The 120,678-nt window shown below is 32.7% G+C and overlaps 2 protein-coding genes across 3 annotated transcripts; one reads left to right on the plus strand and one right to left on the minus strand.

The window, feature by feature from the left end:
- Positions 1-239: 239 nt before the first annotated feature.
- LOC125073719 (transcriptional activator cubitus interruptus) lies at positions 240-96,098 on the plus strand. Of its 2 annotated transcripts, none has more exons than XM_047684706.1 (21): positions 240-518; positions 30,466-30,489; positions 48,375-48,783; positions 68,961-69,085; positions 87,356-87,448; positions 87,541-87,744; positions 88,055-88,229; positions 88,358-88,492; positions 88,766-88,949; positions 89,168-89,362; positions 89,553-89,717; positions 89,991-90,108; positions 90,350-90,525; positions 90,656-90,754; positions 91,052-91,214; positions 91,454-91,574; positions 92,089-92,232; positions 92,407-92,497; positions 92,710-92,880; positions 92,991-93,128; positions 93,216-96,098. In XM_047684706.1, the coding sequence occupies exons 3-21, from the start codon at positions 48,623-48,625 to the stop codon at positions 95,343-95,345; spliced, it is 4,788 nt and encodes a 1,595-aa protein (XP_047540662.1). In that variant the 5' UTR covers positions 240-518; positions 30,466-30,489; positions 48,375-48,622; the 3' UTR covers positions 95,346-96,098. The 2 variants fall into 2 exon arrangements, with proteins under 2 accessions (XP_047540662.1, XP_047540663.1); XM_047684707.1 differs by having other exon boundaries at positions 88,784-88,949.
- Positions 96,099-108,000: 11,902 nt separating this feature from the next.
- On the minus strand, positions 108,001-108,787 carry LOC125073763 (dual specificity protein phosphatase MPK-4-like). Its single transcript, XM_047684794.1, has one exon. It carries the CDS (start codon positions 108,731-108,733, stop codon positions 108,026-108,028), a length of 708 nt encoding a protein of 235 aa, XP_047540750.1. The 5' UTR covers positions 108,734-108,787; the 3' UTR covers positions 108,001-108,025.
- Between the last annotated feature and the right edge of the window lie 11,891 nt (positions 108,788-120,678).

Raw genomic sequence — 120,678 nt, forward strand, 5'->3', positions numbered from 1 at the left:
CGGAACACAAATACGCCCGCATATAATTTGTACAGAAATAACTTTGCGTGCGAGTGGGACGCCGCGATTGAAATGTCAGTCTCGACGCGCGCATAATGAGAAATCGGCCGTCTCTTTCGCTCCTGACGTTTTACAATCGCTTATTGTCATGTTACTGTCTCGTTTCGACGGGCGAGATTGAGATGAAATCGCCGGCAGCGGCCTTTCCGAGTCCTCCTATTGCTATATTGGTGTGCGCCGCGCCGGCGACGGACGTCGTCACTGCCCTTTTTTTATTTTCGATATATTTTAATAAACAAACGCTTTTATTTTTATTTATCAATAAAAAGTGACATTTGGGGATTCGAGTGACAGTGGATAATTGGATGTTCGATAAGAAATTTTAGTGTAATTAAGTTTATTTAATTAATTTGACAAGTGCGCGTGTGATTTGTGTTGTATTTATTATTATGCGAATGGATTGCTGCCGCCACAATACAGTCCGACACGAGGTGACCCGACATTTACTTATCAGTCAAGTAAGTAATTCAGCTATGTAGAATTATTTGTAAAAATATTCGATGTCATCATTTTAGTCTGAAGCCGCTTCAAAAAATAAAAATAAAAAAATAGTCAAAATATATATAGCAGATTTTTAATTAATTGTCGTTAAATCGTATTTATACCGTAACGTTTTCGGAATTCCGCCCGTCGGACCTTAAAACTCGTCCTTTTAACTCAAGTGACAAGTTTTCGTTTTAGCAAAGGTTTCCAACATGTGGTCCAGAGCATTTGTACCTGCCTCGGCCAGAATGAGAAGGGCCTTACTTTTTGTAACTTTAAAAACAAAGAAATCCAACGACGACGGGGAGCCCGGTCGGTGTTGCAGTTCGGTCACGTTTTTAGTCTTTCCCGGGAATTGCCAGGAATATTTTTTTATTTATCACCTAACCCCTTGTCGACGTTGCATTTTTATTAATGTGTTATCGTGTGTTTGTTTAAGTGAGAATACATTTCATTTAAATGAAATAATTATTCTTAACACATTCTACATGTTTCGTACGAAAAATTCGTAGTTATACATACATAATAGTTACTACATACATACAAAGTTTTTACATTAAAGTAATTATACGGAATCCTTAAATATAATATTAGTTATATTATATAAAACATTACATATATTTTGAAGTAAATTCGAGCTGTACAATTCTTATCAATATCACGACCCGAATTCAGATTCAGAAATTTCGATCACGACTAAAGAATGATTTACGTTTTGAGTTCATAAAGGAATTCGATTTCTTTAGTATTTATTGACTCCTAGTACTCTTACTCCCCCGGGAACCGTTAATTGATGCTGTAAGGAATACTAGAGTCAATGGAAATGGACAAACAACAAAAAATACTGTTAATTGTTTGAATATTTTATTTACATCATTATTAGTAATTCAAATATATTTTTAAAAGGTAACATTAAGAATTTCAAGCTATGATAAGACTACAAATATTACCTCATTAAATAAATCAAATTAGTTATATCTATTTGAATGAAAAATTCCATATATGTATACATCAAAATATTTTCACATAGAAATATGACCAAATATACAAAGGTACAAAATTTTAACGGTATTATTCGTTTCATTTATTTCTAAAACACTTTTAATCCTTTTATGAATAAATAACATATAAATTTTACATGTTACCCTTAAATAAAAACTAGCATATACAATGCTTTTTCAATACAATAGTTTCGGAGATATTACAAGAAATCTGAATAGATGGATAAAAAAAGCGCGTGGCATGCGGTGCGATGATGATATCACACGGGTGAAAAAATCGCTTATAAATCGTCAATAATATACCGATTAAATCATAATATTTACGTTTTCATTATTTAAAAGAATTTCAGGGGATAGCAAGGTATAAGAAACAATTGAGTACCGAGAGGCGTGCGTTAGATAACGTAAAGAACTGAAGGCAAATTCAAACCAGTGCAAACACCAAAGACTTTTTCATGCTTATTTTGTGTTAGGAATAAAAAAAGTTTTACCTTCCTTGGAGTTCAAACTAGCTTCAATAAAAATTTCATCAAATTTGGTTTAGTGGTTTTACTGAGAAAGAGTAACAGGCAGACAGATAGAGTTACTTTCGAATTTATAATATTAGTATAGATTTGCGTGCTATAAGGCGGCGAAAACCTGCACGGCGGAATGATCTCCAAACTTTTTTAAAGGAGGGTGGGACTTAGTTAAAAGTATATGCAGACTTCGCTTTATAATTTATCAAAGCAGTAAAAAATTTAATAATTAATTGAATTTTATACCCGAATATATCTAAAAACATAGAAATGTGGTATAGAGAACATTAGTACATAACCTTTAATAAGGTAAAAGTTACACGTCATTTTACATACATATAAAGATACCTATTAAATAAATCAAAAAAATCTTTATTCAAATATCATTTCGGTAGTAGATTCTAAAGAAAGATTCTGAAAGAAACTCAGTAGTTACTCACTTCCAAAATTTTAATTACAGAGTATGTCAGTAAAAAACAATTATAATTTTTAAATATCCTGAAATCTACCCTTTTTTTTATTTTTAATATAGTCTAATAATGAATAATATGCCTTATTTATCAATGTTGTTTTGACTTAAGCTTTAAACTTTTTAATAATATTACTAGAACAGGAATAGTTTAAATTTGAAGGTGATGAAGCTGTGAAATCTAGGTAACACATTCTTAAATCTTCTCTGAAACGCGCCCTATCTTCTGTTATATGTTTAATATATATTAGTTTAGGCAACACAAATAACAGTCTCCCCATTTTTTAGAATATATATAATATATATCAGAAATGAAGACAGTATGATATTATCGGTAGTTCGTATGTACACTATTAGTAAGTCATACCCGGAACATCGACATCTCAAAATATGATATCACGACCCGAACTGCTCCGACCCGTGATCACGAACATTTCTCGGCATCACGGAAATGGAGACTTTATAAAATACATCCATACATACTTGTATTAGTATTTATTATTTATGCCCGCGGCTTCTTCTACTCGGCTTTTGTTTTGAGGATCAGAAAACAAGCATTTCAACAAACTTAAGTAATATCATAAAACTTACTCAACTCATCATCATGAGCTAATATCGAATAGTTATTTAAAAATGTATTAATTTATTACTGAGATTCAAATATTTGTATAAATCTAGAATCGCTTTAGACTGTCCTGAATGAAAGATAATTTTATCTCATTCATATCAAGTGACACAAAAGTTTGAACTTTGCACAGATAATAAATATTTTATGAATGGATTCCAAGTATTCAAGCGTTACATGCATGGACTTTTATCTTAGAGACAGATTGTTTGCTAAACTTTATTCTGTCAAGACTACAAAACAATATTCTTCAATCATTTGGGCTATATAAACCTTTGAGCTAGAATTTTACATTATTTCATCATACGTAAAGCTATAACAGATTATTATATTATACATATAATAATAATGCTTTGAGTATTTTTATATTAAGGTTTAACAGTTTTTACACTATTTAAAATCGCTCTCGTATTTCTGCCTTGAAATTTTAATTTATCGAACAGTCCGATTTAAAACGATTTGCCTTAGATAGCCCATTTATTGAGAAAAGCAATATACATTGTATAACATCACGATACGACCAACAGGGGCGAAAAAGTGACGTTTAACGCGAATCAAATCGCCCAGAGAGGCTGTTCTATAATAAAAATAATATATCTTCGTATAAGTAAGAAGAGCCGAAGCGCCCAAATTGGTGCTTTTGGAAAATGAGGTTTAAATATTTACTTTAAATGTCATTTTTCAATATCAATTTTGGCGCTTAAGCATTACTCATTTTGCACTGGCAATATGAAGCCTTTTCATTATATTTAAATTTATCATACTTGTATATTTACTGTATAGATTTCTACTCCTTAATTCAAGTATATATTACATGCATATAAGTTTAATAAGCTATGTCCTTAGTTCATAGCTCAACTGTATAAAACATATATGTAATTTGGCGAAGATCTTTGCCTCATACTGTTAATGTAGATTATGAGTTTTAACGACATTTTGAATTTAGAACGCTGCGCCCCCTTTTTGTTTTAATTCATCAACTGTAAAATAGGTGTCATTATATTTAAAAGAGACTTATCTTGTAATATATGTTTTTCGGTATTCGATAAACACAATATATAACAAATATATTATAATAAATAAATATATAAATTGTACGCTTCTTTTATTTAGGGCTGTATATATGTTTTATTTATTAATTTTCTCTTCGTGGTGTACAATAATATAAAAAAGTATTTATAAATATATGTATATAGTTTATTAAGTCCATAAAGAAGAATCAAGTTGATTTTATTATTTTTTAAAAATGTATTTAAATTATTTGTGATTATCAAAATTGTGATTATACACAATATTTATAGATGACATATTATTAATATGTTTAGCTGTATGTTTGTTCTCAATAATCTAATAATAAATGGGCAGTATATGTGTTTGCTTTTTGTTGTCTAATAACACCTAAACAGCGGAATGAAATAACTCTCGGAACGTCAAGAGAGTATGGAAGATATTTTTGAATACTTACATATAGAGTGGCATATTGAGCCGAGATGGCCCAGTGGCTAGAACGCGTGCATCTTAACCGATGATTTCGGGCTCAAACCCAGGCAGGCACCACTGAAATTTCATGTGCTTAATTTGTGTTTATAATTCATCTCGTGCTCGGCGGTGAAGGAAAACATCGTGAGGAAACCTGCATGTGTCTAATTTCAACGAAATTCTGCCACATGTGTATTCCGCCAACCCGCATTGGAGCAGCGTGGTGGAATATGCTCCAAAACCTTCTCCTCAAATGGAGAGGAGGCCTTTATCCCAGCTGTGGGACATTTACGGGCTGCTAATGCTATGCATATAGAGTGATTACTACATAGTAATGTATGTCTATCGAAGCGGACGGACAATACCTTATTCGTATATATTAATATAAAAAATAAATATTTATCTTGAGTATGACTTAGATATTTCAAAAACAAAATAAATCTTCAAATTATAATTTATTACTTACCGTTCTTTGTAATAAAGAAAATAAATTATATAGTTCGGTTTGACCATTGTGTAATAATAAAATTACATAGTATATATCTTCGTAAGTAGTCATTTTTAAATATTAACATAACTATGAGAAAGTTAAATGATACGTATGGTTTCGGTAATTGCTTAATCAAGTCGATTGATCATCAATAGAGCGATCGAGCTGCGCGGGCGCATGTCGACGACCGACCGGCGTCGCTAGTGATGTACCATCGGATACGGATGTAGATAATATCTGAATAGCATTAATTTTATTTATCCTCCTCGTTTTATGTAAAATGCATTCAAATAAAAGGATATCTTTAATTCATTACAGTTTAAAAATACTTTAAAGATTCGTTAAAAATGTTTCGTTCCTTTTATAAAAATAAAATTTTAAAAGAGTTGCAATGATATGGGATCAAACATTAACAATAACCATTAAATGAACCCAATACTTATGTTTAAAAAATATTGTATTACATTATTAGAATACTTTTAAAATAAGTTATTTAGCTGGATGTTAGTTATCGTTGATTTCAGACACGATGTATATATTACTTGTGTATTTTTGTAACTACCGATAGGATCTGCTCGAATCGAAAAGTCAATGTAATTTTATATATAAAAAAAAAACAAATAATTATACTAAATCGCTCGTAAGATAAGACCTATCTGAATTATATTCGATTTTCAAGTTAAATAAATTTCGGGATTTAAATCTATATTAATATACAAGGAGACGATTTATTGTGTTTCCTAATTGAAAAAAAGCTGCTGAATCGATGTATATATAAAACTTATATCAGAGGGTGCAGCATCTCCCGTCGCTTCTTCTTGTTAAAATATATCGATAATTATCATGTTTTATATCCGTTTTCGATTTTTTTTTATTTAGTATCGTTGTGCCGGTTTTTAGCATCACTACTTTGTATGAAAGATCTGTTTTGTTTGTGGAACGATGATAATGTAATATTTCTTTATGCTTTCATAACCTTTAAAGCAAATGCTTTTCGAATAAAGTTTGTTGAGAATAATCTAAATTTATCGTCCGTAACGAAGATTTTCGCGATTTTGATACTTGAACTTGTTATTTGTACCGAATTTTTTGATACTTTCGTTTTAATTTATATTTGGCATTTTGTCAAGTGTAACTTCTTTTCCTTATAGTTTTCAAGTAAATATATTTATTTAAAAGCTAATTAAATTGTAACTATACCTAAAGCTAATACGTATAGTTATGTTATTTGGCGTAGGAACTGGTCGTAAAGGGTCAAACGCGGTCACGGCGAGATGAAGACATCGGTACAGATGCATTAGTACTTGATAATGGTGCTTTAACATCGAATTCTCTTATGGTTAGTAAAACCTTTTTTTGATTAACACGTTTTTAAACATTTATACAAAAATCAGAAAAATAATAAATTATAAAATAATTATTACATTTTAAAAATGTAATTCTTTTCAGTCTTGTTTGTGTAACATAATATTGGCTGAATGATTTGCGCACAATAAATACAGATATATGTCAAATAAAAAAAAATTATGTCAAATTTATCTCAACTTTGAAAATCATTTGAAAGATTCCATTTATATTGATTTAACGATTTTGTAGAATTAATTATGATTTAATTACAACTTTATTATTTTAAATATATAATTAACATAACATATCACTTTATAGAACCCTTAAAGTTTATAGTCTTATCTTGTAACAAATAAACTGTATGAATAGAGATTTTTTTTTATCTTCCATGTTGGTATCGTAATTTGTACCTTTAATACACTATAGAAAAATTAACAGACCAGTGGTAACCATTATAAAGTCTATTTGTATATAACATTGTACAAAGCACATGTTAATCAAACCTGGTTTTATTATTTAGTAATTGTGGGAAGACATTCAAAATTTTTTTTTTCTAATTATATTGGATTTTTTTTTAATGATTTGTTTTTGTAACTTTGTAGATATAGTGTAACGCATGTAATTATCCATCTGCTAGATAGTACATGGAGTTTATTGTTGATAAAAGATCAATATGCCGAGATGGCCCCGTGGTTAGAACGCGTGTATCCGTTGTTAACCGATGATTTCGGGTTCAAACCCTTGCAAGCACCACTGAATTTTCATGTGCTTAATTTGTGTTTATAATTTATCTCGTGCTCGGCGGTGAAGGAAAACATCGTGAAGAAACCCGCATGTGTCTAATTTCAACGAAATTCTTCCACATGTGTATTCCGTCAACACGCATTGGAGCAGCGTAGTGGAATATGCTCCAAACCGTCTGCTCAAAGGGAGAGGAGGCCTTGGCTTAGCAGTGGGAAATTTACAGGCTGCTAATGTAATGTAAAAAAAAGAGATTAATTAGAGAAGTCTGGAGTCTTATTTTACTTGCAATGGGGATGCGTGGCAGAATTTCATATGACGTGTACATGTTTCAATGACCAATCACGAGACGGATCATAAACAAAAATTTACATCAAACTTAATAGAGGTCTACTTGTCCAGGTTTTAACACGTGAGCTTCGGTTAAATTTCGCTCGGCCATCTTGGATTTTTTCAAATATATACGAATACAATTATGTAAAAAGATATCTTAAGACAGAGCTTGCTTAATGCTTATCGTTTGAAGAGATTTCTTCCAGCAAACCTACCTGTACGTAAATAAACGTATACTGAATTTGTGTGGATTACCAGAGCCGAATTAAGTACAAGATAAAGTATATGCTTTAACTATAACTATATATAGTACGACTAAGTACAAGAGTATAGTATCTTGTGTCTACGTACGTATTTCATTATGTAAATTAGAATAATAAAAAAGTTCAATCAATTTCGTTCTAGCTTTTCTTTGTTTGATACACAGATTGCATTATAAAATATGTAATTTACTTTTGGAGACGAGAATTGATTTTATTACTCTGTATGGAAAATTTTGAATATGTAAAATGTACTTAAGTGTATTTTAAGGCCAGCGGGATATTGACCGGATACCACCTATTACTATGATGTTATTGATTTTTACCGTAACGTAAACCTTATTTAACTATCAAATAAATAAATTACTAAATAAACACGGATAGCATTGTTCTTAGCAAAAATATGAATGAATTTTCAAAACTCAAATATTACACAGAGTATTCATCGGAATTGCGTCAGAGAGCGTGACATTACCAGAAAATACGACCACAAAATATTTGTACAGTCAGCATAGTAATAAACACACAGAAGCGAGTCAAATTTGGGTCTCTCCAAATAATATAAAAAAAAACCGAAAAGCATCGACAGAGTCATCTTTCTAGGGTAGAACTAATTGGTGTTCGTTGGTTATAGTTAAAAAAGTTATTTGTTGTGTTCCTACGCTATTTGATAGACCCACCGAAGCGGGAACGTGAGTTAACAGCAAAAAATAACTTGACCGCTTGAGCATTTGCTTTTGGTAAAAATTCTAATAAATAGTCACGCTGTGTCGTAACCGAACGCTTGTATCTGCTTCATCATTGTGATCAATTCGATCATATGTGCTATAAAAATACTCAATTATAGAAAAATAAATCAAGTATCAAAACTATCCATTCGTGTTACATTTTTATATTATATTTATTAAATAAATTTAGTTGTTTTAGTAAATTATGAGCTTACTTTGATTGAAGAGAATGAACGCGTTTATACTACCTGTACATGCGTACCCACTTATAAATATGTAAGGCTGTCCACACAAAAGAGATCTATCCGAAGACTTGCTAACAAGGGTTTAAAAAAAATCCAAGAGTGGCCGAATTTGTTGCCGAACAATGGACCAGAGAACAGACATGCAGGTAGAATAAATTCCCTATTGTTGACTGCCATTAGGATGTAATGCTTTAGGATTTCAATGTAATAAATTCAATGAATGCAAGGTTTCTGTGAGCGCAATTCTCTACAAAAAAGTAGGTTGTTAGCGCATTTCAAAATAATCTTCAACGATAATTATCAACTTAATTCTTGTCAAGCCTTTAGACTATCTACAATTAGATTTGACATATTCAGCTTCAAAGTTTGTGCAAAGCTTATTATTAATATTATTTGAAGTAAACTTCAAATGTTATCCTAATCAAATTTCCAATAAAGTTATCAGATATCAAGAAAAAAAGTCGATTCTTATTTTGAAAACTCATTAATCCTTTCCATTTGAAATGATCTCATTTCTGAGAATCATCTTCGAAAACGAATATTAAACCATCTAAATGGAATAAAAACTCGATTCAAATAAAAACCTTTTCACGTTTTACATCTCGATCATCGAAAAAAGTTCGATCTGATATCGAAATTTATAAATTATTAAATAAATGTTCAGTACAAATCGCGATCCAGAGTCGATCGGTTAAATTAATGACTCCTCTTTCACCGACGAAGTGTCGGTTACGGTCCCTTCTACCTGACTTGACGAGTCTATTTAGACATCAAAATACACTTTTTTGTCGGTATATATCTGTGAAACTAGTTTCGGGAACACAAAACAATTTCCTTTGTTGGAACGCCTTAATGATTTTTTCGTCACAATTTGGCGATTTTGCCGGCTATTCTGCGAAATCTATGGCATTTGGACTTACCTGTTTTGAGAAACAATATGAAAGGCGCATTTAGCTGTCAAGTGGGGTGTAATTTATTGTAACTGCTGATAGATCAGATGCTTACGAGGTGTCTTTAGTATCTTTGGACTAACAAATATTAGACGCCCAATTATCTGATTTATTGTATACGTTTTGGCACATTCGTGATTGCTTTTCGGTGTTATACGTCTATCAAATAGAACTATTTAACTAAACTAGATACTGTTTCGAGATACAGAAGCATTACCATAAATACACTTGAAATCTTGTTTCAAAAGTATCCCTTCCTCATTTAAGATGTTAACAATCTCTAATATCACCGGAAATGATATAAGCGTTGGTATTAAACAATCAAGTGTATAACCTTATCTGAGACAGACATACAGACAGGATGCCCGTGTTAGCTCCTGAGTGACGGACAGATCCCGAAGCAAACTCGCTTGTTATATGGAATGATTGCTTCATGTTTTGAAACTGATACAGGTCATGGATTTTATGTACAAGTATTTGAATGTAATAGTGGAATCTTGTATCGTCTCGTTTGTATCAATGATTCGTAGTAATAAAATGAATACCAAATAATATATGCTGAATATTGTCTTATATTAACGTAAATTGATGACTTAAATTTTAATTACAAAATCAAAATTTTCTAATGAAGACATAACCATAAAAGTCGATGAATTAAATATCTGTGATATTTGAATTATAAGATGTTAACTTGTTTAATTAGACTCGGATTTTAATGTTTCCTGTATAATCATATACCTCATACTGAACCAGTTGGATGGAGCAAGGTATACCTATAATAAACACAGATATGCAAAATAATGATTTAAAAGAGTGTTTGAGTTGGAATTGTGATTACGAATTCCTCAAAATAATACATTGAAGAAGTTGTTCCTTTAGTTAAAACCTTCATCGATGAGGTTTTTTAATCATTCTAATATTATAAGGAGATCGATTTTGTTTTTTTTAATCGGATTTCTGTAAAAATAAATCGATTTATGTAGAATTTTTCATGTAGTGTTTATATTTCGATTTTTACAGTCTATACTATAAGAACGCACTTTGGTTGTTTAAACGCTACCGTTTTTTTAATACTATATCAGCGTTTTTGAAGCAAAAATTCCTACAGTATACTTAGCCGAGTATACTTTACCGTCCATAAGAATTTCATAATCTTTACAGAAAAAAATACAATAGAATATATCTTTTGTATCCGCCTTTCAATATCAAACCTTATCAAAATAATAAAGTATTCATTTACATTTATTATATTTAAACTTCGCAATAACAATGTGTTAAGCCTTAATTTTGCATGTAGAACAGCAGAATTCATGATCCTATTAAAAGTATGTTTTTAAATAATTTAACAAATATTATCTATATCTCACGCTTGGTTCATTTTAGTATAACTAAGATCAAATGTTTCAGTTCCAAAAAATCTTAAAACGCCTAAATCAACGTGGAGATAATAATGTCCAAATATAAGAGATCCTCAGTAGCTCGCACTAGCATGCTAAGTGACAAGACAAACTGTTATTATCACCTTCGGCTTAGGGTAATGTGTTTGGTTTGGCTCTATGTGCTTAGGGCTTCATGTGTGGAATGAAACTTTTCTTACATATTTCCAAACTTTTAATACTTACTAGTTTTTAAATAAGGCTATTACTACATATTTCATCTTCTTTATTAATTATAATAGTAATTATATCTATTAAACTGTTTCCATTAATCATTCTCTGTAAGGTATATTTTAGACATTTAGAAAGTATCTGTGAAAGCAATTATTTCGTAATTAAACATGTTCAATATAAAATAATAGTGATATTTTTCTGATACACACGAATAAATAGCAAATTTAATATTTGGCTTAGAAGAATAGATCATATCAACGAAAGTTGATAACGTTGATCCATTATCTGAGCCCAGTACGACCCTAGGTCGTGCTATAAAACTCAAAGCACTAATAGTTAATTCTATACCAGAACCAGTTTTAGTAGGAATGCGAGTGGGCGAGTTCGGATCCCCACTGTTTGTACAAGAAATGTTTCTACCCAATGTGATGCAACAGAGAAATGTTCTATTGAAACCATAGCTGATATCATGATGCCTGAATTAAGTTGTTTTGTGAATGCATCAACATAATTTAACTCATCTTATATATAAATTGTCTTCGCAGTATGATGTTATACTTTTTACAAAATTACATTATCTTTCACGCGATTTTATGAACTGTAATAAAGCTCTATTTAAATGCATTTGAACTCTTATAAACCTAAACACAGAAAATATAAATGATACCAATATAAACTAATCTGTAAATCTTCAATTAGTTTTAAGTACAACTAAAGACTTACTAAATGTTATTGAAGAATAAAACCAGACTCATAAAGTTTAAATACTACTTCTCAAGAACAAAGAAACAAAGGTATGTACAAGTTTATTATGTATCTGAGCCATGGGATAATAACTGAACCCGAATAAGCGCCTGAAGCATTAATTAAAACCATTGTTTTATGGGTACCCTTAGGTATAAAACATAGGCGATTAAAACACCCACTTAAAATACAAGCTGAAGGTTTGTTAATATTTTTGTTTGGTCGTTCATTACCAATTACAGATATAGAAGATCTTTGGATAACTGTTTTCAAACGTTTAACAGGTAGATGCAGAAATTAGTACTATTAAATGATTATGTTGAAATATCAAGAAAATTGAAAAATGAGTAGTCGAATAGAGACTAAACTGCTACTTATTAGATAAATTATTTACAATTTATTCCAAAATTACAAAAGACATAAATAGAGAGCTTTTTTTTCTTCTGTATCGTCCAGATACTTAACTAAATAGTTGATTTAGTTGTGTTCAACAATGGATCTTTTCATCTCATTTGCAGTTTTGAAGAGGGGTTAGAGTACTTTATTATGTAAAATCCTCGAAGGATTGTTTGAACAAGTGGACTGTCTTGTATATCCTATCCTTTCCTCAAATACGACAAATGAAATGTTAACAATAGAATATAGGGATTAAAGAATATTATAACTGAGATTTTAAAGTACCCAAGAAGTTGAGGATTTAATGTCATTTTTTCAATCAATTATATTGTTGAGAATTTGTTCTGATCCTTTAAAATATTCTATTAGTAATGCCACTATTTTTGTGTACACGTTGGTACATTTACAAATGAATAAAATTGTCAACTGTTATTTAGAATTTATTTGCTGCAATGACAATACAAGTTTCTGTATAAATTTTGAATGCTCGTTGACAATGTAAACTTCTTGAATTTTTGGAATCTAACAGTATATTTTATACATACATGAATCGAAAGAAAAACTCTATCAAATGCAAGTTCACGCAACTCCACTAACACTTGAATATATACCTTAGGTTCTTATTCATTGAGAACAATTTTCTTTGCATAATCGTTATACTTATCACGGTGTCCAACAAGTCCAAATTGAAAACCTTATGGCGTTGAATTTAGAAGTCATTTTCCAAATAGTAAATTAAAGTTTACACATTCGTAGGGTCACTAAATGTAATACCAGGAAAGGCTTTAAGTATTATCAATATTGACGGAGCGAGACCGGGGGGCAAACGGTAGCTTATTGATATTATGGATTCTGGATCACGTGAGTCAATATTGATTTTTAACATTTTGTTGTCAAGTTACGGATTTAGTTCGGGCTCAATGTGGAAGGATGTTTGTGGTAGACTCCTTAATGAAGACAGCAGATATTTCATTGAAAGCAAACAAGTCGTACCTAGATATTAATTTATGTTATGTGTCTTATGTATGATATCCTGAATCATTAAAGCAACCAGTTTACTGGTTACCAATATGATGCTGTGCTAATGGTTCGGTCTCTTCTCACGACAATACATGTATATTCTATTTAATATACTTTACTTATATTGAACTTAAACTACCGATGTAACTTTAAAGTTCTTAGTCAACATTAAAATTAAAGATAACAATATAAAAATTAGGAGATATAGATAAAAAATTAGTCCTCGCCACCTAAACAAATAGATAGAACATCTCTGTTTTATTAAGTGACATATTTATCCCTCTTATCATATCTGTGATGGGTATGGTGTGTGTGTGTGCTCGTATTTCAGAACAGCAATGGAAAGTAGATATCTTGAAGTTTGCTCTATAAGAGCACAGTCGTTATTCGATTGTAGTCAGGGATGTCACTTTGAAGTTTTATCTTTCCTTTTCCATCTTTTATTTTGTTACGTAAAAAGATAATATAATAGTGTAAATTGTACTCTATCTACTGTTAAAACAGCATTAAAATAAATCTATTTTAGTTATTTATTTGGTTGACTTATTTTATTTTGTTTATTATTCCTACAATTTTACAATTAAAAAAATAAATATTGTATATTTTATAAAAAAGCTCAAGCTTAGAAAGCTTAATTTATTAGTTGGCTATGTACCCTGATAAAACATTAAGCGTTAGCCCTACATGCGCCCGCGCCGGTAAATATTGACGCGCGCAGTAAGCTGCAGCGAGGCGTCACGGCAAACTGCCTCCACAAACATTTGCCGTACTGTTTGTCATCTACGAGTAGCGGCCATGATTCTTAGTTATCATTACGTTATGGGAGAGTAATTACTTTTATTTTTTATTTACTAACTGTTCTGTCCGTGCCTTTATTTTTTGTACTTTAAAAAATCGATCAAATATTTCTGCTTCATAAATGCCTTTTTAATTTGTATCAATAATTACCCTTTACCCGATAATGAATCTTCACATTCTGTTCAATTTTATTAAACACTTCTTGAAAACAAATTTGCATATTTTCACTTATGAATAATGGTGTACCAAGAAGTTCAACCGGACCATTTTCTTACCGAATAGTCTAAGAATCTAAAGCTAAGGGCAATGAAATAAATACTTATAGCTAATACTTAAGTAAGCGCTGAGCGCACGTTTCAGTCCTCAGGTGATAAAGTTGCAGAACGCGCTCCTAGCTAGTGATGAGCGAAACATCGATATCGATAACATTAAATCACTTTTAACATGTATTAAATTCACTCTGATTAATATTTATGAGTATGCTAAATTTATTGTCGAAAAATTAATTGTATATTCATGGCTTACGTTTAATATTATACGCCGTTCTAGTTAATATTAAACGAATACAAATAGACAAGAAAGAGGCGTGCCGTGAAATAAATAAATGGTGAATCGTACGAGCTTATGATATATGTATGTATATTATTGGTTATGGTTCTAATAAAATATTTGTAGACTGAATATATTTTATTACTGCATAATTTGACTTTATTACAATTTTACTGTCGTTTTTTATACAGCATCGTCTTGATATTGAAATACTTGAATATTTTAATCGTTATTTGAAAAGTTTGACATTTTAATTAGACGCTTAGCATTTCGATTGTGGTCTTCCGAGAAGGACATAACAAAATATAGCATTCATTTCTTATACCAATTATTGATAGGATATTATTACGATATTAAAAAACAATCAAGAACTGTATGATCGGATAAATATTGAAATTAAAATAATGAGCTCAAATATCAAAAAAATCGTTCCAATCAAATCGTTATTTTTTTTGTACCTAAGTCCTAGTTGTAAATAAGTTCTACTCATAAGTGTAACAGTACATTAATTAGAATAAAATATTTTAACAATAAGAAGCGGAATGTTCTCGTTAACTAAACTGGAACGATAAAATACAATTTTGTTAGTCAAACAATAAATACAATTGCATTCAACATTAAAGAATGAATTGAACACGAACGAGAACACTTCATTACATCGCTAACACGAAACAAAAGTACAATAATATCAACTCCGAGTATCAATATTCGATAACAGTCGTACGCTTTCTTCCACAATAATGGTCTGGGCGTGGCGCATGAACAAAACGAAGATCAGACCACAAACAGGTATATTGTTATTACAACGTGACGAATATGTGTAATGAATACGCACGATCTGTGTGCGCAAATTAATAGCTGTGTGTTGGTAAACGAAATTTGATATCATTGACTCCCGGTATTGATCGAGTGCTTGCACATAAAAATACATCGATAGTTGATTAATTTCTCTACACTATTATTATAATATATGTACCTATTCGAACGCTATTTTATAATTATGCAAAGCTGCACTTGATTATCGGGTTTAGCAATGATTATTGCTGTCTAGGATTATTTTTAAATAGCTGGTTTTTAAAAAAAGAATTTTCTAAGTGAGCTTTAAAATTCGTGGATATAAAATAAAGGATTTGACAAGTTGCTGTTCATTTTATTATATAGAGTTTAGATGATACAATTTCATCCCATTTGAAGAGTTCTCAAGCTTGTTAAACCATTTCCTAAGCATTAATAACTTGAATCGTGTCGAAGTCGATTTGAAAAGACGCGCACCGCATTACTCTGAATGTGCTTTAATGATAGTTACGGCCAGTTCTCGGCTCTATATAATTTAGTGAGGATTGAGTTATTAGAAGTACCTCGAAAGATACCGAAGCAAGCCGGCACTGGCTTAATGCGGTTGGTTTTTGAATGTCTTAATGTGGTTTTGATACGGAGAGTGTTGAGTGGTTTTTTTTCAAAGCACGAGTTTTCGTGTTTACTGAACTTAATAATCATGAGGTTTAAATGATTTTTTATATAAAGGTAATATAAATTTTATTTTTAAAATTATCATAACGAAATATCAGAACGGCATTTAGCACATCGTAAATATTAAATTTCTAGGATTAAGTCATTAATTAAAAGCCGCGGACAGCATAGATACATATTTATATCAGCGGTTTGGACAGACGAACACTTTAAAACAATAAAAATCAATATATTTTTTACATGATACTAGAACTATATATTGTTATCTTATTTAATAACTTCCTTAACTTTAACCGATGTTAGTACAAATAATTTTGATGAATTATAATTTGAATATATATTTAACAGGCAACATATAATCAGACGGGCATAGAAATTACATTTTAAATAAAAACAATCGACTTAATTAAATGTCTTTGGTTTTTTTTTCTCTTACAAATTACCTTATTATTCCTGGTCCTTCGAGCCGGATCGTGGGCGTAAGTTTGTCGCTTTCTTACGGCCCTCTTGAATTGATTATGGTTTTTTATCTCACATTGTAGGGTAATCACCGCATGTCTTTATCGTTCTTAATGATCTCGGATTAACATGTTCTGATGGCTAGTGTCGGTGGATGACGATACGAAAATTTAAATTGTATTTAGAATACAATCATTTGTGTGCACGTGTTTCAATGTTAATTTATTTTTAACATTCTCTGTAAGTGTGTATGTGCCTTTTAATAATTATAAAAAGTTTTATGAGATAAAGGATATAATTATTATCATTATGAATAGTTTTCTATCACTAGTCTCTCCATCTAGACTCTCTATTCACTGATTGGGTAGAACTTTAATTGTGTTTTAATTTGTTATTTGCACAATAACAATTTAAATTGTATTTATGTAAACTAAATCATTGTTTTCCTATTACATTTTAAAATACAAATTCTATTACAGTTACGGTATAATAAACTATTAGGAAATAATCTATCGAAGCGTCGTATACTAAATACGCCACGTCATGTACCATTTCTTTATCTATATCTGTAGGGGTTTTAAGCACTAATGACGTGAGTTGCTTATTTCTTTGTACGATAGTAATTAATTAATATTTTGAGAGCTTTTGTAATATTTTCAATGGCCGAAGCAACAATGTTTGGATTAAAATATTCTTAAGTTTCTAATCATGTATTTTGTTGTCTAAATTTTTTTTTACATCACAATGTTTGAGTTGTATTAATGCAACAAATGTTTTATTCTCGTATGAGATAGCAAATAACTACGATAAATATATCATCCTGAGTTCTTAAACATTTAATAGTAGTCTAACCCAGTCCACCGCACTGCATAACTTAAAACAAAAGAATCCAACAGTTCGAATTCGAAAGCGAACTGGAACGGGTCCTAACGAACTGAAAGTATCTTTTTATTTTTCTACGTTAGCAAGACAGCATGTCGACGAACGAGAGTTCCTCCGGGCGATTTGGGCATTTTTTTTCCTCTCATACCGATGTGCTTGCCCTCTCCGGGCTTGTTCTTCGGGTAATGGCTTCATTATACCATTCGGAATCTCGGAAAGCAGCTTGGGGCCGCCCGCGAAACTGGTCACCTTTACGAAATAAAACGATACTTATTCATACGGCGACTGTTTAGAGTTTAGACTTTAACTTAAATTGGTTTAGATATTTTATTTTGGCAACGAATGTTCAATTTTGTTAGTTCAAACAATATTTTTCTTCGAAATAGATATTTTAGAAGTAATTTTTTAATAAACATTATTTATAGGTTTTTAATAAAATTATTATTTTCTTTTTTTTTATTATTGCAATGCCAAACTAAATTGATAAGAATTAAAAGCTGTAAAATTTTATAATAAATAAAATTATGACAACACACAGTCAAAATGCTTAAAGTAATCATTTTTGAGTTATTATGTAATTATGTCGTCAGTTTCGTGATTTTTCAGACAGCTCGTACTTTTAGCGATGCAATTTTGTTACATCAGGTGATTTCTCAATTATATAATAAATAATAATAATAATATACAACTTTATTTTTCTAACTTTGCACGAATGAGTCGTACTTGAATAACTTTATTTTTTAATAGTAATTTTCGATAGATATGTGTATCGATAATTACGTGTCACAACACTAATTTACTACCGATTTTCAATCACGGAGGTCTTCGAACGGTTCCGAATAATGACAGGTTTTCACGCGAATTCGTTGAAGAATTATTTTCAAACTAATTTGAGTATCGGGTGGAAGCGCGACCATTTTACTTTCTGCCTTGTAATTATGCACCGGACCATCTTAACCACTGAAGTGTATGCCGTATTTTCGCGGAATATGCTATCGCAAATATAATAGGCGTTGTTGGTTTAAAAGTTACTTAAACGAATGTTTTATGCAATGGTATATTGATGTATTTATACTAATATTATAAATCCGAAAATAGCTCTATTATAGTCTGTCCATCTGTCTGTCCGTTGCTCTTTTACGGCCGAAAATCTAACCCGAATTTGATGAAACTTGACTTCAAGATTTACTACTTTTATGCCTCGCATTTTTCGACCAACGCGAGAGAATCATATATTTGTATAATATCTAATTTATTAACTTTAAAATATTTTATTTGATACTAGCTTCCGTCCAAGCTTCCTCCCATTCGTTCCCATTTTTGGTTTGTTAGATTTTATCCAAATCTATTCAGTTATTTTTGCGTGATTGCGCGATTGAATAATTATAAAAATATTTTGAAACGACTTCAAGAATTACGTATGAATTAATGATAGATATTATTCAAACCTGGAAATCAATATTAAAAACCTTTCAATTATTCTAAGTGTAGATGTCATCTTTACCCCATAAAGAACCCAGAAAAGTTGACCGCCATCTTTTGTACGCACACAAAGGCAACATTAATCGACGTTACATCTGTTTGTATGTTTTTATTCAAACATTGAACGTGTAATATGTTGTAAATACAGTGAAACGGTGCGCAATTGAAACATACACTCCTTAATAATCGTAGGGTTGAAAAGTAGTGATTACGCTATGTGGGCGGGTTATATCATTTCTGTAGGAGGAATGTGATTGTATGCACTTTATTCAATGCGTTGTAGTTTAACTTATGTAATTTTACTGAAGACGTTTATTATTATAAGTTTTATATTTTATTGCTAGTACTGTATTAACAGATCTTGTTGATATTATATAATCTATTGCTTATGCAACTTGATTCTTTTGTATGAATTAACTATTCAAACTGTAAAATAAAACGAATCTATTAAAGGTATGTTTATTTAAGGCTGTTTAGTCAAATTAATATTCAATGGCATCTATCTTATATAATAAATATTGGACAATATCACACTCTGATCCCAATGTAAGTAGCTAAAGCACTAGTGTTATGGAAAATCAGAAGTAGCGACGGTACCACATACACACAGACCGAAGACAACACCGAAAACTAATTAACTTTTTCTAAATCGACTCGGCCGGGAATCGAACCCGGGACCTCGGATTGGCGTTCCCATGAAAATCGGTGTACACACTACTCAACCACGGAGGTCGTCAAAATATTAAAAAATAGTTAGTGTTTATGTGTATGTATGTAATGGTCCAGTTCTAGAAATGATTGCCTTGTTTAAAAGATACATTATTCCTGAGTGATATAGGGCTTAAATTATATTTCTTTATTAATATATTGCATCCTTGCGAGGCTGGACGGGAGTAGTGCTATAAAAGCATAAGTGTGTTTGGTAGTCCGTCGGCAGAATGCAGAGAGATGCATTTAGTAAGCTGTAGAGCAGTTACTACTTTTTACCACGGAAAAAGACAAAAGCACGGTTAACAACTAAATAAAACACAATCGTATTCTAAATTTGAATTTTATTTCAAGCAGGTAAATTCGTGTTAAAATGCGCGAACATGCATTCTCTGAGCAAAATGCATAATATTCGCAAGAATACAATGCTATGTAAACCGCGGCCGTATTCCAGTCGCGCGCTGCCACAGTTTTGATGCACATACAAAACTTTTAAATTAAAAATACAAAAATGTCAAACGCAATAAAATATTTTACAGGTCGATATAAATGTATGGTGTACTTATTCTGTGAAAGTCACGCTATTAAAATTATAAATAAAACTATTCTATATTTAAAATTTAAGCTTATAACCGTACACTATGTGTTTGCGTGTGTGTGTGAGAGAGTAACATATATTATAGGGCAGGGAGGCTATTTGGTCATAACTTATAAGCTATAATATATGTTACCGGATAATTGGTCCGTGTTGTGCAGACATGTTTCCACCCACAGATACAAAAATAAAAGATATTATGGTTTAAAAGAGTAAATCAACGTTATGAAATGTCTTTAAAATAATATACATTACATTATAGTTAAGCAAATTAATGTATATACCTAGATAGACAGGATTGCTTTCACTTTCAAAATTATATTATTTTTTAAATCTTGAACAGATTGTTAATAACTGAAAAATTAAAAACGGCTTATAATGTTTTTAATAGAATCTCGCACAAACATTATTTGTTCTTTTTTCAAATATTAATTACTATAATTCTTACTCAAATTTTCTGTCTAAATCGAGAGATCGATAAATTAAATTTAGTCGTATAAATGAAAATCGGAACGGAAATCAAGGTCAATAACAATATGTAGACCCAAAAGGAGAGATGATTGAAATAAATCAATACATTTTTATCATAACGATACATGAACAAAATCGAAAATAATCACAGAGTTCGTGTGATAAAACCAGTAACCAGTATAAAATGTTTAAGTTTACTAAAACCAGTATATGATACATGCTTCAGAGACACTATACACCCCAGTGTGGTCGGAGCGTAATCATATCTATTATCTTGCCATTCTTCACACCGTGTTTACTTTGTAAAGCGATTTATAAGTTAATCTGCCAATGTACATTGTATTTATCAACGTATAAAAACAATCGAGACGGGTGTGCAATCGATTCTTATTCGATAGTCGTCACGTGTGGTCGCGATTATAAGATCGGATGAATCGATAAAGCGTATGTGCGATTATCTCGTGTTAGGCTGAGATCAGATCGTCGAGGATTACGAAAATTCGAATGAATTGATTTTGAAGTGTGAATACAACCTTATTTTTTCTGAATCTTTGAACAGTTTTAATAAAACGTTTTTTAGGTTCTAAACGTTACGTAACGAAAACTGGATACATCTTTAACTTCGTTTGATATTTTATCAAATGCAATATTTTTTATTATCTGGGTCATTTTATTCATATTAAAAAAATCGGTATTTAAGGTGTCATTGTGTCAAACATAGACTAGCTTAGGAGATAATTTTGTCGTCGTAAATATTGACGTAACACATGTCAACGTATAACATGAAAATTGAATCTTATTTTGTGTCTTCATGGATAAATTTTGTTTAATACTTGTTGTTACACTGCTAGATGGCGCTGCAAAATATCAACTTATACCGTCATACAATCCCCTGACAAATGACATACATACATAGTGTTACCACAAAGTTTACCCAGATATTACCCAGTTTAGTGACGTCGACGGAGGCGGCCGTGACGTCAACTAGTTTCAATCAGTGTTGATTTCAAGTGTTCACACCCCACCGACTACGTTCTGAGCCGAGGTGCGATTTCATAGGAGACACTCTCAGGGCGAACGTCACTCTAGAGCTCGAAAGAGTTCCATTCAAGGCTGAGTTTTGAACTCGCCCCAACGTTCGGTGACGCTGTATAGGCCAGTAGGGCCAACAGCACTACATCAAAAAAAAAAAAAAAAATTGTCAGGTATTGCCAAATATTTTTAAGACAGTTCGAAATATTGGCAAGAAATACTTTAATATAATAATAAAACCTGTGCCATGTTTTCAACAAGTGTGTACCGTACTTAAGGCCATATTTATTATGTCGAAACAACACGATTTATAAGTTAATTTCTCCCTCGAGTATTGTATACAGCCGTACTAATGGTCGGGTTTTTATTAGCGTTCTACTCTGATTTACGGCTCTGTAATTGAAGTACCTATGAACGGTTTTATTTATGAAAACACCACCTTGAACGCATCTTTATTGACATCTCGAGATTTATACACCTTATATACATATATAGTTCCCATTTCGAATAAGAAAACATTTTTTTATTTCGCAGTCTGTAACCGATCATAGACATAGGTACTGCAAGAAATATAAACCATCCTTACATGGTCAAAAATGTAGTGGTCAGTCTGTAGTTTTACTGGCTCACTCACCCTTTAAACAGTATTACAACACTAAGCAAAATATTTCATGAGTACGTTGTACCTTACTCTTACACAAAGCCCTCCCATGCAAACTTCTATTTATTTAAATTAGGAACGCAAAACCGCTAAATAAAAGAAACAAAAGAGGAAAGGTACTGAACAGTTCCGTCTATGCCAGATAAATAATTTGTATTTCCAATAATAAAGATTCAGCGATAAAATATTATATCTAAAATGCCTACACGTACGTCTAGATGGAGGTGATATAATTAGCCCTGGTGTTCATTAGCCATGCCCTTAACAGGGTGTCGCTCGACACGTCAAGGCGGGTCGAAGCTAATTGACAAGACTTTTTTTTCTATCTAGAATGGGTATAAGGAATTCTTGATATGGTTCGATAACATTTTTTGTTTATTTCTAGTGACATTGTTTTGTGAGTTTGTACGTTTATTGTCTGCAATAATTTTAATATGTTATACATTTCTGGTTGCGACTTCATCCCTCATAGGAGGTGAGGTATTGATGCTGATGTTTGTAGCTGGTTTGTTCAGTCTTACTGTTTTAAATAATGTGCTTCCGATACTTTTTTAATTGCCTCGTTGCTCTAATGGTTAGATATACAGAACCCGAAGTCCTGGATTCTAAGCCCAGGTTGGACCGATAAAGAGTTATTGAATTTTTCAATCGAAAAAAATTCTGTATCTGTCCGAAACCTCGGAAAGGCTAATATGTCCTTTTTAGTTCGCTGGAAGCCGCTAAGACCGAGTCCAAAATCGTTCAGGACGACTAACCAGTTTTTATTGTTCAAGAATAGATATCCTAATAACTCCGTAACCGTTTCGTTATATTAACGAATATATGTACATTTATGTGTTATAATGTAACATGTGTTTACGTGTGTGTGAGAGACCTACCTTAAAATTATTCGACAGTTATAAGTCAAGTTTTTTGATAAAATATAAGTAAGGAAATTTTATTACAATTACCCTTGAAGTCACGGCCAGCGGGACGGTGTTGGGAAAATTAATGAATCCGTAGATTATATCAAATAAAACCAAAATGGTATTGGGCGTGACTCCATAAGTACACTATAATTACCAAGTAGACTAATTCATTAATACAACCTCACTTTAGGGTTGCCATTTTAAAGTAAAATTCAAAACAAAATGGCGGACCAATTAGGAGATTTAAATAACTACGTAGGTGCAATACGTACGCCATAACAGTCTTCTACGTCCAAGGCAGTTTATGTCATTTTAATAAACATTTGAATCGTAAATAAATAACGATTTATTATATTTGAAGTTAAATAAGTAGATTTATAGAAGTGAAATAGCAATAATAACTGTTTTTATTAGTGTTACTTGTGATTAATTAATTCATGTTTAAGGTATTCTAAACTTTAGTAATGTGTGCCAAAACCAACGATCAACATCGTTGAACGTATACACTTTGTCTCTTTCTCCTTTGGTACATTAGAAGGAGACGTAGCCAAGTTAATTTAGAGAGTTAATAATCACGTATAATGTAACATTGTAATTAAATATTCAGTTAATTCTATCGTCACCGATAGAATGTAAAATGACAACGCACAGAACCAGTTCTCAAAATGTAGCGAACTTGGAATAGTTCCGGAAAAAATCCAATGCAAAATTATTCTACTAGAATATTACAATATTAATATCGTAAGAAGTTGGCTTTGAGTTATGCATAAATAATTTTAATTCTACAGAAGATAGACTACGTAAGTAGGCAAGGTTCTTAAGAGATGGTATCAAGACAGCATTTGATATGGTACCAACCCTACGTTTACAATACAGTATGTCACCATAAGAGTATTCTTATGGTCATATAACCACTTACAACCACTGTGTAAAAATATTTACCTTGTAATAAATCTAGACAGATTGTAAATTGACGAAAAATTATGAACGGCAATAGTTTTTAGTTCCAATTTAAGTTAAATCATAGACACACTAAACAAACCTAAGAGAGTACATGGTTTCAATCGTTTTCTTTTAAATTGAATATTCGCAAATTTCCGATACTATTCATTTTTAGACTCGAAATACTTAGACAAAATAATAGTCCTAACAATTCTACGGTGACAAATATACGAGTGCAAAAAACATCACGAAAGTTTTTATCGTCAATCTTTCAACGCGTAGTATACTGACACTGGAAAAGAACGGGTTGTTCCGCACCGTCAACTAGTACGTAGCTCTTAATTATATATTTTTAATTTGCTAACTCAATTTAAATTTGCTTGAATCGAATACATATATATATACCTGATCGGTATCTGCTGTATCACGTTATAAATGGTCATGATCGTTCCATTATTCCATTAGGCTGCTATCACTAGAGTTAATCTTTAAATTAGAATTTAATTAGTTTTAGTGCAGTATATTATTTCCGAAAATAGTTTTGGATTTATGTAAGGGATAAATGGTTGATTTTAAGTACAGTAAATTGCCACAACATTGCTGTACTTTGTCTAAAATCTAAACAATGTTATAACTTTGTTTTATTTTTCTAGGAGAATTTTATATATTGAAATCTATGTATCTATTTATATATATATATATATATAAAAGCGAAATACCACTCACTAATCACGAAATCTCAGAAACTATAACACCTACAAATTCTTGAAATTTGACAGGTAGGTTCCTTATAGGGTGTAGACATCCGCTAATAACGGATTATACGAAACTCTAGGGGGTAAAACCGGGGGTTAGAAGTTTGTGATTCATAAATTTTGCGTGGATAAAGCCGTAGGTTCTTAAAACATCAATGGTTTGTCTTATCTCGTCAAACAGTGGGACCAGTGGTTTATCCTTTTCACACTTCGATCCATCAATAAGTCATAGTGGCAATCTGAGATATATCCTGACGCAAAATTAAGAATTTCATCTTAATGAGTTATATTACTCTCTATATTAAAATACGATTTATAAAAAGTATACAAAATATCTGTTTGTTAAACATTCCTAAACAAATGAACTGTTAATAGTTTCTTTTTAAACCATCTTAAGATAATCCCGAGCTAATTTAAATGAATAACATAAAAAGTACTAATTAAAAAATCAACTCTCAAATAAACTAATCCTAGATGTTAATTGGAACATAATTTCTACCCGCTCTGATCAAAGATAGCCAAGTTAACTATTCAAATATTGTACCAAAGTCTTTTATATACTTTTTTCCAAGTCGTTCCTGTCTCCTAGGCGCGATGTTACTAGATAGGTGATAATGTTACAGTATCAAGTTTAAGATGTTAATCGCAATCTGTATTGGCGCGTCTCTTGATCGTGGTATAAGTTACAGGCGATTATCTTTGTCAATTTCAATGACATTTAAAGTTTTTTTTTTCAAAAATGACATTATTCTTATTTATTTTTTAAATTTTTGTGTCCATTATGTTTATATCGGTGTCTGGGTAGTTTAAATTTCGTGCTCTGTTACATTACATTAGCAACCTGTAAAATTCCCACTGCTCGGCTAAGGCCTCTTCTCCATTTGAGGAGAAGGTTTGGAGCATATTCCATAACGCTGCTCCAATGCAGGTTGGTGGAGTAATCATGTGGCAGAATTTCGTTGAAATTAGACACATGCAGGTTTCTTCACGATGTTTTCCTTCACCGCCGAGCAAGAGATGAATTATAAACACAAATTAAGCACATGAAAATTTAGTGGTGCCTGAAATTCTGCCACATGTGCATTCCGCCAATTCCGCACCCGCATTGAAGCAGCGTGGTGGAATATGCTCCAAACCTTCTCCTCAAAGGGAGAGGAGGCCTTTAGCCCCGCAGTAGGAAATTTACAGGCTGCTAATGCTAATATACTAAACTACAGTTACGTCTCTATAAAGATCAAAACGAATCCTTCCCATTATATAAAATATTGAGATAAAATTAATTTAAAGTTTAAATTTATCTTTATACGTATTTGGTTAGTCGAATAATTTTATGCAACTTAGAACGAATAAAGGATTATCTTAATTTTTTTTTTTCGCTTTATACTTGTGCCATCGAAAATTCCATACGCCATCTTAAACACTAATAAAGCATTGTGCTGGCAGTTAATTAACCCTCCCAGATTTATTGCAGCCACATTGTCCTGATATACTCGATACTCGAAAATCGATTTCATATCGAGGTTAATTGAAATATAGGTGATTAACGTTCGTTATTCGCGGTGTTTAATCGATTTGTGTGTCGGTTTTTGCGTAACATACGAATTCTTTTTTTTTTTAATTTTAAAATATGTTTGTTACGTTTTAAGTAAATCGATTTAAATGCAACAGCATTTATTAGACGGTGATCATATTTTATGACGTAGAAGTCTTGAAGTTCAAAATATTTTTCCTCGAAATACTAACTAACTTACTAGTTGTTTCTCCTCAGAGGAAAATTACTAACGATTGTGTTACCAAAATGTTGACAGCAAAATCTTATTGTCAACATGTGTGCTCCTTTTTTTTTTTGGTTGGTGGACGAGCATATGGGCCACCTGATGGTAAGTGGTCACCACTGCCCATAGACAAAGGCGCTGTAAGAAGTATTAACCATTCCTTACATCACCTATGCGCCACCAACCTTGGGAACTAAGATGTTATGTCCCTTTTACCCGTGATAACACTGGCTCACTCACCCTTCTAACCGGAACACAACAATTCAATCGTTGTTGAGGAATTTAAATCAGTCGCCAACACAGATATTTCGTATCATAAAACTGTTTAAGCATTTAATTAATTGATATTTCCGAAACTGGTGTTATTTTAAATTATTTTTTTTATACCCATATAACTCAGGCAACATTGTAATGTTATAATTACATACTTCATAACATCGTTCTGTTGACTAAGACGTTGATACATTACAGCAATAATCGCATATTAATATAATTAATTAATTACAGCTTAAAACGAACGCCAAACCTTTGAATAAGTATTCCTGTTAAAAATATCATCTGACATTTCCATTCGTCGCAGAAGTGTATTTAAAAATTCTATAAACGAAGTGTGTTTATTACTTTAACAGTGAATTATAATGATCTTTCGAGTAAAAACAACTGTTGGAATTATGCTATACGATAAATATAGAGTATGTTTTGATGGAGCTTGCGCATGCTAAGTGATATTTATTTTGATGACGTAATTATTGTTTGTGAATCTTCTCCATTTAGAAGACATTACATTACATTAGCAGCCTGTAAATTTCCCACTGCTGGGCTAAAGGCCTCCTCTCCCTTTGAGAAGGTTTGGAGCATTCCACCACGTTCCTCCAATGCGGGTTGGTGGAATTCACATTCATATTCTAATTTCGTTGAAATTAGACACATGCAGGTTTCCTCATGATGTTTTCCTTCACCGTCGAACACTAGATGAATGATTTTTGATATTTAGAAGAGTTCTTTGTTAATTACTTACGGTCACATGCTTTTCGACAGTTTTTCAGTTTTATAATAATTAAATTTTAAGGATATCGTATTATTTTTTATATAGGTAAACGAGAAATACACGTTTATAGTCTAAATTTAAAGCGGATGAAACTATAATGCAAAGCGAATCTATACTAAAAAACCTTATCCGAAGCGCGTTGCATCTTATGTATAAATTTTATGTTTGTTGGTTTAGTATAATTTCAATTAATTTAAAAATAATAACAAAGACGTATCCACATTTATAAATGTAGATCATTTAATTAATAGAATCTTATAATATCAATCGACTTCATCCGATGAAAAGAGAATGTATTCAAGACGTTTAAAATTATAATAGACGTCGTTTTGTTTAATATTCTAAATTTAAAAAAAAAGGTGTTCTATAATTAATTTCAAATATCTCAATAGCCGTTGGTGGTGTGCAATGTTACTAGTAAAGGCGGCTCCAGACTAGCGTTAAGGCGGGCACACATGAGTCGATAATTAAAGAGACCAGGATGATAAATAACGAACTGTCCGAGTTTTTACCGCAGATGTCATTATCTCGACCGACTCTATCAGCCGTCACTCGATTACGCAGTGAGGATTTCTATAGAGCTGCTACAACGCGCGTACTTTAACTGCGCAGGAGCCATCCTAAAACTGAATAATAATAGTTTTTTTTTTCACATAATGACACAAAATATCAATGATCTTTGAAAATTTTCCCGTTTTTAAAAGAAATTTACTTTCCTTTTTGTATGTATTAAATAAAACAACTACATACATGTGTTTATTTCATTCGAAGGTGGTATTAACATCTCTGTATATATACACTAACATCTCGCGACACCGTAGCGCATGAATAATCGAAAAGCCAGACTTGATGAGAAGGCAAGCGTGAGAGCTTTTTTGTCGTGACAGCGGTCAATGCGTACAGTCCTTTACATTATATTATAACACATTCATTTGAATCTAAACCCTATATATAAAATCAAATGGTTGATTCTCTTTTGGTTCATCTATCGTATGTCTTTTTCTTGAGCGATAGAATAGGTTGAATTATGAACCTTATTCGTAAAGTAATTAGGTTGTTAGAAATATTTGTTGGTTAACGTATTAGTAAAAACAAAAAGCGGGAACAAATGATTGTTCGTAAAAATGTCGCTCGTCTCGGCGTTAGTGTTTTGTTGTAATTGGATTCTTATTATGCCACTGAATTATTGTCTTCCGTCCGTTCCAGCGTGAAAATTACATTTCGCGCCAAAAATTGTCTGTGAAAATAATTCTGACAGATGTCAAATTTAGAAAAGAGATTTTACTGAAATGTCAAATTTCATTAATGTCAACATTTGTGAAATTAGAAGTAAACTCCACACAATTCTATAAGGTTACATGGGTATTGCTATTTTTATATACAGTATAATGTGTTTTTGTCAACTGGATATCTTTAAGGAGTCTAAGGTACGATTTTGATGAAAACTAATAGTGTAACCATAAAACCTTTATAAGCAATACTGGTAGTACCGTTGTTAATGATGGGTATTGTTAGAAAAAAATATTAATTTTTACAATGGCAACATCTAGAAGGCAGAGAGTAATCGATGTGATCGCCATTTTGATTTTAACTTCATATAACTTGCAAAGCAAGTAATCCGCGCATGATGACTGTTTTATATCAACGGTAGTCATTAATATTTTTTTTTCAAGTCAATTTTCATTTCAATCTGATGTTGATCTGAATCGTCGAGTTGTATTTAATATACAGTAATCTTATATAAAAAAATAAATTACATAGCGGCTCGGTATATGTAAACGGTGAAAGAATTCATGAAAATTACTTATTTAAAACTTAAACTATAGATATGGTTATATCGTTCTTCGGAATTGTAGAGTTACTATTCGGGATTTGAAAATTACTTAAGATAGATTTTTATGGATTTATTTGTTTTGGGAAGTTTGTCTTGCTTGTTTTATCTTTTAGAGAAATAAAAAACGTGTATTTAATTCATGTTTTTTTTCTAACTAATTTGTTTTCACTCTTTAGTGGAAGCCTTGGCAAGTGTCTTGACACTTGAGTCTACATCCGATGATTAATAAATCCTTCTTGGAATCAAAGTCCCATGTTCATATCAGAATATATGAAATCGTATTGTCTTTTTTGCGTAAAGAGTGTTCAAAGTCAGATCGATCATAATAATAATTGTAAATATAATGTTAAGTATTTTTTATCAACAATATCTGTTGTTAGAATTCAACTTGTTGACTTGTTCATTTTATTACAAAAATAAAGGAAACATACAAATGGAAAAAATCTTTAGTATACATACTTTATTTAATTCAATAATTAGAAAAAAATAAAAACCAGCTGGTCAGTCGTTAAGTGCGCGGTAGCCCTTAATCACTCGAAATATAAAAATCATGAAAGCCATTCATTGATAATTAAAAATGAATTATTTTGCTTTCAGATGCAGCTGTGAACGGTGAATATGGTGAGTTCGGTTTTTTTTTTGAGTTTGTCAACTTTAACGTAATAATTTGAGTCAACTTCATCAACTTTCAATCAGCTCAAATGACATGTTAATATGGGGAAAGGATGCCATGATTAATAACATATGAAATTTACATGTAGATCCAAGAATCAGTTATCGAATTTCTTAATAATATCTTATAGAATTAATTTAAAAATGGAACGTCACATTTGACATTTCCTTAACTATCATTTTTATTCTGTGGTTTTAGTTTAATTGACGTTTGTCGACAATAAGAGTCGAGTCCAACTGTGAACAGACGCAAGAGCGATTATGTATACAACCTCATTGGTTGAAATTGGTTAATACACTTTCAGCGCGATTTAAATATAATTTGCAAATAAATAATAGATATTTTTATTTCAATTTAGAGTAATTTTTAAATTTATCTAAAACACAATCGAATTCTTATGAAGTGCGACTTTCAGAGACTAATTAATTACTTTGTTTTCTTAGACACTGATCTTATAACGTAACAACAATTTAAAAAAGAAAATTCATTAAAATAGAAAAATTACTAATGACATCGTCTCTGACATTTGTTCAATTACTATCATTAAATAAAAAATAACCCCTTATCTTCAAGTTATACAAACTTACATAAATTAACATAATTCTTATCGTAGCGCAAATGATTCCTAACACAGAGTATAAATCACCAATTACGCGCTAGTCCTTCGGACTTTAATTTCGTCATTAATTTAAAAAAATTACTCTCCTTGAAGACGCGGCTTAATGAAGTGTAATAAATAAAAAAGTTATAAGGTAGCACCTGCCAATCAAGATAAGTTAAGCATTAAAGTTGAACGTGACTTCCACTTATAAGGGTTCGGTATATATATTTTTTTCAATTATTCAATTGTTTGTTTTCACATTTATAAATGAGCTGTACTTGTAATTACGCTCGCGTGGACGGTTGATTTGGAGATACTGGTTTTTGACAATAATCTCTGAGGTTCTTCGTAAAAAGTCAACATTCAAGTAATTTTACAAACGCGTTTGAAGTATCACTTCTTGTCACGATAGTTCCATGAAACTGTCGTTTCTGAATTCATGTGTTGGATGAACATGTCTCCATATTCCAATTAATGGTGGAATAAGCTTCTCTAATGACCCTGGAGACCTAAGCCTCGCCGACTTTACGTTTTTATAAATGTAAATATAAATAAATTATTTTATATATTCATAAATGAAGATGTACTTTATATCGATCATTGCTATTGTCAAGAATGAGTAATGTCTGGTTCTATAAATTGTAAATACGTTAATTACTTGTAAATACACCTTTTCCGTCATAAAAATTGTATACATTCAACACTTAATGGTAAATTGTTTAACATGGAATTGTTTAATTAATACGCCAGGTGTCAGAATTGCTCATAAAACGTTTTTTTAATTCACCAACGGTATTCTAAAAGTTTTGATGATTATTTATAATAATTGTTTTTGCTCGGTGCGTTTTATAAATATATTATTCTTAATTGGTGCTATTTTTCACACTGCAATTTGCAATAATAGGGAAAAGTTATCAATTGCGTTTTTGTTTTAAGTATATAATTGCGTTTTGACAAGGTTGTGTTATAATTGAAATATGGAATTAATGTTGCATATTTAACGGCCATTGACCTTAAAATGTCGTATCATCGAATTTGTGCTTTGAAAGTTATAAATAATTATTGAATGTATCTTTTATTAGTTTATATCTTATAAGACTGGAAAGGACTGGATCCTCGATTATTCATATATTAAGGAATTAAAAGTATCTAAATTATACAACAATAAACAAACTTTATGGCAATTTGAAGAATGCACAGGTACTTCAGGAAAAAGAAATTATGAATCGAATCGACATCAGATCGAAGTTCGATAGTCGGCACCAAGTTACATTGGCCCTTAAAGATTAAAGGTTGCCTATATATAATATATATCATCCGCCCTATTTCTTATATAGCGCGGACGGTCCCCCTTATGATAAGATGTCATTGGCGTTGTAACAAATATTAAATTTGAACACATGAGTTCTATACTTTAAGTACGTCTTGTAATATCAACGATACATTGAATAAAAATCTGAGAAACAGCCCCGGGGGCACTCCAGGGCTATTTCAGTTTATTAAACTGGTAAATATTTTATTATAGCATTGTAAATGTTAACATTGTAAGTTTGTTTATCCAACGTTTCGCTCGCGTATTTTTGAATTATTGTGACTTCGTTAAGTGTAAATTTGTACATTGTTAAATGTTAAGGAGCGTATTCGAGTCGGTTGGTCACGCACTGCGGGTTTTATTGTCGTTTTCGTAAATAAAATCTCAGTTAGCTCTCAAATGTTGTTACTCGATTTTTGTTTGTTAAAATTATGGTAATTTCACTTATTGTTTTAATGCTCGGAATTTTTATAACTCAGGTCATTGAACTTTTAATTTTAAGGAAGTATTGTTCCGTTTTGAGTCGAGATGGCCCAGTGGTTAGAACGCGTGCATCTTAACCGATGATTTCGGGTTCAAACCCAGGCAGGCACCACTGAAATTTCATGTGCTTAATTTGTGTTTATAATTCATCTCGTGCTCGGCGGTGAAGGAAAACATCGTGAGGAAACCTGCATGTGTCTAATTTCAACGAAATTCTGCCACATGTGTATTCCGCCAACCCGCATTGGAGCAGCGTGGTGGAATATGCTCCAAACCTTCTCCTCAAAGGAGAGGAGGCCTTTATCCCAGCAGTGGGACATTTACGGGCTGCTAATGCTAATTGTTCCGTTTGTGTTATTATCGCGACGTAAATAGCTATTTACTCCTTTTAGTGTTTGTTGCGGAAATTTAATGAAATGCACTGTCTTGCTATCTCTTTCTTTTTATTCTTTATTTAAGAATTCAAATAATTGAAAATGTAAACTCGTCAACTAATTTCCTATAAATAGTAAGTAATAAGGATTTGAATAATAAGTTACGGAACAGCAAGTTTAACATTAATGTAATTCAGTGGCTAAGTTTAAGTATAAATGTTCGCTTTCAACGTTTCTTCGTACGATGCATAGTCAAGAGACAGTGTTAGTTGTATTGAGACGTGACCGACTGATATCATCTGAGCTTTAAAGCTCGCATAGAAGCGAGATGACGTAGCTGTTAGGATTATCACATTCGATTGAATATAGCTAAGCAAAAGTGCTAATTTTACTTTTTTTATAACATGTCAGATATTTTGAATAATTAGTTAAGATTTTGGTTGAAGAAAAAAAAATATTTATTTCCTTTTACCTATCTAACTTTATAGGCGTAATGAAAATAAAATGTTATTATAAAGGTTGACTTTTGCAACGTTTATATGTAACGTTTAGTGAAACGAATCTGACGCTTTTTTAGTTTCTTAGTTTATCTCAATATTTCTTAAAGGATTAGAAATCTGTTTATACATTCATGTGTTAAAAAAAGTTCAGTTCAAACCCCCAACACAGTCCGTACATTTAAAGTAATAAATTAAATATTTGAAGTGACTTTTTTTATTAATTATGAATAAATTTTATTAAAATTACTCAGGGCATTCTATTAACTCATAGAGAACTCTAAATAAGGTGGAAATTATTCTCGAGCACAATAAATGCAGTGTCGCCGGCGGTTTTTTATCTCATTTCTTAGAAACTGCTGCGCCTGCGCATACCGATTTGTACGCTACCTGATTAAGGCGACGCTGCGTCAATTTGACATTAAATTATTAGCAACAATATTTATTATTTTATGTATTACTACTTAATAGATTAGTTCAGTAAAATAATGCTAGTAAAACTATGATTAGTTTCAAATAACATTCATCTCCAGGATCGAACTCGTGACATCGGTATCTAACTACTAAGCTAAGCTGGAACAATAAAGCAGCTGAATCAATTGTCTACAAAAATATTACAAATGCGATTGTTACTCTGTCTGTCTGTAACTCTTTCACGGTAAAATATGATATACAAGCTTGAACTCCTAGGAAGGACATAAGCTACTTTTTATATCTAAACCTACGACCGTAACATCCCACTTAACTCGGGCGATGCCGCGTCAACAAGTAATACATCAAAAATAATTGGTGATAGGGCTTTGTGTAAGACCGTCTGGGTAGGTACCGCCTACTCATTATATGTATATTCAACCGCCAAATAGCAATCCGTAGTTTTCTTGCCTTCCGGTTCGACAGGCGAGTCATTGTAACTACAGGGACAAGGGGCGTAACAATTTAGTTCCCAAGGTTGGTGGCATATTGCCAATGTAAGGAAGAGTTAATATTTCTCATAGCGCCAATGCCTATGGGCGATGTTGACCTTTAACCATAAGGTTTGTCATTTGTAATTCAACGGCATGATCTTCAAGTATTCTTGCAACCTTTTCACAATTTGAATTACATAACTAGAATAGTATTACATTTTCAATTTGGTGTTCTAAGTAATTTTTAAGTACATGATATAAATAATTATTATTTAAATTAAAGTATGTTATACGTCCTCCCCTTAACAGTTTACGTGGACACAATGAAAACAATGTAGAATGTGTCGTTCCTCTGGCATGAATCGTATGTTATTGGATTATTTTTCAAGTAAATAAGGATGTAAGTGACTATAGCTTGCCTGTTGTAAACGACACGGTTAAAAGTCGATAGCAGTAGTGATTCAAGACAAATCATGGGATTAAATATAATAAATAAATAAATATTGGACAACATCACATACATTACTCTGATCCCAATGTAAGTAGCTAAAGCACTTGTGTTATGGAAATCAGAAGTAACGACGGTACCACAAACACCCAGACCCAAGACAACATAGAAAACTAATGAACTTTTTCTACATCGACTCGGCCGGGAATCGAACCTGGGACCTCAGAGTGGCGTACCCATGAAAACCGGTGTACACACTACTCGACCACGGAGGTCGTCAAATATGTACCTTATGCCTGTAGTTACACTGGATTCAGACTTAAAACCGGAATACAATATACCTTGCGATAGGTAGGGTAGTACCTACCCAAACCTGCAGAAAGCCCTACCACCAAATCAAATGTAATTAATAAAAAATAGTTATAGATTTTCAATTCAGAAGTAAGCAACGAGTAGCTGCGCAGTTATACTTTAAAGTAAAATAAAAGAAAAATACAACCGGGTTCTTAGGCTTTTGCGTATATTGATTGGTTAAAATTACATAAATTGACGATTATCGTAATCATTTACAAATAACATTAGCCATTATTCGGAAAATCTAACTTCAGAGCGGCAAACTTACGTTGCGCGTGTTATACGTAACTGCATTGACCAAACTTGTAGGAAGTACGACAAAATAATCGGTGCCTGGTTTATTCAACTAAGAGTTATAAAAAATATTGTTGGACATACGTACTAATATTATATGCTTACTAATATGACCTTTGGAGTGAATGTATTACTTGTCCTAAGTCCGTAATTATCGTTATCCGTTGATATTACAAAGACTTGTGACTGGAATGTAATTTTAATGAGAGGTATTTATCAGTACAACTTCCACAGAAGCTTCACATCAATAAAATTTATTGACCAGTATAAATGACTGAGGCGCGTCGTGTGGGTTAAACAGAAGTGTGTTAATCAAACATTTCAATTTTTAAATCACATTTTTATGTAAACGGTACTTTAGTAATTATATTAACAGTAAGTTTGGCATGTCTTTGTTTGAATATGGGAAAAAGAGATGTTACGTAATGAATAACAGATACTTTGAAAAAAAATTTACAACGTTTGAGAATATTTAATGACAAGAAATATTTATTTTGTGAATTGAAACAATAAAAAAAAAAAAGAATATTGTTATATAAACAATATAGCAAGAGAGAGAGAGAGAGGGGGAGGAAAAGATCTCCTGGAAGGAGAAAAGGCTTTAAACTTGTTTTTGTTCCGAAATCGATTTTTTTTTTTCGCAAATCTTATTTATTAATATATGTTTATAGCGTAAGCCGATTTTTGTCCCAGTGATTATGGGACGATGCACATAAAACAGCGGTTATGGTCTTGTTTTGAAGAGCTCCAGCCTTAGAAACGTCTTGAATGCAATTTACTAAATTATTACGATTTTTTTTTAGATTCAGGTTAAGTTACTGGCCGTGTAGAAAGCGGCGCTATGGCTGTATAAAAAAACAATAGTAAAACATGCGAACAGACGTCGTCAGTTTACAATGAAATTAAATCAAGACAAAACCTCTCATAGATTTCGAAATTTGTAAAATTCTGTTCAATAAACGCAACGTTTCGCGTGTGACCCACTAGACCATAATGAATATCACAGATTTTTCAAGCTCTCCACCAATGCGTCAATCTGATGTCAATTTGATGTCAACTGTTATTTACTTTTTAATTACTAATTATACATTAAGCTGTAATAAAATCAACAAATTAAAACTTGGAATAGAACGCTGTATGGTTAAGCTTAATAGCAAATTTAAACGCAATTCTTAGACATCCGTTCTAAACTCGTTAGCAGACGTACGTATGTTTGAATAATCATTGTTAGTTTTAATTCCATTATCACTGTTAATTGTTCGTTATTACGTACCATATATGTATACGAACTTATTGTTATATGAAGTGCAATCAGTAATTGTAATGATTTTTATTTATTTATAAAGATACACTCGTTCATACATAATACGAATCATTTACATTTAAAATGCTAGTGTGCGCTCAGGGGACGAATTTTTTCCACAATTTACAAGTTTCGTATTTTTTGCGTATTGATATCATTTAAGTTCGTCAATTGTGATCGAATAATTTTTTGGTTGACAAACAGAGAGACGCAATATAATGTTTGGTTTTGCGGAGTTAGTAATGTAGATATAAATTTAAGTGTTTTTATGAATAAACAAAAGAAATAATTAAAATAATATCGTATCTATTAAAGCATCGTTAATTTTTCTTATAATTCTGATGATCGGCGTTGAAGAAAAACATCGTGAGGGCTCCAACGCATGCGTGGTGGAATTAGATCTAAACCTTCTCCTCAAGAGAGAGGAGATAATAGTAAAGTCTCGTGTTCCAATTCAGAAACATATTTGATACTCGTATTCACAGTTATGTTTGAGAAGTTTTTTAAAATCAAAATCAATATATACTTTATTTAAGTAGGCTTTTACAAGCACTTTTGAATCGTCATTTAACAAACTATAAGTGAAGCCACCACCGGTTCGGAATGCAGATTCTACCGAGACGAACCGACAAGAAACTCAGTAGTTACTCTTTTTCAACATTTAAAAATACAAAGTCATGTTAGTTAAATACAATATATGTATGTAATATATCCTGCCTGGAAGTCAACAAGTATTAGCTCCACGCTTTTTTATCAACTTAGGGTTTTGTACTATATGAATCGGGAAGTATTCGTTGAGACTTGTAAGTCAAATGTTTTCCAATATTTAGCTAGTTTATTAGTTATGTATATTTAAAACTATTCTTAGCTGACGTTTGACGAGCTTGTTTTAACGAATGTGCTATTTGATGGATGCCGACCATCCTCTAGATTTTATTGGCATAGCTATAATAATAGCCAGTACATTTAAAAGCAGCTAAAATAACCACTACGTATGAATACGATACTGAATATTTAATTTTTTTTTAATTATTTGTTATTAGGATTTTTTTATTTGTAACATTAAAAGTTAGTAAAACTTTTAAAATAGGATTGAGGCCTAATTATTTGTCTACCGTTGAAGCGATTAATACCAACGAACCACAAAAAGTATCTTATCATTATTCATTTACTTCTACCGTCAAGAGACTACTTTGCTTGTATTGAGATGTTACTACATACTGTATATTCATAAAATTGAATAACGTCATCGGAAGAGACTAGCGTCTGAAACAGGCTCGGCCTAGTTCAGGCGCTTGTACCCATAGAATAAGTACATTCAAATTGTAATTTTATTCATAAGTTGTGATACAAGCTTGTACATTATTTGGTTTTAGTTTCTAATAAATATATATAATAATGTCTTTAAAAAACGTAGTTACAAGTATGTAATTCCAAATATCACCCGCACCACCTAGATGTCCGAAAATCCACAACAGCGCGATTTTTAAGGCATTTTCTGCCTCGCACAACCACTCTATGGATCCAGCTTTCGCCGGCGGTTTTTCCGAACCGATACGACTTGGGAACCTTCAAGAAAAGAGTGTACTCCTTCCTAAAAGGCCAGCAACGTAGCTGCAAGCCTCCCGGGTTTGCAGATGTCCATGGGCGGTGGTGGTCACTTTCCATCAGGTGATAGGTGATCAGCCTCCTGCTCGTTTGCCACCTATATATATATATATAATATATATCATATCATCCTCGTGTTTCCTGAAGTCAAACGTCATGATAAATAGTATCAAATGAAATTCTGCCACATACGTATCCTACCTACATTGGGACAGCGTGGTTGAATCCCGTCATGTAAAAAGTCGTCATGTAAAAAGGATTACGTTCAGTGGCAGATTTATAGGCTTTTATATTTTTTTATAATCACGTGTGCAGTAATATCGCCATATAAAATGTTCGTTTAAGTTTTTTGTATCGTTGCTACGTAGATTATTTTAGTATGCCGCATTGATGCGGTTAACAGTTTACCGGTTACTTTGAAAGGGTGTAAAAAAACGTGTAGACAACATTGTAACCGCAGAACTTAGCACGCGTTCGAGTAAGTTGATTGTATTACGTGGTTTTGTCCGAAGAATGCTATGAATGTTTTGTTTTTGTGGGATCATTATTTTTAAGAACTTTCGAAGGTATTAAAGGTGTACGCACATTTTAATTTACCCCACAGTCTTATAATACATGCAATTTACTAATAAAAATTCTTTATAGAAATCATGAATAATTTAAAAAAAAAATCGAAGATTGAGGAGATTGAAAACGAAAAAATTACCCTCTACATACAAACAAATATTACCTCTTTGTAATATTATTATAGATATAAAGACTAATTATAATTAAAAAAATTGCTAACTCACATGCTTTTAGTATCTATGTTGTCTTATTTATAACTAATTCTAATAAAAAGCAAGTGATTTCGAAAACAGAAGTGAACCCACTACTCTTTCACTCTTATAATCCGGCATATTCGACTCAAGATATCCTACATCCAGATTCTATGAAGTTATTAAGATTTATTCATCAGACTACAAATAACTTTTTAATTGTCTTCAATAGGCTTGAACCCACCATGGGTATCCACCCTTATAGCCACTAGACCAACGGCAGTCAAACGAAAAATTTTTAATATTCATATCACGGTTGAGTAATTTACACCTCCTTCTTTAAATACCGTCGAACTGACACCGTCTTAATAACAATTACTTGATTATGGACCATTTTATTCCGTGTGTGTTGTCGGTAGATTTGTAACGTGTTCTTGGTAGAAAGTGGGCAAGGGAGGGGGGGGGCTTGTAGTGATGCGAATATTAATTATGCCATACTACATTGTTGTAAATTACTTATGAGGCTATGACACGATTGAACAGAAGGTTTTTTTAAATCGTATAGTATATATATATATATGTTTGCTCGGCCTAGAATCGAAAACGAATGCCGTTGATAAAATTTTTTAATAGTTACGTTGGTAAAAATGCTTAAATAGGGAAAATTATTAATGATCAAAAATTATTAAAAATTGTAGTATTTACAATTTTAAGAAATTTTCATTCAGTTTATATTCATTGATAGATTGATTATATTCTAAGTAATGTTATTATGAAATCCATTAATTAAGGTTGGAAAATTTAGCTGCTTAAAAATTACTATAACGTTCGCCGTGACAATGTGAAAATATTTTATAAAGTTTGCAAAATAAAGTCACGATATAGAGCTAATTTCTGTACATAATTCTCCCTTACCTCGACTATAGAGAATACTTAATAAAAAATCTAAATACAAATATACATAATAGAGGTTGTTCTAAAAAAAAAAAACTAAATCCCGAGCAAAGGAAAAATTTCCAGATACGAAAAGAACATCTCATAAATAGTATATTATGTATTCGATCAATTCTAAAACATTCCGTATTGAAGGCGCCGAAAAATTTACAATGTCGATAAAAGTCAAAATACAAATAAATATTACGTGGATATATCTGAATTACGACTTCAGTTTGGCTGAGATCCATTCAAATAAAACGCAGAGCACATTATAGACCGATATTATTAAGTGGCTGTACGATACGAATATCACGAAGTTTATCGAAGAATTTTTGATTCCCAATTATTATATCAAACGCCATCAATACTATTAATGACTTATCGCTTCAGTACTTAATGTGTGTGTACCTTTACGATTTTAGTACTTAAATGTATTTGTTATTTTAACATTAAAATATGTAATTAATTCAATGTAGAGTTACCGAACAAAATGACAGACATTTATTACTATTTATGTTGGTTTAATTTGATTATGTTGCAAAGTTCCGTTCAGACTATACAGGGCTACCGTCAATGGGCACAAGAACGTCAATCTATACTAATATTAAAAATGCTAACGTAAGTCGTTCTGTCTGTCTGTTTGCTGCTCTTTCACGGCCAAATCACTGAACCGAATTTGATGAAATTTGATATAAGTAAGCTTAAACGTTAAGGAAGGACACAGGCTACTTTCTATACTTAATATCTGCCGATCAACCTCTGAAACGCGAACGATGTCGCGGACTGCAACTAGTATAGTATAAAACAAAGTCGTTTACGGTCATATGTACGCTTAGATCTTTTAAATCATCCAACACATTTTAAAAGGATGATTGTCACGTATAATATTATAAGTGAAAATCTTCCGTGTAAACATATGACGAGAATTTCAATTTTTCTTTCTCTCCTTATTGTACCCGAGTGAAACCGGGGCAGGTAGCTAGTGATATTGTAAAATGATAAAGATAGATATTTTATTCATACCATTATACATATTTTGCCTCTGCAATTTTAAACAATAAAACTTTAGCTCAAACCGGCGGTCGTTAGTCCTGCCTACGTATAAGAGTACTAAAAAAAAATCATGGCGATCCGTTAAACGGTATAGAGGTTGATGTGCAACGCCATGGAGCGACGTGTTACAACAATATGGACGGCACAAAAACTTTCTCCATGAAAGAAATACATGTCCGATTTCATGGTGATCGGCCTAACGATGTCAAAGTCTTTATATATATATATATAAGAAAATCGTTTAACCAGGATGAATTCCGAGTTAATTAGTCAGTGACAACCCTAAGTCTAGACAACAATTTCGCTAAGAATACTGATTAGTATTTGAATAAGTTGATTCGGCGCCGAAATTTAGTCTCTCCATTAAAAATGCGTACTATAACTCCATTCAAGTTGATGTTTTTTTTTATTACATTTCGGCGTCGACTACTTAATAACCTGACGCCTTTGTTACAAATATATATTCAACTTTCATTAATTATATTTAAAGACTCTATGTCTCAAATAATAAAGTCTAATATCGTTTAATTTTTGTTTTTAAAACAGTTGTCTATTTTGTCATATTTGTTGTATTCCCGTCATGGTTAGAGGAAGTGACGCATAAAATGTCAGACCCAAATTTAAGGTTAGATAATAAAAGTTTAAGTTGAAATTTATTTATTACGATTACTTATTTCTATACGTGATTGGAACTGATCGCGTTGATTTATTAGGGACTCTTTTATGTGTGTTTTATTACACAAAATAATAAAAAAAAACTTTTATTTGTTTTAATGGGAATTGATAAAGTACGCTACTATGAATCTTAATGATAATTGAACACGGGAAAAAAAGATGGTGATGATATGAGGATTCTAGAAGGTTCTAGAAGCTTATTCCACTATGTTGCGGTAAAGTATTTTTTGATGGGTTACCCGAGGTTTGTTGGTTGGTACTCATCACACTGCTCCCATGAGACTTACATTTTTTGACGGTATATGCGAAATTTTTGAAATTGCTTAGAATCTGGGGTTGTATGCTTTGCTATATGGGGGTGATATAGCTGTGAGGAACCGAGTACGTACATATATAGGTATACGATAACATTAATCTGTGTTCTCATTTGTCTGTTAATTCGTTTCGATTTTAAAACCACAATGGAATTCTATACGATTATAAACTACAAGTAAATTAGTTAAGTTTAAAAACGCAAAAGTTAACTAAAGTGCATTAAGTCGTGTTAAATTTTTGGGTCTAATTATGCAATTATAAATTACAGACATAATTAATACAAAGTTTTGGTGTTAAAGAAACGCCATAGTGATGACTTCATCAGCATCAATCGAATCGAATCGATTATTGTATCGAAGGATTCAAGTCGATCGTGAAATTAGTTAACTTATTAATATTAATAAATGTGCTCTCTAACAAAACGGCATGCGTAAACTAACTGGTGTAACATAAAAACTCCGGAACGCCAAACGGTGAATAGACTCACTAGCCTGACAAATCGTACAAACATTTCTAAGTATTGTTTACCATATGAAGATATAATAAACTATAAAATAGCAGACTAGTTAATCTCTAGCCTATTTTAATAGCAGAAGGATTAGAGATGAAATTTTTGACCATTGTGACCACCTTACCATCAAGTGGTCTATTTGAGAGTTCGCCTATTGATGACTAAAACAGTTGTTCTGTTGGTCGTACCCCGGACATCACAGCACAAAACTTATCAGTACATCATACACAAAAAACAATCAGTATATCGATCTCTGTGTATGTACGTCGAGATTTCGATAATTTATCAAATGTTAATTACATTTGATAAATTACATAATTCGAATTAAAATCAAATAATTCTTTATTCAAGTAGGTTCGTAAAAGCACTTTTGAATCGTCAACTTAGTGTTGAATTAAATGTAAAGCTACCGGTTCGGAAAGTAGATTCTACCGAGAATAACAGGCAACAAACTCAGTAGGTACTCTTCTCGGTGTGATATGTGAATAATGAAAAGGATTACAATAACTTTTCTTGGTAGTAGGGATTTGTGCAAACCCGTCTGGGTAGGTACCACCCACTCATTAGATATTCTGCCGCCAAACAGCAATACTTGGTATTGTTGTGTTCCGGTTTGAAGGGTGAATGAGCAAGTGTAACTACAGGCACAAGGGACATAACATCTTAGTTCCTAAGGTTGGTGGCGTATTGGCAAAGTAAGGGATGTTTTATCTTTCTAATAGCGCTAATGTCTATGGGCGATGGCGAGGGCGACCACTTAACATAAAAAAAACTTGGTATGTTTTAATAGCTTAACTGATATCTTTCCACTACATAGCATACTTAAAACAGCCGGACGCGCACGTATGCGCCTCTTTTGGATCAAGGGCCATATTCGAAGCAAGCAGCGTTGAAACTCATTGTAATTTATGGATGTCCACACGCTCACTACCGCGAATGTTAAGTCAAGTTGAAAGGATTAGCCGCGGTCTCAAGTGCCCCACATGATTTATTCAAACTATCCGGGTTATTGCCTATTGGTTTGTCAGGTGTTGGGTTAGTTATGGTAAGGCCGGTTAACCCACTTCTGCTGATGGGACATTCCAATGAGATCCCATTGGTTGACATTCATATATTATATTCTAACAGAAAATGCTTTTGCAGTTTTGTTTTTTATCATTATAAATAAACGTATAATATCATTACTTGTATGTTTATTATAGGTATCTTTACTTAGTTGTGTTTAGCTGGATTTAAATCTGTAATCTCCGCTTGTAACAACGTTAAACCCAGGTGACAGCACCGGTCTTTGAACTAAATTGAGAAATTAATTAGATCTATATATTAAGTAAATAAATGCTTATATAAACATAACTAGCTACTTTTTAATTGTTAATTTGGTCGTTAATAAAATAATGTAATACTAAAATTTTACTCATCTTCATAATTATTAAGTTTTTAAACTGTTTTTTAAAAATACGTCAGAGAATATTTATATTTTAAAAATCTCATTAATAATAAATTTGAAAATCGAACATAATTTCAATCAAATGAATATTTGAATTAAATAATAATATTAAAAATAAATCAATCCCATCATTTCAAATTACCTATCGGATCACAATGATTCGAGTACATAAAAATCATTCGCCAAACCGACACGTGTCTGGCGAATAAATTAAAACACAGACATACGTCTTTAATAAGACGATTCGTGTTCAGATCACAGCACTGCGACTGGAGGCCATATCTAATGATAAGAGTACTAGTGCCACTATTGTCCACCTGACATATAAGTCGTGTTAGAGAATGGTTCCGTGACCCAGGACACTAATGGCTGATTATCACTAACTTTGGTTATAGTTATACGCATAATTGACAGTGATTTGTTATTGAATATCAATTAAGGTGCACTTTTAAGCTTGCTGTTGTGAAATATATTTCATTTATTTTAATAGATAATTTGTTGATTATTCTGTGGAGGTTGCTGATGTGTTCTGGTGGTTAGGGTAAATCTTATTTATTTAATATATACACAAACGGTATTATTACACTGATTTAAATAACAGTTATTTTTTTAACTAGTGACGGTGCCACCACAATAGTTTCCTATATTATATTAAAACAAATATTAAAGTGAAGAACATGCATAAAAATTGAAACAAATTTAATAAAAGAGAGACATAAAGAGAAAAAGAGAGGGAGATATTACAAGATTTTTGAGCAAATTCGAGAACAGAACACGAAACAGCGTACGCTCTGACAAGCAATGTACGAGAGACCCAGACAAAGGTGGCATAGTATGCGAGTTTCTTGCCGTTTCTTCTCGCTGGGGGCTGCTTTCCGAAACGGTAGTAGTGTTTATATATTGACGATTCAAAAACGCTTCATTCTGAAGCTTATTTGAATGAAATAGCAAAATCAGTCACAGCTATTTAACAATTTATTAAGAGAGAGATCAAACATGACATTATATTTAATCAGTTTATTGTACTGGCACAAGTTCTATTCATAAAATTAACGGCATATTGCGGTTTCAAACCCGGCTGAGCACCACTAAGTTTTTATAATTAATTTAAATAATTCATTTCGTGCTCGGCTGAAGGAAAATAGCTTGAGGATAGCGTGTCGGATGACACTCTACCACATGTGTACATTTATGCGGTTTGCATTGGAGCGGCGTGGTGGAATAAACTCTAAAACTTTTCCTCACGGCCTTTAACCTATCCATGGGATATTTATTGGTGTTACTTAACCACTAAATTAACATTAAAAACGATTATCTAAACTATAAATAATCTTTATTTTCCTAATGAATAGACTACACCGATCATTAGAAATAAACTATATATGTATATAAATCTAATTAAAATATCAAATCTTTCTGAAATGACTCTCTGGAAGGACTGGAAATATTTCAAGCGTCATACCAACGGCTGTACGTTGTCTCACAGAAAGGGTGTTAACTTTTCCAACAAAACTTCGGCCTGCTATCTAAAAGTCCTAATATCAATGATTATTCACAAGATCGTGATCTGCAGCTAGACCATAAAGCCAGAAAAAAAATACTGACAAGTTAAATCAATTCATTGATTGATCGACCATCTTACAAACCGTCGAAATTACGTAACTGCTTAATTTCAACTTGCAATTATAATAACGATGGCCGTTTAAAAAACATCTCGACATTTTAAAATGTTTAACCTAAATAAATTAAATATTTAAAAATTATATGTACAGTTAAATTTTATTAAGTTTATCGAACTTATGCTTATAAAAAATCAATGGTAACCAAAAATCTGGAATAACTGAACCTCATCTCGTAACACCATAAGATCTAAAGGGCTTCTCGGAAGGTACAAAACAATTCGTCGACTAAAAAACAATTAAATCGTAATTAAGGGCCGTATTGAGAGAGTCGGCATGCGCCAGCGCTTTACGGAACTCATTTTAGAGGGTAGTGGTGTACCCTTATATCGATATCATGTTTTAATTTTTAATATTTATTTTATATTTGAATTGAATTTGTATAATCGTTTGTTTATATGCATTGAATTCTACTTAAGAAAAGTTTCGCTAAGCAGACAAATAATGCAATGCAGGATTTTATGTAAATTAAGCAAGTGACTATAAATGTAATGTTTTCTTGTTTCTCGAGTTACGATCTTTATCATTTATATGAAAAGTGAATTTCGAAATTCCTCTTTAACTTGTGCAAGATGTAACGAGATCTCAAATCTCTTAACATGTGCTGATTAAATATAAAAAACCCAACAGTCTTAAATGACCCATTGCTGGGCTGAGCATTCTTCTGTATGGATTTGAGATTATTTACGTGCGACAGAATTTCTCCCGACAAAACCAGCTATCCACGGAATATTTTTCCTGAACTGCCGAGCACGAGGTGAAATGTAAACACAAACTAAACACATGAATAACTCGTTGTTGCTTACCTGGCTTTCTACCGGGTTTAAAGTAATCTTTACTGAGCTTTCGGCTTGTAATAATAAATGAAACCATTGAATTCGTTTTTTGAATGAACGATAAAAATCGAAACTCGAAGCGTGCCAATTCCACATTCGAAAACATCGTAAATCTTTTTCATCGACATTATATCGATTATCGACATTTTCGATGATTTTTTTACGGGTCTATAGACTACGCCTTATTAAGAGGACAATGTACGAAGTAAGTTTGAAACAATCACATCTTCATTAATTACGCCTGGAATTTTTCTGTGATAGCTCTTCTTAAAATGGTTGTATAAGTTAAGAGTTAAAAACGGACTCGTCTCGACAAAAACCCGTCGAATTTAAATGTTCTCCATCTACAGATCGGGGCTACTTGGTAATCTTGATATGATTTCATAATTCTGCCATATATGGCATTCAAAGGAAATTTAATACAAATTAAACTTTTTCAATTGTTTTAAGGAATGATATATGAATTACTTTCTCTAAATGATACTCCTATAGAATCTAGATGTTTTTGATGTATGTCAAAAGAAAATTTGATTTCATTTAACGCAAACGAAAGAGGTTTTATATACGACGTGTTTTAATTTATATAATTGTTTCCAAAAATGTGTTAAAAAAGAAATATCGCTCAAAATTCGAATCAACTTTTCCGTATGTGATAATGGCGATCCAGTCGACTCGATAAATTAGTAACATGATGTTTTGCCATTCCGAAGACTTGTTAAGATTTAACAGTAATTAACACTCATTCCGATGTTAACAATTTTGTTTCGAGTACGATGAAAATTGGAATGAGAGTATATGAGCTGGTAATTAACGCGGAATATTTTCGTATGTTTAAATATTTTTTTACAATAAAATGACTTGAGGTCAAGGTGTTATCGATATCGCTATCATCATCATCCTCCTGTCCTTATCCCAATTTTACTTGGGGTCGGCGCAGAGTGTATTCTTCTTCCATACTTCTCTGTCGGACGTCCTCACAAGTAACATTCTTTCTAACCATATCGTTTTTCACACAATCCACCCATCGTTTCTTTGGTCGTCCCCTACCTTTATATCCATCCACATCCATTCTTAAAACCTTGCTCACAACATAGTCCTCATTCCTCCGCTTAACATGCCCATACCAAGACAGGTGTTATCGATAATGATGTGAAGTTTAAAATGATATCAATATAGTCAAATACAACGGAAATACATAATAAAAATGAACTCAAATTTAGTAGTATAACTAGTAAAATAGTAAATATTGAGGATATTGACGATAGTTATTATCCAGTCAGTAAAGACATAATAGAGACAATTCAAACAAGAACAGGTCATGCAAACATCGCACGTATTTACCTTTTTATTTAACAACAAACATACAACATACTAAACTGTAATTTAAAACCGCAACCGATTTTAAAAGGAAAACAATTAATTTTTAATCATCTCTTTGTTTCAGATAAAAACAGAAGAATGAGAAGCCAACAAGAAAATTATATAATCAATAATGTACAAAAAAAACCATTGTGACAATATAATGATTATGAAAAAGAAAATGGAGTCACTAAGATTCGAGTTAACTTGACGAAAGATTTAATCGGTGCTTTTAAAATTGTGATTGAACTTATTAGTTATGTTTATAATAAAACTGAAAAAGTGTTAAGTGTAGTGGGACTAGGTGATGAAATATTTCTAGGACTTTAAATAATGCCTGATCGGGAGTCGGTTGGGGGTCCTGGGACTGCAGGCAGCGGTGGTTTCCTACCACTACAGTTTCCCTCGGCTTTTGCAGCTTTCCACGCTTCAACGCCTCCTGGTGGTCCAGCTACAGCCATGCATCACGCAACGCATTATCATCACCACGCACAGTAAGTTTTTTTACAATTATAACCATATGTTTTTCAGGTGGCAGCTATTCCTGTTGAGCACCTGCCAATATAAAAGTACTAACTTAAGTACTAAGTTTTATGATAATACCTTTGTCATTGAATTTTGACAGTTTAATGTTATAAAAAATTATATCCGCATAAAAGCATTCCTTAACCTCAACATTACTTTTTAATTTGAAATACCATTCGAGTATTATCTGCGATACATTAACAATAATTTAAGTGCCTCGCTCTTGTCATAATTTCTCGGTAATATTATCAAATTGGCTAAGTATTCTCGTATCGAATGAATCCATCTATATGCATAATTTGATTATATACGCCAGCGAGTCAAGTGTCCTTTAGTATTACGACCGTTTCGTGCACTAGGCTCGTTCCAAAACGCCAAGTTCGTTTATAGGACTAGTCTATAAAATAGAGTGGTTCATTAAGCATTTGTCCCTTTGCATGCCACGGGCTTATTTCATTGCATAACTGCAGCTACCTTTTCATGTACCAATTATATTCAACCACTGAGTACGTTTTGAATGCACATTCATTTATCCTTAGTGTTTAATGACGATTAACTTTGAATTTATTTTCTACCTTTTCAATTAACCAGCTGATACGATACATGATTAAAAAATATATATTTCTTTATTGGTTTCTTGATCTTACATTTAAATTAAGAATAATGCAAGACGATAAAGTTTGTACACTTGTTTTGCTCACATGAATATTTTTATATTGCAACAACGGACATGTGCAATCAGTTTGACAATATTAATCTCGTCTAACCGGACATAATAGCGGACTAAAAAAGGACCCACAAATCAATGAGCCACTAAGAAATGATGAACAGGAAGCCATCAAAGGGATTGAGACGTTTACAATATTAGGGCGGACATTAATAAAAGCAGGCCGGTGATTTTCAACAAATGAGTTACTCGCTTCACTCAAAGGATATATGACGTATGGAGAGACCGAAGTTCGTTCGGCCGGCTGAGATGATTAATGTCGCCGCTGCTTTAGATGCCTCTAACTTGCAAATACTTTAAGAAATAAAACTTTCAAATTTCCTAAGCACTTTAGCGAAACTGATTGATGTGACGTCAAAGTTTCTATGTCCTTCCAATAATGTCGACTTTTATTATTATCGGTTCGAAAATCAATTGACTCTTCGTTCGTAAAACAAATTGCTAGTCTAGAACCAAAGGCATTCTGAATCAATCAAGTCGAAAAGTATAAGGCGTAACTTAATTTATTTCTTTCAAAATCCACTGTTTAGCTAACTAGTTTTGCTATACTTTAATTATAACGTTAAGTGATATATAATATAGTATATTGATCATACCAATGATAAATGGTTATTGGTATTCTCTGAAGTCCACTGTCTCTTTCGTTTGGAAAGAATTCCAACGCCGGAAGCGAGAGCGAGTGTACCCATTAACGACTCCACGGTGCCTCATTTAACCCGCTGCTGCGATAATTGCCACCACGTGTTTATTTCCAAGCGTTCTAATTTTATCACGCACAATGGGTTGGACACGATTAGTTATTTTGGCTCCGTTTGCTTCGTCAAAGTCAATTTTGTCCACAAAAGAGGTGTTGCGAGTCGGCTGTCGTTTAATTCATTAACTGGAAACCTTTGAACTGATGGATCGACATCTCTCGACATTTTGTACCTCGTCGCCTGTTAATACTTAAAGCCTCTTCAGTATCGCATCAATGATCTTTTTCACTTGTCAACTTCTGTGCATTGATTGAGGACATACTATTTACGTTGAAGCGTGCTTGAAGGCAATTGATTTGTGGTTTCCCCTTTTAGATTAATAAATTATTAACTCAACAACTAAAATGGACAAATTCGCTTATTTGTAATTTATAATAAAAATGTTATAAACGACTTTTTGATATATTCATGGAATTAATAAATGATTGCGAAAAAAGGTATTAATATTACTCCCCTCCCTAGATGTTTCTGATAACGATGAAGCATCTAATTTCTGACACATGTTACATAATAAACTGCCACACACGTCGAACAATATGATAATGCTTTTGTTTTAGCGTTCTATTTTATATTTTCCAAAATGATTTGTGAAGACAGCGTGTACAATGAGATCGGGATGCGGGCGAGAGAATGGTGCATTGTGCCATGGAAACCATTGTGGAGACATGTGTTAGATGGAAGTTCATATAAGTGGCTTTATAGTCTTTTTAATACCATTTTACCTATATAGGAACATCCAAAGCGGATGGTATAGCTTTTTTCATAGGTAATAATTATTGTTTATGACATCATTTAGTGATGTACTTTTAAATATGAATATTACCATCAACATGAATGGATTTTTAAAGAAACATAACATGCTGAAGCTACTACAGTTTAAAATTTTGATAGATAGGATTCAGAAAATAAAGAAACAAATTTTATTACAAAGATTCCCGATCGCGAGTTTTAGTTAAAATTCTGAAACTAATTCAATTTTTTTTAAATAAAGATTTAGTACCCAGTCGTTATTTTAAGTCCATCGTTGGTCCCTTTTGTTGGTTGTTGTGCGCACAACTCCTAAAGTTCCTGTTACATGAATAGACTCAGTTTACTGCAGTTCCCATTGGTCGTCTGTCCAATTATTATTCTCAGAAATGCAAAAACTGTTCGAACTGAACTTAGCACGTTCGCTCTTGAGTGATTTATATGTTTGTCTTGAAGGCACGTCTGCTTGTCATGAGAAAAGAAGTAAACATAAATGTCAAAAAATTAATTACTTACCGGTTGTGCAAAAATGCTACCCTGAAAATATACATTCATCTTAATTGACAGACTTTATGCATAAAATTTCCGAAGCGTTTGCATCGACACAGTAAGAACCGATTTAAAAAACTTGGCGACGTTAATAGTCTACGATCATAACTTGGTTCTCTAAATTGCTCCATTTCCTGAATTGTTTATAACATGTTCCTGACCCTCATCCCTTAAAAAAACTTCCAATCGGTCAATCGTCCCATAAACTGGTTCCGGTCATAAATTGGTCATTCGCTGCATCCTGTTACAGTGGACTATTGTCATAACCGTTTATAAATAGATGTGCCGGAGAGCTATGAGTTAGAGTGCAGATTGCTTGGTACATTGTAACTTTATTGGTCTTTATGTTGCTTGAAATATCCCATCCTGGATATTTAATGGTATCGACATGAACTTAATGGTACGGTCTTTTTTGTCATTACTTCCTTGATGTATTTCTTTTTCGTTAAATATTATTATCGCTTTTTCTAAACTGGCAACTGAATTTAGTTTGATATTTAGTATTTTATATTAATGTTTCACCAACTTTCGTCAACGATCCTAGTTAAAAAACTTTTCTAAAGACACAGCTTTTATTTTATCCTTGTAGGTTCTAAAATAAATATAATTTATTATAATATAGTATAGATTCTAGAGTCACCACCATCAACAAGGAGTGGGGAAAATTTCAACTCCATCGGTTACATTTATTGATAAATTATTTGCAAAATTTAAACCACATTTAGTATCAGGTGAAGATTCATATGTGTATTTTTTTATGTTCGGTCCAATTTTTATCAATAAAACTATTTTTCTAAGACAATCAAACCAAAATATATATTATCAAATATAAGAAAAGTTTATAAAGAAATATATGAAAGCACAGCTGAGTTCAATAAATCGTTCCTTATTACTATTGCCTGTGTACAAACTATTGAAATTAAAAAAAAAACTCTTTTGTTATTTCGATTGCCAATATGAAATAGTTTTTTTTAAACTCAACTGGTCGGCAGACGTAAATAATATTTGGGCTAATCACCTTTAAATCATCGCTATGCATCATTGACCTCCCACTTTAGCTAAATATAGTACAGATTATATATTATTTTTGTTACACATTACGTTCCATAAGTGCAGGGTTTGCGACAACGTTTGTTTTCAATTACAACTTTGACGTATTCGATTTTTGAAATTTAAACAAATTGCAATGTTTTGACATTTGATACTATGTTTGTATATCTCTTTGGATATGTTAGTTTGTGTTTCATAATATGGATTTGTAATCAATTTAATCATCAATTCAAATTATATTATTTTTAATAAATAATTAAACTAAAATATAATTTTTTGGAACATTAAATAGTGTGGACTTGGCTGAAAGACTGAATAAAATTTATATATATTTTTGATAGTATTAGACAATAAATCTGTACACCAAAATTCGATATTCAGACACGACATACATTTTGTTTGTGTAGATCAAGAATGATGCGCTAACACTCTTCTAACATATTATGTAATTTATTTGAGGAATGGATTTTCTTGTTTCATAACTTAAACCTTTAAATAAATCCGCTTTCAAGCTTGGTATTAATATGGGATTCTGATAATCTCTTCTTGAGCTCTGGTTATTTATATATTAGTAATACTTTATAGTATCAGGCTACAGTGGTGTTGAAATAGAAGTAGAAATTGACTATCGGAGGTAATATAACATTTGACTGGTATTTTGAATGTTCGTATTCCATTTGCAAAATGAACAGCATCGTCAACAGCAGTATATCTTTCGTTTTTAAATAATTCGTTCATCGGTGATTCACTATCAGGTTATTTATTTCTTCATCTATTAACTTTAAATAAACTACTTAAAAAACTATAAGCAGTTTCATGAACCAAATAAAAAAAGTGACCAAATACATAACAAAAAACCCCTTTTTTCCAGCAACGCCTTAATGGTACGTCTGTTTGTTCGTAAAGCAAGGAACCATTACTGCATTAATTGTTTCGTTTTATACGTCATTGTTCTGAATCAATACTGGATCCCATTAAATTGGTTAAAATGAAAAATAAATACAAGTACTTTTTTCAGTATTTCAAATTGCAGTAGCTAAACTACGTATAGTTTAACAAGAGTCAAATTTTAATGATGATTAAGTTTTTATTGTTGGTTTAATTTTTTTTCTTGAGTGGCATTTATTTATCGGTGGCAGGACGTTGCGGGTTCGTTTCATTTATAAGCTATTCTACTGCTAAAAATCATACTTTATAGTGCTGTGCTCCTATATGTCAGTTGAGGCCAGGGAAACAGGCACTAAACCATAATATCTTAGATGCCACCAAGGGAGACAGTATGAGGAACATGTACTCCTTGCTAGAGTGACTCATGCGCCTATCTGTTACCTCAATAAACAAAAACAGAACAGAATTTATGCGTTCTAGTTCTTTTATAGCTTTTTATAGAAAAGGTAAAAAAGCTGTTAATTATCTTCACTACAAGGGTTCTAAGGCCTTATCTCCTGTTAAAAAGCACGCATTTCAGAACGCATTCTATCCAACTGACAATGGATGTATCTAATAGGAGATGAATATCCGTCGGCATTATCACCGAAATATACAAGTTGCATACGATGTTTTCCTCCACCATTGAGCACGATGAACGGCCAGATTTAAACCTTCGATCCACGTTTAACTGGGCATCGACGTTTCCAATGTGTTTGTCAAAGTTATTAGAAATTGATAAATATCCTAATAAATAGCATGTTGAAGCCATTAAATCGATCTGGAACTTAACACGCACCTTTATAATGAGAACAGGAATAATGGACCAGAATCTTGCAATTGTTTAGCTACTGTCCACACGGCGCACGCAACGTTGCATGATACACCTCGCTTCTTGATTTTTATTCGGCGTTCGAGATTATTAGGTACAAAATTGTACTCAGATTGAATTCAACCCTAATGCTGCCATAATTTTGTTGCGAATTCGTGTTTATTATTGTGCGTGTTAGTCGTTTTTTTTTTATTTCGCTTGAACAATTCGTGCGTCAAGAAAAGATTGTCGTTCGTATTAAATTAAGCCATAATTTTGTTTACCTAGAAATTAGGGACGTTTTATCTACACTAACAAAAAACAAATTTGTTAATACTTTTAGTTACTTTATATTGTAAATAGGTCTTTGATTTTTGATTAATCAGTTAAAAGGTACTAAAATGTGGGATCTTTGAGTGTTGCTATAGCTTTAGAATTATTTGATCATTCATATAATAAATATTATCGCAACTCAAATGATTTGTAGTAAGCGACGGAAAATTTAAGATTGTGTGGGGTTTAAGCTTGCTTAGTTCGTACCAGTGGTTTGGCTGTGACAGCGTAACAGAGTTCCTTTCGCATTCATAATATTAGAATAGATATGTTTAGTGAGTCCTTGTGACGTATAAAAGTGTGATCTATTATAAATTAATTTCTATCTTTGAATGTATGAATTTTTAAATCATTCCTTTTTTAAATACACGATAACATCCTCTCCTGTCTTTGAGTAAACATGTATGACTGTAATATTGGAATAAATCCCAGCGTGTAGAAATGTAAAACTAACTCGGTAACACAATACGCTATCAAAGCGACCGTTCGGAAACATGGCACCTGCTAACATGTTTATAAAGACAACATTTAACACCAAAGACGTTTTAAACACACATTGCTATATCAGTATGATTTGTTTTTATATATAAAAATAAATATATTATTAACACTTTTTTTTATTTAATTTATTTAATAGAACACGTCACAGTATAATGAAATTACTTGAAACTAATTTTTGTTTAATACGTTCTCATAGAAATAATTAAAAAACTATTGAATATATATATATATTTTTTTTTTATTTTGGTCATCTACAGTACTTTTACTATGTATGATTACTAAATTTTAAATTATATAAATTAGACCGAGACATCAGCTTAATAGTAATTAGGATTCCGTTTTTTTACGGATGCACAGAACTTTAAGACGTATACGAATAGAACATGTTTTATTTACCGGAAAAGGTTTGCCATTTGACAAAGTATGTACTTTTAAAACAAAGCCTTTATTGAAATGTTATTGTGATTTTATGTTCCTACCTGCACATTACTTAAATGATAAAAAAAATTATATCGTCATAAAAACGACAATTTAAATGATATAAAAAAGAAACGGATGCATATGTTTTTGTTTTACACAATTATTTGTATATTTATAATATAAAATGTTGAGACTTTGTATTACCTAACTGTAAAATCTACTAAACCATTATACATCAAACTTATACCAGAAGATACGGCGCTATTTGGAGAAGATTTAAGAGTATAATATTACTATATAATTAGCGCTTTGAAATTTCAATGTAGACCATTGACGTGACAATCATAAACGTCAAATTCTTGTTAAACGAAAAATATCAATCATTTAGTTGAGAAGAGAAGATACTCTTAGGAAATTCGGAAGGTACTCGCGTTTACCCTTCATTTGTTACAATTAAAGGTCAAAACCCCGCCAAGGGCTGACTCGCGGTCGTTAACCCAGCATCTCAATAAAAAATACCCTAGCGCAGCAACCGGGTGTTTTTACGACTCATTTGGAGTTTTATAACGTCTATACATATAAATATATATATTTTTTTATTAAACACAGTGCCCGTGTCTAACACCTAAATAAAAATTGAAGAAATTTAAAGCCGGGGAACTTGGCTTGTTTGTTTACGTGCACCTAATTAGGTAGAGTCTTTTATTGTTTCTTCGACACGGACGCGCAGCCTCTGGTATGTGGTCATTTCCTTATGACTAATAAACAAAATCGTATTATTAAATCATAAACTAATGTAATGTGAAGAATCTATGCAATGAATATTTCTGTTACCTTGGAGGTTTTATATTTATAGGTAGGCTAACTGGCAACTGAGTCAGAATTAGTGGCTACCATCGCCTTTAGACATTGCCGATCATCTAATCCATCCCTCGCCGATGTGCCACCAATCTTGGGATCTAAGTAGTTCCGAATACTTGATGAGTGGGTGGTACCACTAAGCGACAAAAAAAATTTACATATACGTATAAAAAAAAGGAATAATCAATTAAAACACATCTGAACTATCTAAACAATATGCTTGATTGATTAAACTATTACAAAGCTAAAAAAAGGCAAGTTCAAACTATTACTCAGTAGCTCATATCTATAGAATGACGACATCTATACAGAAAGTCGTAAACGCAATCTAAAACAGCATTTGCGTACAGAGGACAAGAGAGGTTAATATCTACGTTGACAGGACAAGGGCGAAACTATCAATATGGATGGACATTACTAATGTGCGGTGAATGCACTTTTCATCGAATCTAAGCGAAGACGAATGTAATGTAGCATTCGCTTATGTCATGCCTGTTAACGGCGAATACTATCATGATTATTATGTTTCGAAGTTTTAATTTTCGATAATGTTCCAAATTTAAATTTTGAAAATTGACGTCTCAGAACTTTGCTTTAGTTTTTGACTGTAATTGTATTAACGAAGAGTTACATGATTGTAATGTTTCGAAGTTTTAATTTTCGAATTACCGTGTTCTAAATTTATATTTTTGGGATTGTTTTTTAGAACTTGGCATTACTTTTACTGATTGTAATGTTTTAAAAAAATTATATTTACTAAAGGCTTGTAATAAGAATAAGTTAGCAGAATTTTGACGTTTATGAAATACAAGTCATCGCTCGCGACTTCTGTCTCTGAAGTATGATAAGGACTACTAACGATATATTTTTATATAAATATCGTTTATTCGCATTTTAAAAAGTAGGTAGAATATTATTGGCAAATAGTTGTTCCACCAATTTATAGCAAATAAAGAATTAAATTTATCCTCCATATCGAGGGCACAAGATAACTATTGCAAATTTCTTTACTTAAGTCGTTATTGCAACAAACAGTCAAACATACTTCCGGATTTGATAAAGTTTCATGTAATATAATTTCTTCTTACTCCTTCGCGCAAACGTATACTCAAATATAATCATTACACTTATTTATTGGTGGCGAAAATTTTAAATTTCCGGTTCGTTCAAAGTAACCTTCAGCTCGAAACGAAACGACGACAGAAACAGCATGATTATTGGTTTTCTTTTAAATTATAACGTCGTTTGTTTTAAATTCGACGTTTAAAATTACTTCTTCAATAATATTATGAACCGTTTCCCCTTATTAATATTAATAATGAACTCTTTGTAATACTCTTCACTAAAATATTTGTAATATTACAAGATATCGGGGGTCAGACGTGATACCCTGTTGCATTTAAATTGATTACTTTACCTATAATTACTTGAAGCACAGAGACATCTTATAATTTACTCTTGACTATGTTCTGGATGTGTGAGGGTTTGTTTAGGATTTCAATTACATATTGTTTAGTAAATCGAAAAACAATGATTTAAAATATAATTGATTTGAATATTCTTTATAATTTGATTGACAGATAAATAATCCAAAAAGGAATAGACATTTTATAGAGTTATACCTACATATAGATCTTAATGGTCGAAACTCAACATTATAAGCTCAAGAAGTTTGCTCCTTTATTTGTAAGCGTATTAGGTCTATGCTATATTTTCTAATACTTCTAAAACTATTATTTGAAATTAAATGTATGTTTTCTGTACAATATGAATTGTTAAATACAAAAATATGAGAGCTAATTCTGTATCTGTATATTTTTATATCAAAAACTTGAGCTAATTCTGATTATAATGTTTAGTTTCCAACTAACTAACCCTTATAATTATATAGGTTTAACCCAGATGCCTTCTAGCGTTTTAACTACGACTTAAACATAGTAATTTTCATCTCAGGTAGGCTTTAGTATAAAGCTAAAGGCTTGAATCTTAGCATCTAACGTCATAATTCACGTGCCGAGTCCGATGACCCCACCGGAAGCGTACACCGGACCGAGGCGCAGGCGCAATCATATAATGCCAGATGATTTATTTGTAAACAGACTCACGTCAACGCGCGAGAGCAATATGTGCGTGCGCGCAGGACATTGTGTTTTCGGAGATGGGATATATTTATGTTTAAATTTTTTATGGTTGAAAATTTTAATTAATATGTTTTATAGCAAAAAGTGTAGTTTATAGTTTGATTAAACATTAATTAATTTTGATAAAGTTTAAAAGTATTTTACAAGTGAAATTAAATGGGAAAAATCATCAGGAAGATCAAAATTTAATATATAAACTCTTCTCGTCTATAGTCTAGATTTAAAGCCAGTGAAACTGCGAAGCGCCTGAAAAGCGCTGCATCTTTTAGTATAAGTTTTATGTATATTGGTTTAGCAGTGGTTTTTATTTATGCAATAAAAATAAATGTTCCCTTGGCAGTACCGCCACACAGCAATAATTAGTATTGTGATCCATTTTAAAGGATGAGTGAGCCAGTGTAACTACAAACACAAGAGACATAATATCTTCGTACCCATGGTCGTTTCCATATTTAATATTAAAACTTACAATAGCAAAAAAATAAGATTAATAATCGGTATAGATTATATAAAAAATATTGATACTTAAATTATTAATTGTACTTGGTTTTACATAAAGTACTGCATTTTATTACTTATTAATATATAAACAATAAAACTTCACACGCTCCGCTCATCACGGGCGTGTAGTCATTGTTTACAATATACGTTTGTTTATTTTCGCTTCATATGGATTAAAAAGCTCCCGAACTTCATTCAAGACGTTTATTAGACGTTTTATTTTAAACATCACAGACACGTTCTTTTTTCAGTCATAGATTTGTGATGGTAAAATTGCATATATTTATTTTGAATGATATTATCAAAGATCCTATTATAAGACATAAGAAAAAATAGTATTGAACTGTGGTAAGTACTCGAATGAGATTGCATAGGTCTTAAACAGAAACAGTTGATGCATCTGCCAGCCTATCATTCAGCTAGTAAAAGATATATCAAATATCTCATTCAAGTGATAGGTGTGATGAAAACTTGAGCCATAAAAAAAATTGAAATCGTTAACCGTAACTGACAAAGTCGTAAACATATTTCGAACTATATACATAAAAAAATAATTTCGACACGTGTCTATTCGGGGCAATAAATCTATTATTTTTAGTAGTTCTTTTATACAAGCAACGTTATTTTTATGGGCAATTTTCATTTGTAGGTTTTCTGTTGTAAAGTTTGATGGTAAGAAGTGTAACTGACGGTAATAACTATCTTTATATATAAATCTTTTGTACGTCTGTATATCACTGGATATGTTACTGAACTTCTCTTGAGCGATTTGGCGGATTTTGAATCGTTTTTGTGGTCCCTGGATTAACTTAATTCGACCGGGTAAGTCTCGCTGTGATCGGGATGTAAATAAAATTCTTATTACAATCGAACGAAGTCGGGAACAGCAGTTGGTATATTTTTAATGTAATTGTCAAATAACTTCAGTTAAAAGATTAGAAAAGAAGACATACCTAAGATTCTGCACCTGAACTTGATTTTTTTTTATCAACGTAACACAGAATGTCTATTGATATGTTGGATTTTGTTAGGTCTTTAAAACATACCGATTGTTGCAAATATATATATAACTTGTAAATATCTATAAACGTACCAGGAAGACCGTTAACAAGTTCTAAACATTATCAACCTAATTATATTAGTAGAGGCATTATTATCATATCATATTTATTGCAAAAGCTGTGCCCATACAAATAGTGCTCTATCTAATTTATGGACCAATTAAACCCATTCTACAGACCATTAGTGTTGTCGAACAAGACTCTGCCAAATGAATAAAGTCTTTGATATGTAATAGGTAAAGTTGAGTACCTAAATTAGTGCCTTGAGTGACGCCTAGCGTTCGCTAAGTTCAAATGATTGATTGTCTGAGTTGATGACTACTCCACTAAGTTTAGAAATGGCGCCTGGTATCTCGTTTGTTTGTATGACTTTTGTTTTACTTTAAAGGCGTATCTAGATTTACTTTATTGATTGTAATAAGCGTTTCCTTTAAATATAAAATGCGTTCAAAAGTATAAAAAAATTCCACCACGCTGACCCCATGTGACTTTATGGGTATGCTGCAAGTGTTAAAACTTCTTAAATTTCACAATGTTTTCACTTTTAAGGTGAATTATTAACGAAATACAAAGTGCTGCTTGATTGTAATGGTATCAAAATTTACTTTACTTTAAATAATTACCATATGAGATTATATTATTATTATAAATTATTTTACCAATATCCGAATACAACAATAATAAGAATACACAATGACAATCCAATCTATCGTGGTATGTTACCTAGATCTTGCACAAAGTCCCTCCACTAGAGTAAATCAATAATTACGTAATCATATCCAATAAAGTTACATAACTCTAATTATCCGTTTGTTGGATATTTCTTAAGATTCGCTTACTATATTTATTGGACCATCTTAGCTTAATAATAACTATCAAATCGGTTTTATTAATTGATTGCTGATTATGAAATATTATTTAACACTTAGACACCAAATAAATAGATTATTAAATAGACGCGGACGATCTTTAACCTCTTGTATATCTTAATTGTTTGTAACCATTTAGGTCAATTGATAATTCGGTTAAAAAAAATCACGAAATATGTCACCGTTTTTATTATTAAAAAAAATATTCCATTAATGTCTAGAACGCATTCGATCTTTTGGATAACTTTTTTTTGTTTTTATTTCGGCGACGCCCGCTTTCCAGGGGAACTATCTCTTCGACAGATACTGCATAACTTTCCTCGAACCAAAGAGTTTAAGTATATTGCTTGCAGTGTTAAGTTAGCTATAAAAAACAGAACAATAAATAAACAAATAACTTGCTATTTATATTACAAACTGACAAGTCAATTTTGCTTCTCAACAGAGAAACGACTGTTTACCGTCGATTCCGAACGACCTCTTGTTTGAGACGCTGGTTAGTGTGACCAAATTTTCGTAAAATCGTATACGTAGTGCAGTACGATTCTTTAAGAATTGACTTCTTTTTCTTTGGTAAGTAACCACTACTCAAATACATTTTAACCATCCTTTACGTCGTCACTGCGCCACTAACGATGGGTACTAAGATGTTATGTCCCATGTGCCTACAGATATACCGGATCAATCACCCTTCAAAACGGAGTATAACAATACTAACTATTACCGCTTGGTTAACCGATGATTTCGGGTTCAAACCCACGCAAGCACCACTGAATTTTCATGTGCTTAATTTGTGTTTATAATTCATATCGCGCTCGGTGGTGAAGGTAAACACTGCGAGGAAGCCTGCATGTGCCTAATTTCAACGAAATTCTGCAAAATTATAAAATTAAAAAATTAGGCAATTTCAACGAAATTCTGCCATATGTATGTTCCACCAACCCGCATTGGAGCAGCGTGGTGGAATATGCTCTTAAAACCTTCTCCTCAAAGGGAGAGTAGGCCTTCGCCCGGCAGTGGAAAATATACAGGCTATTAATGTATGTAATGTATTATTTAAAAAAAAAAACAGGAAAGTCTTTAAATATTAAAATGTATACACACCCTACTTATCTAAGTCAAAGTCTTATAGACCGTCGGTCTAGCTTTGTGCCTAGACGTTATGGAGTTGTAAGAGAACTTGTTCGAGCTGCTTTATGTTGCCTGATCAGTTTCTATGTCGTGTAGTTTACTGTTCGTCTGTCTGGAATAATTAAAATGTTTTATCATTGCAAATAATGTGTTACTGAAGATTAATCACTTATATTAGCTTCGGGTATCTCATTTAAAATTAATTTACTTGTTCTTTGTGCGAGTCCGTTTGAGTAAGACTTTTCAGATAAGATCAATTTTAATTCAGTGCTAAATGTCGATAGATTATATTATTACAGTTTAAGAAAATCTACTCAATCAATTAATCATATAACTACCTACCTACCTCCTTACCTACATACCTACCTACCTATTAATTATCATATAATGATAGGAATAAATGGAAGAAATAAAACAATATATAACGCCAAAATTAAATATATTAGGTAATCTACAAAACAGAAAACTGTTGAATAAACTGGAAAACGCCTACCAGTAAGCAATTTATTAATATAAAAAGATTTAAAATCTAAATATATAAAATTTGAACTCTCACAGCAAAATACGAAATAAACAGCCATAACAATGAAAAATAAATATATTTAAATAAAATACTAGGCTGTTAATTAAATGGCTAATTTGACCAGTTGGCTGCGACATATATACAACACCTTTCGGAGTTTAAGCCGAAATGTTAACATGAACATAGGTATGTCATTTCGATGACATTACTCTTGGTTGAAAGGTACAACGACAGCATAGGAGTACATATAAAACCAAAGAGAATTTAATTACATATTTTGATAAAGTTATGTTATTTTTAACAATAAAAAAATAAAAGTAAGTTGTTTTCATCAGTGCTGAAACGCTTTATTAAATAATGAATTTTTAATAAGAAATTATTACACGTAGCAATAATTAAACGCTGGTTGCGTTCCATTCCTTATAAATAGTTTTGTATGTGAACAGTTTTTTTTTTAATTAATAATTTGTAAGATGCCTTTGCAGTGTGCATTCAACAACAGTCGATGCAATATCGAGCTTCGCTTTCGTCTAAATCGGTGTTTTCTTTAGCATTTCTTCATTGATATAATACCTACTATATTCCGTATATTTTGGCTTATTTAACACTATTACTGTGGCCCGCAGCTCTATATTAGATATATTTAAAAAAAAAAGAAACGGTTGTATGACATTTGCCATTTTGAAATCTCAACGGGAGATATTTACTTAAAAACACTTGAAACGTCAAGTAAAACTATAGAAAGACTATGAATTATCGTTCACAATAGCCGATCACCCGCTGCCTGCCTTCTCGGAAGAGAGAATTCACACCACAGGGTGATTCACATTTAGTTTCATTTATTTTAATTGAGCTGTCGGTTCGCGGTAATGAAAAATAAAACGTCAAAACGGCCGTGTCCACACTACGGGGGACCAAACGTTTGGCCATTAGTAAAATGTTCTCGTGAGGTCACGCTTATATTTGGTCATCGGCGATTTATTTAAATAATTAAATCATTTATCGATAAATATACGTCGATGTCTGGTGCCTGTTATATGGAGTCATTATCCTGGTAATTTAAAGTTGGCATTGCGCTTAATATTAATACTGTTTTATTGGAGTTTTTTTTAAGTACGAGTTAATATTTCGACAACATTTTTAATTTATCGATTTATAAGCGAAATAATTCTTTCACCTTTTTGTGTATTATTATGTATATTTTTTTGCGTATAAATTGCTTAAAATTAATATAAATGTAAACATCAAAATATAAATTATCATATACGTAACTTTTTTTTTTTAAACGTCCATCAGTCCAAAATCCGGTCGATTTGATCAAAATTTAATATATATCTTCAAGATGTAATAAACTTATACAATATATACAATGTATAACAAGAGATAGTCTTTGATTTTGAAAGGAAATTATCTCAGTGATAATTTATACACGCGCCATTGGCAATGAAAGCAATTAAGAATAATTAAAAATTCGCCTAGTTCATAAACTAAATTCCAAAAATAAATCACCCGGTATAGTGGAATTTCTGTAACTGTTTTAAAAACGCTCGAAGCTATAATTGTATTCAGGCATATGTATTGTAAAAGGTATGTTGATGAATCAATATTTTTTTTGTCGATGGTACTCGGACGTTGGTGGTTTATAAGTATCGATTTTATAAATAGTATCGATATCGATAATTTCAATTTATTTAATTTAATAAATCAATGTATAAAGTTACTGTAAAAGGCCCACTTCTGGGCTAAGATCACATTTATATTTGTGGACAAGATGGAGTTTATTTTAACGTGAATACACATTGGATGGGTTTTCATCCGAAACGTGCACGAGATTCATTTGAAGATTCACGTGATTTTACCAACAGGGTCATCTGTATTTACAAAAAAAATAATATATTTTAAAATAAAAATAATTATTATATTTTTAGCAACCCTAGCCCTTACTAAACGAATACGATTTTTAGAATGCTGTTTGTGCTCCACACCTAATCCCAACCAACATGGGAGGCTTATATTTTTTTCATTTAAAGCCTTCATAAATCACCGTTGCCCGTGTTAAGGACCTGAGAATTAAGCTTCGGTATTATTTGTCAAGGGAATCTTTATAAACGAGAGTATACTTGTCCGTATTTAAATGAGGCGTGAATGTTATGGAGACATAAAACCTTCTTACGTTAACACATGAAAATTTATATATTTCGTTAATCTGTGTAAAATTTGTAACGAAGGTACCAACGCGGGAATATATTGGCACGGTTTTGATAATTTTGGTAAAGCTATTTTTAAAATTATTGACTTTTAAATATATATAATATATATGATGTAATTAAGACGAGGTTAGGTTAAGGTTAGGGAGTGCGATACAAACTTATTTATGACATATTTTTAATATCTTCTTTACCTTTTGTATATAAGAGGTAAAAGTAGGCTTGATAAGACTTAATAATAATAGTATGTAAGTAGTTAGTAGGTATTTAATTAAAAGTATAACAATATACAGGTTGTTAGTAATAAAATCTCTGTCGTTATATTTCCTAAAATAACAGTTCGACGTGACATAATAAATTGGAAAAGGTCTTATATTAATAGCAATTTCGAATGTATACAGGCTGTTTCTAATTAATCAAATTTTATGCTCTATAAATTCCCACGAGTTGGTAGAAAAAAAAAATATAGGGAGTTCATTTTATAAATATCTGTATTAACTCTTTCCGTCGTCTCGTCATCCAACCAATACACCGTAAAGAAACATACAAGCGACGAATGTCACTATCTACCATCATGTTATTGATGACACCCTACCATCTGATACGGTGACCACACGCGACTCTGACATGTCTACCAATATAAATAGGTACGAAAACCGCTTGAAACTATATTAAAGCTATAATTTGCTTTCGATGCTTTTACAAGGAATATTTGTTGTTGGGAATTGATTTCGTTATCGGCTGTGGTTTCTTGTAACGCTGAAGGACATAATTATTTTTTGTTTAAATATATTTTAATAAAAAAAAAACATATAAAATATATTTAAATAACACACATTTTATAATCGTTCAAAATCAAATTAATAAGAATATTTTATTTTTTTGAATTGTTGAGGATATATGCTTACTTTTATCTTGTAAAAAAACCAAACTTGGTGGTAGGGCTTTGTGGCAAACCTGTCTGATTACCCTTCTTTGCTCCATTCCTCGTTTGAATTATTACGCTTACAGTGTTACCGCTTAATATTAGTATAATCCCATTTTGCTTACCTACTCTAATGAACACAAAAAAACAGAGTATCTCCTAGAATTCTTGAGCCAATGAATGTAAACCTTTAAAACTATGTTCCTCGAACTCACTCCTCAAATCGAAACATAACAATACTATTTATTGATATTTGGCGGTAGAATATGTGAGAGGCGGTGGTACTTATCCAGGCGAGCCTGCACAAAGCCATACCACCAAGTCAAATAATATTAAAAAAGTAATATTTGAGAACATGTTCCCTTATCTTGTTTTGAACAAAACTAAGAATTAGTTTTCGTTTCATAATTCCCTTCTTTAATATTGTAATTTGTACGTAATAACGTACATATAAACTATTAATGTTTATTTTATATTTTAAACAGTTATAGCAGTAATTTGTATAGTAATTAAGTAAATTATCCGCTGACAGACTATTATCAACTATACAGCTTGTAATTTTGGTCGTAAAACAAACCCTTAAGTTCCGACGGATTCTGCAATAAAATTAAATTAGACTAGCGTTTTCGGTTGGTAAAATACTTTATTTTTATTCATGTTCAGTAAATGGAAACAACATGAGAACCAAGTCCATTTTAATCGCAGTAGGAGTAACAGATAAGCTAACTTTAAATTTACATATTAATCAATTTGCTAATAGCTCTGCTATGTTAAACACATATATATATCTGCTATATCTCGATGTGGCTTAGTAACTAGTTGGACAAATCGGCAATCGTTCTTCCCTACTAGTGATGTGACCAGACATATCTCGATCGGCCCAGTTAAACGATTGACCTACAACATATGTATACACAATAGACACTCTTATCCGACTAAATAAAATAACATTTGTATATTAATTAAATACAATTAAATAATTATTTATCATGTTGCTGGCTAGTTAAGGTTTCTTCTTTGCAACTTTTTTTTAATTCGTATTTGATTGTCTAGTTGTTTCGTGACCCCTAATTAAATTAAATTTATCAGGATATTTAATTACCAATGTAAGATATTTTTTGGAAAATAGTAAACTGAGTTTCTTGCCGGTTTTTCTCTGTATAATCTACATTCCTAATCGGTGAAAAAAAAACATTGCATTAGTGTTTAAAAAAAAAAAACCATACCAAAATACATTTCCATTTACGCGGTAATTATAAACTTGCTTAACAAAAAAAGATTTAAACGGAATTCTTAAAAACGTACAATTTTTTGTGCCATCTTGTCAACGTTCAATTATGTCGAATAACATACACTTTTAGAATGACCCTAAATAAAACATCAAAATCAAAAAGAGGTCGTCTGCGCGAAATCTGTAAAACTTGTTTCACATCCAGCACTGTTTTTAAACTTTCTTCCCGTTTAGAGGAAGTGTTTACTTAATACCGTCCCTGTCACACCTGTGTGTTTAAAAGGAGCAATCCCGTGTGCGATAAAGACAGCCTACATGAAGACGTCACGCGGGGCGCAGGCGCGCGTGTTCTTGCACTTGTTTTATTTATTTTGTTAGCCGCCATATTTTTTTCTTTTTCTTTCGTTTCTCAATGCTACGTCTTTGTTCGAGGGACGCAATCGTCTGGCCAGTAAGTTGGATAATTTCTTTATTCCGAGCCCACCCGACAATTTTCCTGCCGCATTATTATGTTATGAGTTTGATTTGTTTAATAATTTTATTACTGAGCGCATTGCGCGTGCGCTATTGTGTTTTTATTCGCTAGCGAATCGCTTTAGTCGATTTGTTTTTTATATAAACGTGGGAAAGGAATACTGTATTTATATTGTTTGTCCATTTCATGGCTAACATGCTCTCTATAATTTTACTTATATCGTTATAAATATTTATATTTAATCTGTGTCTTTTATTAGTCAATTAGATACAATTAAGTTTTTAATAATTAAATCAATTCATATAAATACTTCGTCTATAAATAGGTCTGTTAAATTTTTTGGCCAGTAAACAATCAACAAAAATATTTACTTATGTGCAAATAAATGTGCAAAATTCCCTTCGTTTTTCCTCTCCTGTCCCTTAATTTGCACCAAAAATGTCGCCCAGACGTCGCTTATTGCCCTATCAAATGTCCAGACATTTTACATCACAGATACCTTTGGACAAATTTTTAGGGTTCCCTAAAAAATTACGACTGAATAAAATTTGCAAATGGAAATTTTATTTAGAACATAAATAATATTATAGAAACTTAAACTAAGTAAAAAAATCACTACTTTCTATTCGAAGAACACGAAAACACAAAGAATATCTACAATTGTACTCTCAGCTTGGTCTAGAATTGTATTCGCAGAAATATTGAACAACAAATTTGATGTTCGAATCGTGCTTCACCAGTTTTTGCGCTCGAAACCCCACTGTTAGACCTTGAGGTCCGCACCGATGGTCTGAATACTTTGAATAGGGCAGGTGCTTTTTTAGTTGGTGTCCTTTGTGTCGTAGAAGTTTTATGACTTGTCAGATTGTTCCTATTGGTGGCAGCGCTTGTATAATTGCTTTCGAAAAGCAGAATCGAATTCCAGATCCAACGGTTATCGATTGATTTCGATCTTTCATGATTAAACATTAAGGCAGTTGAATATATTAGCCATCGTTACGCCCAAAATTAAGAAGCCAAAGAATTGAATTACAAATGTTTGTAAAATTTGTCAAACGTTTTAATTTTTTTTTCTTTATTGAGCCGTCAGAATCGGAGGAGTTGCTTTTATTGCAAGCGAGATTAATAATTGAGTTAGGCTCAGCTAAAATATTATGTATGAAATTGCAATAATTTTATTTCCAATCGAAGCAGTCATCATTAAGACACTCTATGGTTTATTAACGTATATAATTTAATTATTGTACTTCATCTTCTAGTACTTTTTACATAATGCTCTCTGTCAATTCATTACTTCTAGTTCGTTCGTGATGATGGTTGTGATTATTGTCTGGATGTCTCCTGACTCGTAATGTTTACTGAGTGACAAACGTTTATCAATTGTATTTCTTTTGTTCATAGATTAGCAGCAGCAGCGGCGGCGGCGGCTGGTGCTACCAGTGAATTGAGCTACCTCGCCGCCCTCCACCCTGCTTACCGCCCCGTGCCTTACGACCATCCACTATATGGTGCTAATACATTAAGAGGTAAGTTCTTTTATTTCATTTCATCATTAAGTTATCACTTAACTTGTATTAAAGCAATAATCGTAACGACAATTGGTGAATTCGTCGTCATCAATGTTTAATATCAGAAAATTACAAAAGTTTATACGTTAAAGAAGTTAAAAGTTACTTTTTGGAACTAAATAAGATTGCAAATGTGATAAATCAGACGAAAGAAATCGTCAGTAAAAAGACAATCGTACAAATAATACGCGCTGATACATTATCAGACATTCGCCCTTTCCTCCCACACCCGAGGAAACAATGAAAGGTGACTCCAATCGAACCGAAGACTGAAATGCAGTTCCAACAACATGGTAACGTTACAATGATAAGACTGTAACATTATACAGCGTGTAGATAACATAATATAATGGTGTCTGTTGTTGAGCGTTCCTCTTGTCGCGGAGTTGCTTTTATTTCTATATCTGGTTTAACGTTGATAACAATTGAATTTTGTATTTATGGTTCATTTGAAACTATATTTACATTTTAGTGGACCGTTTGTTTTTTGTATTTATTGTCTTATTTATTATATTTATTTGATCATGTTTGGCGCTTTCTTTATGGCAAATGGGCCATTTGATGGTAAGTGGTTACCACTGCCTATAGATATTTGCGCTGTATGAAATGAAATGACGTGAACAATACGCCACCAACCTTGGGAGGAAATCTAATGTCCCTTGTGTCTATAGTTATACTGGCTCACTCACTCTTTAAATCGGAACCCAATAATACTAAGTATTGCTGATTGGCGGTAGATTATATTGTGAGTGGATGATACCTGGTAGACGAGCTTGCTCAAAGCCTTAATACCAAATAAAATTTTGTTGTTTTATACATTATACTACAGCTTAGAATATTTTTCATTTTCTAGAGTCAAACAAACGAATCGTACAATAAAATATACAAAAATTCAATAAGGACCGTAAATATACTACAAAAACCTGGCAAACGCCACATCCGTACACTATCGGTGCAATTTATCTATACACGGAGGTGTTAATTAGGATTTGAACTCACGACTGCTACCATTTATTTCCTAACTCTATACAACGCAAAGTCAACTTTATTTCCTTGAAGTTTAGTCACAAAATAAGTTGACGAACGTTGCGATTTGAGATACGAAAAAGGCTATTAAAGGACAGACGGTACTTAAGTCACGGGTTAAAATTGGCATGCATTTTAGTATCGAAGGGTTGGGATTTCGACCTTGCAATTAAGACATTTTAACGATTAAGTTCGTTACCATTTACGGTATAATTATTTTAAATATTTTTTTGACTTAGGGCGATTTAAATGAGGATAAAAGTTTTAATTTATTATAGCATACTAGTGGTCGGAACGGGTTTCCTTGTAATAAAATAATACAGAGTGAACAATATTTAATCATTAAGATGATATTGATTTTAAAAGTGAATCAATGCGTTGTCAATCTAATGTTGTTTATTTAATGTACACATGCAGAAAATATTAAAACGTATCTTATCGTATATGTTACATTAATTACAATTTCTTCAAAACTTAAAAAAATATATGTATTGTTAATTAGTTTCACGTTTAATGCCCTATTTAAAACTTCATATAAAATCTATATAAAAAAAAACACTGCCACCAGAGATATTTCACGATATAACAGTGCCACATGTGTAAAAGTACTCGAGTGTACTTCATAAACTTTGATTATAACTTTTAGTACTGACCTAAGCTAATATTTTATAAGATTTACGGTGTACACCTTTTGTGCGCCGCGAGTACATATTAGCGATTCGCTGTGGATAATAGTGCTGGTTTGAATATACGATTAAGTTTGCTTGTTGATAGTTTAATACACGAGCCTTTCAACAAGTGATAGGTTTAAAACTCGACCACATTCTTAAATTGTATGTGTTCTTTTTTTAAATATGAATCAACGAATCTCCAAGTTCTGAGGAATTTCGTTATTGACCATTGAATTTATTCCGAATTATTTGTTGCTATATTTTATACCGGTATTTGCAATGATTTATCATTACTTCAGTTTTAATTATGTTTTAATTTTAAAAATTTACATTTCACATGACTTTTAATTTACTTTAAATGATAATTTCATTATAAAAGTTTCACCATGAACTTATCACTAAGTTGATGGTGAAACTTTTATAACAAATAAATAAAAAAAAATATGTAACTAAATCGGTTATAATTTTTTTTTATTTATTTTAATCTTAAAATATGACACACTTTAAGTTGATGAATATGAAATGGAATCTATATCATCGTAACTTATAGGTCTTAAACCGTACGAGTAACAGACGCGTAGTTCAGTAGGTCTGTAGTATATAGGGCATACACCATCCGGTGCAGGAAACCTGAGGCACAGATTAAAAATAATCGACCACTTGAGTACTGGGTAAACAATTCATTACACTAACTATAATGCAGGATGTAGCCAAGACGTTTATTAAACCGAATTATTAAGTGTTAGCGGTGTTACATTTTCACATATCTACATTATTAATAATACCAATATTTTATACTATTAGAAATTTAACTGTAGTTTTAATATGGTTTTATGATTGTGTGAACATACCGTCTGAAACTCGTGAAATTTATATCGATCGTCACTAATTTTCCTTGTGCTTAATTTGTGCATATAAATCAAAATGTTCACTGTTATAAGCTGTTTTCAATCAATCAATCAATTTCAACGAATTTTGTTAAATGTAGAGTGACCACTGTTTCGGAATGTAGATAGAAGAACATCCAAGAAACTTAATAGTTACTCTTTTCCAACATTAATAATGGACAGTTTGGTCAATCAAATACAATTTCAAACAATTATTTTTTAATATATTATATAATTCATGTCGTGGATGTAATTCTGCCAGAAGTAAATCAAGCAACTTGCTTGCATTGCAGCAGAGTTGTTTAATAGGTTATAAACCTTTTCATTGTAAGAAGAGTCCACTGTTGATAGAAGAGAGAGGGCCAGTGTCCAGAAGCCGAACTTTTATTGGCAAGTCCTTTTACGACGATTAATTAAATAAATTTAAAAAAAAAGCAACACTCAATGTCAAATTATAAGTTGTCCAAAACATTAATTGTTTAAAGTAAATGGAATTATATAATTGGTCGTGAAATGTAAAAAAATGTGAGCAATTTTAACATCGTCAATTTGAACAATTTGTCTGAAATGCCAATGTGTACTTACGTGGACCAATTAAAAGTACCAGTGGGACCAGTTGATTCCTGTCATAACTTAAATGAGTCAAAAAACATGACAACAATTTACAATGAAGTCATTACAGCAAAGGAGTCGAGTTATTCAGCTAATAGAATTTAAACTCATAAAAGTTATTTCGACAATTAGTAGTTAAAACTTTTTCGTATAATTTTTACTTTATAAACAATTTTGGACTATTTTAAAAATGGAAAGTAATTTTAATAATTTTTTAATTGTATTAATTACACAATCTTTCTTATCAATTACGATACTAATTTTTTGAAATGTCTTCGATTTGTGCTAAGGACAGTTTAGCTCAGTTGTCAAGTTTTAAATTTCGAAAATCGTAATGGAACGCTTTGATTGGTTCCTTGTCTTAATATTGCTGTCATATTTCGCATAAAGCTATCCGTAATGAAAAATATCGCACCTAATTGACCGTTATCTAAAGACGTGTAAGGAGACCTCGGCAGCCGTTGTAATCCGATATAGATTGCAATTTTTTCTTTTAACCATAAACAGATTCGATTCGACGCAGAAAATACCTTCGGCCGTGAAGGGTTAAGTTACTTTCGTGTTAAAGCATTTCGTTTTTCGTTTATTTCTTTCTTTGTACGAAATTCGGGTAAAATTTTGATACCTTAAACCAGTGCGTTTTTGTTTTATGTTTCAATATTGGACGATGGGGATTGCCACATTAAAATAATTATAGACTTATGAATATTCATTGCAATTTTCAAAACTAACAACGAGCGTTTATTACGATTCAATTTAGTTAATACTGCGTCGATTATATTTAAATGTTTTATTCGTTTTTTGAACTTTTCAATTTTACAATGGGGTTTTAATTGGTTTTTTAATAATTCATGTAATCAAGCTGCTCAATAATAATCTGTGATCAAATGCAATGTTAATGCATCGTTTTGACATCTGTTAAATAAACCAAAGAGGTTTTATTATACGTTATTTAAAATTTATCTGTAATTTCATTGGTGGAAAATCTCTACTGACTGCCAAGTCTTCTCAGTAGAATTTACATTCCGAACCAATGTAAAGTTTCATAAGTTATTACGTTAAATATAATATCATATTGTAAAAATTATAATTTAAAAATGCTAGTTATCGAATAGACAATTTAATTAAAGTATATTTTGTACAAATAACTAATACTTTAATTTATATTTGACATTCTAAACAAAATTTAAGACAAATAATTACATCGATCAAGCAGTTCTATGAAACTTCCGTATTTTATTAATTTATTAGCTCCAATTTATATTATGGAATAAATTAATTATTTCCTTAAAAAGTTGTCATCAAAAATATTGTCTAGATAGTGTAACGTATATCAGGATTAACGTAACGTCGGAAGTGATAGAGTTTTATGATTTTTTTACATAATATTATTATTTGGCCATGATTTTTTTTAAACAAGGATATGCTAAGTGTTCACGTTTATAATGACAGGATTTTTACAGTCGAACGGATGATTTAGATAACTGATAAATGTAACTTTTAACCTTTCTTCGTCTAGCCTTCGTTATATTTTTTGCTCTCTGATCTTCGTACTGCTAAATAAATTATGCTACTGATCATTAATTTTTTTTATAGTTTATCACTTCCAATTAATTTCGTGTCGTTGATTATTTTTAGTCAATTTATTAATTAATAAAAAAACTTACTGAATTGATTTATATATAAGTATTTTCAATACACTTAACATTGATGTCTCTAGATTGTAATATGATCAGAACAATTTCGTATATAAAAATGTCTCGTAAACTTCGCTTTTATGTTTTATGTTTATAATATAATAACTTATCATTATTTTATTAATAATATTACTATTAGTACATCTGATTGATACTCGTCGTCAGGAAATTGTCAGGAATCAGAAATATACAACAAATTAAGGAATACTTTCAGTAGTTTCTCAAAGAACTTTATAAAAAATCTCGTAAACTACACGTCTGCGTTTTTATGCAAAATATTAAACATCATCAGTGGACTGCGAAATTTCGCAACCGAAGTGACAAGCCGAAACTTAATAACTTACTCAGAAATGCACCAGCAAATTGGGAGCCGAGTCGTCCGACCGGCTCCGTAACCCAACACTGCCTTGCCGAACTCTCCGACACATATAAATTGTATTTTTATTCAAATCGAGCCTACGTGCCGCGATAAAGTCCTTTTAAAACAAACAACTACTCCTACGACACGAAACCTCACAGGGAATCATACCTTAACATTTATTGACAGAGTTTAAAATACTGTAGATACTTAAATGTTTCACGGCATAAATGATGACAACACAGAAAAAACAAAGGAACTCAGGCTTAAAAGCTACTGTAATAAAGATGTTGATTCATTTACATTACTTTCTGAACGCAACGAGAAATACGATGGAACTTGCATCGAATTACCGTCATATTTAAATTGTAACTTAACAAGATTCTTCAGCTAAAGTCGAGCAAATTTAAGTGTCACCCTACATGAAAGATTTTCCGTATTAACATTTACTAAAACTGCAAGCTGTCGCGCTGTGATTTCGTTTTATTTTAGGTCTTCAAGGAGATCCGGTCATGTCCAGTTGATTAAGTCTTCGTATTTACCTTAATGGACTCGTTTACACAGATCCCCTTTATTACGTGTTAAAGAATTTCCTCGGCAAACCTTAATTACTTTATCTGCCTGTCAGTTCGCTGAGAATAATTTTTGAAACGATTTAATAAACCTCCGAGCACGAGAATTAAAATGGCGTTCATTATACGGAATCCAGAAAACGATCTCGAAATATTAACATGATACTAATAAAAAGTTCTCGAATTTGCAATCAAGTGGTACGGAATCGCATTAATTTTAAAGTCATAAAGTGTTTATGCTTCGAGTGTGAGATTATAAAATCGTTAAGCGTTCGTATCGTAAAAGTCGTCAATATATCGAAATATTATTATTCGTATAGTCCAAGTCGATATGCGTCTTCGACCTTCGATAATCATAAATTAAGGCCCAGCTCCGAGTTAACCGAGCGTAAAAACTGTGAACGAAAGATTGAGAGTTCATGTTACTCCCAAATTAAAATAAAACAAAAAAGGCTTAAGCACCGTGGCTGTAAAAAGAGAAAGAATGATACCAGATGTCAAACGAATGGACAAGATACTGATATTGACAGTTTCAGAAATGTCTCCAAAAATTATTGGAACGTAGATAAATAGGCTAATTGTGATTACTGAGGTAAGAATGAACGTTTAATGAAACTCGTTGTACGTCGTTCTCGTGTTACGGTCACCGAATGTAAAAATACAAAGTGAAAAGTGTCAGTATTGGGTGACTTTTCATGTACTTAATTATCTTTGTCAAAGAAGCATGTTTCTGGACCCTAATCTTTGTCAAGACGAAACGAGAGGTGTACCGGAACGGGTTTTAGAGAGAGACGCAGAGATTGCGCCCGCGCATGACAAGTGACCGGATTAATGCATTTTAAACGTGGAAGGCTTAATTCTGATCTCGGGTCCTTTAATTGAATGACTTTTTATTCCGATTCACCGAAATGGTCCGTGGAGCGTTATTTCTTGTACAAGAAACTGTTTGTATTATATTCTTATGCTTAATCAACATTTTACACATATCTCCAAGGTATTGTTTAAGTAGATTTAATTAAATAACGATGCTTACTTTGATTTTATCTCCTTGGAAATACTTTTTATTGTATTATTAATTAATATATTAGCATTTGGAGAGACTTTTTATTGTAATCAAAGGAAACAAAACACTTTTTTCTGGTCGTTTTATTAAATTTCAAACGTATTATTTGAATTTATATTAGTGGTTAAATTTTATTCCGTCGAATTTCTATTTACAATTCTACATCTACAAATTCTCATTAAATATTTGTTGAAAGGCCATGATCGATATAAGTATCAGTCTAGTAAGTTTTTCTTTTTTAATGTCGTGTTGAGAACCACTATCAACTCGGCTCTTACTAAGTGATCGACGACGTCCATATCGGATAGCTGACCTGCTGCGCTTGTAGCAAGTGAAACAATTTAATAAATATCTTTTATCTCCGCTTTAATGGCGATAATTTCTTTGTGGTTTATCGTGCTAGCATTAACATCGTTCATATCGTCATTTTTGTTTACTTTTTCATCTTTATCGACTGTTTTATTGTTAAACATTTGTGCATACTCAGCGGTTACTATTTTATTTGTATTTTTCTTTAATGTTTTTGTTAGGTAACTTATAAATATAATCTCGAGAGCTAAGGACGTTTATCATTCTCATGTATTAATTAAGATCGTATCTTTTAAAATGAATGCGATATCACCATTTTTCTTAATTAGTGTCGAAATTGTAAGATTTTAATATTCAGAATAAAAATTTCGATTGATATAAAAGATAGACAAATAATAGTTATAAATGTTTTGAACGATAGTCAACAATTTCTTCAAGGAACCTGTTTGATCATATCCGATAAAAAACCCGTCGGCACGATTGATCCGGTCTGTATCGAGATTGAGACATCTCTGAAACAAGTTTCATCTTATTGGTGTAAGCTTCACAGCGGTCTATAGCATTAGCGGCAGCGTTACTAAGCTTATTTTTGTTTAAAAAATATTTGGTTAGTTAGTATTTGGAATATTGATTTTTAAATAGCTTCTACGTTATTAAAAAAAATGCGAGACTTAACTGAGATATGAAAACTCATACATTAAATAAAATTGATCCATTTTAATCGAAGAATTAAATTTCGATTAAATTGGAAAACTAGCAATCATTATTTTTGTACGCATTGGTGTATTCTAATTTATTTTTAAAAATCGTTTCATTAGTAATTGAATATATATTTTCAATTAGCTCTAAGTATTGTTATGAAATTCAAAATGTTATGTGACGTAATATCCCTTTTACTTATGACTTATACCACACCGTTCCGCCCACGACACACGCACATAATTGTTCCCAGAAACATTGATTCCCGTTTTTAAGCCCCACTTCGATAGAAAACGTAATTACTTTATGTGTAAGACGTACGAGGGGTTAATCCTAATGCGATTGGCGTTTCGCCAATACTTAAAGCTGACAGTCCATCTGTTTTAGCGCCACTCAAAGATAAAAAGTTTTATGTGGAAGTTAAATGTTTACGTGCTATATTATCAAGTCATTTGATCGTTATGATTTAGAAATCTTTTTGGAAATGTGTCATAATCATTCAATTTGTTTTTTTTTTTGATAAAGATAAAATTATAGGCATATATTCGCTCTACATGGCGCTTTTATTTGATGGAACTCCAGCCTAATTCGATTCAATGATAATATCTAGTATCGATTATTGTGTGTGGAAATCGATTACAGCGGTGTCCATTAAGATGCTGTTAAAGATGATATTTAAAGAAATAACTTGTAATCACTAGGGTCATCGACCGTTAACTCTATTTTTAATTGTATTTTTTTCTTTGTTTTTTTGATTGGACGTGTTCGAAATTAATTGTAGATACGACAGATTATATTTATTCTGTTTTAGTTCCGTTTGAGTAGAATGTTCTACAAAATCGAAATATTCAATGAGGTTACAATATTTCAATAATTTCTACGTTCGTCATTAGATCTGTTGTCTTCAATCGATATTGATATTATTTTCAATCCCTTTCAATCTATCCATATGTAGAGGCATTCTGAAGAAAAAAGTCGAAACTCACCGCAGAACACGAGCTTTAAACGACAAAATGTGATATGCGACGTTAACTATAATAATTATATTTATAGGTTACACGTATCAAAATGGCGTCTCATTGTAAGTCGGTTATCAAAATTACAGGAGGTCTAACGTATTTTACTTGCTGATAGGGCTCAGATATTCTACCGCCAAACAGCAGTACTCAGTATTGTTGTGTTCCGGTTTTACAGGCACAAGGGACTAACTTCTTGGTTGCTAAGGTTGGTGGCGCATTAGTGATATAAGGTATGGTTAATATTTCTTACAGCGCTATTATCTATGAGCGATGGTGACCACTTACCATCAGATGACTCATTTACATATAATACCATAAGAAAAAATGTAGGATATACTTTTTTAATTTTATTTAGTTAAAGTTTACCGAATAAAAGAAAAAAAATGCAGGCATTATTTTTAAATTACGTTCAGTAACATATTTCATTAACAAACATTAGATCTCCATTTTTTACGTACATTAAGACACTTATCTCTAAATCTAATGTCGTATTTAGTTTGGTAATAAACTTATTACTGCCACGGGTTTTGATATTCCTTATCATTTACATCTTAATAAGATATAATACATAAATCAAGTATATATGTTCGGGACATTTATATGTTATAGAAATATTCACTATATGTTTGTATATCAGTCGTAAATGATAATTAAATGTGATGCTGCATACGGTTTTAGAAAGGAGAGCGTACAAGGACGGTGGAGTTTTTTACTTAGGCAATTTGTTTTTTTTTTTTATTTAATGGCATTCTTGGCTGAACGTATTTTCTACTGTTGAGAATACGTCGCTTAATCTACCCTGATGGTTAACTGCGAATGGTTGGTATACATGTATCATAATTTATTCTGAATCGTCGAATGTTTTTTTGTGATATTTTTTTTTGCACCAATCAAATTAACTGTAGTGTAAAAGATCGACCAGTTTAAAGGGGCACAATAAACAGTATAGGTACTTGTATTATAACTTTTATTGTTATAAAAATAATGAGGATTTTCCCTTATATCGAATGTAGAATCTTCTATCTATTAGTCTCAGGTCTAAGTTTGTATATTATATTCATTACTGGGATTCGTACTAGGTTTTTTTTACTTGAAAGTCCGCCTGAGTAGAACCAAACACGTATAATATATTTTATCGCCAAACAGCAGTAATAGTATTATTGTTGTGTTTCTGTTGCAAGGGCGATCCAGTGTAACTACAGGCTCAAGAGACGTAACATCTTAGCCCCCAATGTTGGTGGTACATTGGCAAAGTAGGAAATGTTTAACATTAATGTCTGTGGTCGGTGGTGACCACTTATTACTAGGTGGCCCATTTGCTCGTCCGCCTGCCTGTATAAAAAAAGGAAATAACCAAGTTTTATAATATTCGTAAGGTAGACTTTTATTTTGTTGTTAGTATAACAATATTATAGCAGATATATTCTATAACAACCATAGACATATTATCTGCTATATTATCCGGTCCAATTATTTGTAGAAAATATATAATTTTAATTACTTTTGTATTTAAATATTAACGAACCAAACAGTAGATTTTTTTTTTTAATTTACTAGTAAAGATATATATGTATATATATAATTTAATCTGATTCCATCTTGTAATGATGTTTAAAGAGGTGTAATTCTTTAATTGTTGTTCAAGTGTGGTTGGAAGTATAAATCATGTAGCGAGCTTTGTCGTTCCGCTGCTTTCCGAGAAAGCTCATTATCAAGTTAACACGTGTTTTTGTGCGCAAATGCGAATTCTCACATGTGGTGACGATGTGTTTTGGTTTTGAATAATATTTTAGGAGAAACACGGTTCGGTGTCTTCAGCTCGGATTGCATTTGAGTTATTATATTTGTATGTTTCCGGACTTTGCCTAACTCATGATTCTGCTGGCTAGCTTCTGGAGATACGGATAACGATTCTCAGTTCAATCTCAGGGTCGGGCCAATAGAATGCTACTATTTTTCGGTAAAAAATAATCTTATTAACAGTTTGAAGACTTTGTTCTCAACTCGAAAATGATAAAATCGTTGATCCTGCGCCTGATTTCTCACCGAACGTCACGGTTTTCGTTCCAGTGGATTAAGTGTGTGTTGTCCATTATTTTCAACGCAATTGGCTTGTATTTACGGTGGTAATTACAAAAATTGACCAGACGGACATTATCATAAACAAATGGTTCCTTATATCATATATTTGAAGATTTGACGACCTCCGTGGTCGAGTAGTGTGTACATCGGTTTTCATCGGTACGCCACTCCGAGGTTCCGGGTTCGATTCCTGGCCGAGTCGATGTAGAAAAAGTTCATTAGTTTTCTATGTTGTCTTGGGTCTGGGTGTTTGTGTTACCGTCGTTACTTCTGATTTTCCATAACACAAGTGCTTTAGCTACTTACATTGGGATCAGAGTAATGTATGTGATGTTGTCCAATATTTATTTATTTACGAGTAGTCTTGGAAACAATTCTTCGTAAAAAACGGCGTATATTGCTCATAGCGCATTCAATTCAAACTATTATTAACCAAGAATTCCAAACAGACCCCGAAGAAATAGCATTAAAATCAGAAATTAGATATGTTCGAACATTAATTGTACAGAAATGCCCACTTGCTGACATACACTCGGATTTATAAGTTGTCATCTCGTGATTTATGTTATGACGAGCCGACGTACAGACTGACAAATAGCATGGATATATATTTAGGTGACAATTTGTGTTAATAACACGTCTTAGTAATATTCAAGTCTGTCTATTTTATGGTTTCTTGCACGTAGAATTCAAATAATACTGTTCTTAATTTAAATAATTTTTCATTGTATTAACTTATTGTAGGAGGAAGATTGTAACGGTTTATTTTTCGGTTTTTTTTTCGTAGAATTCGCGTGGTGAATTTAAATTAAAAATCTTGTAATATGACGATTTAAAAATTCTTCCTAAGAGCGTATTTAAATGCTATGCTTTGATATTAGTGAGAGAATGAAAGTTTTAGAATCAGCTTAAGTATTACAATAGTTTTATTTGTAGCAAAGTAGACCTAAAGGTTAATTGAAAATTATCCATCTCAAATAATATTCATATTTGCGGTAAATTATAAAATACGTCGCCGGCCAGACAATCGTAAACTACGGGCCGTGCTTTGGACTTCTCTGGTGTAAAAGATGGTTGACATTTTTTACAGTGAAAACGTCTATGAAAGTTTGACAATTTAATCATTTACCTGTATTCCAAAATACAAATTAAAAAATAAATAATCGATTGTACTTATCAAGAGCAATGTAATCATTTAAAATGAAACTTAAAGAATATATTTGTCTACGTTTCTAGATAGTTCTATTAGAAGTCGTTAAAACACGAAGGGTATAGTAATTATCGGAAGAAATCGAATACCGACAAGCTGCGCCCACATGTCCTTCCGGCAACTAATCACAAGGGGTCTGTTTAATTATCCTTCAGAATAGTATTGGTTTGTTTTCGAACCCTAAGGGTGTTAACTATGACGGTCGGCGTGAAGATTTACAACCTTTGAAGATGGAATTAAGGAAGATAAATGTTTTCACAATACAAATAAAAATAATTGAGTGTTCGTTCCTTTGGTATATTTTAATAACATATTGATTTCTTAATTTAAAATTTAAAAAATGGTAATGATTTATTTCGTGAATGTATTTTGTATCTTTACTTGGTGCAGGTACGTCTCAGTGGGTACCACCCACTGGTCCTATATTCTACAGCCAATTGATAATAACTCAGAAGTGAGTACAGAGGTTTACCAGGGCTATTCCACTAGCAAATTTTCAATTTATAGCAATCGAATCGAATCGTAATCGTTTCGGTTCGGATGTTTTCCTATTCTACTTACATTGCAGTTGCAGTTCGATTCAAGTTGGATCGAAATATTATCGTTATCGTATCGTAACCGATATAAATATATTATTAAAAGCTAAGGTTTTATTTCATGAGTAATTGTCGAACTTGTTACCGTTAGAAGTTAGTAGAATTACCTCGTTGAAATAATGTACTTTTATTAATGCAACAAATTACACGGGATATAAGCTAGTGGATACACAATCTATTTAAAATCTAGTACTTACCTTGTGCGTGTCAATCTACATTTGGTTCATGTGAACGTTCTGTCCTGGTTTAAGACCTACTTTATAATATATTTATGCCAAAATTCATTAAAAACTCATTCATCCATTAAAGCGTAAATTGACTTGATATTTATAGATAATATCTACATTTTTCAGACACGTCTGGCTCGTGTAGTAGTGGGTTCGATACCTGATTGGATCACTTTTGATAGAATGATTTTCTGTGACATAAAATTGGGTGCTAAATTTTTTATTTGTCTAGCGATCTTACGAGGAAAATCTTATAAATAAATTCATTTCCCTATAAATTAATTGGGGTTATAACGCTTTGTGCCAGTTTTTGGCAGGGTAGCAGTTATTATATTGCCAACTGCTAAAGATCAAATACTTGGTGTTCCAATTTGAAGTACTGCTATCCAACATGGGGCTGTAGGTTCCTCATGATGTTTTGCTTCGTCGATGAGCACAAGACGAATAATAAATATAAATGAAGCAGATGAAAATTCAATGGTGCTTGCGCAGGCTTAAAACTGCAATCATCGTTAAGAATTCACGTGTTCTCTGGATATCTCGGTAGGGTGAGTGAATCAGTGTAATTGGTGCAAGATATATATCATCATCAATTCTGTGATGATCGCATTGACGTAAGAAATGCCTGAAATGTATTAGGTACTTATAATGCTGATGTCAATTGACAGAGGAAAAAGTCACCAGAGGTCGTACAGGTACATCCAGTTTGCTTGTCTATATAAAAAAAAATAAAAGCTCAATTTGAACACCATGATACATATTTAAAACACTATAAATTCTAATGCCTAACCATCTAAGAACTAGTAGCCTGGAAGCAGAATTAATACCCAGGAATTTTAAACGGATCATTTAAGAATAAATCATTGCCGATTACCATGCGAACGGTAAACAGGGACAGCAATACTAGGACTCCCTGTGTGTGAACGAGATGGATGTGTGTTGCCTGGGTCGACCTATAATTATGTCGTCCAACTTAATTACGTGTTGGTGCAAGTCATATTATGATTTTATTTTAGAACCTTCTGGAAAGATTATGATATTTACATATTATTATAAATACGCTATTTATATCTTTAAATATCAGCATCAAAGATCTAACGTAACAGTAATGAATAAATTCATTACGTTCATCTCAATTATTATGTCTAAAGCAAGCATGGAGTCCCGTTACTATATACGGAAACCGTTTTGTAAACGAATTATTGGAATACCAGTATTCATAATTTTAAACATTTATCCAACTAGTCTTTATAAATCGACCTCTAGGTCTCAGTAAGACAATTGTTGCTTCTGAATTACGCCACGTAGACAGTTTAACTATCCGTTGTCTGAACTGGTTTTTTGGGATAAAGTAACCAATGAAATATTCCTTGAATTTTATACATATTATTAATTAAATAAGCTTAAAGGCGAACTTCGTACTATTAGCAACGATGTAACTCAAGAGGATAATTTTGGCTAAATATTTAAGAACGATAAGACGATCTCTGAACTAATTTGACAGAAATTCTCTCTCACTCATTTTAACCATACAAAAAGAAAAGGATAGCGGATGTACAACAAAATCAACACATAATAATTTCAGTTTACTCAGTAATAAAAAAAAAAAGTAGAAAATATATATAATAACCAAACTCATTAGCGATTGTCAAACTAAAATTAAATATAAATTTTAAACGCATAATCGTTTACCGGGTGTGTATAAAGTTAACTTAACGCGTCTGACAGTTTGCGCCTGCTCAGCAAAAAAAAAAGAAGCATAATTTTAATGCGGCGGCATCAACCCCGTTCAGAATTTAATATTTTTTATCAAATTCTAAGAAGCACCTGCGTTATATCTCACCACTACCTGTTACTGTTGATTATAAAAACCTCGTTAAGGCTTTTTTTTTGCGGGTCCGACTCAGGGCTAATCGTTTTATGACAAGTGATGTTTTAAATAAGAATATTTTAGGATACTAAGATACTTCAAGGATTATTTGATTGTCTTTCGATTTATTTGATATTTAACAGCCGAGGTGGCTGTGGTTACCACACTTGAACCTTAACTAATGGACGGTTCAAAACCAGGCAAGCACCAATGAATTTACGCGTGCTTAATTTGTTTTTATAACTCATCTCGAACTCGGCGGTGGAAGAATATATCGTGAGGAACCTCTTCAAAGGGAGAGGAAGCCTCCACCCAGCGGTAGACATTTTCAGTCAGTTGCTTTATTATTTTAAATAAATACGGATCGTTTCAAAAATCACTGGTTATATTTATTGTAGGCTGAGATTATATATTGTATATATAGACAATTTATAATTTTGTATATATATACATTGTATATATCTGCCTTTGGTTTTATCATCGGAGTAAATAAATACATATATTAATTTTGGGACACACAATTTTTTAAGCTAAGCCTTCATTACGTACAGTACGTGTAACCGTTCACAAAAATATCTTTAAATATTCCGATGTAATGATTATTAGCAACGAGTTGATCATTACAAAGCGTTAGAAGTAACAGTCTGTAACTTTCTCATTGAGGAATTTTTTAACTTATTCCAACATTTGCTCCAATGTTGGACATACACGTGGCGGAATTTTATCCAACACATGGTTTCCTCGCGATGTTATTTAACTTTTTTAATTACACTACGATATGATATGGCAAAGATAGCAAAGTTAAAACAGACACATATAGTCTCTTCAATCCTTCCTTTAATCAATTCCTTATTTTTAATTATTTGTTAGCGAGCAGTGTCCCTAGAAGACGTATTGAAATTCTTATCTATACTAATATTACAAAGGTGAATCTAACTACGTATATCTGTCTGTATGTCTGGTACTCATTCACGGTAAAACCACAAAAACGAATTTGTCGAAATTTCTTATGAAGGAAGTTTGAACCTCAAGGAAGGACATAGGCTACTGTTTTATGCTGAATTTATGCTGAACATCTGATGATTAACCACTATAACGCATACGAAGTTGCGGCCAACCTCTAGTTTAATCAACGATTTCATGGTTAAATATCAAAATATAAAGAATATATCGAACTTATGTACACTTTGCTTTAAATTTATTGTTTAATAAAACGGGAAACGGAAGAAGTCAATATAAACGCTTACTATAAGTATTTTGTTAGCGATAGTGAATATTTTAAATAACTTAAAATAAAAATGTATAACGCGACAGAAATTTACATCGCAACGCCTTCATCTTGCCGCGTTTCGTGAAATAACTAAACTCATAATTTACAGCGAGTCTCATTAGTATACGATGTTACAAAGTCACTACGTAAGCTATAAAGACGCCGCCGAACAAAGCTATTGACATTCATATTTTAACGCCAAACGTGACCACGAAACCCACACTAGATGTCATCCATCCCAACTAATTTTACGCCCAATCGAGAGCGATAAAAATTAATACATCAGTTGGAAACCGACTCGGCCACAGTCGAATAATCTACGAGCAAAAAGCGACTCACTCGATTCGCTCGATCGTTCAATATTCAACCGATCGAAAAAAGAATATAAAGTCAGTATTCGAATAATGTTTTTGCGCGCGGTTACACGAATGTCGTTAGGGTGACCATCGCGACCGGCGAACGGGTGGAATTCGGAACGGACTGGATTATTTGAGTCGATCGGTGATCGCTTTTTTATCAGACCGATATATCGATGTTCTGCCGGTTCTCACAGAGGATGAAGACATAAAAATTTTGGTAGTCGGGCGGCGCGTCAAACGGGCCCACATGCAATATTTTGGGAGGTTTTCGGAATCGCGGTCGTTTTCTTGTTGGTGTGGGTGTCCGTCAAATTGGTGGTCCCTCGCGCCTTTTGCATCAACCTATTATTTCAGTCCAAATCGCCCGCCTCGGCTCGAAAGAGCGTGATCAACAAATCAAGATGTCTTGCTCGTTTTGCGCTTTAAAAACGTGTTTGTTTTTGAAGGTATAAGGCATGTAATTATAATGGGGATTCTCGAGCAATAACGTTCGTGACGAGGCTTTAAGTTGATTAGGTTTGATTAATAACTAAATAATCACGGTGAAGTAATAGATTGTTTTTCCTTAGCGCTATAATTATGCGGCATAAAATATGTGAGGTTGTTCCTAAATTTTTTGTTCGAAAACTTTTTGCGACGTGAATGTATTTACCTTGTAAGCAAAAAATACGTCAAATGAGTTGTTAAAATTTAATACCTGTTAAATGTTTGATTTAATATTTAATAAATATTAAATCCCAGGTAGATGATAAACATATACAAAAATAATTCCGAAGAATTTCTTAAAACTAAAGTTTAATCAAATTATCTTTTATTTTTATCAACGAGATACAATTTTGTCGAAGATCCAAGCATATTCTAACCGTTTTTATAATGAATCATAAAATCCATACAAACGATAGAAATTCGAGGACAACGAACGAAGGCTCAAAAATTAGCCGACGCATATTTGGTAGCATCTTAATTTAGCAAGCATATAATGATATCCAGTGAAATAGCTCGTAAACGTCTAGCGGTACGTTATTAATCACAAACAGCGTTAAGTGGACAGTTTATATTCAAAGTGGACCACTGTTGACATCTCAATCTGTTGATATTAAGGTCTAGAATGACTAAAGTAACTTGATTTGTGTCTGAATTTAAATGAAGTAGACTTTGTCATGCATTCGGCGAATTGGTATATATGGTTTATTAATACAGTGTATTGAGTTACAGCTTTATTTGAGTGATAAACGGTTATAAATTATTAACGGTTCGTGACTTTGATTTCGGCAGGAATTGTCTATGACATATCTATTTTAACAATCGAGGTTTTAACCAGTTATAGTTTTTGCGGTGGTTTTTTTTTATTATCTGTTTAATCTATTCACGGGTTTTAAATACAGTCTGTGCCTTAGTAGATATATTATAAAGAAATGTTTTTAATACTCGTATAAAAGTGTTAGCATCGTTATGGACATATTTTTAGACAATTCTTTGAAAAACGTTTGACGTTTTTGAAATTTGGAAGGAAATATATTTTTAATTACTCATATTCAACTGATTATATAATATTTTTGTTAATTATCTGTTTTATAGTTAGTGTTTTTTTAGTTATATGACTCTAGATTGATAATGACGGATAAGTTTTCTTGTCAATTATTTGTGCTATTAAGTAAGCCTAATATAAAAGTTAAATAAAATTTATTTTATTTGTTGCAGGCTTAGAATATTTAAGCGCAGCCCGCAGCTTGCATCCAGAACTGCATGCAGGAAGTACGCTAGCGAGTCAAGATTTTCAGCTTAGCTTAGAAGGTAAAATACACAAAACGTAAATAAAGGAAATAAAATATTTACTTCAAATATGATCTTGGATTTTACATTTAATTTATTCGGTATGTTTTCAGGATCTAGGATAGCGTCTCCAAATCGGCTTAGGTTATCAGGAGGAGCTATAGGCGCTTCTGCTAACAGAAAAAGGGCTGTATCCTGGAGTCCATATTCGGCTGAATCTTTAGACCTAGCGGCTGTGATCAGAGCATCACCGGCAAGCTTAGCGGTCAGAGCTCCATCTGCAGCGTCTACTGGCAGCTATGGACATCTCAGTGCTGGTAAGTATTAATGAAAAATGTTTGGCGTTATTTCATTGATTAAGTATATATAGACCAATTTAGTTTCAAATCAAACTTTTATTCCATGCATGTCAAGGATTAGGACAATACGTAAGTATGTAGTAATTTACTTAATACTGTATATTTCATCGTTTAATGTGATCACGCCTTTGCTTGAAAAGTTTATGATAGAAAAGTTATTTTCTGTACTGTATCTGAAAAATATTATTAATAAAATACACAAATTTTGTTGATTTTCCTTATTTGCTTCCAAGCTAAAACTGTGTTTTTTTTTTTTAAATATCTATAGGTGCAATATCTCCTGCGCTCTCCCTTTCTCATGCATCACTTGCGCAACAACTCTTGGCTCGTGGTGGAAGTGGTGTGCTACCTGGCGGTGTCTTGCTCGATCCTGCTCACCAACAAGCGGCGGCGGCTGCTGCACACCACGCTGCCCATGCGCATCTCGTTGCTGGGATTCATAGGTAAGCATTATATTATACAATTATTTATTTCCAGAATATGTCATGACTTTATCTAATTTTTAAAAAAACTTTTTCATCTTCTAAAATATTTCAATACGAATTAAAAATTAAAATATATTCTTTTACAGATCTCACATATCTTCGCCTACGCAGTTGTTGATAGGTGGCCCAGTAGACGTAAGACCTGGATTGGGAACACCACCCCAGCACATGCAACAACCACAACAACAACCTGAGATCACCAGCGTGATGGAAGCTGATAGGTAAGGCATATTGACAGTTTGAATTACAATTATTAAACTTCCAAGAATTTAGGCCTAATCGGTTTTCGGATTAATATAAGTTTTTGTCAAGTAACGATGTTTTTATTGGTTTGCAAGATTTTATATTACTAGAAAGCAATGGTAAACTTATTAAAAATGCTGCTATAAGGCTTAGCGTATACGTTCTAGCAGTCCAGCTTTTGTTCCAAATCATAAAATTTCGTTAAACGTTGATGGTTTTTAAATAAGTAATAAATAAATAATTGTATGTAGGTATTATTTTTTACACAGTGCATCAACAGCTATGATCCAACGCAAGTCACCTCCGGGCCTATCGTCACATAGGGAGAACATGCACAGCAACAAACCCTTATCAGCAGCAGCAGAGAGTACTGTCCACGACGGTTTGGACTCAAAAGACGAACCTGGGGACTTCATCGAAACTAATTGTCATTGGGTATGTTTTTTTCACAAACATATCAAACAAATCCATTATTTTATTCTTGCGTTGAAAGCATTTGAAAATATTGTTAATTTTAACACATTTCGTATTGATGTTATGCGTCTTGAACTTAAAGCTTGTTTTAATAATTAATCAATAATTTGCCATTAAATAAATATATTAAATTGAATTGATATTCCTTTATTTTAACATTATCTTATAAATGTTCACAGGTCGATTGTAAATTAGAATTTCCAACCCAAGATGATCTGGTGAAGCATATAAATACGGATCACATTCACGCCAGTAAAAAAGCGTTTGTGTGCCGTTGGGTCGGATGTTCCAGAGACGAAAAACCTTTCAAGGCTCAATATATGCTGGTTGTGCATATGCGGAGACATACTGGCGAAAAACCTCATAAATGTACCGTGAGTGTCTTGTAGTTAATAATCTACTTACTATTGAAGCAATGTGATTAAAAATGTTCCAAATTTACTTAATAGAAGAGGAGGCCAGTATAAGGCTTACAGGCTGTCTTACTTTTGAACTGAAATTATAATAGTAAAAATATAAATTGAACCGACATTTTTTGTAATAAAAACTGTTTTGTTCTTCCAGTTCGAGGGTTGCTGTAAAGCGTACTCTCGGTTGGAAAATCTGAAGACACATTTACGAAGTCACACCGGGGAGAAACCGTATACCTGCGAATATCCTGGTTGCGCGAAAGCATTTTCCAACGCCAGTGACCGTGCTAAGCATCAGAACAGGACGCATAGCAATGAGGTAATATTTTGTCTAATAGAATTGGGGCGCTAAATGTTAAGATCCCCTCGAGTTATGTTAGTGATACAATGTTATTATTTCTGCCATATGCATTTCAAAAACCTTGGTGTAATGTAAATACTTGCAAAAATATTTCTAAGAGATAAAACACACCTTCATATTTCTTGTGCTTGTCAAAAAAAATTTACGAATTTCAATACTCTGAGTGAGATGCTAATTCTATAAATATTATAATTCTCGCATAAATATTTAACATTGGTCGTATCTTTTCAGAAACCGTACGTTTGCAAAGCACCTGGATGTACGAAAAGATATACCGACCCGTCATCCCTTCGAAAACATGTCAAGACTGTCCATGGAGCGGAGTTCTATGCCAGTAAGAAGCATAAAGGTAAATTTTATACTACTTCTAATTTGAAAAGTGACTTTTGCATCCTTTATTTGACATATTTGAGGATTTATGAATTTGCCATAGTTTAAGATTTTTAAGTATTGCTTTGAATCGTCTTATTGCCTCTATTGATTCTGATAGACTACTAAAGCATATAAAGTTAATAAAGTCTTTTTAAAGGAGATGTAATTGTAGATGAAATTATATGACATCTTTATCATTAATTGACGTCAATTTTCAGGATGCAGTCGAGGTGATGACTCAGCGGAGTCAGGTGGTGGCGGTGCGGGCTCGTCCCCGCGGTCGGAGGAGGGCGGCGTGCCCATCGGGGTCAGAGGACACACGTCCTCCGCCTCCGTCAAGAGCGAGAGTCCAGCGTCTCCCTTACCCCATGGTCTTCACACACCGGCACATCAGGTAAATTTGCAATTATTACTTCAATATCTTGCATACGGTATCTTGTATACGGTTTTTTGAAAATGTAATCAGATTTAAATGAAAGAAAACTATTTCTTAATATTGATATTCATATTTCTTTTTATTGCAGTTGTCAGCACAATGCGGAGGAGATCTCGACTTCGGCGGTTCAGGTCTTGGTGGTTTTAGTGACGAGAACGGTGCACCCTACTTCAGACTTGATGGCGAGGTATTTATTGCTGTTAAATAAAATTCTTTACCAATTTCTTATTGATATGCCACCATTCTTCAATGTTAATATAGATTTCATTAACACGAGGCAGATACAAAACTTTTAAAAATGTTGAGTTTCCTAGATTCCGTACCATATGCATATAATATGCATAAAAGAGTAAAGAATTGACAAAACCATAGGAAACTAAATCTATAGGAAAGGTTATACCGGAACACAATAAGACGCAATATTTTTTTCGACCTAGTGGAAAACTTTGTCTATTTATTGAGAGTGTAATATGTTATTACACAGGTCGAGCAAGAAGTGGTCGGTGAAGTTGGTCAGTTGCCGCTTATGCTGCGTGCGATGGTCGCCATCGGCGAGCCGCGCGCGCACCACCACGCGCCGCGCTTCGGGAACAAGATGGGTGTCGGGAGACTGATGCCGCCCATCCATGGCGCTGATATTGGTGGAGGTAAGAATTTCGTGTCATAATACACAATAAAAAAAAACCTGTTTTAATGCATTTCAAACAAAATTAAGAGAAACTTATGTATTTATCATCGTCTTCGACATTATCGTCTTGGAATACTTTGGGGGTAGATTTTTTTCTCAATTCGAATAATTGACGGTCGACAATCATATGCTTTTCTTTATATTCGGTCACTACTGATATCAAAACGACAGAATTCATTTATTCAATCTTGTTTTCAGGTATCATGCCAGGTAGAACAGAACTTGGCGGTACAAATGTGACGGTCGAACTTAAAAATGGTCATCCGAACACGAGGCGAGATTCTGGTATTTCTTCGGGTAGCAGTTTATATAGTGCTAGGTGATTATTATAATATATATTTTTCTCTCTTACTATATTTATATTTTACCGCCAATGACACCATTTTCAATAAGTTTCGTAATAAATAATAATGTTGACCTGATCACTCTGACCGCACATGTAATGACACAATACTGACTGACGACTCCGTGGTCGAGTGGTGTGTACACCGGTTTTCATGGGCACGCCACTCCTTGGTCCCGGGTTCGATTCCCGGCCGAGACGATGCAGAAAAAATTAATTAGTTTTCTATGTTGTCTTGGGTCTGGGTGTATGTGGTACCGTCGTTACTTCTGATTTCCATAACACAAGTGCTTTAGCTACTTACATTGGGATCAGATTAATGTATGTGATGTTGTCCAATATTATATATATATAAAAATAAATACTCTTTGAAATAAATGTAATTTTTTGATATCGGAATAGTAGGTACAACATTGTAATGTCACTGTGAATAGAATAATTATGTTATAGGTATGAAATGGCAATATAAATATTGTTTTCTTGTTTCCAGATCATCCGACATCTCCCGTAAAAGCAGTCAAGCCTCAGTAGTATCAGGTGCGGTCGCAACAACGACAGGCATCGCCGGCCCGCAGCGCTTATTATCACACCATTCCACTGTGTACGACCAGCTTTCCCCAGATAGCAGTCGAAGGTAAGATCTAATATTAAATACTTGTTGACAAGTGGTAGTTTATATGTACCATTTTAGGAAATATTAACCACTCCTTAAACTATCATTGTCAACCAGATAAACTAATTTGGTTTGCAAAACTAATTGGTGTATAATGTTTTTCTAACTCGAACTATAATTATCAATATGTTTTAGGTCTAGTCAAGTATCATGTGTGGGTTACGCGCCACCACCTTCATCAGCGCTGGCAGCTGTTCAAGCTGTGAGAACATCGCAAGGCAATCAGGTAACCATTGCATTTGTCATAGAAAAACCTCTGTTATATGAAGTTTAATCGTGATAATTAAATGTAATGTTGTATTGCTATAACTACAAGAAGTGTAACTAAAATTAGTAGTTGTAATATCCCCATATTCTTTCAATTTCTAATAAATAATAAATTCTATATTAAACATAGTAGTCGTTTCACAATTTTAATATTCGTATTGTTATCCATAGGCCGTCTTACTACGAGGTGTTACATGTTCAGAAGTCAGAGCAGAAGAACTGGCTCTGGAACTAGATCCAAATGTACAAGTAAAGGAGGAGGCCAGGAGGCTCTCAGAACAGTCTAACCTTAGTGACCAAGCCCAGGGCTACCAACCTTACCCGTGTAATAATGATGATGTGGTAAGTAAATTATTTTTATAACAATAATAAACATTGTCTGTGAATGATAATCTGAATATAAATAGTTATAAGTACTACTTGATTGTAAAACATATTTATTTTATCTACAGGGTGATGCACCATTTCCATTTAAAACGGAGGATGACCACGAAGTGAACTACAAGGAATCTCGTTCGAATTCTACTACTACAGTGGTCATCACTACAGCTCAAGTTCATCACCCAAATCAAGAAGTTAACCTTGAACAGGTAAAAATCTCATGCAAATAGCGACTTCAGTAAAGTAATATAATTGTAATTCTCTTATATCGTTATAAAATCAATTGTTTTCTTAAGGTGGCTGAAGGAGAAATGGTGGAGAATAAGCTGGTGATACCAGACGAAATGATGCAATATCTTAACCAATCAATATTGGGAACCGAGTCGGGAGCACCAGCCAAAACAGACTCCACCAACCCAGAACCTGCAGGAACAAGCGAAGAAAAAGACACTACTACCAAAGACACTATAAACAGTGAAATACAAAACACGAACAATTCCAGTGACAAAATCAGTGATGTTGCAACAAGTGACGATTCTCTTCTTAAAAATCTAGGTGCCATAGGAAGTGATCTCAATATAAGTGATATCCAAGTCGATTTAAGGTCGTTAGACGTTAGTATGTCTGGCAACAGTGGCTCTCTTTTAGTCGCTAAATCTCCAGATGACAAAAATCCCCCTCTCCAAGAACAAGTTATTCCCGAAGTAGTGACAGAAAAGTGTGAACAAGATTTTTCGAAACCTCCAAAATCGAATGCAGGAACAAATAATCCTTTGCAGTCCCTACAAACGATGACTGCAAACCAAACTGAACAATCTAATAGGATGAGAATGAACAACTCACTTACTCAAAAACCCGCTATGAGTCCTAAGACTATTGTTATGACCCCACAAACTGTTATGAGTCCTAATTTAGCCCATAGTATGCTTAGTCCTCAGAGTCTACCACATAGTTCAATGAGTCCTCAAAGTGTTAGAAGTCCGCAGCACATGCCTCATGGCGTCATGAGTCCTCCCAGTGTATATAACGTTATGAGTCCGCAAAGTGTCATGAGTGTGATGTCTCCACAACATAACGCTATGAGCCCCCAAAGCATGCAAAGTCTTCTGAGTCCTCAGATGCCTAACCAAATGATGATGAGTCCTAGACATAACAATATTGGAAGTCCTAATTCCCAAAATATTGCTAGTCCCATGATGAACATGGCGAGTCCAATGGCTCAAAATATCGCTAGTCCAATGAGCCATGGCATGCCGAGTCCTATGCATCCAGGCTTACAAAGTCCCATTACAAGTCCAATGGTACAAAATATATCTAACATGACAATGAATGTTCAACCCGTTCAAAACCAAAACCAAAATATGATGATGAATATGAATTCGTCGCAGCTGATGACGGCACCGCCATATAACAATCGTCAGAATTGTAATAACAAAGTCCCTAATAAAAACTACAATAATGTTCCTAATCAATACCAAAACCAAAACTACAATCAAGCACCGCCTTATCCTGTTCAAAATCAGGTGAACGTCAATATGAGGAATCAAAATATGCAGCAATACCAAATAATGCAGCATTACAATCAAAATCAAACGCAAGTGCCAGTTATGGCGAACCAGAACTTAGTGTATAATAATCAGATGGTAAACTATGCGCAGCCCATGAATTATTCAAACCAAAGTAACCAGATGCACGCCTTGCAAATGTCTCGATCATCTATGATGAGTGTTGACAACAGCGGCAACATGAGTCGTGGCGCTTTAAACAGTTATTGTGAACAACAATCTCACTGTCAACCAGTACAAAATGCCCAATACAATCAAAATATGCAATATCCTCAACCACCCCCTTATAATTCCGTGACCAATGCCGCCAACGTAATGGGCCCGCCGCCTCCGAAGAACAACCACCAATATAACCAAGCTATGATGAACAATAACCAATATTATAGCCATCAAAGATCCTACAACCAATGGGACTACCCGGGTAACCAATTCAATAAACACAACATGCAAAAGTCAATACCAAACTCTGTTAATATGTCCACTGGGAGTCAGAAACCAATTAACGGTACGAGAATACCCATGAACTGCAATCAGATAGTCAAAAATGGGGAACAGCAAACTGATTGTAGTATGAACAGTTTGAGGAGTCAAAACAATCAAGCCGATGTTCAAGTGTGGGACATATCGCAATCTCAAATAGAGGCTACAAATGGAAGGAAAAAGAATCAGAACACTATGCGTCAAGAAACTTATCAGAGGACGTTGGAATACGTAGAGAATTGTGAAAACTGGAAGAGTTCTGAAATGGTTTCAAGCAGTACACATCCCTTACAAGGCGGCGACAATATGGTTGTGAATGATCTCCAAACTTCATTATCTTCGTTTTATGAAGAAAATCAATATTTGCAAATGATACAATAGTTTAGCCTTGAACGTGAACGGGTCTTGAATTTTATGTTAACAGATTTTTTTTAAATTCTTTAGAGACTGATTAATTTTAAATTCTAAATTGTAACTCTTTCTTAACGTTCGCTAGAATAGCGTCATTTAATCTAAGTTCAACCCATTTCGAATTAGTTTAGTCGACAGACCACGGATTTTTGGTATCATTTTCTAATTGAAGTTTTCGAATTCAGATATCTTAGAATTAAAAACTCCGTGCTAGCTTTAAAAAGACACGCACAAATAAATTGTTGTAAATAATGTAAAATTTTTACAAATAAATTGTCTTCCAACCGTTGTAAGTACAATAGAAACTTAATAAAGGTTAAGTGAGTATTTTAACGTGCCTAAATAATTGTACATTTAACGATGAATTTTCAAAAAGTGCCTCTATATTTTAAAATAAGATTTATGTATTTTTATCGGTGCCTTTTTCAGGAGTAATATTAAAAATTATATAAGGAGTAGACATATATACGTATAAGTTCCCACTGAGATTATTAAATAAACTTAAGTGTACAAAGTAGATTTGTTTTTTTTTTTAGAATTTTTACAAATGTTAAAATTTACGTAAGTTTCTCTTTAAGGATCTATTTTCACCTATATTAATGCAATATGTTAAGCAGTGTTTCGAAGACGACGAATCTCCTAGATTAATGATTTATATGAGATTACTAGATTAAGGTATTGTTATTATTATTTAAAATAAATAATGAACAACGCACAAATAAAGTGTAATAGAAGGGAAAATAATGTATTTTGTAATAAATTATTGTTTGTAAAAAAAACCTCTGTAAACATTTTTCAATATTAATTTTAATGAAGCTATTGAATAAATTTCTTATAATATAAATATTATTTTTGTTTTCATAACCAATACAATTCATATATAATTTAAAACCCATGTTATTTCTTTGTTGATTACACTGCTTTTAAATATAATTATAAAAATGATCACATCATTCAGAATTAAATAAGATCCATATATATTTTAAGTTATTCCGTAATCCACGGGCATAGTTCTGAAATATCTTATTTATTTTCATTATGTTGTTGTCCCCTTCGTTTAAATTTTCTTAAACATTCAAAATCGCCTTTTATCTGAACTTAAGTCCTAAATTAATATTGTTTTCTAAGACAATCTAGATATATTTCTTCTCCCTCTTGACCCTTTCTCTCCAATTGTTTATAATGTCATCATCGTCCTCGCTTTCAAGCAATTTAAAAATGTTGCTCATTTTCGATAATTGAATTGGCCCTTGGTTGATATACAGCACACATCCCAAATTGTTGGATCTAATGGGATGAAATTTTAGACAAATTCTTTATCGAGTGTAGCATTAAGAGAGGATTTTTACTGTATTCCTGTTTTATAAAGAAACATTTTTGATAAACGTACGTACGCAAGTTTGTAATTTTTAAGTTGGAATATGGTAATCATCGGTATTATGGTTATGTTTATAAAAGACCAAAGTTGCAGTGTTTTCCGGTGGATTTCCTATTATTCCATCAGGTTCATGAGTAGTCCATTCCATAAATTATTTTTTTATTTCAATGTAAGTATATTTATTTTGTACCTATACTAATAATTATATAGGTACAAATATTATTACATCGTTATCATTATTTAAATAGATTTTATTACATTTATAAATAATGTAATCGTTGGTCTGCTAGAGCTGTAACCTCTGAACGACTTGATCGAGTTCACATTCTCATGATATATTTTTGACCTCGAGACGATGGTTGAAAGATAGGCGGTACGGTAGTTAAGTTATTAACGGACTGTATTTATTGACCAAAATTACTAACAACTATAAATCTTGGTCAACTGCCAAAAAAACATCAAAAAATTTACACCCGACAGATGGCGCTGATAAATTTGATTATTCGTATATTTTCGAGGGCAATGCCTTGATATACTTATAATATATAATATTAGGTTTACATATGCATTCGCAACTTTTAGTTTACATTAATTAATACTGAACGAAATCATACAACATAAGGTCCACTATTGGTTCCAAATGTAAGTTTTTTATTCGAAGAGATTTTTTTCTGTGTCTTGCATTTAAAAGAGACACGCTTAAAAATGATTCTAACAACAATTACTCGCAATGTTTACAATAATTGCGACAATAACCAATATAATATTATTTTATTCGATTATTGGAATTGTTAAATATTGCGCAATATTTATTGTCAATGCTAGATCACGAAAAGATTATCAAGATTTTTTTTTTAAGAATTAAATTTTGAAACGATAACAACGATTGATTGATATACAAAACTAATCAAATCTTGTCAACTATCAAAACGTTTAATCAAGTAATCGTTGCTTAGATTACAATTTTTCATCTCAAAAGACGATGATATAACGAAAATAACGGGTGTTGTCGTGTACATTCCATCCGGTTACGTCGGCAACACAAAAATAGACAATTATTTTGGAATATGTTGCCAGCAGACGCTATCAATAAAACGTTAGGAAAATCTCATTTCGCATAAGTATTAGCGAAAATTTTCTCACCGATATTTAGCTGATTCTTTGTATGTGATTGAATTAAACGTCGTGATTTCTACCGCCAGTGTCAAAGACAGTCTAACTGTGCACCTTATACCTACTAAAGTACATAAGTGTTTGCGCAAACACAGACTACTGTACTGTACTATATGTTTTCTCACTCTCAAACTCGAACGAAAATCCAACACAACTGAATTTAAAGATCACGCGCAAAGCCAACATTTTTATTATTATTGATATTAAATAATTTACGTACAGAATATAAAAGAAAATCTTAGGTCTAATAAATAGTTGAACTAGAATGGTTTCATGGCTCTTTCGCAATTACTTCCAGGCATATCAAACAAATCAATTCAAAATATGCTTTATAAGAAGCACTTTTAAATTAAACAAGATTTCATAAGATTTAACGTAAATGCTGGTTCGGAATATACTCACATTCTACAGATATAAGCCGTCAAGGTTACTCTTTGTATTACTTCATTGATTTTTAAACCTCCCGACAAATGCCCCCCTCATAATAAGTAGTCACCACCGCCCATAGAAATTTATCCTAAATATATTAAACATCACTTACATCGCTGATCGCTATTGATAACTAAGATGGTTGTCTCTTGTGGCTGTAGTTCCACTCACTCTTCAAACCTGTGTTTCGGCTAGCAATACTAAGAATTATTGTCTAGCGGTAGAATATGTGGTGGTACCTAGACGGGCTTGCGCAAAGTCTTACCAACAAATCATTCATCATCTATTCATTCATTCATTCATCTAACTTCACGCTTTTTTATCAATTACATAAGAGGCTTTTTTGACACATCAGATAATGTACAAACTGTATATAAATCGAATAATATGTATCAAATTATTGCTATTAATTATTCAGAAGATATAGAAGCATATCTTACCAAGCTGCTTCACTTCGGGTTAGTTTATATCCGTGTCTCACATTTTATTCGATAAACATAAGTCGCCAACAATAATGTATTTCATTGCTGATCACGTGATAAATACAAAATCAGCATATAAAAACAAATGAAGAATTGCTAATTATCTAAGTGACTGACGAACGAATAAAATATAGGTACTAACCCAGATTTGGTTCAGCGTTCCTTGATTAAGACGTCACGACTTCTATTAATTGTACTATATTTTTAACTGCTTATCTATTTATTTAGAATTACTAACAAGTATAATTAGAACTGAAAGGTATACAAATTATCTATAAGGATAATATTTGCCATACTTATACGTAACCATGACGTTTTCCTTAAAATTAGCGGATGTCTATGCCCCGTAGATAGATATATAGCTGTTACTTGTATTGACTACTTTCATTGATTTACTAAATAATATTCATAAAAAATATATTCAAGCAAACATTACAAAATTGTGCAGAATTCCATAAACATAAGAGCATATCCAAGAACTCTCTGCACCTCACTCATGTTCAAAACCTACTTACGTTGGTATCGATGATTCCTGATGACTTCTTCGTTGCCAGTGGCAAGGTATAAGACCACATATTCCGAGGTTCTAGGCTTAAACTCCAGGTCAGGCCGATAAAAAGGTATTGGGTTTATTCGTCGAAAAAATCTCAGTACCATTTCGGAGGCTGGAAGTTGGAAGTGTGTGTGTGTTGAAAGCCATTAGTCCTGCGCTTAAATTCTTTCCAGTTGTATTGGATTTTGAGAATGAGGTGCAAGTGTGTGTGCACCTGTGTATGCTCACACACTTGTGCACTATGATACGTCCTTCACAGTCGATTGGTCTCCTTGAGATTGTTCGGCGTGACCGTAATCGGTCAGGAAGACTTCATGATTATCATAACGTTGATACGCTATTCTGATGTGTGAATTCATGTTTATTAATGTCAATATCGCATGACACATTCGGACATATCACAATTGTGTTCTCTGTTGAGTTTATTCAAATAAAATATTTCTTTCTTTCTTTATTATAGAAAAATGAATATTAGAAATCTTGTATAACGGATGTGGTGTTGTTGCCAAATTCATAGGTCTTTTTATCAACAAAATATTTTTATGATTTTTGAATAAATATACGAAAACACAAACCGACGACGACCTCCGTGGTCGAGTAGTGTGTACACCGGTTTTCATGGGTACGCCACTCCGAGGTCCCGGGTTCGATTCCCGGCCGAGTTGATGTAGAAAAAAATCATTAGTTTTCTATGTTGTCTTGGGTCTGGGTGTTTGTGGTACCGTCGTTACTTCTGATTTCCATAACACAAGTGCTTTAGCTACTTACATTGGGATCAGAGTAATGTATGTGATGTTGTCCAACAAAACGTATCAATAATTCTACAGCGAAAACGATATCTCTTATTATGTAATGATGATATTTTCAAAGAGTTCAAAATCAAAATTAACTTCTAATTTTAAGTAGGCTTTCACAGGCACTTTTGATTGTAATTTCTATGGTAATTTCGAACGATATCGGAGTCTATTAATCTTAGCAAATATGTTAACATGTATTTATGTATACGGATGCGCCAATGGGATGGAAAAAGTCTCTGAGCCGTTGCATAGAAGATACAAGATAAATAAACTTAATATGAGCTGCGTGGAAAATTTGACAACTTAATCATAAGACCGCTCTTTGATAGATTTTAGATGTTTATTATTATTACATAGTATTTTAATAATATCTCATTAATAAAATATATTATTTTATATATCCTGGAACTAAAAGTTTAATAGTGCTATTAACGTGCAACAGATGGCGTGAGTGTCTTAATTGTTTACAAAAAAACAGAAAGAGACTGCAGCGTAAATCTGACCATCAGCTAGCTTAAAATAAGAATGACTGACGCTTCGTTCTCAGACAGTCCTGAACTCTTTCGTCAGTATTTTTAAACAACTACTAACAATGTATTTTTCACTAACAATTAATTCATTATTTTTTATGTTACCAGCAAATTGGTCACCCTATGTAAAATGGTCACCACCACCCATAGACATTGGCACTGCTAGAAATATTAACCATCCTTTACTTCGCCGATGCGCCACCAACCTTAGAAATTAAGATATTGTTATGTCCCTTGTGCTAGTAGTTACACTGGCTCACTCATCCTTCAAACCCGAACACAACATTAGTAATTATTGTTGTTTAGCGGTAGAATACCCATAATAATGGTCATTATCGTCATTGGAATGAAAGAAGAGCTGAAGCAACAAAATGAGGCTTTTGGGTAATGAGGTTTTAAATTTCTTATTTAAGTCTCTTTTCACAAACGTACGATTCTGGCACTTTAGCGGTTATTTCTTTCCACTGACGATCTATTCTAACCTGATGAGAGCTTTATGTAAGATATATTATAATTGAAAATAATGCCGATTCAAGATCCTAGTAAAACCCGAAAATAATATATATTAATTGGATTCTTAATATTAATTTCTTTCACAATGACTGACACTGAATGACAAGGAAAAAACTCCACACTTGAATTACTTTTGAATGATCTTAAAGTATTAATTTTATAAATTATGTAAAAAATTAAAAAACAAATTATTTTTAAAATATTCCGGACTTGGGTCATGTTCTTTATGTCATCATGTCTCATTAAAAAATCAAAGCTGGCAAAAGCCGTTCTTGACATGGAGCGGAGAGGTTATGGGAGCTTTTTATTGCCTTATCCTTTACCATGCTCCGCTCTGGTGGTGAGAGTGCCTCCCCTATTAAAATAATACTTAATAAATCTATACGATATGCAATATAATCACGCGAATATCATCGTTAGATAAAAGATTGTCAAGCTGATACGCTGATCCACAAAAACTGTTTTCAGAGTCGTAAAAATAATCCAACAACGTCATAAAATATCTATTAATGTTTAATGTTTGTTCAGAAAGTTAAAAACCATTTGCAATTAGAGATGTACGCACTTTGTATATTTATAGATCTAATAAAATACAGGATGTGGAATCAGATGGCTATTTACAAGAAAAGTAGTTAAGGGTTGGTACTGCATGTGTCGTATAAAAATCTATCACGTGACCGACGCCATAACCCAGCAGCGAAACATTTCCTTTTAGGCAATTCAATATTATTCATTACATACGTTAAAGATAAGAGCCGAGATGGCCCAGTGGCTAGAACGCGTGCATCTTAACCGATGATTTCGGGTTCAAACCCAGGTAGGCACCACTGAAATTTCATGTGCTTAATTTGTGTTTATAATTCATCTCGTGCTCGGCGGTGAAGGAAAACATCGTGAGGAAACCTGCATGTGTCTAATTTCAAAGAAATTCTGCCACATGTGTATTCCGCCAACCCTCATTGGAGCAGCGTGGTGGAATATGCTCCAAACCTTCTCCTCAAAGGGAGAGGAGGCCTTTATCCCAGCAGTGGGACATTTACGGGCTGCTAATGAACATATGTTAAATGTAAAAAGTACGATTGATATTTATAATGGTTTACAATTTTCAATTTTAGTAGTTAAATTTCAGGATACTATCTACCAATACACACATTAAGGGACGATTCTATATACAAAAATGTGTCAGCCTTCAAATGTTCCACTAAGCCATTTTTTCTTTTATTACATTTAATAAGTATAAGCAATGAATTTGTCCTTGTTCCATAAAATACGGATAACATAGAGAAGACCTTTACCTAGAATTGATTTTCTCAAGTTGAATATCATATCTTATTGTTTACGACGTCTTACATCTGTATTTCATCATACTTAAAGCACCTGTGAGTAGTAACCTCTGTTATATATTTAGACGAACCAAAATACCAGCCCAATTAATAGCGGACGAACAAATATATGCACTATACATTCAACCATTGAATATATATCGTCAAGGAATTTCGACTGTTAAGTCGAAGCGATAAATTATATTTTCGTGTGAAAGATTTTAAAGTGGTTGTTATGTGATGAGTGTACTTGGCACAGACGAGAGATTATTGTGTGAAAAAAAATTTTTAAGCGACAACCTATTTGTTAGGTTTGTCGTAAAATTTAAGTCATGTTAGTTATTAACTTTATACAAAAGAGTACATATTAATTCCTTTGATAAGAAAACCGAGACTTAAAAATATGGCGTGTAATGAAGTTTTAGGTTAAGAATTAAGTTTGAAAAAATTAACAGTCGACTTTGCCAGATTGTTGAAGAGGACGGAAGAACATGTTAGAGACTTTTCCGTGTGTGCAGAATTTCATTGTGATTGAGTAGTTAAGACGCAAACGGGTATCAAACAGACTTACCTTCGCATTTATAATAAAGTTAGGATGAAAATAAAACTTGACGTTCCGAGAGAATAAAATTAAGTAAAGCTTGTAAATTTCCCGCTGCTGGTCAAATTCCTCTCCTAAAGAGCAAATTTTGAATTTACTCTGCCACTTAATAAATTGTTTGTCCGGATTCGTATCTGCGCTTTCGGTTAAGATTCTCCGTTCTATTCAAGGGGTTAACACAGCTCTTCGGAGAATGATAAAAATAAAACGTGTAGCTTTATTTGACTCTTCGTGACAGAGGGTCGAGAGATCAGTATGATAGAGATAATTCAATATAAGACTAAAAAAAAAAATCGGCATGTTTTCGTAGCTGTTCTCCCCTTAATCGGAGAGAAAAGAAATAAAAAAAATGACTCCAGACTGAAATGGTACAACAGCGACGCTTTCAGCGGGGTAAAAGATGCGCATAGCGCTGACAACTCCTCCCCGGTCTTTTCTAGTGCAGGAAATCATCTCACGATCCCGCTCAGCTGCCTCCTCCTGCGACATGACACTTTCCATAGCATCTGTATGGTTAATGCCATGCTAGGCAGCGAAAGATCTCAACTAACTGTATCCAAGAGGGAACACCTCTGAGGCCCCCATTCACATTGTCAGGGTATGATGCACCGTGTCAAGTAGTGCACTAAATTGTAATAGGATGGTGATACCTTCGGCCACGCTATCAAGTTCAGGTACTTATCTAAACAGCAAAGTCGGAAAAGTATTTGAGTCAGGCCAATCGCCTCAACAAGACTGTTGATGGAGCTAGCTGGATGGTTCTGAGTTATTTTTCACTGTTGCCGACATCCTGAAATGCTTTTAATTCATCCATACCTCAATTTCTCTTAATGTTCCTTCCAATTTTTGTTAGATGTATGCCTTATTATAAGTATTGTCCTTAATTTTCAGCCTTCAAGCACTTTTTGAAGTGAAACTTCTTTAGAATTGTGATTTGAAAAGATGGAACGAAAATACTTCACGACACAGGTATAAACAAAAAAAATCTCTATTCAAAATCTATTTTACCCGTACGATGTCGGGATGGGTTGGAAATTTTGACCGACAGTACTACAGTACTAAAGGGAAATGGTTTCATAAAAGATATGTCTTCGAAACAGGTACTAAGATAACTTATACCCTTATGTTTAGCTTAAAAATACCCAATAAATAAATCGGCAAGTTTTCGTAGCTGTTCTCCCCTTAAGCGGAGAGAAAAGAAATAAAAAAAATGACTCCAGACTGAAATGGTACTTATGGTATGTTTCTTGAGAAAATCAAGTCTAGGTAAAGGTCTTCTCTATGTTATCCGTATTTTATGGAACAAGGACAAATAATAAAAGAAAAAATGGCTTAGTGGAACATTTGAAGGCTGTCACATTTATGATTCCTCTTGATTAACTTGAAAAGCAATAATTTTAAAATAATCCAAATAACATAAATACGATTAATAATAAATTACGCTCGTAAAGTTATGATATAGTACCGTCATTGGAACATATTTATGATTTGAAATCATCTCTACGACTAAGCTTCCTCTTGCTCGTTATATTTTCATTAAACTTAAAAAAAGAAAATTGTACATGAATATGGATTTGATTTACTTTATTAAATAAAATGTAAGAAAACGAAAAAAAAATCGAAATAAGTGTTATAAGGCTATTTGCTTTGGAGGTAGTTTATTTTGAGCATTAAACTTGGAACCGACTGAAGGTAAAACTCATATAGTTGATATCGATGCTTATACCATCAAACAATCAATCAATGATTGGCCAATCACAATTCACTGCTGGACGTAGGCCTCTCTAATTGGAACCAAATCTTTCTTTGGATTCAGTCGGGTTCGACTACCTTCTTCGGATCATCGGTCTACCTGGTTGTCGCTGCGTTCGTCCATCCTTGGTCTCCACTCCACTCCAGCCTTCGAGATACGTGTTCACGTTCAGCCAATTCAGTTATTCATATCATACTTCGCTTTGTAAAATTGTAAATAAAATGTTTTGCTGATAAAAAATTGTTTTGTTGTTTGTTTCAACTGAATCAAACTTCTACTGATTATTCTGGGTCTCTAGAATGGGATGTTATTGATGGATTCTTGTTTGTTAACATTGACGTGAACGTCTTTTTTACTCGCCCGCATGTAAGGAGAGGGAGAGGGTAGTTATTGGGTATTTATAATTATAATTGGGTTCACCATGATTCCATGAGAAAACTACACAGGCGTCTTTTATGACATGGGTGCCTATATTATGTTGCTAGTTGTTGAGGTCTAGATATATCATTGTTTTTTTTTAAAGTAAGGATTACAATGACCCTGGCTTCAATATTATATTTCAACAAAACTATGATAGATTTTCGAATGAAATCAACGCGATTGAAAGCCAAATTTTATCCAAATCTGTTCAGCCGTTTAAACGAACTTCCAATAATATTAGTACGATTTGTTATACCACTATACATTTCATCTAAGATTATTAATATCATGAAAAGAACATTATTTTTTTTTTCAACTATTAGCAACAGTTACCTAATGCTTTTATATTTTAAATATTCTAAACATCACGTTGAGTTGAGGAATATTTATTGTATTTGCAGTATTAGTGGGTGTTATGATTTCACGGCCGATTTGAGATCTTTAGTAAATCAAATTAAGCGTTATAATTGCGTAGACATATATAACACAACATATAGAATTGATAGGAATGCTACAGGTACGAGAAGCTAAGATGATCGTGGGTTCAAATTCTCTTAATTTCCGTTCTAGCCTCAACGACAAAGGAATACATTGCGAGGGAACTGTTATTACTTAGCTTTACTCAGTGGTAGGGTTTTGTACAAGTATGTTTGAGTAAGTAAAGAGCAATATTTAGTATTGTTATGTTCCTGTTGGAAGGGCGAGTAAGCCAATGTAATTACAGACCCAAGGAATATACCATCTTAGTACCCAAGGTTGGTGGATCATTAATGATGTCAGAAATCCTTAATATTTCTTACGACTCCATTGTCTACGGGCGATGGTGACCACCATCAATCCCATTTGCCCTTCTGTCTAAATATATTATAAAAAAGGAAACCTATACGTACGCTTTATAGATAACCAACCCGCTCTGTATCATTTATACCCAAACTGTGCGTCTGGTTTTAAATTAATTTATTAAATTATTTTATTTATATAATAGTAGTTTTCGCTTGCGGTTGCGACATCGTGGCTGGAGAGAGATGGTTGCCGGTGTCAGGTATAGTTACTCTATGTCCTTTTCTGTACCATGTATAGCATATAAACAAAACTCCATTATGAATGTTTAAGCAGTTAAAACGTGAAATCATAACAAACAAAGAAAAAAGACTTTTACATATCATTGACCTATGAACTACCCGTATACCAAAAAATCCTCGATCGTTTGCTCAAAGTGAAGCTTGTGTCAAAGAAAAACAAATCCATCCATCCACGGAAACCATTTTTCCAGGGCAACAAGTACATAATAATGTTATGTACTATTCCAGACTATTAACTCTCTCAGTGCCAAACTTCATACAGATCCTTTCATCCGTTCAGGCGTGATTGAGTAACAAATATTCATCTAATCTTTCACATTTACAATCATAGACAGATACTCATCTCTTAAACCAAGGTCTCGCCAAGGTCTCGCCAAAGTTCAATACTGCCATCTCAACTCGTAGTAACTGTTTCATTTATCCATCAAGCACAGTAGAAGTAATTTAATATGATGAGCCTGATGCGATATGAGCCTGTGAACGTCTCTCAAAGAAATTCTTAATGAGAGATTCAGGTAAGTAGAGGTCAGGGAGAGACTGACATCGGCAAATGCGTTGTTATATGACGATTGAGAACTGCTATTAAGAGCCAACTTGAATGAAGTATTTCTTTGATTTTATCCTCAAAACACAAAGTTATCACTAAATACCAGTAGTTATCGGCTAACATAATATTTAACCGTGATTTCCATATAATATGATAATATACTATTAATAAAATAATCAAAGAGCCGAGATACCCCAGTGGTTAGAACGCGTGCATCTTAATCGATGATTTTGGGTTCAAACTGAATTTTCATGTCCCTAATTTGTGTTTATAATTCATCTCGTGCTCGGCGGTGAAGGAAAAAATCGTGAGGAAACATTTATACATGTGTCTAATTTCAACGAAATTCTGCCACATGTGTATTCCGCCAACCCGCATTAGAGTAGCGTGGTGGAATATGCTCCAAACCTTCTCCTCAAAGGGAGAGGAGGCCTTTAGCCCAACAGTGAGAAATTTACAGGCTGCTAATGCTAATGCTAAAAAAATAATCACAAAATACTTCTTTTTATACTCAAAAATAAAACATCTTGTTTCAACGAAACTGATACTAAATAAATCTTAAAAATAGTCGTCCTAAATAAGAATGAATCTGGAAAAATTATGCTTTACGAAAAAATATAATTGTAAACTAAAGCTTATTATTTTCCATTTTCCATCACTCCTGGGTAGAGTGCCAAAGCTATTATCGAAGCCCTCATTGGATGATTTATGCATACCAGATGATACTTCGGGTTAAGGATGCTTTTTCAACATCATACGAATTGAAGATTTCACTTATATTGTTTTTGGCGTAACTTTAATGAAAACCATAATTTTAAATTATATCTAAATTGGTCTTATTATTATTAGTCGTTATTCCAGTTCAATTATGCTATTTATCAAGAAAAGCACAAAACGGCTCACTAAGACTAAGGCTATAATCACAATAGACGCGCCTAAAAAATTCACCGTTTATTTATCATGCGATTTTCAATAAAATATAAAGTTTATGTAGCTATTTATAATTCAAATGATTTTCATATAAAAATGTTGTGTACAATTTTATAGGTTAGTCTTGTCTTAAAATACAATCAAACAAGAACAGCGATAGGTACTAGAAGTCCAACTACAACAGCAGCCAAGGATGCGATTTTATATTTGTGTTTCCTTGCGTTTACGTTCATATACGCTTCGAATCTTTGGTATCCTCTGACATCGTAGTTCATCCTATGATACTGTTTCAATTGATTCACAAAACCAGGGTTAGGGTTGATGAACCTTCTTCTTTGTCGTACAAATGCATAAGCTTGCTCAAACGTCAACTTGTATTTCGCCATGATGAAGGCAATGACGATGGTAGCAGATCTGGAAACTCCAAAATGGCAATGGACGAGCACATTGCCTTTCTGTAAGCCCTCCTCGATGAAAGCGTTGGCCATTGGGAAGTAGGGCATGAGATTGGTGGTAGGAGTGTCGTAGGCCCTAATGTAGAGTGTACTGATGTTGGTATCGATAAAAGTTGATTTTGGTAACCGGCGTGTCTCAACTGTGAGAACATGGGTGATCTTAAGATGTTCGAGCACATTTCGGTCGCCTGCAGCCCGTGCATTGCTCAAATATAGTCCAGGGATGATCTGACTGTAACAGGACTGTGTGCAGAGGTCGATCTTATTGTACAGCGCTTTCCTGGACCAGTGCTTGAGTCCCGTGAAAGCGACGACCGGATTCGGAATGCTGAGGAAAGCAACGACAAATGCGCTCCTCAACATCACCACGAGGAAACCTCTGACACTTATCATGTCAGTTTTCTCTCACATGATTTAGTTTTTCGTTTTTATTTTGACTATCCGCGAATTTTGACGTGACATTTACTGGTAGTTTGATGTTTGATTTATTCTTCTCTGTCATCCGTGACAAGGCCGAAGCTCTTTGATCCTCCTTTGATTTGTCAGTTTATGAGATTTGACATTATATTGCATCTATACGATCTTTTTGAATAGTTTTAGTTAAGTAAATACAACGGAATTAGATTATTACCTACAATCCTATTTGAATAACTGATTGTATACTTTGTAGGGGTTTAATGGTTCATCAATTATTAATATTATGTGAAATAATTACAATTGCAGTAATAGATTCCTTATATAATGGCTGTTTGTTGTCTGCCAAAAACATTGAATTGTAATAAGCAACCATATTTAATTTCGTAATGATTTACGGAATTATATTAATTTAAAATTACAGTCACGTGTACGATGACGTTAATAGGAATGATTTAATAGTATTATTATTGAATCAAATTAATTATTAGTATAGTGTCTAGAAAATATTATAATCTATATCTCAACATAGCATATGTAATGGCAACTAAACATACCACTGCTGTGGAAAGAGCTTCTGTTACGGAACTGGTTTCGTAACCTATTTCAGAAAACAAGGTGGACTGGCAAACGGGCCACCTGATGGTAAACACACCAGCGCTTATAGAAACCAGCACGGTAAGAACCATTAATATGACATCGTCAAACGCCTCTAACCGTCGGAATTAAGATGTTATGTCCCTTGTACCTGTAACCTCTCAAACCGGAACACGATAACACTAAGTATTGCTGTTTGGCAGTTATAGAATAAGTGATGAGTGGGTAGTACCTACCCGAATAAACTTGCAAAAACCATACCGAGTTTATAAGTCGAATGTATATCCACAAGCCGTATTCGTGCAGCGTGGTCTAAAACACGATTAATTCGAAATATCTCGAAAACAATCACGAGATATAAACAATTGTTAATATTAAAATACTGGTTGTACATTTTTTTATATTTCTTTTTTTCTTCTTATTAATGACTACTATCATTAATAATTATAATTTATATACGTAATAATTAATAAGCGCTTTACAGTCGACATTGGATTATTCCCAAATTATATTTTAACTATAAATTATGCATACTTTTATTAAGGTATGAAATATGCATAATTTTGACGACCTCCGTGATCCAGTAGTGTGTACACCGGTTTTTTTTACAGTTGTAATGGAATGGGCGTTTGTCTTCCATCTCACCTGGAATGGTGATGGGGATGGAAAGTATAGATGAAGACGAAGGTGGTACACGACCATCCAAAAGAAATCTGTTCACTCATTGTTGTGTTTTCATGGGATATCCACTCCGAGGTCTCGGGTTCGATTCCCGGCCGAGTCGATGTAGAAAAAGTTCATTAGTTTTCTATGCTATTTTCGATGCTAACGCTACATTTTGCATCGAAAATAGTTTAACAGCTATGATTGACAGACGTGACAAATAGATATTACAATTTTAAACTTGCTCTTACAAGATTAATACATATACATAATATACATATATAAAAACTTTGTTAGTTGGCTCTTAAAAATATAAATTATTCGTGGAACGGATTTTCGTATCTGGTTATTAGTACCTCGCCGCAAAATGGCTAGATTTTCCTTGGTGGTAAGGCTTTGTGCAAGCCTTCTGTGTAGGTACCAGCAGTGTTCCGGTTTGAAGGGTGAGTGTGCCAGCCACTACAGGCACAAGGCTAATAACACCTTAGTTCCCAGGGTTGGTGGCGCATTGGTGATGTAAAGAATGTTTTTAATAAATAACCGACCTTTCTAAACAAAGGGTGAAGATTCTCCTTTCATCTCTTCTTATGTATGTTCGGTAATTTCTGGTTTATGAATGATTAATTTTAAGGTTTCATTGTCATTCGACATTTTTCAGCTGTGTTTTTTTTTTGAATATATTTTTTTATTTTATTTAACATACTACTCGAGTTAAAATATTTATGTTAGTACCGAATTTTATTTCTGTTATGCAAACTCACGACAACTAGTAACAAGTAAAGTGCGAAGTTTGGCAGACTGTAAACGTAATATCGCTATAAAGTTACGGAAATAGGTGCGAAGCAATTGAACTACAGAAATAGAATTTATACCGAAACGCAGAAATTTGGACAGTGAACGAAATTAATCAGCTTCCAACAATTAAAACTTACGATTATAAATTGTCGATTAGAAGCCAGATGATCTTATTTATAAACTACGAAACGCTGAACTTGTGACGTCTTCGTGGAGATGATGAATCTTGAAATGATGATGAATTTGTACTCCTCAAAATTACCGCAGCAGCGACCAATAAAGCGTCGCCACTCACCGCATTGAGTCTCGTAGGCCTAGTCCATAAATTATGATGACTTAGTGGGCTATGGGGTGAGATGGACCGAGATGGATGAGAGAAATATCTTTGCAGGATAAAATCCGAAGAGACCATCCGGAGCAGAATCGGAGTTACCGACATAGCTTGAAAAATAGTAGCCTGAAGTGTCATTGGGCTTGTCACGTATGTAGAAATACCGATAGCAATTGCAGTAGATGAGGCCTAGAGTTGATTGATAGCGGTTCAGCAAATGCAGTGTAGTTCTCCTTCCAACCAGGTGGACCGATGATGAAGGGTGGTGGGACCAGGCTGGATGCAGAAAGCCCCTAGCTAGAACCGGGACCTTTGGGACACCTCGTCAGAGATCTGTGTGCAGAAGTGGATGAATATAGTCGCTGGTGGCAACCAATATTGGAGACAAGTCTAGTGCACATGTGTGCATAAATACATTGCATTATTTGCTTTATTATTGCATTTCATACTCTTATTTAGATTCATCCGATTGTATGGCAATCCGATACGTCATTCACACGTCACGTGGACGTAGGACTTTACGTGATTCAGAATTATAGTAACTTCTTTATTCCAAGCTGTTATTCAGAATGCCTTGACAGATATAACTATGCATTGGTTTGTCTCGAGAATTAGACCCGCGGAATAAAGGTATGTGGCCGAACAGAATGGTGACTAGACCAACGAACTAGTTACTGACATACAATTAGTTTTTGTCTTATTTTGGCCCAATTATATAAAAACTAAAAAAAATATTTTTTTTTTCATTATTCAAATATTTCTTCTACAAAATCTATGAGTCAATTAATTATATAAACATTATTGTAAATAAACAGGTTAAATTAGTCAGACAACATAGACCTGACAGGTATTGTCGTGTCTTAACTTTGAATATTTATTTGAATTGGTATAATTAATTTAAAAAAATATTTCAGAAACAAAATGCCTATTATTCTATTGCCTTATGATATTTAAGATTATTTTTTTTCTGACGTGTTCTGAAGTTATCTTGGTATTCTGAGGAGAACAGGCGATATATTAATGGCCGTGTGAATAACATGGATTTTCAAGATTATATATAATACTACAAAATAAATTATTTTCACGCTTATCAGGATGTTAACAGTATGAATAAAAGCAGAAGAAATTGGTTATGCTGCATTGTTTGACATGTTTTGTGTAATTGTTTTAGTAGTTTTCTAAGTTAGGCATTACAGAAAAGTATATCTTAAATTATTAGACGTGAGAATTTATATTAGGGCCTAAAATGTAAGAAAATATTTTTGGGCATTATGGTTTGATTCCTTAGTATTAGTTAACTTTTTTTTTTTTTTATGTCATAGGTGGCAAACGAGCAGGAGGCTCACCTGATGGAAAGTGACTACCACCGCCCATGGACATCTGCAACACCGGGGGGCTTGCAGGTGCGTTGCCGGCCTTTCAGTCCTTGGCCCTTGAGTCCAACTTCGAAATTAAATTTATCTATATATATATAAAAGCAAAATACCACTCACTGATTAATCACGAAATCTCAGAAACGATAACACGTACAAACTTGGCAGGTAGGTTCCTTATAGGGTGTTGACATTCGCTAAGTTTTTACTAAACTCGGGGTGGAGTTTAAGGGGGTAAAACAGAGGTTGGAAGTTTGTATGAAAGTCCTATGTTTTTTAACTAAGAGACTTGAAATTTAAAGTGTATATTCTCTATGGTGTGGAGGTGTTTTAATAATGTATGTTTAGAAATCAATCCCCTTTTGGGTTTAAAACAGGGGATGGTTGTTTGTCACAGATAGTGTTTAAATAAAATAAAATTTTGCTAAATATAATTTACTAGAAATCTATTAAATGAGTGTAATGGGCAGCTTTTGTCAGGTCAGGAATATATTTATATTTAAGCATCTTGTAAATTAAGTTTTTTAAGTATTATAATTATTAGAGTAATATATGCAAAAGGGTTGTAAAAAATAATCATTAAAAGCTAATAAAATATTTATATTTCCTCAAAGTTAGAAAACATTTCTAGCATAAATAAATTTCTATAAAGCTGGATCCAAAAAAAGAAAATTTTCAAAAACTGTTTAATTTTTTACATAAGCTAAGAATTCATAATAATTGTTTCGAAAACAATTTTGTATTAATTGCACATATTTGAAGCTGACGGTATTGTAATAGGTAGTTGCCTGACTGCAGGCGATCTATCACTGCGATCTCTTGCGTCTGCGCGCCACTCGTCCACAGTATCCAGGTTAAATCATTTGGGTTAATAGCACCAACTGCATCTACTACTTTATACCTTTGCTGTATCGAACCCGTCCTATTAATAAACTTCTCCGAGATTTATACTAAAGCCTAGGTATTATAAGTGTTGTGAATGTACACACAATGAGGGGTATTTTTGGAGCGACTGGCTGCGGGTTTGGTCCGTGCAAAGCAGTTTAGCAGCGGCTGGCGCCGAGCGCGTATCGTCTCGGCAACGCGAACGTATACCGAGTGAGCAGTGACCGTGCAGTGAGGAGTGTAAGTTCGGAGGTGCGCTTATTAATCGATTAATGCTTCGAAGTGCTTCGGTGTCAGCGCTGGATTAAGTGGAAGTATTCGCCTGTGCTAACATACTAATGCATGACCGTCGACGGCGGGGATTGAGATCGGAATGGGAATTTTGAGTGGAGCGTGGGCGGTGGGTGTGGGCAGGGAAATTTGATAAGGCGATATGTTGGTCGGCCCGCAGACCACTTTTGTATGCAGCCCGGCGTCGGTCGGCGCGGACTATTTTTGAACTCCGACGCCGCGAGATATTTCGGCCATACACCAAGAGCCACCGTCGACTTCGGGCGTCCCATTAATCTCTGGATTATGAAATATACAACTATGATATGAATTTCAGTGAAACATGTCAATCATATGCGCTTTGCATGTTAATATAATATTAATAAGATTATCAATGTCTTACAAGACATGGATTTTGAGCTTATCGTGTTTAATATAACCAGAAACGCGTGTATCGTCTCCTAAAATAACTCTTAACGTGACGAATATGATATTAATCTCCCTCGAATTTTATACTGGCGGTTATGTCATAATATAAAGTAATAGGAAATATTTTTTTTTTTATAAATTGAATTATATCTGTATATAATTCAATTTATAAAAATGACTTAAAAACAAACTATATTTAAACAATTAATTAAATAATTTTGTAATATAGGTTGAAGTAATTTAAAATGATATAAGGCTCGCTTCATACGCCATATTGAAAAGTATAACGATATTTTGGTTTAAAAAATTCTATATGAATGACTGCTCGAATGATAATTGTACTCCGTCTTTCGAAAGTAATTTACAAATATCGGAAAACACAAAATCGCATTAAAAATATTAATAGATGTTTTCACCAACTCGCAGTTGGATGCGTGGTGGAATGGGATCTCTGTCAAAGAAGAGATTTATACCGAGCGGTAAATTCAATAAAATTCGAGTTAGAAAATACTTTTATGTATCTGTGTAGGGGTTGAGATGTTCCAGCGGATAGAACGCATGCATCTCAACCGATGATTGCGAGCCCAGGCACCACTGAATTTCCCTGATCTAACTTCGTGTTTATAATTTATCAAATCAAATCAAATGTATTTTACTCAAGTTAACTTTACTTTTATTTATGAATGAAGAAACGACAAGAACCATCAGTTCGGCGGTGAATGAAAATATAGTTAGGAAATCTGTATGTGTACCCATCAATTCGCATTGGAGCAACGTAGTGGAATTAGCTCTAAACCCCTTCAAAGGGAGAGGAGCCAATAGTCTTATATATAGTATTTTACTTTACTTTATATGTAATTTCTCGTTTACTTTTTATGTAATGTATGTTTTGTTCAGACCCATATTATCTAAATATATTAAAATAGTAATCGTCTGTATTGTTGTTTGAGCATCACGCTTTTGATGAGAGTTTTTGTGTTTAAAAGATTGTGACGTACAATCTGCTTATTATCTAACTTCATACATATAGTTCTCCGATTTTGGGAGACGGAAATATGTCTAGCTATAAAAATATCAAATAGCAATAAAATATTTAAAATGCTACAAAATAATTTTCTGATGATTTTTTCACAGTTGTTGGTTGTTAACGTATACATTTAAGTTATATGTTTATAATATTATCTAGCAAAAAGCGTTAGATAACGCAAGTTTTATAGTCAAAACGAACAGTTAATAAAAGTTCCTGCGATTCAAACATATGAACTCTTCATGATATCCATAGCTTTGTAAATATGTTTTTTAAATATTCCACATATTATCTTTTGATTACAAATATAATCTAGAGAGAGAGAGAGAGAGAGATAATTATATCGTTTCGTAGGGATCATTTACTTAGTGTTAGGACTTTGTGCAAGCCCGTCTGGTGTAACTTCGGGCGCACAAGGGATATAACATCTTACCTCCCAATATTGGTGGCGCATTGGCGATGTAAGGAATGTTTAATATTTCTTACAGCGCTAATTTCTCCGGGCGGTGGTGACTACTTACCGTCAGGTAGCCAAATTTGCCTGTCCATCCACGTATACCATAAAAATCGCTCAAATATCTCGTCCGCCTTCGTATACCAAAAAAAACTTCAAAGGACAGTAATAATCCATTAGTAAGGTATTTAAGTAGTACCCAATACTTTCTAGACGAATGGCACTTTTTTTAATAGTCAAAATAAAGTTTACTATTCGAAATAAAAAACACCTCACCCTTAAAGATAATTGAAAAGACTTTCTCAAACTGTAATTTAGTGCACATAAAACCAATAATTTAATAAAATCAGTAATATATTCAAAATCGCTTTTATTAAGACGTTTTTTATTATTGTAAAAATTTAATAAAATATGTGGAAACTATTATTTTGAACCATATTAAATATAAAATGAAAGCTCAGATTACTTAAATAAAAATATACTTTTTTCTAGAAAGTTCCAAAAGCAATTTTCAATTGTTATTTTTCAAGATAATCAATAAAAATACGGGCTCTAATAATAATCTAACCAATCTAGACCAAACTAAAATGATATAAAAAAGAAAGATGTAGGAATTTAATCATGAAGAAACCTGGAAATATCGGATGAAATTCTGCCGTAAGTCTAATCCGTATTAGAGCAGTGAAACTATAAGTTCGAAATATTCTCCACAAGAGGTGGCAAAGCCTCTGATAATACTATCCCTAAATTCTGTAGGAGACCATGCTGTCAAAAACTTTGGTCAGGAAAAATGTTTAAGGGAATCGCTCGGTGACCTGTACGGTCGTACGTGACGGTAGACCTCTGTGCAAGTTCGTCCGTGTGCGCAGGTTAAACACTCACCACATATTCTATGCCCAAACATCGATATTGTATTGTTGCGTACGTTTGAAGGGTGGGTGTGTTTGGTGATTTGAGGACAGAATAGCTGAGTGGGTTGTACCTTCAAGACCTGTTACATACATACACTTCATACTCTTAAAAGAAAAAGTAGTTTATCTAAAAAAAAGGTAGTAAGTATCCTAACAACAATATAATTAATTTATTTTTAGCATAGTACAAATTAGTTATTAAAAATAATTCCTAATACACAGATATGAAATCAACGATAAACACTTGATATGTTATTATAATTAATAATTATATTTTACCAAATAGAGATTGATCATTTTCAACTTTATTACAATAAAAAACAACATTAAAATCAGTTTTTAGAATATATCGCTTTCTTCATTCAAAGAGGTTAGTGGTAGACTACTCGGTGGTCATCCTTGGTCATAGATATGGTGATATTGATATCATTTTGTAAGACGTATATAGTTGCTATATACACTATCAGTGTTCAATGTATTTCCAATGCTCTCCGTTAAATTAATACTTGATCACTTGGTTATGTGAACCAGAACATTGTAACACAAAATCTTATGCCGTGACTGTCCATTAAATCAATAAATTAAATTGCGCAAATTTACATTTATTTTGTAGAGAAAAGCATCTCTAAATAGTTACTTATCTGTAAACATATAATAAATATGGAGTGTTTGTTTGTAATATTAAAATAACCACATTTTACTTAATGCACGGTGCATATACCAAAAAACATTTTTTACAATTTTGTCTGTCTGTCTGTTTGTTCCGGCTAATCTCTGAAAACGGCTGAACTCATTTTGACGGGACTTTCACTACAAGATAGCTGATGCAATAAGGAGTAAATTAGGCTACTTATATTTAAGTATTATATATAAAATAATAATAAAGATACGCTGCAATGTTCAAATACTGTCCAGTACCGCGCTCAGCTCTCGCGCCGCCGTCATGTCGGATTCGTCCTACTAACGACTTAAAATCACAAAAGCTGCCTAATACAGAATAAGTTATAGTAAAATCTGTTAACTAAACAATAACTTTTTTTTTTTAATTCAATCGCGCACGAAGTCGCGTACACAGCTTATTTGATTATAAATGTTTTTTGTTGATAAATAATAGTAAGTTCGGTCATTTCATGCCTTTCATGTTTCAGTATTAGTAGGAAAGTCAGAAAAAAATAAGGCCATTCTAATATTTAATTAATTCATAATAATCTAACGATAAAAATATTATTGCTTTGTTTGTTAGGTACACTGTTATAAGTACAAATAATTAAGGGACTTACCGTAAGGGCCTTACCGTTGGAACAAATTTTGATTACATTAAAAATCTAAAGATCACTACTACTACACCAAAAAATGCTTTCATTTTTAATTGTTACGTCTCTAAAAATATACATGTAGGCATCATTGAAATAGATATTATCAACAAAATTTTTTTCAGATCTTTCCTCCAATATTAAAGGTTATTATAACAAATTAATTTAGTTATATGTCGTCCTATATTTCCCGCAGGATCTCACGAATCATTAGAAATCAAAACGACAAGCAAATCTATGTAGTCCAGTAAATGTAACGGTATAATTAACCCAAGATGACTAATGAGAAATGGGTCGTGAATGCAACTTGATATAGTTGAACTTCTCCGAACTATCTAGCTGTAATGTTGATCAATGATCTGTCTGCATAATCAGCCTAAGACGTGTTCGAAGCTGAAACAAACTAATCGATTCGATTGGAATCGATTAATTATCGTTTGATTTTAGATCTTAATCCGATTCTTAATATCGATCGATTAGTCTTAATGCAACAGTAGACTTCAGACATAATTGTTTCTGCTGAATTGACAATAAAGATAAATATCTATATATTAATATTACTGTTAAAATTAGAGTAATTTTTGGCTCCTTTATTCAATACAATATTAAAATATAATATTTTAAAGATATCAGTTTCTAACTCTATTTAGGCCTTATAATATTAACATCGAATTAAAATTTTGAATGTTGTTGGTTCCCAAATAAATAAATTGGAATTTACAATTTTAAAAGTATAATACTTATGGCATTCATTCTTTAAAAAAAAGTACCAGTTCAACTCTGACTATATAACAAACATTTATAAGGAAAATTTGTCATTATTAAAGTCGTAAATAAACAAGTCATAAAAATGTAGGTGTATTGAAAATTTACATTACATTTTGTTAAATATATGCCGAAAGTATTGTATCTATATTAGCCATAAAAATGCAAGCGAATGTTGAACCTAAATTAGTTTCTGTCACAACACCAGATGTCATGCCTCCATTTGTCAGAATGTCAGTCAGACAGTTCCCAATAAAACAACAACACATTTACTATTACGTAGTTTATGATTTATAGCGTGCGTTTGAATAGCGCACCAATGGTCTGGAACTTCTAAGTGCAGGAATGTTAAACCATTCCGCTCACCAAATATTCTCCGCCAAAAAGCAATGTAGTAATAATACACTACACTTTTAGTGTACCAAAAATATAAGTGGTTCTTATGTGTGACATGCACAATAAATTTTTATGGTCTTCTTGGTTTGGAGGGCACTATATTTCGTATAATTTTAGAAGTTTTACAACACTAGTTTTAAGTGCCATTTTATTAAATTGTATAAGTTGGGAAAAGCCGAGATGGCCCAGTAGCTAGAACGCGTGCATCTTAACCGATGATTTCGGGTTCAAACCCAGGCAGGCAGCACTGAAATTTCATGTGCTTAATTTGTGTTTATAATTCATCTCGTGCTCGGCGGTGAAGGAAAACATCATGAGGAAACCTGCATGTGTCTAATTTCAACGAAATTCTGCCACATGTGTATTCCGCCAACCCGCATTGGAGCAGCGTGGTGGAATATGCTCCAAACCTTCTCCTCAAAGGGAGAGGAGGCCTTTATCCCAGCAGTGGGACATTTACGGGCTGCTAATAATAAAAATGAAAATCAGTTATGTCTTTAACTTGGAATTTTTTAAATAAAGGACTTAATTTTATTCTTTTCCACTTATCGACAATGTCATAGTTTAGGTTTTTCAATCAATTAATCTTGATTGATGATCAAATAATCAGCTCTTAGTCAAAGATTTTTATGAAAATCAACTTTGCAATAGTTATCAAACTATAAATTCAATTCAATATGAAAAATTATAAGACAAATTATTAGTTATTTGTCATAACAAAACAGACAATTATAGAGACTTGATTGAAATCAAAAACAATAAAATACATAACGTAATACATCTAGATTATATCTGATTTCACTTTTGGCTAAGTGCAATAGGTCATAACTACAGAAATACTACTGCTAATAATCGCATGTCAATAACTTTTTCATGTGACTATAACATTTTCTTGTAACCAAAATTTTTTGACGCGACTAAAAAATATTCATTTCAACAGTGCGCTCTTCGGTTTCTTTTTTAGTTTAGTAGATGTAAGGTTTGGAAAAAGGTTACGTTACAGTTGGAGATCCAAATAAGAAGATTTATTATAAATGTAAACCTTCCAGTGAAAACAGTTCACGTGGATAACAAATGTAGACAAAATAAACGAAAACATATATGGGTGTCTTATTGTAGAATAGTAATCTAAGGACTTTAGGTCTTGTAATAATTGGAAGTCCGAAGTCTCCAATGATTAGAAGTCCGAAGGTGCGAAAAGTTTTTTTGGAATCCAAAGATTTCTGCAAGTATCATGCATGACCATGAGTTTTAATTTAAGTGCTTTTTTCTGCATCACTCAACAGCTCATGCCCTTCTCCCCGTTGCTACCCGAAACACCTTTTCCGCATATATGCCACTAGTAGGTAACATAGACTAAAAGATAGTGATAGTAAAACTATCAATACATTGAACTGTAGCCAAAATTACTTAAAAGGTGTATAACTTATATATTCTTGGACAAAACCCAAATTCGATCACATATCTAAAACATTCAATAACTTTTAGCCAATATTATGACTCATTCAGCTTTGTCAGGGATAAGTTGGATGGTGATCGGTATTTATTAGGAAAAGTGTTTTTAAAATTAAACAGCTGTATCGTTGCATGCTGATAATTGATTATTGATAACAGAAGTTGCCAAAATATTGGCATAATAACTGTGAAGATATTATCTATCATCAAAAATTGATAGACAAGTTGTTACTACTAATTTTTGCCAAACTATAGAGCTA

Source organism: Vanessa atalanta, chromosome 25 (genome assembly GCF_905147765.1).
Source record: "Vanessa atalanta chromosome 25, ilVanAtal1.2, whole genome shotgun sequence".
NCBI lineage: Eukaryota > Metazoa > Arthropoda > Insecta > Lepidoptera > Nymphalidae > Vanessa > Vanessa atalanta.

Bases quoted from the DNA above. Each gene is read 5' to 3' on its own strand.
- LOC125073719 (XM_047684706.1), top strand. From the start codon at position 48,623: ATGCCTGATCGGGAGTCGGTTGGGGGTCCTGGGACTGCAGGCAGCGGT. The intron at 88,950-89,167 runs GTATGTTTTTTT...AAATGTTCACAG, and splicing joins TCGAAACTAATTGTCATTGG to GTCGATTGTAAATTAGAATT. The intron at 91,575-92,088 runs GTGATTATTATA...TCTTGTTTCCAG, and splicing joins AGCAGTTTATATAGTGCTAG to ATCATCCGACATCTCCCGTA.
- LOC125073763 (XM_047684794.1), bottom strand. From the start codon at position 108,733: ATGATAAGTGTCAGAGGTTTCCTCGTGGTGATGTTGAGGAGCGCATTT.